This window comes from Sciurus carolinensis, chromosome 1 (genome assembly GCF_902686445.1).
Source record: "Sciurus carolinensis chromosome 1, mSciCar1.2, whole genome shotgun sequence".
In the NCBI taxonomy this organism is placed as follows: Eukaryota; Metazoa; Chordata; class Mammalia; order Rodentia; family Sciuridae; genus Sciurus; species Sciurus carolinensis.
Genome location: NC_062213.1, coordinates 202,702,045 through 202,841,321, shown reverse-complemented (window position 1 = coordinate 202,841,321; position 139,277 = coordinate 202,702,045). Strand labels below are relative to the sequence as shown.

Here is a 139,277-nt window from a genome sequence, read left to right as displayed (position 1 = left end):
ACCTCTAGATGACTGGGGTTGGTGTTAGCAAGGTCAACTTGTTTCCATGGTGGAAACAAAGCCAGGCAATCGCCCAGGTCCAACTAGAAGGCATGAGGCGGGATAGACGGAGATGAAGACAAGGGGAGGAAGAAGAGGCAGACCATGAAGCATCTCTCACAGTAGCGTGGGGAGGAGAGTCTACTGGGAGAGCAGTTGTGACACCTAAGCTCATTCCCTCCTCCCCCACCCAACGACACCCAGGGAAATGGGCACACAGGCATTTCCTTACTAAGCTAGTGAAGCTGAGTGGGTTGGGGGCTATTAGAGGCCCTCAAGGTAGCAGATCATCCTGTGATGGCCGCACAAGAGTCTGGGAAATGTCCCTCGGTTCATCTCGGTCTTTGGGCACCTGTCCACTCCCATCCGTGCCTTCCCTGGCCCTGGTTTTCGTAACCGTGTTTCATAGGGCTGTGGAATGTAGGAAGGACTCTAAGCTCTACCCCGTCCTGTTCGCTTGATCCCTTGCCTTGGACCCCTGCTCACTTCCAGTTGCAGAGGCCACCCAGAAGGGTGCCGGTCATCTGTCCCCACTCCCACCCCAAACTCTGCTCAGTATGATCTAAATCCTCCCTGAGGCTCAGAAGCCCTTTGTAGGCCCCCAGATGGGCCCTGGGCGTGGTGTTCCTCTGCTCCCCAGCCTTCCTGGAACTCCCTTGCCCAACATGCGTGTGGAAATCATGTCCGTTGACCTCCACTGAGTTCTGCCATCATTGCCAAGTTCCTCTGCTGGTTCCCAACACCCCCACCTCTAAAGAAACTGACCTCTAAAGAAACTGTCCTGAAATAGAAAGCTGCTGTAAGTTTTCCCTCATTTTGGAATCCCTTCTCCAGGGTGGCCCAATGTTCTTCAATAGAGGTGGCCATACAGTCTCTGGTCCTGGGATGGCTGCGGTGGGAGTGGGTACGAAGAAGGGACTGAACTAAGATTCTCCAACAGTGGGAGTGGGGAGGTAACTCTGGGCAGCTAGCCGACCTGTGCAGCAGCAGCCCTGCCTTAACTGGCCCCAGGTCACTCGCTTTCTGTTGGGAGAAAGGGCCACTGAGGGGAGTAGCAGCAGCCTCTTCAGCAGCCATCAGGGGCACTGACAGAGTTATAGGGCTGGGAGAAAAGTGGACACGATTGGGGCAGGGTGAGGGGAAGGATGGAAGACCGAAATTACCATCCACTGAGTGCTGGAGAGGCAGCTGACTCTGTTATTCCATTTAAACACTTATCACCCAGAAGAGAAGGACTTCTTCCGCTCATGGTCTGTCTTTAAGTCACACAGGTACAAGGTACCATTTACTAAGTCACCTGTGCCCATAACCTGAGGCAGGTTCTCTCATCACCCCCATTGTACAGATGAAGGCGGGCCCAAGGCCACACGAATAAGGTGCAAAAGACCTGGAGCTGTCTGCCGGAGGCTTGGCAACAGTGTGCAGTCCCACACTTAATTCACCACGTCTGGATACTGAAAATGGGATGGGCCAAGCGACTCATTCTACGGATGGGATAGAGTGAGGCCTGGGGGGGCCAAGTAAGGGGCTCCAGGTCTCAGAGGAGGAGCCAGCAACCCGTTCCGGTCTCCTCCACGACACCACCATCTCGCTCGACATTAACTGGAGACGCAGCCGGGCAGCCCTACCCTGGGCAGCCGAGTCCAGGACGAGACAAGCGCTGAGGATGGGAGGGCTGGAGCCGAGCCCCGCTCGCTAACCCAGGAAACAGCCGAGGCCCCGCCTCCCACCCCGACCCTGAGCCGAGGCGTGGCCGCCCTGCGCCTCCGCCCCCTCCGCGCGCCCCCTGCCGGTTCCCAGTGCGCGCGCGCCCCTGCCCCGTGTGCGCGCGGCGCGGGGCCGCGGTGGCCTGAGGCCTGCCTCGCTGGACCGCGCGCCCCGGCGCCCGGAGGCGTCTCGGGCTGGGGAGCGCGCCCGGGCGCACTGGGAGCGAGAGGCGCGGGCCCGCGAGACGCGCGCACCTGCCGGGCGGGGGCCCTGCGCTCGCCGGCCCCGCGCTCGCCGGCCCCGCGCTCGCCGGCCCCGAGGACCAGGAGGCGCGGGCCGGGGTCGCAGGCCCGCTCCCGGAAGCCCCCGGGGAGCGGCCCCGCCTGCCCGCGCCCCGCCACCTCCCGGAGGAGCGGCGGGCTCTGCGGAGCGCGATGAAGTAAGCTGCCACCCCGCTTTCTCCCGGCTGCGTTATTTATAACCCGCCGGCCGGCCAGCCCGCGGGGAGCCGGGCCACGGCGGCCGCCCGCGTCCCGGGCACCCTGCTGGCCCGCGCGCCGCCCTCCACCCACCCGCCAGACCCCGGCGCGCGGCCCGCCTGCCGCAGAGCCAAGGACGCGCCGCCCCGCGGGCTTGGTGGCTGGTCAGTGGGAGGCGGCCAGGCCCGTGCTGGGGCAGCCCCAGGGCCCCAGCGTCCCCTCCAGGCCTCCGAGCGACGTCCTACAAGGCGGGCGCCTGCTTTCCCCCTGCGATGTTTAAGCTTTGGCCTGGCTCTGCGTTTCAGCGTCCGGGTGCACTGGCCAGTGATCTTGGGTCTCTAAAAACTAGCTCACCCAACTTGGAATGTTTGGCCAGAAATGAGAAATTCTGGCGACATCCTAAGGCCAAGATCCTCCCCTCGCCCCCCATGGTACGTGAAAGGTAGCAGATGATAGAAAACTCCTATCGAGTGCGCATATTTAACATTATATTCCACATTTTCTGCAGCGATGAATGATTGACAGTATTCTTGAGTTTATGAGACTCATCTTTGGATAAATTTTGGGAACACCGGAGATGAAAGTGCTGTGTTTGGCATGAGCAGAGCTCATTTTTCAGATTGTGTGTATGTGTGTGTGTGTGTGTGTGTGTGTAGAAGTTTCTTTGAAATACATGACTGCTCAACAAAAAGCCACACTAGGGAAAGGCACTCAATTTGTTTTCATCCGAAGACTGGAGTTTACTAAGTTACTATCTGAATGGTCGGGGCCATTTCAAAAGGAAACTAATCTGTGAGCCAACAGAGGGAAACTGAAAGGAATACCTTTCATCCTTTGTAGCTGAGTCACTTCTTGCTTTACTTATGGAATTTGAATAAGCCAGAATCTCATTGCTTGTTGCCAGACCTCCTCATGGAATCTGCCAGGCTCTGACCCAGGGATCCTGACCTGTCCAAGAGCAGGAGTGTAATGTTGCTGTTTGCTGTCCTGGGCTGGGAGTCAGGTGCCATTTGCCTGGGAGATCTCTCACCAACATGTCCTCCCAAGGCATGTTTACGCCCCGATCTGGCTTGTTCTGGCCAGACATTAAAATGAGATAGGTTAACTCCTCCCTATGTATCCTAAAGAATTAAAGTCATCATATGATAGCAATACATGCATACCCAAGTTTACAGCAGCACAGTTTACAGTAACCAAACTATGGAACTAGCCTAGGTGTCCATCAACAGACGAATGGATAAAGAAAATGTGGTATATATACACAATGGAGTTTTATTCAGCCATAAAGAGAGTGAAATTATGTCATTTGCTGGTAAATGGATGGAATGGAAGGACATTATGTTAAACTAACTAAGCCAGACTCAGAAGGTCAAGGTTGTATGTTTTCTCTCATATGTGAGAGCTAGAGGAGAGAGGAAAAGAAATGTGTGTGGGGGGGGGAGTCTCATGAAAATCGAAGGGAAATCAGTAGAACAGAGGAGCCATCCATAGAAGGGAGGAAGGGAGAGAGGATGGAAGTGTTGGGGAGTGATTTTGGCCAAATTATATTATTAGAGTGTGTGCAGGTGCAAAGAGGTAACAACAAATTCCACCATTATGCACAACTACGATGCACCAACAAGAATATGGAAAGGAAAAAAAAAAGGGGAGGTTATCCCCATTTTCAGCTGTAGAAAAAGGCCCAGAGCAAGTAAGTGGAGGGCCCAGGGTCACTGAGTTAGGGGTTTGTGCTTGTCCCTCTTTATTCTTCCGACCAGAACCTTTTAACCCTGCCAGCATTGTCCTCTTTACTTTTTCATCAGTAGGATGGGAAGATCCTGATGAACTGTCTGCGCCGTTCTTTGGCATTTTTTCTGTCCTGAGATGGTTGAGAAGTTTTGCACAGTTCCAGGGAGCAGGCAAGAAGAGCCTTGTTGGTCGTGCTGGTGTTCAGTGATGAAAGCGAGCGTTTCCGGGTGCTTGCGCTCGCTGAGCATTGCCCAGGTGCCCCGGGTGGACTCTCCGCGTGCCCTTGTAATCAACTTGTTTTGCCATTCTGTGGTCGAGGTGCCAAGAGGTTAAATGTCTTGTCTGAGGTCACTCCACTGTTGAGCAGCACAGCAGAGCTGAATCCAGAGTTCTCTCACTCAACCAGTTCTCCAGAAACTAGCCTCCAGGGCCTTCCAGGCTTTAATAGAGCAACCTGGGCTGCAGCAAGATGCCTTTACACTGCCAGGAGGAGGGAGTGTGAGGCCCAGGCTGATTAGCAGCCATTAGTGTTCAGGGCAACTTGACCTCAGGGAGCAGAGCTGCTTCCAGCGGGCCGGCCTGTGTGAGAGACCTGGCTTGTGTGGCCTCAGCCACCCATGGTCCAGTCTTACAGAGGAGCAGCCCATGACATGTTCCCATTTTGTCATTTGGGGAAGTAGCCACACTGGATGAGAGGTTAGCTCTGGAACCAGACTGCTTATATTCAGATCCTGTAACCTCTACACTGTCTGACTGTCAGCAAGTTTTCTTACCTCTCTGCATCTTCATTTCCCCCCTACTCATGACTAAACATGGGGTTGATGGTAGGACCTACCTCAGAGTTGTGGAAAGAAATGATAGTGTTTAACTCTGAGCCTAGCATTTGGCATCCCGTTCGGTACTCTACCAACAGCTCATATCATTAGTAGTGTTGTTATGGTGGCGAGCAGTTGCCGATGTACGCCCTGTCCCTGTGCTTCAAGTCACCTTTGGAGCTTCATTCCAATGTGCTGTCACTCAAACACAGGTACTGCGCATACAAGGTGACAGCAGACCTGTGCAAACGGGATTTGTTTATTTGTTTCTTCAGCAAATGTGTGTAGAGCACCTTCTGTGAGCCAGGCCATTTGGAGACTGGGCTGCTGCAGTGGGCTGAACAAGCAAGGGTCCCTGTTCTCCTTGGACTTAGATTCCTGTGGGGAGGACTAGCGGGCAATGAGCAAGTTCAATGTAATCATCAAACAGAACATTCCAAAGTGGTGCACACCCAGAGGGAGAAAGCAGAGAGGGGGGCTGAGAGTGCAAGAGGGAGGCGACAGGTTTACAGTGTAATGGGGGGAAGCCCCACGGAGCTGAAGTTGGGGGTGGACTAGTGGACATCCGCTGGGGTTGGGGGGCATAGGCAGAGGGAACAGCAAGTGCGAAGGCCCTGAGGCAGGAGGTTGAGCAGCGGAAACTAGAGAGGGCAGGACAGCCGGAGAAGAGGTCCGGGAGGCGATGTGGAGGGGGACCTGAGTGTGTAGAGCTTCAGCTGCTGAACAGGAGTAGCGAGCTTTGACCTACACTCTGACTGCTGTGCTGAGACTCAACTCTCCAGGGGCCAGAGGTAGAGGCAGGAGGCCAGTTAGGTTCCCACGGTAACCGAGACTGATGGGTGGAGTGGTAGAAGGTGACCAGGAGTAGTTGTATTCTAGATGAATTTTATAGATAGAAACTATAGGATTTGCCATCAGATCAGATGGTCCCAAGATGAGTGACTTTGACACCTGGAAGGATTAGAGTTGCAATTTCCTGTGAATGGAATAGGGGTGGAGGTGGAAGGGTGGGGACTGCATTTGAAGCAGGTTGGGGGATGGATCAGTTCAGTTTTGCATACGTTAAACACCCAGCTAGTGCCGGCAGCAGTGCCCGATGGTACTGGTCTGGAGAGTTTGGGGGGAAAAGTCCATCCTGGGAATACAGACTTGGTTATCTGGGCAGTTGTGTGCTGGTAAATGTTTAACAGCTGACTGCAGGGTGGGGGAGTTGTTGGTGGGGAATCTTATTTATAGTCTTTGCCAGTGTCTGTATAAATATTCTCACTTTGGCCAACTTCAGGCACACTGTTCTAGAAGATCTTCACCTTATAGATCCTGTAGCTATAAATAATGTCAAGAGCATACATGATAGTAAAAAAAAGCCAGATGATTAGGAGGTTATGAGTTTTGAGTATTTATTACCTTTGATTTTAATATAATTTATATATAAATGTATTCCATGTTGATGATGACTGTGTTTAAAAACTGGTTTGGCAGTTTCCTAAGAGTTTAGCACTCAGACCTTCGTGTGAGTGTGAGGCGGGTCCAGCATGTCACTGATTATACCACCCACAATCGCTGTCTTAAGAGGTGCTGGGAATGAGGATTCCCTTGGGTCGGGGACCTCCCAGAGCTGGATCTGGAAGCTTTTGGCCCAGCCTGTCCCTGAGGGAACCAGTGCAGATCAAAGTCCACTGTCAAAGGGGCTTGTCTTGCATCAAAATTGATGTTTTGCAGCTTTGGGCCAGAACAAGAAGGAAGCATGCAGCAAAAACCCTTGGGTTGGCAGGTGTCCTGTACCTGATGCTTTGGTTTTAAGTGAACTTTAGTTCGAATTCTTACTTTTCTCCCATGTGTTCTTTTAAGAAGTTCAAACTCGTAAGCTCTTCCTTCCTGGCAGCCTTGTTAGGTGTCAGTGTTTTAAGGTGTCCGCGGGGGCGGGCAGCAGCTGCTGACCTTACCCTCCCAGCGCCTTCCTCCCGCCCTCTTCTGCTGGGCAGAGGCTCAGCACTGCTGCCTCCTGAGGTCGACCAGAAACAGCTTTGCTGCTGGAACTCGGGCACTGGCTGGCTCTGCCGGTGCTGGGCCTGGACAGGGTCAGCTGCATGGGCTCTGGCCATATCTGCCTCTTCCAGTGGGGGACAACAAGGACCAGAGCTGCATTCTGCTCTAAACTCCCTGGCTGGCTTTCAGGGCGCTGCCTTCTGGGATGTTAGCAGGTCCCTCGTCTAACAGGTGAGTGTCTCCCAGGGTGAGGGCTCGCACTCAGAGCTGGGCAGCCCAAGGTGCCTTGTGCCCCTCCCTGGAGGAGCCCCCTGCCGGGGGGAGCCCCCACCCCAGCCACCCTGCCCCTTATAGCCAGTGCATTTCTGGCTGGCCTCTTGTCTAAGAATCATAAATGAAACTGTGTCTTCCACACTCTTAAGTCATAACTTCAACGAGCCCTGTCTTAACTTCTGAGTGACACTCTGGTATCAGCTCCCTGACCGTAATTGGTTCTGTGTTTCCCAGCCCTGCAGTGCTGGTGGCAGCTCTGAGCATCTCCCTGCTGTGCAGGGATCTCCCTGACAATAGGGTGGGCCCTCCTTTCCTCGGAAAGCACAGAACTGAGGGGCAGTGCAGCACGGTGCACGGTGCACGCACTGCAGCGTAGACGCTCCTTCCCAGGTGAGGAAACTGAGGCCCGCCAGGCGCTTGACGTGTTCAAGGTTGTGTGGTTGTTTGGGGGAAGGGCCCCGACAAGCATGGCCGCACTGTCCAGTTCCCACTCTGAGACCCCTCCTTCTCTGTCCTACGCTTCTCTAACTCTTCATTGAGGGTTCTCTTATTGATTGAGTTCTTCTTTCTCCCCCTCCTCCCCCACCTGCTAGTACTGGGATCGAATCCCGGTGCTCTACCACTGTCCTACTCCTGCAGCCCATTTTATTTTTTATTTTGAGACAGGGTCTTGCTGAGTTGCCAAGGTTGACCTGGAACTTGCCATCTTTCTTCCTCAGCCTCGCACATCAGTGGGATTACAGGCATGTATCACCATGTCCAGCTTCATTGTCTCCTCCTCCTCCTCGTCCCTGACCTCCTTTTGTACCAGGGATTGAACTCAGAGGTGCTCTACCACTGAGCTACGTCCCCAGGCCTTTTTAGTTTTAATTTTGAGACAGGGTTTTGCTAAGCTGCTGAAGTGGGCCTCACACTTGTGATCCTCCTGCCTCAGCCTCCTGCGTTGCTGGGATTACAGGTGTGCACCACTGCACTCGACTATTGATTTCTTAATTAAAAAAAGAGAGAAGAAAATTTATAGTTGGATCTGCCACTGGAGCCACTTCCATATCCCCCCCGCACCCCGCAACTTCAAGTATTCCGTATCTCTCAGAGCAGAGAGAGAAGTGAGTGTTTCAGAAAAAACCTTCAAAGGTACAGCCTCCGCCAGGTGACAGAGTGGTGCAGACTGAGGGTAGCAGTGCTGGATCCATCTGTCTTCCCTGCACCTCTCCTCTGCTCCAGGGGTTGGGGCCCTTTCCTGACTTTACTGGGCATCTCTGGGTGTCCTTGGAGGGTGTCTTTGCTAGTCTTCCTCTTGCTTGGGGTGCAGTGGGAGCACTAGTCGGAGGGTTCAGTGGCTCCCAGGCTCTGTTCTCGGGCTGTCTGCAGGCTGGGCTGGGTGTCCCTGGAGATGAGGGAACAGCGGGCAGCGTGTTCCCGAGACCCTGGTGTTCCTGCAACCCTAGGGTCTGGAGACACTTTACATTTCATTAGCTTAACTAGTTACCATCCGTATAAGTGACTTTTTTTTTGGTCACTAATCGTCTCAGCTCCTTTTCACCCCCCACCCCCACCCGATCTTGAAGATGTAGTCCTAATGAGGCCTTAGGACTGAGAAGTGGGGTTGACCCTGATGCGTGTTCCTCTACTGAGGAGGAAGTAGGTCAGTGTAGTGACCCAGGGCTGGGGTTCAGGACTTCACAGCCCCTTCCAGCTCCCAGTTCTCACCTGTAGAACGAGGCTCGTAGCGCAGGGCAGTGTGCGTCAGTCACCTGCGTACGCCAACTACTTGCTCCACATAGGTACTATTATTTGGCTCAGGAGTCAGCAGCCAGTTGTCATGGGGGAGGGGCAAATTAAACCATTTGATGCTACTTAGAAATACCGTTTGGACCTGCCCTGCCCTAGACCCCCTGAATCACATTGTCCTGGCAGAGGGAGGGCAGGCTTGTCTGTTTGGGTTCTGAGTCCCCTGTAGGTGCTCCCTGGAGCAGCCTCAGCACTTGAAGCCCCACCCCTGACCTTTTTGCATCATAATCTGCATGTTAAAAAGATCCCTAGGAGATCCAGAAGCTCATTAAAGTTTGAGCAACACTCTTCAGGTTAAAAAGCATTACAAAAGCAAAACTCAGTGCACACAGACATACCTCCCACACCACTTAGGGAAGGGTCGCTCCCTAGGTGTTTAGCAACCGCAGAGTAAGTAAGCAACCATGTTCAAATACCAACAGTTTCAAGGAGAGCTGGGAACGGAAGCAAGAGATAAGCACCGCTAACCTGAGAGCAGCCGGACCAGGGCTGGTGGCCTTTAGGGGGGGCCTGGGTGAGACTGGGGTCCAGGATGCTGTCCATTCCAATGTCCCTGGTCTTCTTGGGGGCAGGGCTCTGGGCTCCCCACCTGCCCGTCCGCCACTGAGTTTCCTGAGCTCCTCCCTGTAACGGGCGTCCAGAGCCCTGGCTCCCAGGACCCAGTCAGGAGTTGGAAGCGCAGCTCGCCAGCTGGCACCTCCTCCTCCAGGCTGTTCTCTGGGCTTCGGATCTCTCTGCACTGACCTTGCAGCCCGTCCTCCCTCCGGGCAGGAGATTGCCCAGCTGAGAAAGAAACGCTCATGGGGCCAAGGACAGGGAGTGGGAGGCAGAGGAAAGTCCATCCGTGTATTTGAGGGCAAGTGCAGATACTTGAAGAGCAAGAGAGGAAGGTTGGCGGGCCAGTCGGTGGCCTTTGATTGATGGAAACGTCAGGCGTCCTGCGGACACTGACACACACTGGGTCTTCATCTTGGTTAGGCCATAACGAGGGTCATCTTGGGGGTGGATCTCTGGAGACATGAGGGAGATGCAGAGCGGGAGAGCTTCTGACGTCAAGTCAAGAGGCAGATGGGTCCCCTCCGGGCAGGGATGGGGGGCGGTAAGCTGGCCAGCTCTGCCCAGCATTTTACAAGTTCCGGTTCTTCTTCGAGCCTCGGTTTCCCTGCCTGTGCATCCGTGTGTGCAGTCATCTGATAGCCTCTGAGGTCACTGCAACTTTGCTCCTGTCTGGGGGCGTTCCTGGCATATGAAGGGTGCGTAGGAGCTTTGGTTCCTCCTCTGCTCTCCCATGGGCCCTGGTGCCAACCAAGGTTCCTTTTCTCCTCACTTCCTCCTGTCCTTTCCCCAGAGCCCAGCCTGGTGGGAATTGGAGGATGGGAGATGCATGGGGACGGTTGAGCACACTGGGCCTCACAGCCTTGGCAAGAACAGGCCGGAAAAAACAAACATTCGGGCATGTTTGTGACCCGCCCCCGGACCTCTGGCCCCTCAGACAGGCAGCTGCTCTGGGCCAGGCCGAAAACCAGCCAGCACAGCAGGTTTGCCTCAGCGTTTGTGGCTCGCAATTGCCTGGGAGCCAGGGAGCCTCGGGTCAGCCCCAGCTCCCCACTTCCCCACGGTGGGAACTGCATCCAGCGGAGGCTTAGCCCTTCCATCCGCAAGAGGGGAGACGGAGGAGCCCAGCCCGTGGGCCTCTGTGGGGTTCGGTCTGGAGAAAGCGAGGTCTGGTGCGCACCCTTGGCCCTTGTGAACGCGTGCTTACTGCTCTTCCCAAACAGCGGCTGCCAGGAACGCGGTACTTAGAGGGTGGTGGGCACTGGCCTGCGCGTGGTGGCAACACCACCCTGTTCTCAGTGGGCGCTGAGTTACAGTTAGAAACCAGAGGCTCCCAGGCACGTTGTGCAGTCTGGTGACTACAGATAGCCATCGAAAGGCAGGAGGAAGGAACTTTGGATTTTTACCACAAAGAACTGGTAAATGTTTGAGGAGATAAATATGTTTAAGCCGATTTAAAGATTTATATATATATATATATATGTATATATCAGACTTACATGATACCTCATTAATTTGTACAATGTTTATATTTTTGTGTATCAGTTAAAATTTTTTAAATTAACTCGTTTTGCTGGGCATGGTGGTGCATACCTGTAATCCCAGTGGCTCGGGAGGCTGAGGCAGGAGGATTGCGAGTTCAAAACCAGCCTCAGCAATAGCAAGGCACGAAGCCACTCAGTGAGACTCTGTCTCTAAATAAAAAACAAAATAGGACTGGGGATGTGGCTCAGTGGTCGAGTGCCCCTGAGTTCAATCCCTGGTAAATAAAAAAAAGGTTTTATTCTTGTGACAACCCTGTGATGGAAGTGTCCCCAAGGCCCTCGTTCCAGGTGAGAAGCTGAAGCACAGTGAGGCTAATGAGCAGTCACTAAGGGGCTGAGCGGGACTGACACCCCACAGTGGGTTCTAGAGTCTGCTTTTGTTTTTCTGTGGTGATGGGGATCAAACCCAGGGCATGGTGCATTCTAGGTACGCACTGTGCCACTGAGCCAACCCCCAGTCCCAGGGTGTTTTTATTTCCCTTGCTGGAGCTGCTTCTGGTAGTGATTTTGTGCACTTTCTCCTGGGAAGAAATGAGACGAAGTGAGAGGTCACACCCTGTCACAGCCCAGCCATCCCCTGAGGACCTGCCGCCATTCCTGGGCTGGGGGTGCCTGCGGTCAGGCTGAGATGGGCTGTGGGTGTAAGGGGCACAACTCCAGCCCCAGCCTGGGGGCCTCCGTCTTGCTCTGTGCCACTTCCCCTTGTTCCTGGCAGCAGGTTGGTCCATTCTCTATCAAGTGGCCTGTGACTTTCCCAGGCACAGTCCTTGTTTGCAGGGCAGACACGCTACCCACTGACTTCCTGGCACAGAAGCCCAGCTGCCCAGGAAGGAGGGGGACGCTGGGGGATGGCGACACGTGGGGATGTTTCTCGCCAGGCAGGAAGTGTTTGCTACTCTCGACACAGCTACCTGCTTGTGTCTGACCTTCCTTTTTCCTTGTTTGTCTTTCCCACATCCCAGGAACCCAGGTGTTTGGAACATGCTCACGGTGGCCGTGTGTGTGGCCCTTCTGGGCTACCTGCAGGCCCAGGAGCTTCAGGGACACGTCTCCATAATCCTGATGGGAGCCACTGGGGACCTGGCTAAGAAGTACCTGTGGCAGGCGCTTTTCCAGCTGTACCTGGATGAGGCTGGGAAGGGCCACAGTTTTAGCTTCCATGGGGCTGCGCTGACAGCCCCCAAACAGGGTCAGGAGCTCATGACCAAGGCCCTGGAATCCCTGTCCTGCCCCCAGGACATGACACGCAGTCAATGTGTTGAACTCAAGGGTCAGTTCCTGAGGCTGAGCCAGTACCGCCAGCTGAAGACAGCTGAGGACTATCGGACTCTGAGCAAGGACATTGAGGCTCAGGTCCAGCGGGAAGGCCTCCGGGAGGCTGGCAGGATTTTCTACTTCTCGGTGCCACCTTTTGCCTATGCGGACATTGCCCGCAACATCAACAGCAGCTGCCGGCCAGGCCCAGGCACCTGGCTGCGGGTTGTCCTCGAGAAACCCTTTGGCCATGACCACCTCTCAGCCCAGCAGCTGGCTACAGAACTTGGGAGCTTTTTCCAAGAGGAGGAGATGTACCGTGTGGACCATTACCTGGGCAAGCAGGTGAGCTCCAACCCGGAACCTGCCAGGGCTGGGGTGTACCTGGCACCAGCGGGCCCGTCAGCAGGGCCACACCACTAATTGTGGAATCAGGCTGGAGGGCATTGTGAAGTCTGAGCCGCGGGTCTCCCTGCGGTGGGCAGGAGATGCAGACGCGGAATCCCATGAGCCACAGCAGGACTGCTCCTCTCGCCTGTGCGTTCAGCCTCTTGCTCTTGGTGTATCCGTTGGTTTTGCTTCTCCCGCGGTGCTTGGGCTGATTCCCCAGATTGTCCCCCCTCTTCTACAGAGGTGGCCCAGGGCCTCTGCTGTCTGGACTTGGTTTTCTGTTGGGGATACTGTGGAATTAGAATTAACTCTTCTGTCTTGTATCTATCGGTCTTAAAAAAAAAAAAAAAGTCTTTTTATTCCTGAATTCTGTTTTGATCCAGAAGACTGGTAACAAGATCTGAAAACTGAATAGGGGCCAAAGGGACCCTAAGCCCACGTAACTAAGCCAGCTCAGAGGCAGGAGTTTGACCTCCTGAGGGATGCAAGTCCCCAGCCATTTCACTCTGCACAGGCCTCAGAGCCTGGGGTGGTTCAGTCCCAGTGCCCCGGGCACAGAGTACACTGCACCTGTGCTCCTTGGTACCTGGGCTGCTGGGCCAGGTCACGTGTGGTGCCCCAGAGAGCTGTCCTGGCAGAGGTGTTGCTTTCCACCCCCGGAGTGCAATTGCTGTAGTCCTAGTCACAAATAGTGGTCCCCAGACCAGAGCTGGTCCCGGTGAGGTCCTTACTTCTTGACTGCAATATGAGAAGAAATACCGAATGCATTCAATTGGAAGCTTTTCTTGCTACATTTTTGGCATTAAATATGTTTCATTAAAAATTGATAGTCACAGAAGGTAGATAATTTTAAGTATTTTGGGGGGGAGTGCTGGTAACTCTGTTTTGGTCACTTAAAAGTGTCTGGAGTCTTTACTGGGCCACGAGCCCCTGAAGTCCAGAAACGATTGCTCAGAGAGCATCTTCTCCCCTGAGCCAAGAATAGAAAGGTTTGGAGCCCTCGGAGCCAGGCCCTCTTCTTCATCCTGAGCTGAACCCTGAGCATGACCAGGCTTCCTCCCTGCCAGGCGGTGGCTCAGATCCTGCCCTTTCGAGACCAGAACCGCCAGGTCCTGGACAGACTCTGGAACCGGCACCACGTGGAGCGGGTGGAGGTTATCATGAAGGAGACTGTGGATGCAGAAGGTACGTGAGTGGCTTCATGGCCTCGCCTACCGGGTGTTGGGGAGGGCAGTGGGCCCTGCGGGCTGGAGTGGCAGCCTGGCCCCTGCACTCTGACCAGCTTGGTACCCAGGGAGATTTTGTGCTGGTACGAGGTCTCCCTCCAGGGCCTGCTGTGTGCACTCCGCCCTGGGCCAGCCTGCAGGCTGCGTGCTGGCAAAGCCCAAATCGTCCCTGCTGCCCGTAGGGGCATTTGGACCAGCAACCTTGCCTGGCGCAGACCCTTGCAACAACTGGCAGGTGATAAATGCTGGCAGCTCCCTGGATGTTCCGTGAGTGTGGGCGAGACCGCCAGAGTTGTGCAGGGGCTTCGCCCACTTTGGTACTTGCAGGAGTGGCACTGTGCCTGAGAAGCCCCCGTCCCCTCCTCGCCACCCCCTTCCCCAGGTGTTGGCCCAGCTCCACCCTCTTCCTCACAGGGGCCTTGCTGACCACCTGTGAGGCCCACCCCCACTCTCCAGGCGCTGCAGGTCTCCCCGCTCCCTCCACGGTGCAGTCCTTCCTTGTGCTTGTCCTGTCTGTCCTGGAATGGTCGGTCCAAGGGTCAGGCCCGTCTTTGCCTCTGCCTGGACCTTGGTACCTTTCTTCCTCATCTGTGGATGATGGCGGCTGAGGTCACTTGGGCTCTGGCGTTCTGTCAGCACAGGTTTTGAGCACGGACCACGTTTAAAGCATTGGTTGTTACCCAGTGATAATTAGAAGCAATTTTTATTGTGCCCTTAGGTACCCCAACAGTGGCACGAGGTTGGGACTATTCCTGGGCTCCTCTTACAGACGAGGTCTGGTGACATGCCCAGGTCCTCAGCAGGAGTAGTGGAGGCTGGCCCTGGGGCAGCAGTGTGCCCAGCTCCTGGGCTCAGCACACAGCCCAGTGCCTCAGAGCAGCCTCCTGTCCAGCTCAGCCCTGTGGCCACCTTCTGCAGAAGCAGGGGTGTCCTGGAGGCCACTCTCCCATCCTGCCTGCCTGCAGTGGGCACCTGGCCAGAGGGGAGGCCCTGAGCCCTTGGGGAAGGCCCTCTCTTTCTTCCTCTCCCTCCTCCCGTGGTTGCTCTTTGGCTTCTCTCCTTTCCTCTGTGAAGGTGTGTTTAGTGCTCGCAGCTCTGCCCCAGGCCTCAAGGCTACAGAGTAGTACGTGGCCCAGCCTCTGTGCCCTGGTACCTCATAGATCAATGGGGATGAGAGACAGATGCCCCTGCGGGGGAGGCAGGCCCTTGGGGCTGTGGGGCAGGTGAGGTGGGAGGGCGGAGGTCAGGCGGGACTTCCCAGGCAGGCCTTGAAGGACGTCCTTTAGACGTGCTGGTTTCTCCACTCAGGACCCACATCAGAGGGCAGGTCCTGTTCCCTTCTCCCCCTGCTCCCTCGGGGAGCCTTCATGGTCTCAGGGAGTCCTCCCGAGCCCTTCCAGATGTCCCCTCCTGGTCCTTAGCAGGGCTCAGGTGGCAGCGTCCTGAGCCTGTGTGCGATGTGCTGGCGGGCTGTGTGCCTTGTCCTTGCTTCACTGCAGAGTTGAGCTGCAGATCTGGAGCAGGCAAGAAGTGCCACTGCCACCCCGCTGCGGGCCAGCGGGCGGTGCCTGCGCCTCTCTGTGCTGTGGTTCTGCCCAGTCCCTGACAGGGATGGGAGTGGGTCCTCTCCTCTTTTCTGGCAGCAACTTCCTCTGCCTGCTGTGGGGTGCAGAAGAGCCGTGATGTCGGCACACTCACCTGAGTTCTGCCACCTTGTATCATGTGCCATTAGTGGGTTCTTGGCAGGGTCACATAGAGGCAGGGGCTAGGCAGACTGCAGGCCTGACCGTCCTAGCCAGGACCGAGGACCAGACAGAAGGGCAGGCGGAGGCCTGGGCAGGTCTCCGGAGGAGGAGAGCCTGTGGAAAGGATCTTGGGTTTGAACGCAGCGCCGGCCTGGGCTGGCTGTTCCTGTCCTCAGGGAAAGGCCTGGGGTGGGTCTGCAAGGCTGCTGCAGTGGGTGGTTCTCGTTGCTCCAGAGCTGGGGCAGCCCAGAGCAGACGGGGCAGCTGGGGCTTCACTGTGCCCCCCGGACGGGCTGCAACCACCGAGGGTGGCCCCAGGGCTGGTCCTGATTCCGTTTCTGTCAGAACTGGCCGGCAGGCCCAAGGTCTGGGTCTCACTGGGGTCTGGGTCTCACTGGTCAGCCTGTTTCTCTGCCAGTTGCTCACGTGGGCCTGGAGCAGTAACGGGACCGCTCCTTGCTGCCAGGCCCACCTCAGCAGGGGTACTCGGAAATGGGGCGTTTGCGCATCTGTGTGCAGAACAGGTTTGGCCGCACCCCGAGGAGGTGGCTGGTGCAGCTCTGGTGACACCCTCCCCTTCATTCTGCTTTGGACCCTGATCCAGGCTGAGAGGAAGGACGGTCCTACAGATCTGCAGCCCACCCCCACCCCCAGCCCTGAGCCCAGCATGGGGCCCGGGCTGCACCTTGACGGTGGAAGGCAGGCTGGAGGAGAGGACCTCCTGTTGGAATTTGGTGGACTTAGGAGGCCAGGGCCACCGCCACGGGCCTCGCATGGGTCGAAAGTTTCTGTGGCAGAATTCCAAACGCTGCAGTCTAAACATTAGGCAGAAGGACCAACTTCAGAGGCCATTCCCGTCTCACCTGCCCGCCACGCCTCTGGGAGACCCCCTTCTCTCCTGCAGGTGTGCAGCCCTTGCTGCCCCTGTCCCCGGGAGGGGCCTACACTGCCCTGTGTGCTGGGAGAGGCCAGGCTGGGGATGTGGCGCTCTCCTGGCCCAGGATTGTCGCAGCCCTGGGAAGGGGACTTCTAGCTGCAAGGTCGTTTGGAGTCTTCCCTCACCCCGCTCACCCACATCCAAACGGTGGCAGCGGCTTCCCCCGCTCCCTCCCTCTGTGGCCGTGTGAGTGGTGGTGTGTGTGTGTGTGTGTTTTTTCCTTTCGTTCTGCCGCATCCTCTGGCCAGGAGCTTGCTGCAGAGTCAGCTGCACCAGCTGGGGGTGGCAGCAGGGGAGGAAGGGACGGAGGATCCTTCAGCAGCTCCCTCAGCAGCTCCCTCGAAGGAGGCTGACCTGGGTACTCCTCCCAGGAGCCCAGGCCCCTGAGAGTCATAGATTCCCCTGGCACAGCAGCGTGGGCCATAGCAGTGACCTTGGCCAGGTGGCTCGGCCTCTGTGGCCATGACCCCGTGGCTGGCCCTCATGGTATTTGCAGACAGAGGAACCAGATCTTTCATGACAAAGGTTCAGTGGTCGGGGCTGGGCCACCGATGCAATTGAAGTTCGGCCCCGTCTCTGGCCCAGCCGAACCTGGAATCCTGCCCAGCGCTCCACAGCCTCCCCTTCCGCCTGTCCTCCGCAGTTGGCCTTCCAGCCAGGAGGTGCCCAGGGGCACAGGCTCTGCCGCCCTAGTTTTTCCTCTGGGCAGAAGGCTCTTTTTAATTTTTTATTTTTTAGAAAAAAAGGAGGGAGACTTACTGAGGATGTCCCTTCTGCAGGGGTTGGGGGGACGCTATCCCCACACAGGGGACACATTTACCTTTGAGGGGTGGAGTGACCTTTCAGTGCCTCTCACCAAGGGACCAAGGTAGCCAGGGTCCTCCCAGGTACACACCAGCTGTCCTGCCTTTGCCTGTGTGCTCGAGGGGGCCCGGAGCTCACTCAGCAGGGCCAGCTCCCCTTTCCGGCCCATCTGCCATGCTGTCTGCAGGGTAAACCTGGGGCAGCTGCAGGCCTCCTGTCCAGAGAGTGCCAGCCCACCAGCTGACCCGCCCTCGGCGCGGCCCTCACCTCTCCTTATTTTTAGTGATCCCAGAAGACATTGGTAGGGATGGCAGGTGGTTTCAGTTCTTTTTTAAAACGTATCTGGTTTTGCTGGGAAAACCCAGATCTTTCTGGCTGTCCCTTGAAGGCTGTGACCTTCAGCATAGCCTCCGTGTAATGCTGAGAACCCCTGCTACCTGTCTCTTGGGCTGGTTTTAAGGATTAAATCAGATAGTGTTCACGGAAATATTTTACAAATGGAAATGCCATCCTCCTTCCAAGTTTGCAAGGAGAGGGAGCTGAGGTGTTCATAGTCCCTTCCACGGGACGTGGGTCGGGTTATTATAAGACCCTCAATTGGTTGGTGATACTCTTATCCCCCTTCTTACCTCATATTTCTCTCTCTCTCTCTCTTCCTCTCATATGTAAATCTCCTTTTATTGAAAATCTGCATAATATATCTTTTAATAGCTCTATATATTTGTTCAGTTGTTTATTCCACAGAATGTATGATATAAATTCTGTATGTAATTAGGCATTTTGATCATTTCCAGTTTCGGCAATTTTAATTAATACTCTAAGTATTTTAAACAATCGAGATAGAATTCACATACCATAAAATTCACCCTAAGTATGTGGACCAGTGGTTTTAGTATTATTCCCAAAGTTGTACAACCACTACCTATTTCTGGAACATTTAAGAGCATTCAGCTTTCTCTCCCTTCAAGCATATTTTTGCTGGGGAATTAGGAGGCCAAGAGTACTCTCCACCCATTCTTCCATCTCATTAGATGAGCCTCGTGATGAAGGACAAGGCTGCAGGCCTCCGTGCTTTGTCCTGGGACCCCGCAGGCACTCTGGACTTGCCCAGATGGGGGCCAAGTTCACGGGGGGGGGGGGGGGGGGGCAGGGCCTTGTGCTTACAAGGCAAGCACTCTACCGACTGAGCTATCTCCCCAGCCCCTGCTTGTGCTTTTTTCTGTTCCTTCAAACACTGGTGGATTTCAGCCCTCAGCCTTCAACCTAGGAAAGGCTACCAGGAGCAGATACCTGGGAGTGACTTGAGTAAGTCACCACACCGTACACCAGCAGGAGGGCCAGCCCCTCGCCTCCTGTCCTGGTGCTCAGCTGCACGGTAGCCTCTTCCCTCGATGTCCCTGAACTGGAACTCCGAGAAGCAGAGCTGACCAGGGTGGGAGCAGAGTCCATAAATGCATAGGCTGTGCTAAAAACAGGGGCACCCCTGGGAGCTTGAAATGAGGGAATCAGGAAGCTCTCCTCCACCCAGTGGGAAGCAAACGCACCCATGGCGAGCGTGCTCCCCGGGAATCGAGAATTGAGAGGATAAAAATAGGAAAAGAGCCACTTAGGGATTTGCTAAATTAATGAATAGTAAGCAGATAACAGAGCTTTTAGGGACCCTGTTGCTTTCCATCAAAAATTCATTTATTCTTAAAGCCTTGGTTCTCTTCTTCATTCTTGAATCTACTGTAATCCATGGATTCTCTGAAACATGGTTTCTCATATTTGAACATCTCTGGAGGTGGGTTTCCCATCGAGGGTGACATGCTTGATTGACAGCCGGTTTCTTCGTGGTGATGAGTAGCGGTGCTTCCGCCTGTGATGGCGTTTCAGGTTGGCGGAACCCGGTTCATCACCAGCCTTTGACATCTACCTGAGCCCTGGCTGCACTGCACACCTCCAGTGACCTTTCAGGTGCCCTCACGGGTGCTCCAGAGTCAGCAGGTTTAGAACTGACCATCACCATGCTCTCCTCATGAAATGCCAGCTACTTCCCGTCCCCACTCTATTTCCTGAGTGGTCTCTCTTACTGCCTCCTGCCAGTGTTCGCCCAGGCTTCCTTGGTGGCAGGTGGCCTTCTGCGCCCTCCGTCTCTATTAACTCCTCCGTCCCCGCTGCAGCCTGCCAGGGAGTACGGACAGCGGACATTCCATTTTTGATGTGTGGCAGTGTCACTTGCTTGAGATCATGGGGCCAAAGACAGCAGGGCTGGGCTTTGAACTCTGGCCCAGAGACCACGCTGCAGATCAGGAGCCTGAGATCTCCCCCAGTGCTGGAGCGGGAACCCCAGGGCTGTGCCTTCTAGGCCTTCGCCCTGCCTCTGCCCTGGGTCAGGGGTCTGGACGCTGACCGTGGAGCCGGACAGCCACCGGGTAGTCTTTGTTCGTCCACTGAGTAACGGCTTTGCACTTCACCATTTCTCACTGCCTGGGCCTTTGCTCCTCCCTTCGAGTGCGGCCAGTGCGGCCTGGTGGATCCAGTCTCCGCCAGCCCCATCTCTGGGCTCATTGTGGATCCCAGGCGGCGCCGTCTTCCTGGACCTCCTCTTCGCTGGTCCACCTCCCTACTCTAAGACGTTTGTGTGGCTATGTTTGAAGTGCGTGGGACCGGAAGTATTTTGGATTTCTTCAGATTTGGGGATGTTGGCATGTGTGAGATACCTTGGGGACAGAGCCACATCTGAATGCGGAATCAGACGTGTTGAGTGTGGCCCATCACACGGTTGGCGTGGACTTTCCCACTCGTGCTGTCCTGTGGGCTCGCAAAGGCTTCCAGTGTTGGAGCGTTTCAGATCTTCAGATCTGCCTGGAGGCCTCTGCTGCGGATGTGCTCTGGCCGAGCAGAGTCTCTCTCTCTCTCTCTCTCTCTCACACACACACACACACACACACACACTTTTCTGAGACAGAATATTTTTTTAAAAATCCGAATTATTCATGCACATTTAAAGATTAAGCAAGGGCTGGGGCTGAGCTCGGGGGTGGAGCGCTTGCCTCGCATGCACACGGCCCGGGGTTCCCATCATGCTTAAGGATTCAGACTCCGCATTTTCCTGAATAACTGGAAGACCAGCTCCCCTGGGTTCACAGCCCGTGAGGCACCCCTGACTTAGCGGGGGCGAGGTGAGCCAGCCCAGCACACGCACCCCAGAGTCACAGGCGCCGCTGGCCTCACTGTCCTCCTGGCACTTCCACTGGCAGTGGCTTTGGGAACGCTGACCTTTGGCCCGGACCTCCTTCCGAGCCCAGCTCAGCCTCTACCCCTGCACACTGTTTCCGAAATCTGTGGCGCTCAGACCACTCGGCTGCGCGCTGAGTTTGATACTCAGGGTTCAAGGGAGGCAAGTAGTGGGGACCACAGGCTCCAGGGCCAGTTGTCTGGGCCTCAGTCTCCTTTCTACCTGTTTACCAGCTGTGTGAGCGTGGGCACACCACCTCCCCTCTCTGAACCTCGGTTTCTTTATTTTTCAAAGTGGGGGTAGCAGACTCTGTAATTGGGGGGTGACGGCAGGATCTCCTTAGGTATCCGTATCGTGAGGACTGCATTATGAACGTTCACAGGTCGTCACTCATTATCACCTTTTCCTTGACGTCTTGTCAACAATATTGTAAGGACTTCGAGGGCCAGAATGTGGCCCGGGGAGCTCCGCCACGTTTTCTCAGGGGGATACTTGGCGTGTTGGCCGTACAGCTGGGCCGATTGTCCTGCACACTTCAGGGTTGAGCTCCCCCGCCAGAGCCACACCCTGGAGCTCTGGCTGGGGACAAAGCTGTGAAGGTCTTCACAGGGGCCCAGTGTGCCTCCTGCTCTCAAGAGGGCTGCTGGCTGCATTTCTTCTTCTCTTTTCTTTTTTGGTACTGGGGATTGAACCCAGGGGCCCTTAACCACTGAGCCACATCCTCAGCCCTTTTTACTTCTTTATTTTTGAGAGAGGGTCACCCTAAGTTACTAAGGCTGGCCTCGAATTTCGGATGTGACCGCCTCAACCTCCTGAGTCACTGGGATTACAGGCGTGTGCCACTGTGCCCAGCTCCTGGCTGCATTTCTTCCCACAGTGCTGGTGCCTCTGCCAAGAGTGGCTTATTGGGCTGAATTCAGGGCACATTGTGCCACCAGCTATGGCCTGAGGGAGCACACAACGAGCCAGTCAGGGAAGGTGCCAGGGACCCAGGGTGGCCGTTCTGAGGGAGTGTGCTGGGTCCTGCAGGTCTGAACTGGGGCCCCCTCCTTTTTGTCTGAGTTAAGTACCAACCAGATGCCAGCTAGAGGAGAATGCTTACAAAATGCATAAAACCATGGCACAGCGAACCCCGTGCACCTCCAGTTGGTTTTTGCTTTTATTTATTTATCTGGAGGTGCGGGGGATGGAACCCAGGGCCTCCTGCCTGCCAGGCAAGGACTCTGCCCAGCTCCTGCTGGTTGTTTAGGGAGACCCTGTCATTCCCCAGGTGGCTCTCCCTGGATTCCCTCCATTTCCTCTCCCTTACTATTCCCGATTTTGGGTGGATTATCCCTGCTTGTCTTTAGTCTTCCATGTGTGTCTGATTCCCTAAGCATCTGCTGCTTGATTTCCCTGGGGAGTCACACACTATCCATGTCCAGGTCTGGGCCTTTTTGTCTTTCCTCTGTGTGTGCGTGTGCGCGCGCACGTGTGTGTGTCTGGTGCTGGGGCTAGAATCCAGGGCCTCACGCAGAAGGCCCGGCTCCCAGCCCTGGCCATCTGATCGTAGCTGGTGCTGCTCCATGGGACCTTTGCATCGTGCAGAGTGGCACAGTCAGGTGCTGAGCACCTCGCCAGGCACCGGCGTCACCTCTGCGGGGGCTCTGTGCCCAGTGTTCTGTGGTGCTGCTTCCTGTGGCCTTCAGCCAGCCCTGTGCTCCTGCCTCAGACGCGCCTAGCTGGAGCTGCTGGTTCCCTCCTGCACGCCTGTTCCTCACTGTCTGCCCTGTTGCTCAGGCCCAGATTCCAGCACCTGTCTTGGGTCCTTCTCTTTGCTCATGTTTCTGTCCGCTCCAGCCTGGTGCCCCTTCTTCTCCCTCCAAGGCAGCTGAGCAGCCTCTTCCCTGGTCTCCCTGCTTCTCCAACCTTCTCCCGCAGGGCAGGCCAGACCGCTGCTCTAACGTGGGCTGGGTCTGGACTGCTTCGAATCCTCCAGCAGCTTCTCTTGGAGCCCAGAGCAAAGTCCTGCCTCCTGACCTCATCCCACCAGCCCAGGCTCCTCCCCAGCCTCAGCGCCCACTGTCTCCATGTCCAGCCCCAGGAGGCCCAGCTCCTTCCTGCCGCCGGGAGGGTGCACTGGAGGGCCCTTCCCCTGACCTGCCCTCCCGGACGCCTCCAGTGCACAGGGGCCTTTCCCTCACCTCCTGCCGCAGCCCGTACTGGCATCCCCTCCCGTTCCTCCTTCCGCCTCCTTGCAGGGGCCCTGTGCATGTGTGTGCTGGGCCATGGGGTGGCATCAGTCGGCCCTGTTGAATGGCAGGATGCAGAAATAGAAGTCACGTTCGTTGCCCGAGACCAGACACTTGCACAGGCCGGTCAGACCCAGGGCCACGGCCCTCAGCTTGGTACTGTGACCACTCCTGCACCAGCCTGGGCAGGTCCAGCAGGGCAGGCCAGCGGCCTGCCAAGGACTGCACGGGGGTCTGGGGCTGCAGCCTTCCCACGCGGGTTCCTGGAGGGCCCGGGACCCGGGCCTTCTCTCAGGCGTTTCTCCTGGAAGGGCTGTGGCTCCGACGCCCTGCCTGCCCCCTGTTCCCGTGTGCTCTGGCATCCCCCCGTCACCGGCCCTTTGGACTGAGGACAGGGATGCGCAGACAGGTGTGTGGGTGGGGGTCTTGACGCCCCTCCTTCCTGCCAGGTCGCACCAGCTTCTACGAGGAGTATGGCGTCATCCGCGACACCCTGCAGAACCACCTGACGGAGATCCTCACGCTCGTGGCCATGGAGCTGCCCCACGAGGTCAGCAGCTCGGAGGCCGTGCTGCAGCACAAGCTCCAGGCCTTCCGGGCCCTGCGGGGCCTGCAGAGGGGCAGCGCCGTGGTGGGCCAGTACCAGACCTACAGCGGGCAGGTGCGCAGAGAGCTGCAGAAGCCAGACGACTTCCACAGCTTGACGCCAACCTTCGCAGGTGGGCTCCGGGTCATGGGCTGCGGGGCGGCCAGCAGCCAGAAGCAGCTTTCCAAGCTCAGTGCCCTTTGGTTTTTGGCGGCAGGGACTCGAGGTGGTATTTTCACAAGAATGCTCAGTGCATGGCCACCTGCCCCTGCCCTCTGGCCTTCTGCCAGCCTAAGGCAGTGGGTCACCTGTGGGCACTCTCTGGGCAGATGATGTCCTAAGGGCAGTGTTCTTGTGTTGGCCTCTGTTCAGGCCCAGCCCACAGAAGCTTCCCGAGAGCTTACCTGAGAGGCTCAGACCAGGTGCTGCCCTTGGGCGGCTAAGGCCTGGCCACCCAAGTGAAGAAGGGTTTCAGCCCACGCTAGCCCGCAGAGCCCACTGGGGCCATCCTCTGAAGTCCTGGAGGCCCAGCACTTGGTGGGAGAGGCTGCATCCTGCGCAGGGAACGCCCACGGGGAGCCACATCTGCCCGCGCAGCCTCTGCACGGGGCCAGGTGCTCTGCATCCTCACATGTGCAGACCCGTGAGGCAGTCCTGGCTCTCGTCCCGCTCCGCAGGTGCAGACAGGGGAGGCTGGTGAAGTCCTGCAGCTATGCCAGGCTTGGAGCCTGGCATGAAGTAGCCGGTCAGCATCCGGCTCATACCACCAGGACGCACACATGCACACTCCTTGCCTGTCGGGCTAGTGCCCCCACCGCTGGCCTCGCTTCAGGGCCTCCTACGTGATCCGCAAAGGAGGCAAAGGAGGGAGGTGCCTTTCCCTGCAGGACCTCGCCTGCCGGGGGAGTTGGGATCCTCCACCCTGCTGGCCCCACAGTGGGACTTCTCAAGTGTCCAGGCTGCAGGCTGCAGGGTCAGTTAGACCAAGGCTCCCAGAGGGGCTTCAGGGTGCTGGCGTGGCCGCCACCGAGTCAACCTCCGGCTGGTTTTCAAGCGCTGACTGGGAAGAGGAGATGGGGAGGGCGGGCAGGTCCGGGCAGCGCAGAAGCAGAGGGTGCCCGGCGGATGGGCTGGCCTGCTCCGGGGCCTCCGCGTCACCCTCTGCCCTCTCCCCACTGCAGCCGTCCTTGTCCACGTGGACAACCTCCGCTGGGAGGGTGTTCCCTTCATCCTGATGTCTGGCAAGGCCTTGGACGAGAGAGTGGGCTACGTGCGCATCTTGTTCAAGAACCGGGCATTTTGTGTCCAGGGCGAGAGGCACGGGACCTCGGAGCAGAGCCCATGTCTGCCCCGGCAGGTCATCTTCTACATTGGACACGGCGAGCTGGGCCACCCTGCCATCCTGGTCAGCCGGAACCTGTTCAGGCCCACCCTGCCCACACAGAGCTGGACGGAGGTGCAGGACCGGCCTGGGCTCCGCCTATTCGGTCGCCCACTGTCAGATTACTATGCCTACAGCCCTGTGAGGGAGCAGGACGCCTACTCCATCCTCTTGTCGCACATCTTCCACCGCCGAAAGGAGTCCTTCATCACCACGGAGAACTTGCTAGCCTCCTGGGTCTTCTGGACCCCCTTGCTGGACAGCCTGGCCCGTGAGGTCCCGCGCATCTACCCAGGGGGAGCTGAGAATGGCCATCTGTTGGACTTTGAGTTCAGTGGTGGCCAACTATCCTTTTCCCAGCAGCAGCCAGAGCAGCTGGTGCCAGGGCCCGGGTCTGCCCCGCGGCCCAGTGACTTCCAGGTGCTCAGGACCACCTACCGCGAGAGCCCGCTGGTCTCCGCCTGGCCGGAGGAGCTGATCTCCAAGCTGGCTGAGGACATCGAGGCCACTGCAGTGCAGGCGGTGCAGTGCTTTGGCGAGTTCCACCTGGCGCTCTCGGGCGGCTCCAGCCCCCAGGCGTTGTTCCAGCAGCTGGCCACAGGGCACTACGGCTTCCCCTGGGCCCACACGCACCTCTGGCTGGTGGACGAGCGCTGCGTCCCGCTCTCGGACCCCGAGTCCAACTTCCAGGGCCTGCAGGCCCACCTGCTGCAGCACATCAGGATCCCCTACTACAACATCCACCCCATGCCCGTCCACCTGCACCAGCGGCTCTGTGCTGAGGAGGACCAGGGCGCCCAGACCTACGCCAGGGAGATCTCAGCCCTGGTGGCCAACAGCAGCTTCCACCTGGTGCTGCTGGGCATGGGCACCGACGGGCACACGGCCTCCCTCTTCCCGCAGTCACCTGCTGGCCTGGATGGTGAGCAGCTGGTGGTGCTGACCGAGAGCCCCCTCAGGCCACACCAGCGCATGAGCCTCAGCCTGCCCCTCATCAACCGTGCCAAGAAGGTGGTGGTCCTGGTCATGGGCAGGATGAAGCGTGAGATCACCATGCTGGTGAGCCGCGTGGGCCACCAGCCCAAGAAGTGGCCCATCTCCGGCGTGCTGCCTAAATCTGGCCAGCTGGTGTGGTACATGGACTTCGAGGCCTTTCTGGGATGACAGGGGCCTCCTCCCCCTTTGCTCGCCCCCAGGATTTCTCTCACCCGCCATCTTCCCCCACTCCTAACCTTCCCACTGCCCAGTGTGCCTCAGCTCCCTGGAGCCTGATGCCCAGAGTCAGGCCCAGAGGGGACACGGCCCCGTCCCAGCCCTTGTGCCCGTTGGCCCCCCCTGGTTGTGGTGGGTAAGTGCAGAAACAGGCAAAAGGGGATCTCTTCTCTTGAGGTGCCTCAAATCCAGGCCAGGAGAGAAACCTCAAGAAAAGACCCCCCGCAGTTACATGTCATCATGGAGCAGGAAAGAGGTGGGGAGACGCAGCCCCAGTCAGAAGAGGGGACGCCGTGGGCCAAGATGGACCAGGGGTGTTTCCCAGGGAGGCAATCCTTGAAGGCCCTTTGGAGAAGGGCCTGGGTTGGTAGAGAGAAGGAGGCAGAGACCCCCGTGCGCTCTGCCCTGTACCAGCAGGGAGGCTGTGGACTGTCCCAACACAGCCTCCTCTAGCCACCCCTCATTCAGCCTCTGCACATTCAGCCAACTCGCCAGTCCTCTTCCAGGTGCCTCCACCTGCCCTGTCTCTGAGTCCCTTTGTCCTGTGAGTCCCCAGTCCCTTTGTTTCCCTACTGCCCCTCTGCCTCTCCCTCTAGAGATGAGGGTTGGTAACAGGAACACAGCAACAAGTCCTGGGATGTCGAAAGCTCCCAGAAATCTTAGCACCTGTTGTTTATGGCTTCTTTTCTCAGCTGAGAACTGCTCTGCTCGGGGAGGGGGTTCCAGCTCCCCAGCATCCTCAGGAAGGACCTGACCCTCTGCCCATGGTCCTATCTCCAGCACATCTCCCTTCTGATCCGTGCTGGGTGCGCAGGATCGGCTGTTCCAGGGATCCCTACTTTGACAGGGTCATGGACATCTCCGGTGCCTCAGGGGGTGTTTCCACCCTCAGTACCTCTTGTTTTACCAGGAAAGGTCCAGTTAAATCATTCTCGGATGCAGGGACATGTGACATCAAGAGACCCTGGGCCACCAGGTGTCTCTGATCTGACCAGATAGCCCCGCTAGGGTGTCTGCAGCTCACAGCCCCTTTCTGAGGGCTTACTTGGCTGACTGGTGGCAGCAGGGGACAGGCTGATGTCAGCCCTCTTCACACCACCTCTCAGGCCCCCTTGAGCCTGGTGACTGCCTGTCTCCCGGCCTCCCCTGTTCCCTCCCACTGCACCACCAGCGCCCTGCCTAAGATGGGGGACATTCGTGGGCGGCCAGTGTATGGCTTCCCTGAAACCCCGGAGGTCAGGGAGGGCCGCTTCTGAAACCGTTTTCAAGAAAGCCCACAACCAAAAAGGGACATTCCCAGGACACTTGTAACTTCTGTTTCAGCTGCCCGCTTAGTGGTGCCCACAGGGTAGGAGAGAGGGCTTTCATCAGTGGGCGCATCAGGAAATCTGCTTCTCCACTTCAATTGTTTACACTTTTTTTCAGGCTTCAGATTGAAAACAGTTCTCGCTTTCACTGGAGGGGTGTGTGTGTGTGTGTGTGTATGTGTGTGTGTGTGAGAGAAAGAGAGAGAGAGAGAGATGGTTGCCCAAGCCAGAGCGCCCATGTGAAAGGCACCCTTAAAATTCTGCTTACTCTGGCCTCCGAGGACCCAGTCCCAACAGCACCTGGTGCCAGGGGTTGGGAGCATTTTGCGTGGTCCTGGAGCGGACCTTCGGTTGCTGCCGAAGTTCCCCCTCTGGCCACGCGGGGGCGCCGGCGCATCACCACCCACCGGCCCTGGCAGCCATCGCAGGCCGAGTGGAGTCTCTCCGCCTTTCCTTTCGTTTCCCAATCTGCCTCCCTGGGAGCTTGACCGCAGCACGCCCGCGTCTGTTCTTTAAGGACTCATTCCTCTGTGGTTGCAAAACCAGAGCGAAAGGGGCCTCCACGTGCCCCACTATCTCTCCAGGAGCAAGGGTGAGTGGGCTTTGTGTCACTGTTTCTGAATAAGAGTGAGTCACTGCCGGCCAGGGCCTGGAGTGTCCTGTTCTTACTCAGGAGTGACTCGCCTCAGCACTGCCCTTTATCACGGAGAGTGTGTGCAGGGAGTCGGTGGGGGCAAGAACGCCAAAGGTTTCCAGGATCCAGTGCCTCCGCAAATCACAGAGGAGGGTCCAGCCCAGAGCTGGGTGTCCCTGGCCCTACCAGGCCTTTCCCTTCACTCGGGCAGGCAGCAGAGCGGCCCAGAGCCAGGGCCACGGAGCATGTGATCCTCAACCACTTGGACCGTAAGCCACAACGTGAATCACGACTCAGTCACATCTGTGTAAAAATGTGTGTCTCGTGCCAGTTTCACAAAGGAACTCTTACCCTCAGGACCTGGGATGCCCTCTGCTTTCTATTTTTTCACTTAAAAAAATGCTGCTTGCAGCCCACAGGATGGAGTTGGTGCAGAGTTGGAGAAGTACCCGCCTAGTCCAGCTTTCTGCCTTGTTAGGAACCGTTGTTAGGAACCGAGGGCGCTGAGGCTGGGGGGAGCCCGTGCTCAGGCCCCGTGGGTGGCTCACGACAGCCGCCGCTGGAGCCTTCTGTCCCGCAGCTTCCCTCTTGGGCTCCCTGGTGACGGGAGGATGGAAGGCAGCTGTCCAGCTCAGGCCTCGGGGACGTTTGCCCTTGGCCTGGCTCAGGCAGGGGGGCTCTGGATGCTGCTCCAGCCTGTGACTGGGCTGCTCTGCTCTAGGGCCGCTCCCTTCCTGGGGAGGGGCGGGAGATGGTGACAGAGCCCTGAGACCCAAGCCTGCAGCCCGTCCAGGAGATGCTGCATGTCCTTTAGAGGGGCCCTTGCACAGCACCATCGTGCTCAGTCCTTTGGGCCCTCAGCTGCTGATGGTTTTAAACTGAGGTGCCGGTTAAAGATGCTGTCTAGTGACAGTGGCTGGCTAGCAGCCCCTCAGCCCAGGTCTGTGGGTTCCAGACCCTGTTCCCCACACCCTGTGGGGCCGCCTCCTCTCCTGGTGGTGGGGTCAGTTTCCCTGGCCAGGACCCGTGTGCAGAGGCCCCTCCTTGGGGGACCTCATCAGCATCTGCAGAGCAAACATTGTTGCGTTGGTGGTGGGAAAGGCTTGAGGGACTTTCTGGGTGGTCAAAGCTGGATTCTGATTTCCCACCTGGACGCACGCGTTTCTGCTAACTGCAAGGTCAACAGTCTCATCTTGTTGACCTTCCTGCTCCTTGCTCTGCAGAAAATGCTTTATTCCTGCTCTTGGGCCCAGATCAGTAGCATAATCAAAGCTTCCTACTGTTTGGACTAATAAATCAGAATATTTCCTGGAGGGTTTCATTCCAAAATCAACAGGGCTCGGTCTCCCTGACCCGGGAATTCCCTTTTGCCTGTCTTGCTTCCCTCCTTTCCCTGTTCATACAGAGAGCTGGAGGTGGTGACAGAGATGGGAAGGAAGAAGCTTCCAGAAAAGCTTACGGGGCTGTTTCCTAGAACTTAGTCTTCAGAACCTTTTTTTTTCTCCTACACGAGACGTGCAAACTCACGAAAGCAGCCCTGCAACAGCTTTGCCCAGCCAGGTTGTTATCTTAAGCAGATGGACTCTGGGTGCCATTAGCCACGGATGGGAATGTGCCTGGCCACGTCTGCATCAGGAAAGGAGCCAGTGGCAGGAAAGGCTGGTGGTGTTGCGAGGGCCCCGGGCGGCCTGCCTGGTCAGCTCCTGCCTTCCCTTGAAGGAGGCTCCAGAGAGGCCAAGGGCCTGAATAGGTCACTGCTCCCACACATCCTGGGCCACATGGCCCACAAGGAGTGTCTACCCTGGCCATTCTTGCTGAGCAGGAGAGTGTGGCCTCTTGTGCCCCTGGCCCTCCAGCTCTCCTGGCAGCTGTTTAACACCAGCACCCCAGACCCTGAGTGTGGTGGCACTTGGAGATGGCTTTGTGCAGTGGGCAGGAGGCAGCCGTGGTCTTCCCCAGGGCCCCCGAGCACGCCCGCTGAAGCAGTCGGAGGCACAGAGGGGCCCTCTCGCTGACCCGCCTGCCCTTCCCTGCACCCACTCTGCAGCTGTGGTCAGCCCAGGACCAGCCAGCACCGCCCGGCCTCCATGTGGTGGCTGGTGGGCAGGCCCCGGCTGGTCACTAGCACGTGCTGCTTCCCTTCTGCCGCCCGCGGCGAGGGCTCCATGTCTTCGCGCCCTTTCCGCTCGGAGCAGAGCTCGCCTCCCGTGGCTTCGGTCTGCCCTGCGAGGCGGGAGCCCAGAGCAGCAGCTGTTCTTGGAAGACGCCTTCCAGGAACATCCGCACCCGGCCCACGGCTCCCTCGGCACGCGAGGTGGGGTGTGAGGGAGGAGCTCCTGGGCGCTGGGCTGAGCGTCCTGCCCCCTCCTCGGTGTGTCGCCACACAGGCAGGAGCCGCAGGGGACTCGAGGACACCTTTCTGAGCCTGGCAAGCCACGTGCCCGTGTGAAACGTCCCCTCCAGCCAAGGCTGCAAGGCATCTGTTTGCAAGCAGGTCAAGGGAGGGCCCGTCCGTGTGAGGGGGCAGCGCGGGGAGGGTCGGACCCTGGATTCCTTAGTTCTGCTCAGTCTCCGTTCCCAGGACGCGCTCCCTCCAGCCCGTGCCTTGTTCCGAAGGAAACTGCATCTTCTCCGTCCTTGCTGTGGGAGGGGCGAGCACGTGGCGGCAGAGAGCGTGGGCTGGAATGGCCGGTGGTGGGCGCTGAGCGGAGAGTACAGTGCCCCAGCCCAGGGCCACGCTGGGCCTTCCCTCCCCTGGCGTTTCGGAGCGTGGTGACCCAGGGAGGCGGGCGAGGGGCCCTGGATCAGCTGGTTGCGAGAGCTCCTTTGCTTCCGTTTCTCTGGGACAGGAAGCTGGCAGTCAGCTCCCCCACTCTGCCCATTGTGAGCGGGGGGCAGCGGCACCAGGGCTTGTCCAGCCCATGCCCGGGGAGAGAGGAGCAGGATTGCCACTGGGGTGCGGATGGCCCCGGCCGAGGGGCTGAGGGAGGGCAGCACTGGCGTGTGTGTTGGGGGCTTGCTGTGACCTGGACCGTGTCCCTGCTGTCTGCCCCACACTGGGGAACCTGGGGTCTGGGCTTCTGGAGGGGAGAAGAGGGAGGTCCCCTGGTTGGTGGAGGGAGGCAGTGGGTGTGACGGGCACTGCCCAGCAGCAAGCGTGAGCCGACGTGGCCGCTCCTGGGTGTTAATGGAAACTTAATGAGGGCTAAGAGGTTCAGAACAAAAGCCTTTTTAAACCTTTCAAAACGGTTTTTTAAATGCCTTTTTCTATGTCAAATGTCACATTTATTTTTTAAACAGTAAAATTGTTTTGCCAGAATCTGTGCTTTGATTCTTTCTTTGAGAGACAGAGGTAGTGGTGGGGGGGACCGTGTCACTGTGCTGTGTTCCTGGAGGACAGGGAAATAGACCCAGGAATTTGTGGTCATCATGAGCAGCATATAAGACCCAAGCAGACTTAGGTGACATCACAAGTGGTAATGGGAACCATGTGCCCATCCAGAAGTGGCGAGCTCCAGGCAGGGACACGAAAGGACAAGGAGATGGAAATGAATGCAAGACCCATCCCAAGCCTCCAGGGGAAGAGGGGTGACCCTTGCAGCAAAAGCTGGAAGCCAGCAGCTGCAGTGACAGCCATGGATTGTCCCTCAGACTGGGAAGTACCCAGGAAGGGGAACGTTCTTCCTGGCAGAAGTAACCCAGTCCTGGGGAAAAGTCAGTGTCCCTTTCCTGCTCCTTGGTGGTGACAGTTACCAACTCTGCTGTCCCTGCAGAGAGATGGCAAACTGGGCTCACTACCTCCCACCCTGGGTCTGGGGTCCCAGCTGTGTCCCCAAGACCAGTGCTGGAGGATCACCCCGTGCCCGATCACCTTTGGGGAGCCTGTGTGTGCACACTGGGGAGTTCCAACAGGAGGACTGTGGCATGTGACCCAGGTCTGGTTGGTCAGGATGTCCAAGGACCCCCCTCCCCAATAGCGACTGGTGTGGAGAGGACCCAGCGCCCAACTTGGCCAGACCAGAGTGATCCCACGGACTCAGGCAGAGCTGCCTCATTTCTCTGAACTCAGATCCACAGGTGTACAGCCAGGAGCCCCAGGCAGCCATCTTGGCACCACAGGGGGGCTGAGGATGGGGCAGCAGGGAGGAGAGCGGAGCCCCAGGAGCCAAGGACACCACACTCAGGACGTCCCCAGAACCCGTCCTGCCTGTAGGCTTTTCACCTTAAACTAGCTGACGTCAGCTGGACGCTGGAACAGACAATCCTGGAGCTCCCTCCAGCCTCTCGGGAAGCCCAGCCGAGACCCTGCCCTGACCTGAAGGAAGGAGATCCGGGCCCATCGGGCAGATTGCTGTCTTGGGTCGGGCGTTCAGTCCAGGTGGTAGCACCAGCTGGGTGGTCCAGAGCCGTCCACCTTCAGATGTTTTCTTATCACTCCATTTGAACGACTCTCCTGATAAGCCACAGTTTGAAAGAAGCAGGAGCAGAAGACAGGGCGGGAGCCCCGAGGGTCAGGACCCGCAGGGCCGGGAGCTGCGGCCTGGCCAGCCTCTCCAGCGTGGGGTGGCCGGTGCCCAGCTCCCACAGGGCAGAGAGGCTGGCTTCCAGGGTGCCCTCTGTCTGCCCCGCACCTTCTCCCCTCACCCACCCTCCGGGGCAAGGCTGCAGAGGCCGGGCCTTACTGACTGCTGTTTCAGAGTCTTGGCTTGCACTGCCATGGACATGTGAGTGAGTGGCAGCCACGAGAGCTCTGGGACAGTCCGGTGTCCACCACCCCGCCTGGATGTTCTCTGTGCCCTGGTCCTCCGGAAGCAAAGCCTGTGCCCTCTGCTTCTGAAGAAGATGCCGCCCAGGGGTGTCCCCTCAGTATCGGAGGGAGGTCTCCAGCATCTGCCCTGCCATGAAGTGTGGCCTGGGGCAAGTCACTGGGAGGGGGTGGGGAGGCACCCAAGGGTGGGGGAAGAGGACAGGAGCTGGGCCTGGAAGCAGGGTGGAGGGGAGGGGTGCCAGAGCAGAGTGAGCGTGACATCTCCAGAGGAGGGGGGCACTGGAACCTGGATCTCCTGTTCAGGGGGGCCTGGGGCACAAGGAAGGTGGGGCAGCCCCTGGGGGCCAGCGCCCCTTTGGCTCTGGGGACCCGGGGGCCTGACCTTTCCACGCCTGACCATTTCCTGCTTGCAGTAGTAGAGGCTGGCGCCAACCCTCCCTGGCTTGGGGAAACCTAAGCCCACCTTTTATTTGAAGAAGCCCTTTTGGAGATAAAAACCATAAAGACGAAGTCACGCTGACAGGCCCTCCCTGCTGGCCCTAAGTCCTCATTTTTTTTTTTTTTTTTAACTGAAACAAACAAACAAAAACCAGAAGAGCACAAAAAGGAGAACACAAACCCATGCAGCTGGCGGCCCAGGCTGCACTGCACAGCAGCGGGACTCCGAGCTGGCACCCAGGGCCCGGAGATCTTGTGCTGGCCCAGCTCCTGCTCCTCGTCCTCTGGGATCCTGCATTTTCTCCTTCATTTTGGATTCGTCCTCACATCTTCAAGGAAGCCCTCCTGGCCCTGGCGGCCTCTGCCAGCGCTCACCGTTTTAACCAAAGACTTCCGTCTGGAGGCCCCTTCCACTCTCCTCCGCTCCCCAAGGGCAGACTCTGAGTGTTCCCGGGCTCCTTCCAGCCCGGTGTTCTGCAAGGTGCACTCTCTGGAAGGCCACAGCATGGCAATTGCTGCCCTAAGGTAAGAGGCCACCATGCCCACAGCCAGCGCAGCCCAGGCACAAGACCCTCAGTTTTACTTACTTATTCATTTTTTATTTTTATTTTTTTTCAGTGCTAGGGAGGGAACCCAGGACCTCAGGCACACTAGGCAAGCACTCTGCCATTGGGCTACATCCCCAGTCCTCTTTATTTTGAAATAGGGTCTTGCTAAGTTGCTGAATCTGGCCTGGAATTTGCAGTCTTCCTCTCTCAACTGGATTACAGGCCTGGCCACCGCACCTGGACACACCTGGCCAAGGCCCTCATTTTGCAAGTAAGAAACAAGGTACTTCACTTGCCCAAGGTCACAGTTACCGAAAGGCAATGCCACTAGGTTGCATCTGGAACCCTTGCTCCAGGGAGAGAAATTGCCGGTGTTGGGCAAACCTGATGCTCAAGGCTGACCTGCCACCAGGCATCAACTGCATCTCACGCCTCGGCTGGGCTCCAGACCAGGGCTCCAGCCAAGAGTGGGGGTCTGCTTCATCCAACTCTGGCTTCCGCCCTCTTCTGGGAAGCTTGTTCCTGCTGGCCCCCAGCAGAAAACATTATTAAACCAGGGCAAGAGTGACTGTCACTGACTTAGAGGCTGCGGTACCTCCTCTTCCTCGACTCTCTTCTTGCATGTAGCCATGTGGGACAAAACGCCAAGGCTGGACCTCTCGTGACTCCTCCCCAGGAAAGGGCCCGTTGGCAAAGGGTGGATTTTCTCCCATTCGGAAATCTATTTATGTATAAGTTGCACGTAAAAAAAAACGTGACAGGGCAGGAGTGACTGGCAAGCCGCCTCTCTGCTGTGTGTTTTCGCGCTCCATCATCCCTGCGCCTCCCGGCCTCTTACATCCCAGCAGCCCCTGCCGACAAGCAGTTTGGTACTCTGCTTCCTGTATTTCTGCCTTATCCCGAGCATTCTCCTTATGGCTCATAGTCCTCACGCTTAGTTTCATGACATGCACGATACCTCCCGGGCTGCAAGCCTCCCTCGGGATCTGTCGCCCATCCTCCCTGGCCGACCATTTAGGCAATTCCAAACTTCGACTGCAGGCAATAATACTACCACGCAGGGTATTTATGGTGCAAGGGAACCTTAGTTCTTCCAAAATGGTGGCAGTGAGGTTTCCGATGACCCGGCAGGCATAAATTACGTTGCAAATGGAAAACAAACACTAAAATCATGATCATTTTAAACACGGTAATAAACAGTGGCTGAGAGAGGAAAGCAAGGGAGTGATCAGAGGGGACACGTCCCCTGGGATGGACAGAGGCCAGCGAAACCAGAGGAGTGAACCTGTGGGTTGGCACCAGTCACACCCTGTGTAGACAGCATGGCACCCGCCACAGAGAGGTGAGGAGCCTGCCTTGGGCTGGAGGCCATGCCAGGCCCAGAAGTCCTCCTTCAAGAGTCCTGGAGCCCTGGGTTCTAAACTTTGGGCTTCCAATCCCCTGAATTTCCGTGACACATATTTGTTTGTTTCTGAATTTAAACATCACTTGGTACATTAACCAGGACTCCTCTGGCTGTAAGGGACAGAAACCCCCCTCAAGTTAGATTTAAAAACCAGAAATTATCCCCTGACTCCTCTCCTTGGAAGAGCCAGGGGAGGGGTGCCTCTTGGCGGGGTCAGGGAAGTCAGGCGGCGGTGCCAGGAAACTTTGCGTTCAACTCCCTTACACTAGGGTTGCCAGATTCAGCACGAATATCTTGAGCATGCCCAGTTAAATTTGAATTTCTCATAAGGAACAAATAGAATTTTAGTGTAAGTATGTCCCATGCAACATTTGGGACATACTTATACTAAACATTATTTCTTCAATGAAAATACCAGTAGTTCATTTGAATTTCAGGTTTACCCCTGTGTTTTGTTAGCCACCCTACCACGTGCAGTGACTACGTTCCTGCCTCTGACAATTTTTCCTCAAAGGGAAGATGACCACCAGCAGCTCACAGTACCCCCAAGACTCCAGGGGAAGAGCGGGCATCAGGCTCCACCGCTCTGCCCACATGGGGTGGGCTTCATTGGTCCAGCCTGGGTCACAGTGCTAACACTGGGAGGTGGCCGGGGAGGCCTATCACCTCCCTGCATCCCTGCCACCCTCCCTCTTCGGTGATCAGTTCTTTTTTTTTTTTTTTTGGGGGTGCTGGGGATCGAACCCAGGGCCTTGTGCTTGCAAGGCAAGCACTCTACCAACTGAGCTATCTCCCCAGCCCCTCCTTCCATGATCAGTTCTTGATGTGAGCAGCTGAGTTTGGGTCCAGGGGGGCTTCAAGGCTCCGCCTTCTGCTGGGTGGGCCCAGAGCACCTCTGCATGGCAGTTCTGGGGGCCTGTCAAGGAATCCGTCACTAGGTGGCGATGGGGCGGGCCATCCATCCTGGGGTGCTGTGCCAACTGGGTGGGTCACTGCCGGAGGAGAAGATGTTGGCACGGGCCACCTGTGTCCACAAGGGCTGACAAGAGACCCTGGAGCAAGTGAGGAACTGTCACTAGATGTCTGTTGGTCCGCAGAAATCAGAGCAGGCTCCTTCGTGGAAACCCCATTTAGCAGCTGTTCCTCCGTGTTGCAGGGGAGGGAAGTCCACCCCAAAGCTTCTCTAATCACCAAGTTATTTCGGGAGCCAGTCTTTCCCCAAAACCCAAACGAAGGCTGTTTGGCGGGGAGTGAGGCGGGAGGGGAGAGGAGGCGCATCTGGCGCCCTGACAGAGAACAGGGCTTGGGGTGCTCTCCCGGCTCCTGCTGCGAACTGCTGAGATCACTCCTGGTGCCGCAGAACTTCCCAGGCCACCACAGCCTCCCCATTGTGACTCCACGTGCTGCAGTGGCCGGTTTTCCCCAAATCCTAAAATGTGGTGCAGAGGTCAGCGGAGCCTGAGGTTGCCAGTGCCCAGACCTTGGGCACAAGTGACCTTCCCAGCCAGCCAGGTGCCACTGGTTAGCTGAAAGGAGGGAGCCTGGGTGCTGAACCTCAGGTGACAGAGGCAGAGGGTGGCCTGGGCCAGCTGGTGGGCTGTGTCCTCCCCTCTGGTCTCAGGGTCATGTCAGCACTTCTGTCCGTTCACGGACGCGCTGCTTGGCCCCTGGTGGGAGATCCTGAGGAAGAAGGCTCCCTGCCACCCATTCTCCACACAGGATTCTTTGCTCCTTTCTTCACAGTCCCTCCATCTTCTCTTCCGCCTCTTTGCAGCCTCTAGGCCTCCCTCCTCCCTCTGACTGCAGAATTCACTCAGCATGTCTCTCTGGAATGTCCCCTAGGCTGGCTTGGCTCAACCCTGCAGGCGGGCAGCCCAGGGGATCTCTCCTGAGCTCAGATTTCAGGGCATCTGGGCCTGCCTGTCCCCCACCCCCAGAAGAGGTCAGTGGGGTGTGAAGGGGCAGAGGCCGGCCACCTTCAGCTGTCCTAAATCCGAGGCTGCACCTGGAGCGTGGGCCAGAAACACACTCACGGCCCCCGGGGCGAGCTCTGTGACGGCCCCATTCACCCGTGTCAACATTTATTTATCCATCTTGAACCTGGACACGAGAGAAAGAGGCCAGTAGTGCTCAGGGGCGCAGTGACCATGGCATAGGCCTTCCCAGCCCCCTTCCCTCCTGCGGATCCGGTTTCCAGCCTTTCTCCATGGGAGGGTGGATGCCCCCCGCTGGGAGCACGAGGGCTCCATGCCCTGGCCGCTGAGAGTTCCAGGGGGAAGGACTGGCAGCAGGCCGCCCAGGCCCACTGCAGAGGCCTCTGTCTGTCCTCAGTTCCCCCTCCACCTGCCGCCACCTGATCCGGTGGGAGGTGATCTGCACCAATTGCCTCTGGAGCCCTTGACCCCCTGGCTCAGGTTTGATGGATCAAAGAGCAGGAACCAGGTGGAGCGCAGTTCCTGTGCAGGTGGCCCTGCGTGCCTGGCTCTCTACTTTGGAGTTCCAGTCTCCCCGCTTCCCACTGACCCTTCCAGACCTGGAGGGCAGCCCCAGAGGCTCCTGGGGGGCAAAACTTCTCAAATTGTCCTAATTTGAATATGCCGAAGGCTGGGGTAATCCACTGCCCCTGATCTCTTCTACCTGGAGTTGGTGGAAAGAGCTTTCCTCGCTTTGACTCGGAGCTGTCCGTGGGCGTCTGCCTGGGGAGCAGGCAGCCAGGCCTTCTCCCTCTCCAGAAAGCTGGTCCCGGAGAAGGAAGCCGGGCAGACAAGAGGCCAGAGGGTTCCAGCTGCCCCTGCCGTGCCAGGGCTGTCTCCACCTACGCCTTCCCCAGGGTGTGAATCAGTCCCTCTCACCTTCTTCCCAATTTACACTAATGTGAATTGATTTGCTGTTGCTGTTGTCCTCAGTGAAAAAGCCCCAGCTAACACAGACGACAGGAAACAATCCTAACATTGCCCTGAATCCGATGGTAGAGGGAACCCAGGGGCAGAGCACCAACCCCACCTGGGGTTGGAAAGTCCTAGAAGGGGGTGCTGGGTGCATCTCGAAGGATGAGCAGGCTCCAGCTGGGAGCAGGACGTGGGGTTCAAGAGGGGGTTCCAAGGCAGGGACTGAAGTAGTAACCTTCAGGTGTGAGCCACATGCGGTTCTGAGCTGCAGGACATGCCAGCTCCGGGTGGGCAGCTCAGGAGGCAGAGGCTGATGGAGGACGGAGTCCAAGGCCTTGAAGTTCAGCCAGTTTGGACGCAGCCTTGGGTCAGTCCCAACCTCTCAAACTGGACTACCCCATCCAGCCACAGCATGAGGGTAGCACAACCTCCCAGAACAAGAATGGGAGAAAATATTACTTTTTTCTGAAACAAATCTGAAGCAGAATGCAAAATTCTCTCACTCTCAAATTTAAAACATGAATACAAAAGACATCAGGATAGTTTGATTGGAGGAAGGTAGGGTGGTTTGGGAGGGAAGTTTGAGAATCATTCATGGCACTGGGGAAGCATCAAAGGGTTTTTCACGGAGGTGGGGGTCCAGACGGGTGCGGCTGTGGTGTGATCACGGGAGCGGGGTGAGTGGGCTCCATGCCAGCTGCATCTTGTTCGTTCATTCATTGGACAAATGGCTCTTGAGTGCAGGCATGATGGCGGACCCAGGGTCCCCGGCCAGAAAGCAGGCAGGTCCTCCCTTTCCACACCAAACTGTGATTTGTCTGTGACAATCCTCCCCGTTGGGGGCAAAGTCCACCTGCTCTTCACTCTGGGCCCCTGCCTGGTGCACAGCTGGGGCTCAGGAAGTTGGGTCTCTGCGCTGGTGCAGCAGCGCCCGCGGGCGTCTCGGTTCCACCGGCTGCTCAGCATCCAGCCTCCGCTCTGCTCGCCGCCTCTGCCCAGGCACCTCGGTCCCTGAAGGCTGTTGCCCTCTGCGGTTTCCTTTCAAACTGGGCCCTGTCCCAAACCCAGGAGGAAGGATCTGCTTTCCTGTGGTACTTGCTCGTCCTTGTCGGAGGTAAGGAGCAAGGACATGCGTCCCGGTGTTCTTGGCCTGTCGAAGGGCACCTGGGAAGAGAGCACCTTGAGAGGTGGTGAGCTGGACTCTGGAGTCAGAAGACCTGAGTTCAAATCTGGTCCTGCTGCTTAGCGATGAGCGATCTCACAGCGGTGAGTTTGGTGGCCTCCTCTGTGCACTGGGATACTGAATTCTGCTTCCCAGAAAGGAGGCACCAAGCAGAGACCTCTCCCAGGGGCTTCATGAGAGAGAACCTGGGTACCTGGGTGTTTTCTCTCAAGAAACTGGGACTGGGCACAGCAGGGCTCTAGGTACTTCTGTGTGGGGTGGTGAAGGTGTCAGGAAAGATCTCCGTCAAGCTGGGGCCACCATCTAGGTGTTCAGCAAGTGCCGCAGGGGATTTCACAGTACCCCCAAGTGGTTACTGAGTGCCTACCGTGTGTTGGACACTGTGCTTGGTTCTGGGGTAAACCAGGTAGCAGGATGGAGAAAGACCCTGCCCCAGGTCTCCCAGTCTCAGAGAGGCAGGAGATGCAGCACCTTGTGACTAGAACTGTGCTAAACCAGGCAGAGGGTGCCCTTGGAGCCTGGCAGGGGCTTCTACCTGTCCTGGGGGTCAGCAGAGAATGAGATCCAATCCCCATGGAAGGGGTGCTTCAGCTGGGAAGGGACAGATGGGGACCACCCTCTGCCCTCTGCTGCAGACGTGGGACTACCCTCCACCCTCTGGGCCACAAGCCAAGGGGCTTGGAGCTGCCCACCTGTCCAGTCCTGGCCGCTCTGGTGAGGTGAAACTCCCAGGGCATTCCCAGAGCCCCAGAGGATCAGCGGGAGTGACTGGGAGCCTTTCAAAGCTCAGAACCTTTTTGGAGAGCTGCCTTCAACACAGGAGCCACGGCTGGTGGAGGTGGGGCTCCCAGCAGAGCCGCCTGCTCAGCTCACCTCTGCACCTGTGTGGCCAGGTGACAAGGCCTCTCCACCACTGCACACCCACCTCCTTGTCTGGAGCTCCCTCAGGGGAGGCAGATCTTCTCTGGTCCTTTGCTGGAGTTCCCATGTCCTTCCTAGGAGCCAGGTGTGGCCTGACCAGCTAAAGACCTTGTGCACCTTCACGTAGTCATCCCTGCTGAGCCCAGAGGCCTGGTGAGGCCTGGACCCAAGGACCTACACCGACTGCCCTGGGGCCAGCCCTGGCCTAGGCGTTGCCAGATGCAGCTCCCAGACAGAGTTCAGCCCCCTCTTGGTAAGTGCCAGCCGCCTGGGTGGTCTGGTCAGAATGAGACACAGAGGCCAGAAGGAGACCAGGCTCAAATTGCCACCAATTTCCTGAAAGTTCCTTCTGGTACTCCAGGCAAACCCACCAGGTGAGCCGGGAAAAAACAGATGCACTTAGAATCAGATGCCTGGATCCTCCCTGCCTGATCCAGTCCAGGGAGGTGGAAGGCCCCAGGTCCCCTTCTCCCCCTCTCCCCTCTCACTGCAGATGGGGTCAGCCACCACCTGGTCACACAAGAGACCCTCTGCCAACGAAGTAGCTTCTTAGCTGGAACCTCAAAATATTGACTTGTGTTTTTTCTTTAAACAGAAAAGAACATCAGCTTCTGTCACCCCAGGCCTCTGCCTCCTGGGTCCCAAGTGGGCACCCTGGGACCCCCCCAGACTTGGTGGCCCCCACACTGAGCTGCTCTGGCTCAAGGGATACAGCAACGCAGTGGGGAGGAGTGGCAGGGCGCTCCCAAGGAGCTCCCAAGGGAAGGCGGATGCGGCACGGGCAGGCGTTTGACCCACTTCATATACCAAGCTCCATGTGGCCAGAGAGGGACAGTCTCCCACACAGCCTGGGCCTTCTCCAATCCACGGTACAAATAAAGCAGAGGGTGGGGGTGGGGGGCGCGGGGAGTGGTCAAGTAACCTGTAAGGTCAGACGGGGGCATCGATGTTTGGCAGCTGGGTCTGGCCCGGGGCCACCTGCCAGGCCCACTAGGATGGAGAGGGTCAGTGGGCAGTGGGTGGGCCAGCGGTGCCTCCCTCTGGTCAGGAGCCAGGGCTGAGCTCTGCTGGGGGAGGGGACCGTGGGGTCCAGCTGCTCTGCCCTCGTGTCCCTGTAGCCAGCTTCACTTGGGGGAAGGCTCAGAAGGGGCCCCTGAAGCTGGAGACGCAGCTGGATTCTGAGCCACAGCAGTGTAGTGGAACCCTGTGCCCATGGGAGCCTTTGCCGAGGCAGATGGCTACGGGAAGAAGCAAGGGAAACCCCCGCGTGGTGTGCGGCTAGTGAGGCAGAAGGCAGGGAAAGGTCTGGCGATCCTCTGAAGGACATATCGGAAGCCATTGGGGTTGCCAGGGACCCCTTGGCACGCTTGGGATCTCCTTTTCCTCTGGATGTGTTAATGAAGATGACACGTGCTGCTGTGGTCTGAAGTTTGTGTCCTCCCCAAATCTACGCACTGAGGTCCTGGCCCCCGAGGTATGGCCCTAGGAGGTGGGGCCTTTGGGTGGTCCCCCACGAATGAGATTAGTGCCTTTATAAAAGAGGCCTGAGAAAGACCCTTGGGTCCTTCTCCCCTGTGAAGACACCCCAAAAGACAGTTCATACCTGCTAAGGAAACAGGCCCTCCCCAGCTCTGCCAGAGCCTCCACCCTGGACCTCTCAGCCTCTGAACCATGAGAAATAAATTTCTGCTGTTTAAAAGCGACCCAGCCTATGGCGTTTGGTTACAGCAGCCCAAACGGACTAAGACACGTGCCATTTCTTACTTTGGCAGTGCCAGGGATCCCACGCCCGGCCTCCTGCAGGCTAGGCAAGCTCCCTGCCATGGCGCCACAGATAGCTTTTTAAATACCAGAGTGCCACAATAAGCAACCCACCCCCAGTGATTTCCTGTCTCACCCCCTTCCCATGCCCAGCTGCTGCACCAGGTGGTGACTTCAATTCTTTTAGATGTTCTGTTATTTGCTATTGTATTTCTCAGTAGCCCGCTTGTACTATGGCTTGTGATGCTTGCTTTCATTTTTGACCTTACCTAAAGGTCTAAGATCTTGAGGATACATAGTAAAGTGAGGAAGGAACAGATCACCTGAGTTCAAATCTAGACTCTGCCACTTGCCAGTGGACCCATCTTGAACCAATCACTCATATTCCTTATCTATACCACAGGGCTCGTGTGAGGATTAAGAGGTTGACGCTTTTAAGTACTTGCTCTGTGCCTGGTACATAAGAAGATCCCAATAAGTGCTGGTGCTTATTATTCATATTAACTATTAATATTAATTATCTTCTTCCACCTGTGGGAGATGAAGACTCATACTCTCTTCTTCCAACTTCATAATGTACCACAATTTCTCGTTAATTCAATAGCCATTGTGTTATTATTATGATTCTATGAATATTATTTAAAGCTGAGCAATTGCTCTTCCTTTCTGGGATTTTTTTTTTTCTTTTCTGGTAGCTAATTATGGTCTTGCCTTTTAATTTCCTATCACTAATTCTTCCCTCCAAATTTCTGATAGAACGGCCACTCATCCAGATGCAGTCAAGTATATTAGGTCACCCATCAGTTCCACCTGTGGGGCCCGCTGATCTCCATTCCAGCATGGTTCCCTTGTTTGTCACCAGGGGAAAAGGAGTAACTTTATAGTAGAAAATTCTGGCAGACATCCACTTAAGAGATGGAAGTTAATGTCACCAGCAATGGAACAAATCAAGATCAAGCGCCCTCTGGTGGAGACAATGAGAAGAACCCAGCAGCAGCTCAGTGATCCTGCCAGAGAACAGAACCAGAACCAGAATCAAGAGGACACAGCACACAAACCCAAGTGGAGGCACGTCTGCCAAGCAACGGGCTGTAGTCTTCCAAAATGGCAAAACTTGCAGGAAACTGAAGCAGGAGGATCACAAGTTCGAGACGAATCTGAGCAACTTAGTGAGACCCTGTCTCAAAATATACATGGCTGGGGATGTAGCTCAGTGGTAGAGAGCTTGCCTAGCAAGCTCCAGGCCCTGGGTTCAATCCCCAGTACTGCAGGGGGAGGGAAAAAGTGTCAAGGAGCAAGGGTCTGCTGTGCGGGACTTCCTCTGAGCTGCCCGTGCATGGGTGCTTCATGCCTCAGTGGCAACAGGAAGGCTGGATGGCCACCCAGGGGTCACTCTCGGGCTCTGCCTGTGGGAAGCCAGCCAGTGCTCCTACAGAGCAGGACAGGTTGGAGTCTCAGTGAACCCTGGGCCAGGAAGTGGAGAGACTAAGGAGGGGTTCACTGCGCTGTTCTCCATTCCTACCCCCATCCTATAGATGAGGAACCTAAAGCAAAGGTAGACTAGGTGACTCCTAAAGTCATGGCTGAGCTGAACCTGAACCCTGACCCCTGCTGTTGGGTACCTGAACCATGTGGTCATCTGCCTTTCTGAGAACGACCGCACAGCAGAAATCATTAGGGAAGTATGGACCCCTAGATAGATGCCCATGGGCTGAGTCTGGGGCTCACTTCTGGAAGAAGGAGGGACTCCCTATGTGGCTTGCGAGCTTGCTTGGGGTTAATGGCACAAAGATTTTATAAACATTTCTGCTTCCATTCTTGGAATCTAATGCTAAAGCCTGAGGGATAATTTCTAGCCTCTGTTGCCAGCTCGTTTTGAGGTCTCGAACAAACCACTTAGCTCTGCATGCCCTGGTTTCCCTGCTGAACCAGCATGGGTGTTCTAGGATCATCTGGATAATACTGCGATCTGAGGGCTATTCAGTCTATGTTCCAGGAGGGTAGGGAAGGTGCTGGCCTACTCCTGCCTGCCTCTGGGGAAGGGGTCTGTAAGGTAATTTCCAGAACATGGGAGCATGCTGTGAGTGGGGGCAGAGCAGGGAGAGCAGGTCCTGAAAACATGCAGGTCTTTTTCATGAGTTCTCTGGTGAACTGCAACAGGGCTGGCTAGCAGCACTTCCCACTGGAATATCAGCAGGCTGTGGTAATGGGAGAGACCTTGGGGACCATGAGGACATGAAAAGAGAGAATCCCCACCCAGAGTCCTCCTCTGGAGACACCAGAAAGTCTCGTGTTTCTCACTCCATGGTGATCGTGGGTAGATACCCTTCACCTTTAGGTCTTCCCCTGGGGCCTTAACTCGGATCGTGGGGACACTATTCCCAAGGCCACCTCAGAACTCAGGGCCCGCGGCCTATAGAACTTGCTGCATGCAGGCCCCTCCTTCAGTTCACCGCTCGATTCCTCTGTGTCCACAAGACTGAAGTTTGCTCAAGCAAATGTCTCCGTTTATTCAACAAATATTGACTAAGGACAGCAGGAGATGATTATAAAGAAAATATTGACTGTCCCCCTACTCCACCTACTGGAGTAGCAGCCTCCTCTATCCCCGGACCTGGGGCTCAGCCATGTGACTTGTTCTGTGTCACTGGGGAGGGAGCAGACAAGACTCAGGCAGAGACTTGAAGTGCACCGTGCCATGACCTTTCCTTCTTGACTCCTTTACCAGTGCCAGGAGCAGAGCTTCCTCAGGGTTCTCCCTGCCTTCAGCCAAGCCCCAGGATAGGCACACACGGTGCCCATCTGTGAGCCCAGGCAGCCCAGAGTCCAAGCCCAGGAGGACCAGCTGGCCCCAGGCACCCTGCAGAAATGTGAGTGAGAATAAATGCTTATGGTTTAGAGCCACTTAGTTTTGGGCTGGTTTGTTACCTGTCTCTGACCGAGTGTTACAAGGACTTGCTCCATGCCAAGGTCTGAGATGAACCTTGGGGATTTGGTGGGAAGCCAGCACAACCCCTCCTGAAATTACTATGATAAGGATGAATCCAAGAATCAGAGGCCTAAGTGTGGAGACTTCCCCTGTGACAAGTGCCGTCAGGGAGGGGCATGTAAGAGAAGGTACAGTGGGTGGGGTGATGACCTAGTTGGATGGAAGCCAAGAGCAGGAGCAGGGGAAGATCATGGGGAGCAGAGAAGGAGAGGACATCTCAGCAGATAGGCATGGGGGCCATGGTCACAGCAGGGAGAAGCCCAGAACTTTGAGGAGCTGAGGGGGGAGGTGGCTAGAGGAGCCAGGAGGGTGGGAGGGGTTGGCACATGGGGCTGGGACAGGACGAAAAGCCAGACCACCCAGGGCCTTGTGGACATGTTATTTCTAGACTCTGTTTTAAGAGCAGAGGCTGGGGTCCATAGGAAGTTAGCATGCTGCAAGGATCACTTCCATTGCCCAGTGAGAGACAGATCGGAGGGGCTGTGGGTGCCAGCGGGGAGGAGGGTGAGGCCCAGCCATCCAGGTGAGTCGTGAGGGTGGCAGTCTACTAGTTCCATGTGGCTGCCAAGGTGACTGTCAGCAGGCACCAGGAGAGAGTCCCTCCTTGCCACTGCTAGCTCGTGATGGCTGTGGGCCTCGTGGAACTCCCTGGCTTGTGGCTATGACAACCACTCTCTGCCCCTCTCTTCACAGGGTGCTCTCCTCTGTGCCTGTATCCAAATCTACCTCCCCTCATGAGGACACTTGTCGTGAGATTAGTACCCACCCTAACTCAGTATGACCCCATCTTAACTTGACTGTGTTAGTAAAAACCCTATTTTCAAATAAGGTTACATCCCAGATTGTGGGAAACGTGACCTTGGGGGCTACACTGGCACACCCAATGCAGTGTGGCACCGGTGGGGGCAGAGGAGGTGGCAGGGCAGACAGTATTGGAAATTGCTTAGGGCGTAAAATGGAATGTGGGATGGGCCCACCTAAGGGTCTTAGGATGCCCACCCTCCTCTCAACAACTCTGCTGAATCCTCGTCCACCTGGGGAGCCACTCTCTGGGGGTGGTGTCTGCTCGTTTCCTAGCCATGTGACCAGGTATGCTCCAGACTCCCACAATCTTCTGTTTGGCTATTGTTCTTCCAGGAGCTGGAAGGAAGGTGGTGCTCAGCCTTTTCTGTGCTTCCTGGTGCCCCCAGTGCCTTGGGTTCATGCTTAGGCTGACCTGGGCTAACGGACAGGCTGGACTTTGGACTAGCTCTGGGTTCAAGTCCTGGCTCTGCCACTTACTGGCTGGGGGACTCTGGGCGATCTACTTAACCATTTTGTGTCTGAAGCTTCCCCCTCATGAGATGGAGAGAACCCCAATACCCAGACCCAAGGAAAGTCCTGCTGGATGACATGCACAGAGCACAGTCCCTGGTGCCTGGCACATGGTCAACACTTTAGAAATGGGGCTTTTAAAAAATCTACATTTATTCTATGGGTTTGGACAACTATTAGAGGTGTCTGATCTGTCATTTGGAACAGAAGAGTGATCTTTCTAAACCCAACATAGAGTCTTAAAATTCTGAACAGAAGCTACTGAATATAGGTTTTCTCTCCCTCACCCCCAGTTAAAGAAAAATAGACCACAGAATAAATGTATTTAAAGTGATTCTTTCTCTCTGTTACTATCTAAAATGGTCTCATTTACTGCTTACTCACTTAAATGGAAATTTTCTAAGGCTAGGAGCCTGGTCTGTTTGGTTTACCATTTTCCAGTATGCAGAACAGCATAGTACCTATTCATTAGACTTCTCAATATGTAATAAAAAGTAAACACTGAGGGACCAAAGGAATAACTACTTAGAGGAGGAGTTCCCTTCCATTGCTTTAATAGTTGTACTATAACATTCGAGATTTTGTTCCAAACTAAAAAAAAAAAAAAAAAAAAAATACAATGAAAGAAGACTGATAAAAAAATAACAGAATGAGTCAAACATCATTGCCCTATGTAAATGTATGATTACACAAATGGTACGCCTCTACTTCATGTACAACCAGAGAAACAAGTTGTACCCCATTTGTTTACAATGAATCAAAATAAATACATTTTAAAAAAAGAAGACTGATAAAAATGTCTGGCAGAGAGTTAAGATAAATACCATGATCACAGACTCTTCCCTATTATTTTATTGGAAGTGTTTTTTTGAAAAACTTTGCAATGATTATTGTCACAAGGGCCAAACTCATCTCTTTATTCATTTTCTAAAAACCATAGAAATTCTTTCCAAGTCTGCTTATCACTCAATATCTCATGTAAAGTGACTGAAACTTTGTTGTGAATCTTTTCCTTTATAATTAACAGTGTCTGATAGAGCTGTACTGCAATCTCACACTTTGCCAGCAGGTGTCACTGTCTAATAACATGCCACCCTGTGTAAAAACTACAGTGAAGTCTGACTCTGGATCAACTTATTTATTTGTGATGCTACAGGATCAAGACATATAAGATAAAATTACTCCAGTTTACTTCATAAGATAAATACGTTTTATAGTATGGATGCATAGTGGGCCTGCATTTTATTAGTAGGCGCCTTTGTTCTTTGTATTCTAGTGAATCTTGCCATACTTCTGTGTTACAGATCCTAAGCTACGCTAGGAAACTCTTATTTTGAGATGCCTCAAAACCCTTTTATTTCATTCTAACACAACACCCTGTACATGCTGTGGCCAACTAATGTTTGTTGAATGACCACACATACACACACACACATACACACACCCAATCCTGTGAAACATGTAGAACAATCCTACTGATAAGGAAACCAAACCTCTACGGGTTAAACACCCAGTTCAAGGTCACACAACTGGTGAGTTGCAGAACTGGGGTATGTAATAGTCGTCTAATTCTGAATCCTTTGCTCAGTCACTTAATCAGCAGAAGAGACTCAGAGAAGATGGACACCTGTAATCTTGTGAGGGCAGCAGGATTCTGCTGTAAGAACCCCAATGATGTCCAAGTTATCTCTAGATTAGACCTAGAACCATCATTGGCAGTGTTATGATAAATTTCTAATAAGTTACCCGTGTTTTTCTAAGATTAAAGAAGTGAGCAAACTATATCCATTGCATCACTGATGGGAGTGATGAAATGCATGTGGGGGTGGGGGCGGAGCTGGAGAAGTACTTCTGGGAGCCCGAGGCTCGTGCATCACTACTCACCCCTGCAGAACACACAGACCCCTGGTTTAAACTTGAATCAGACTTAAGATTCCTATGCTTATCAGCTAAAGTTACAATATTACAAAATTATGTATCTTTTCAACAAACAGTGTCAGCACCAATACAGGAGCTGATGAGTTGATGCCCCTTTCACACACATTGTCCTTCGGGATTGCTCAATGGTGCTCTGGGCCACAGTGGTTACTGCCGATGACTTGCTCTTTAGCATCCAGCTCCCCTACCAGGTGTCCTGCAGGAGAGGACTCACTCTCCAGGGGTTCCTCTGGGAAATTCAGGTCAGAAGAATCTAATTATATGACTGGATCACAGTTGAGAGTTGAAGGTTGTTGCTGAAGGGAGTAGACAAGTAGAGACTCTCAGTGGTAACTGTTCTTTTCAGGGCCCACACACCTAAGCGGGGATTTTGAACCCCAAATGACCCTGCTGCTCCAGTGGCATGAATTGTGCCCTAGCCTGCCTCAGAAGCTCTCCCTTGCGATAAGAGGCATGGTCTAAGGAAGTAACCCCTTAGGAAGCTGGAAGCACCATGATCCTGGTATGTGGCTACAGAGATGTCAACACCTGTTAAAGAACACACACTTCCTGCAGAGCACACTAATCATATCGTAGCTGTGATTTTCCCCCCAGTGCCGTGCCATGAACAGCAGTTTTCCAATTGCTAAAGGGATTTGGGAATCATGCATTCTTTTAAATTGGAGGCACTGGGTTGCTTACAGTGGCTGCCCACCTGACCAGACTGGCAACTTGAACCTAGAATGTCAAGGAAGAGGCCAGACTGCCCACTCAGACCCACCCTGTCCATAGCAGTCAGTAGAGCATCTGCTTTGGTTTTAAATTTTGGATCCAAAACAAAGACTGATTTGCAGCACAGTAAGGTGAAAAGACATCAAACTTTGGAATCTAACAGGGTCCAGTTGGGTCCCAACCTTTGCTCTGGCATACTTTGGCAGGTCACTGTCTCTCTCACCTTTACAGTGAGGGTAACGACAGCCCTGCCCTCACAGGTTTATGGCAAAGGTTAAACAACTCGGGAAATCTCATCACTTAGAGCAGCTTCTCTCCACGACGCTTCCTCAATGGACACCGCACACAGTGAACTGGCGAGGCATGGGGAAATATAAGATTTTGCTCTTAAAATAGTTCTTTGTTTAAAATTTTCCTAGTCCCAAATAACTGCTCAATTAGGGAAAAGTGAAGGAGAATTCTTTTGATGAGCTAGAGCTTCAGGATACTCTATGTGAGGTCCTTAGAAATGCGGAGGTAACCACTCATTTATTCATTCATTCAACAAACACTCAGGGAGCACAGTTGGCTCTAAGCCGGGGGCAGATGCCCAGGTGCCTCGGGTTCTCCAAGTTCTGGGACCTGGTCCCTGGCTACGGCACCGGTATGGTGGGATAATGCGCTAGCTCCTTACCACTCACTCCCCTCTGTCCAGGCATTACGGAATTTAAACAGCGAGATTTCAGATGAGGCAAGAAAGGCCCTGTTCCCGAGGTTATGGAAACAACTCCTGCTTCCCCCCATTTTTTTTTAAACTTGTGAGCCCCAATTTCAAGGCCTGGCACTGCCGCAGCCCTCCTGCTGTTGCAACCCAGGCCTCTCGCCAGGCCTTTCCCAAAGACGCCTCCAGAGGGACTGAAGCGCCGCGCGGGCAACACCAAGGCCGTCACTCTGGACGCCAAGGCCGGGGGGCAGGGCCGCGGCCTCGGGCGGCCAAGGCGGCCTCCGGGAGGGGGCGGTCCAGCCAGCGCCGGGCACGTGACGCCCTCAGTCCCGGGCCCAGGCCCGCCCGCCGCACCCGCGCGCCCAGACCGCGGCGCAGCGCTCAGCCAGGGGCCAGGGACGAGGCGGGGCGGGAGGCCCCGCCCACGCCCCGCCCTCGGGCCCGCCCACGGCGCTTTCCCCGTTTTTCACTTTAAAGCCATCCGTTGCTTTTTCGCCTCAGCACAGAAGTCGCGTTCGGGCAGCCAGCGCGCTCGCAGCAGGAACAGGCTCCAGGCGCTGGCGCCGGGGCCGCGGGGAGGAGGCGACTTCGCTCCCTGCGGCGGGCGCGGCCCGGGCGCCCCGAGCCTCCTGGGTCCCGGAGAGCGGCGGCGGCCTCCCGGCGCGCGGTAGGCAGCGCCCGACACCGAGGACCCGGTGGGTGGGCGCGCGGCCCGGGCACTGGAGACCGGGTGGGGGTGCGCTTGGGGATCGCGACACTGGAGTACCGACTGGGCGGGCGCGGAGCAGAGCACAGAGGACCAGTGCGCGTCCGGGCTGGGGACCGAGCTGCGGGCGCGGGGAGCATGGCCACTCCCGCAGTGGCTCCCGGAGCCCTACTCTTGCCGCGGGTCCCGGGAGAGGGGGCCGGGCGCCGCCCAGCGCCGCTGCTGCTGCTGCGGCTGCAGGACCAGGCGGGTCGTGGTGGATCCCGGGTCCCACCGAGACTGGGAGAGGGTCCGGGCGGCAGCGGGAACCGTCGCGTCCCGGGATGGAGCCTCGGCAGCTGCAGACCTACAAGGGGTCCGGGGCGTGCGGCTGCCCCTTCCGACCTCTGTGTCGGGGCGCCCCAGGACCCCAGCTCCAGAGACTCCCTGAGGCCGAGGAGGGGGCATGCGCCCGGCCCCTCCAGCACCGGGGCCCACGCGACCCCGCTCCGCTAAGTTAGTTTCGCTTTTCCCGCGTTCGGACCGGGATTTGCTTCGCGGACCAACTGACCCCTCCAAGCTCCTCCGCCCCGCTCGCAAGCGCCTACCCCGGGGAACCCGCGGGGCGACACCGGGACGGCGCCACCCGCCCCGCCGCGGTGGAGCCGGTGGAGCCGCGCGGCTTCTCCCGGCAACGAAGGGAGAGCCAAAGGGTTATGTCAGGAAATCGATGAAAACAAAGTCAAAAGCAGCCTGAGTCCGTGGGTGGAACCGCGGGGATGGGTCACCCCAGCGCCAGGGGTGTGTGCGGGGACTTGTTACTTGTCCTGTTCAAGTGATGGAGGATGGCAGGAGCCCGAGATGATGACTGCGAATGGTGCCCATGAGGCTGCTGTTCTCCCAGGAAGTTGTGTGTGTGTGTGTGTGTGTGTGTGTGTGTGTGTGTGTGTGTGCGCGCGCGCGCGCGCGTGTCTGTGTTGGGAGGAGCGTCCCTGAGTGTGTCTGAGTGGATGAGTGTTTGTATGTGAGTGTGTCAGTGTATCTTTGTGTATGTGTGTCTCTGCGTTTTCCTGAGTGCCTCTAAGTGAGTTTGATTCTGGGTGGGCCCATGAGCTTATTCCCGTGGCATAATATGTGGTTATGTGAGTATGTTGTGTCTGTGTGTCTGTGTCCGTTGTGTCTGTGTCCATTATGTTTCTGTGAGTGTGTGTGGCATGACTGTATCTTTTTCCCCCTTTAGTACTGGGGATTGAATTTGGGAGCTGGGGGATTCTACTGAGGAAGGATCTAAGAAATTTTTTTTTAAAAAGTTAAAAACGGGATATAAAGGAAGGACAAAGAATTAAAATGGGAATGGAACTTACGGGGGCTTTACCATTGAGCCACATCCACAGCCCTTTTATTTTTTATTTTGAGACAGGGTCTCCAAATTGCTGAGGCTGATCTCAAACTTGAGATCCTCCTGCCTCAGCTTCCCAAGTTTCTGGGATTACAGGTGTGCACACCACCATACCTGGCAAGGAAATAAATTTTAATTCAGAAGTTCCACATTATTTTTCCATGTTTGTCACTCCCCAAACCAGTCTCTCTCCCAGGCCTATTACTCCCAAATTCCTGGGAAATCTGTAAATCTGCCTGAGCAATTAACCCCCCTATAGATTGAGAGATGCAATATTTTGTTGAGAAACCTCCAGTGTAGGGGACTTTCCAGTGCTACCCACTGGTCAGATAATGAAGACCACCTCACCCTGAGGATCCCGAGACTGACCGGTCCACTGTAAATCATCTCAGGATCACTAGACTGATATCAATCCTCCATACCTTCCCATGCCTACCCTCATCAAGTTTTCTGTAAAAGAAGAGGTAGGAATCCCTAAAATGTGTCCCTCATCCTCCAGATAGCCTGCCTTCTCCCTTGAATGCATTTTCATTGCTTTAGCTCCCAAGTCATCTCTCTTGAGAGCCTGTATTCTCCCTTGAATGAGTATCTGCTTTCCTAAATAGACCTCTGTCTATGTCCCTGACTGGCGTGTGCTGAAATTCTTTCCCATCATGTAAGGCAAGGACCCCTGCTGTTCCTGAGTCCAGTTCCCCCTTCTCTCAAGGACTCTTCTCCACAGACACCTTTTCTCCTGTGACATTGCCACTGAGGTACATCCCCAGACTGGCCTTGGACTTGTGATCCTTCTGGCTGCCGAGTAGCCAGAATTACAGGTGTGTGCCACCACGCCCCATGTGTGTCTGTGAATATGTCTCTGTGTGCATCTGTGTGTGCGTATGAGTGAGGGACTGTGTGTGTGTGCACGTGCATGCCTGTGCGCGTGCATGCGCTATGGTGACCCCTCAGTGGTGCCACTGTTCCTGAGAGCTGCTTAGCTTGACTTTCCTTGCTTGGTTCTTGAAAGTGGCTGTGCTAGACCACCGGCAGCCCCCCCCCACGGGGGAAGCCCCTGCTGGTGCCAACCAGGGAGGCCTTAGGCTCTTTTTCTTTTCCTTTCTCGTTTTCTCTGCAAATGAACTGTTCAGTTTGGTGGTGAGTTGGCAGGGAGTGCTTCCTGAGTGAGTAATATTTAATTAAACACTCCAGCCGGTAGCATCAGAAACTGGTCATGAGTTGAGTTTTAACAGGTGTTCATGGTAAGAGTGCCATCCCACATGACTAAGGTTTGATGTCCTTGGAAGAATTTTCTGTCCGGGGGCAGGACGGCTGTGTGTGGGGGGGGCTTCATCCCCGGTTGTTGGGTGTGAGGAGAGCAGTAAGCACAGAAGGAGAGAGTGGGGGCTGCTTCTTCTTCTGTGCCCGGCACCTTCCTAACTTCTGCCTCTAGGAGGCAGAAGTTTCTAGATGAAGCACTAGTGGTATAGGTGGCAAGGAATCATTGAGTTAGGGGAGGCCTACGTTACTTTAGGGGAGCCCTACATTTCTTACAGGCATCCACTTAGGGCAACCTTTCCCTCCCAGTAGAAGCCCAGAGAGGTTGACTGACTTAACCAAATTGCACAGGCAGGGCTATGGACCCAGACTCCCGAGTTCTGGCTGTTGCTGTTGGTTACTGTCCCCGGCACTGAGGTCATGGGCCAGGCAGCTGCGAAGTGATGGGCTGGATTAGGTCATTGGAGACACTCCTCCTCTTCTACTGCCTTTTTCTTCTGCAGCAAGCACTTTATCCAGTAGATGGGGGGTGGGTTGCAGACCTAGAGGTTTGGAATCTCCTCATGCAGTCACTTTACGGGTTCCTTTTCTTGCTGAGCCTTGCTAATGCCTTAGGAACGGAGCAAGGAGATGCAGTTGCACATTGGCCCCCAGCAGGGAGCAAGGCCTTCGTGGGCTTCAGTGAGTCCTGGGGGACGCCACGGGTCTTAGGAAGGAGTGGTCCTCTGCGCCCGGGTGGTGTCACTTTGGAGCTGGGTGAGGCTGTACTTGGGCTGTTCCAGAAAGGCTGGGCCAACCCTTCAGTGGTTCCTCGGGGCTGCTGTGTGAAACTCGCCCCTTGGAATCAGCACAGATGTTTCATTCCTCCCTGATCCTGGAGGCAGTGCTGCCGCATGCTCGCCCCTGCCCTTGGCCTGCCCTTGGCCTGCCCTCTTCTTGCACCTACCATCTCCTCCCAGGTGGGTGGGAACTTGCAGATTTTTATTTCTTTAACATTCACATTTAGCAAAGCCATTGAATCTGTTTCATCTGGGGATTTTACACCAGTTCTTCTCAAGACATAGGAGGTGACCAGTGTGTGTGCATCGATTTCTATTTTTGTTCTGTAAAGTTATCAGACAGAAGCACAGGTGTGCCTCCATCTGCCTAGGGGTGCGTAGGCCTTCCATTCCCCTCTGAGCCAGAGTGACACAATCCAGACCTAAGGGGACTTCCACTTCGGGCTCTCAATGCAGTGCTGTCCACTTCCGTAGTTATGTCGCTCCCAGTCTATGAGTCCTGCTCCCAGCCAGGTGCCAGGCACTGTGCTGCCAAGGGCTCTGATCTAAGAACCCCAGGCTCTGTGTTCTCCTTCTGTCCACCTTTTCCCACGACAGCGAGTGACCTGGCCAAGGTCTCACTGCCTCTGAGTGGTGGAGCCCTGCCTTCCACCTTGAAGGTGAGGTTGACGCCGAGCCCTCACAGAGGGAGGACTGTGGGACCCGATAGCTCATTGGGGGGGTCTGTCTCATTGCCACTGCCTGGAGCCTTTGGCAGTTCCCTGCTTGTTTTGTGTTGTTATGGTTCCGTTCATTGCCCAACATTAAAAATGATGAGTCTGGAGATCATGAGGGGTACCCCATCAGCAATCGGTATAAGCTGCCCAGAGTTCCCTGGAGACATGGTTGGGACAGTCTGTCAAGGCATGGCCTGGAGGCCTGCCCTGGAGTCTGAGCCTTCTGCAGTGTGGCTTGGGGGCTCGTGGCAGGCCTGGGCGTCAGGGGATGTGGGAATGATCTGTCAACAAGCTCTGGGCTGGACCTCAACCCAAGCTGGTCCCTGTTGAATTTGCTGTGCAGGTGACAGGTCTCTGGAGGGGTCTTGGAGCCTCTGCCCCCTGAGAGCACCTCTTGGAAAGGAAGGAAACAGTGGATGATTTGGCTCCACAATGAAGGAAACTGGGATGTGAACCCCACCCTTGGGTAAGGAATTTAGCTTCCCAGGGTTGGAGGGATCTACCTGTGGCCACCTGCAGCTGCTGGCTCTGCTTCCGGCCTCTCTGGTTGTTAAACCCACACCCTGTGTTGGGAGGAGCTCCTACATCTTCCACTTGCTTTCTGGTCATCCCCTCTCCAGGGAGCAAAGTGGCTTTGCCCTTGGATCACCTCACCCTAAAGCAAGACACAGCATGGGGAGGTGCACAGCACTTCCAAAGAACTTCGTGAGCTTTCTTTTTTGTTTTTTTTATTGGTGCACTATAATTGTATGTAATCGTGGGATTTTTGTGCTGCATCTGCACAGGCTCACAACAGTGTGATGAGTCTCACTCCCTGGTCCTTCCCTTACCCTCTCCTCCCCCGATCTAGTTTTCTAGTTGATACAAGCAGGAACCCAGGAATGTGTGTGGGATTGGATATCGAGTGCGTGAACATGAAGTCGGGTCAGGCTAAATTTATTGATGTTGAGAGTCTGCATTTAATCTTGCAGCCCAGGGAGGAATGAATGAATCCCACCGTTTGGTGAACTGAAGAACATGGATCAAAAGATAACCCACCGTGCATGCGTGGGAGATGCCTGGTCTCCCTGGGTTTGGCCTCAAAGGCTTAGGAGACTAGAATGCTAGAGTGAATTTGGCACTTAAGCCCTACCGACCCCCGCTGGGAGGGTCCAGAAGAGCTCGGTTCACCAGTGCTCTGAGAAATGAATCTGGGTGGGGAGGGAGGCCTGGTGTTCTTGAAGAGCTCTGTGATCTCTTTTCTGTATGCCAGACCTGATAGGGAACTGCAATCATTCAATTAGAAAACCGAAATGCAGTGGGAGTAATTGGATCCTGTAGTGATGGGGCCAAGTGGCGGCCCTCGCCCACCCGAGGCGAGGTGGACGGGATTAGTAATTACCTTCGCGGACAGCGCGGCAAGGCAGCAATCAGGAGTCTGGCTCCTGCAGACCTGGGGCGCTGGGGAGTTAATCATGGTGTTCCTGGATGTGAGATAGACGGGAAGCCTGCCACCCATCTTCCCTGGTCTGTATAAGCAGAAAACTTGCAGGGTGAGTGGACTAAAGTCCGACTCAAACCCAGGAAAAGAGAGAATCGTGGTTCCTCAGTGAGTTCACAGATCTGAGCTGGTGTGTCACCCTCAGCTGCTGGATGACAGGGAGGCCAGGTCCTTTTGAGTTGGGACCCAGCACCCTAACAAAAATTTATATTGTTGTCTTTCCCCCGGCATACCTCGAAGGAACTGATGGCCTTTTACCAGGGGGACTATGCACGGGGAAAGTAAATAATCAGATTTTCTGGTACTACTGGACCCTGGCTCTGAGTTGACATTGGTTCCAGGGACCAGAAATGTCATTGTGGTCCTCCAGCCAGAGACAGACATGGGGATCGGGTGATCAGGAGTCTTAGCGTAAGTCCAACTCACTGTGGGTCTAATGGGTCCACAAACATGTCCTGCGGTTGTTTTTTTTTAGCTCCAGAATACACAAGGGATAGACATGCTTGGGCGACAGGCAGAATCCTGACACTGGTTTTCCAGTGGACTGAGGTCTACTGTGGAGGCAGAGGCCAAAGGAAGCCATCAGAGCCTCTTCCACCTAGGGAGACAGTGCATTCGAAGCCATGTCACACCCCTGTTGGGACTGCAGAGATTAGTGCCACATCAAGGACTTGAGAGGTGCAGGGTGTGCCTCCTACTGCATCCCCATCCAGCCTGCCCATTCGACCAAAGACAGCGAATCCTGGAGAATGATGGTGGGATCCCTTGGGCCCGGCCAGGTGGTGGCTCCAACTGCAGTTGCCCTACCAGTGAACACATGGCCTGGTACCTGGTGTGCAGCTATTTTGATGCTGCAAATGTCTCCTTCTCCAGTCCATGATGGCCGCCAGAAGCAGTTTGCTTTCAGCTGGCCAGGCCAGCAGTACACCTGCACTGTCCTTCTTCAGGGCTATTTCAATTCTCCAGTGCTGTGCCCATTGAATCCACAGGAATCTTGCTCACCTTTCCCCTTCACAGAATATACTGGCCCATTACGTGGATGATGTTTTGCTGATTGAACCTACTAATTAAGAAATAAAAACCACTCCGCACTTATTGGTAAGGGATTTTCATGTCAGAAAATGGTTCTCTGGTGGTTCAAGGACCTTCTACCTGAGTGAAATTTCTAGGGGCCCAGTGGCATGGAGCACATTGAGAGATTCCTTCCAAGCTGAAGGATCAGTTGTTGCACTTGACCTCCTACCCCAGCTGGGAATGAGGCCCAGTGCTAGTGGAGCTATTTGATTTTGAAGCCAGTTCATCCCTCCTTTGGATGTTACTCTAGCCTGTCCCCATAAGCTGCTGGTGTGAGTGGGGCCCAGAACAGGGGAAGGCCCTGTGGCAGGCCTGAGCCACTCTCCAGGCTGCTCTGCCACTTGAACCACTTGATCCAGCAGATCCAATGATGCTTGGAAAGCCGGTGGCAGACAGGTGAATCACAGCCCAGGCCTTTGAGATTTTGGAGCAAGGCCTAGCTATCATCCACGAGCAACTTCTCTTTGAGAGACAGAAGGTGCTAGTGGGCCTTGGTGGAAACAGCCTTTGGCTGTGGGCCAAGTTACCTTCTGACCCAAGCTGCTCATTAGGAATGGGGCATTATCTGATGCAGCAAGGCATAAAGTTGGGTGTGCAAAGTGCACTCCCTTTTATTGGAAGTGCTGTGTACACGATGGGTCCTGAAGGCACAAGTAAGTTAGGTGAAGAGTGGCTCTAATGGCCAGAGTTCCCACTGCCTTTTGCCTCCCGCTCTGTACCTAAAGGGATCATGGTTTTACTGGGAGGCCCCTGAAGGACAGAAGCGAAAGGAGTGGGCAGAACCCTGGGCAGTGAACCGACTGTGTACTTTGCTTGGGAGGAGAAATGGCCCAACATGTGCTTCTGCACTGATTCATGGGCTGTAGCCAGGGGTCTGACTTGGAGGGGACGTGATTGGAAACTCGGTTGCAATGAGTGGACAAAGGATACGAAGATAGTTGTGTCCCATGTGAATGTCCACCAAAAAGGTGACCTCAGTAGGTAAGGACTTAATAATCAGTTGGATAGGGTGACCCATTCCTTCCCCAACCTCCCCTGCCATCAATGGGCTCATGAGCAAAGTGGCTGTAGTGGCAGGGAAAAAGTTGAGTGTGGGCTCAGCAGCACGCACTTCTAGTCACCACGGCTGTGCTGTTAGAGCTCTTCTGGGTGCCCGTAGCAGAGACCAACGCTGAGCCCCAATATGGCACTGTTTCCTGGGATGATCAGCCAGCCACCAGGTGGTATATTGGTTGCACCCCTTCCATCATGTAGCAGGCAGCCTTTTATCCTTGCTGAACTAGGTTCTTGTCCCGGGAATGGATTTTCCTGTTCACACGAGGCTCCTGCCAGTACTCCCATCTGCAGACTCACAGAAGTCCTTGTCCACTCTCGTGGTATTCTGCATGACATTGCTTTACTTTACAGCCAAAGAAGTGTGGCACTGGGCTTATGAAGCTCATGGGATTCATGGGTCTTACCATGTCCCCAGCAACTGGCTCAATAGAATGGTGGAATTTGAAAACATAGTTACAGTGACAAGTAGGTGGCGATACCTTGCGGGACTGAGGCAGGCCATCCAAAAGGCTGCGTGTGCTCTGAGTCAGTATCCATCACGTGGTGCTGTTTGTCCCATAGCCAGAGTTCATGGGTCTGGGAAGTGAGGGTGGAGATGGGAGTGAACTGGCCATTACCCCTAGTGACCCACTAGCAACGTTTTTGCTTCCTGTTCCCATGATGTGTGCTCTGCTGGCCAGAGGTCTCTTCCAGAGACAGGAGTGCTTCCACCAGGAGACACACAATGATTCCATTGAAGTGGGAGTTAAGACAGCCCTTCGACCTCCATGTGCTCCTTGGGCCTTGAGTCAGCAGGTGGAGAGTCAGGGTGTGGACTGGGGTGACTGATCCAGACCACCAAGGGGCGTTGGACCACTGGCCCACAATGGAGGCAAGGAAGAGTGCCTCTGGCATACGGAGGTTCCTTGGGCGTCTCTTAGCACTGCTAATCATGTCCCATGATTTAGGTCAGTGGGAAACAACCCCCCAACCCTGTAGTGGCTCAGAGCCTTCAGGAATGAAGGTTTGGGGTACCCAGTCAGGTCAAGATCATGACCTGTGTAGGCACCAGTAGCAGGGAAAGGGAGTACAGAATGGGGAGAAGAAGGTGGCTGTAAGTCCCACTGCAGCCGGGGACCAGTTGCAGAGACCAGGGCTGTCATGGCCCTGCGTACTCCTTCCTGCTTCTTTAAGGCTTTCCTCTCTTACCATTCCCATGTGACAGAAGATGTGGTGGCGATTCTGTTCAATCATGGTTACTTTCACATCCTAGTGTTTTGGTTAAGGTCATCAGGAGAGGAGTAAACACCACTTACCTCCTCCTCTGGGGAGGGCACCGTTGCATGTTCTGTGGTATGTGGGACAGTCATGTCGTGCTTAGTGGAACCATGGCCACACTCTTGTCTTTATTTGGAGAATAAATAGGTTTGAGGAGATGTGGTGGATGCCAATTGAGAAGGGGTGGACTTAGAATGGTTGATTTGAGGCATTAGTTTGACTGGACTAAGGGGTACCCAGTTGGCTGGTAAAGCATTAATTATTCTCAGTGCTTCGGTAGACCCTGAACCCAGCCCTTTTCTACCGAAATCCAGATAGTTTGGCATTTGATTAGGATGATTGGGCTACCTTAGGTGTGTCTGTGAGGGTGTTCCCAGAGGAGGTTGTGGGAGAGTGGAGGACTGAGTGGGCAAGACCAGCCCTTAGTGTGGGTGGGTGGACACCATCCAGTCATCTAGGGGCCCAGATAGAACAAAAAGATGGAGGAGAATTGTCTTCATCCATTTCCTTTTATGATAACTAAACACCCAAGACTGGGTAATTTACAAATAGCAGAGGTTTATTTAGCTCATGGTTCTGGAAGCTGGGAAATAAAAATTATGGTGATCTGCTGGCATCTGGTGAGGGCCTTCCTGTTGCATCCTAACATGGTGGAGGACATCACATGGCAAGAGAGAGCAAGGTGCTGCTTTGGATCTCTCCTCCTCCTCCTCCTCTTTATAAAGCCACTAATGCCATGGGGCTACATCCTCATGACCTCCCCTAACCCAAATGACCTCCAAAGGCCCTGGCTCCAAGTAGTGTTAACATGAATTTGGAGGTTAAGTTTCCAACATAAGCCCTTTGGGAAAACACTTCCAAACCACGGCAAAGGGTGTTCTGCTCTGTCTTCTGGAGCCGGCACACCTTTTTCTCATGTCCTTGTGTGTTAGAACTCCAGGTTCTCTGGCCTTTAGATTCTGGGGCTCACACAGTCCCATCTCCCTGCAACTCCCTGGCTCTTGAGCTCTGGGGCTTTCAGGTTTAGACTGTGTTACGTTGCTGGTTTCCCTAGTTCGGAGACTTTCAGACATGGACTGGCCCATACTACTGGCTTCTCTGACTCTCTCCAGCCTGCAGACGGCCACTTGTGGGTCTTCTCGGCCTCCATATCATGAGCCAGTTCCCCCATTAAATCCTCTTTCATTTACCTCTCTGTCAGTCTCTCTGGAAAGCTGTCATGGAGACCTTAAGAATCTGGTGAGGAAACTGGAGCTGGAAGGATGGGGGAGGTGCCAGGGCACAGCCCTGACCTGCCAGTTGGGATGGAATCTGGAAGCACGTTGAGGTGGCGTGGGCAGGCTTGGGCAACTGTTCGAATGTGAGGCGTAGAGAAGGGTGAAGCATTGCAGAGGTCTCTGAGGAGCTGCTGGTTTAAAGGTCTTAGCGTCTGAAGACCCTGGCGTGAGGGCTGGGGAACTAGATACATAGAGGTGCTCTGAACCTGTCCTAAATGGAAGTGACCAAGTGGACACGTCCAGATGACAACTAGGCCTGTTGCTGGAGAGAGTTCTGGGCTAGAGACAGGCACTGGAACCTTCTTTCCAAGGAAGCCAATACTTCAGCAGAAGAGTGTGTGACATGAGACAAGACAGCTCAGGGATGGAACTTCCTGGTTCTTGGCATTTTCCTCTGGAGCTAGGACAGAGCCCTTCTTAGCTCCATGTATAGGGAGAGGCCACCTCTGCCAATTATGTGACACTCGTACCTGGTCTCTCAAGGTGGGTGCCATGGTGCCCTAGAGCCATCTGGGAAGGCCTCCCTTGGTTTACAGTTTTATGCTTTTCTCTCTCTCTCTCAAATTGTAGTAAAACACAAATAATATAAAATTTACCACCTTAACCATTTCCAAGTGTACAGTTCAGTGGCATTAAGCACCTTCACATTGTTATGTAACTATCACCACCAACCATCTCTAGAACTTTCTATCTTCCCAATCCAATACTGTGTCCCCACTGAACCCTGACTCCCCAGCCCCCTCCCCCAGCCTCTGACACCACCATCTTATGCCCGTGTGGACATATTTGTCTACATTGGGCCTCTCAGACGTGTGGAGTCACGCAGTACCTGACCTTTGTGCATGACTCCTTGCACTTAGCACGGTGTCCTCCTTGTCCATCCGTGTTGCAGCACATGTCAGCTTTTCCTTTAGAAGGAAGGATACATTGCTTTTGCTTATCCACTCATCTGTTGATGGACACTTGGTCTCTTATGTTCCCCACCCGCCCCGCAAGAGTGGCTTCATCTTGTGCTTTTAAGGACCTGCTGGGGAAATGGGCTTGTGGGAGCCAGTAGGGGCCCAGCAGCCATTTCATGAGTGGATACCCCATGGCCCTTGGCCACTGACCCCCCAAATGTATTACTGGGTGAGAGGAGTAGCACCCCCACCACCCAGCCACCATCCAGCCTCCAATCCCAGGTCTCCGGAGTGTGGTCAGCACGTCTGGTCTCCACTTCCTTATGTCCCTGGCCCTGCTAGGCCTCTCCAGCAGCCCCTGTCACCAGAACTGCTCAGTGGCAGCCACTGAAGACCCGTGCACACTGCCCAGTCACGGCTCTTCTCAGCTCGACCACCCCTCTGCTGGCTGCTGTCCTCACCCCTCCCCCTCCTCTGCCCCTCTTTGCACTCTCAGCCCACCTTCCTCCTCTCGAGGGTCCTGCTCCTCCTGGTGGTCTCAGTCATCATCACCTGTGTTCTGCTGACCCCAACTCTGTCCCCAGTACAGATGTCCCCACCCAGCTCATTCTGTGCCCACCAGCCCAGCTTCCTCACCCTTTTCTGTGGGCTATCCTGCAAGCCCCTCTACGGTGCTCTGCAATGAGCTCATTCCCTGCTGTCAGTGACCCAGCCACATGCATGTCCCCTCCGAGCACCATGCAGGGTGTGGACACCACAGGACAGTGGAGAGCAGACAGGGCCTATAGCCAGAGGCTCCCAGCTGGACCCTGGGGATAGTCCCTTGTGGGCTCAGGGGCCTTGCAGCTAGGCTGGGCTTCCTTTCCTGTGGTGTGGTGTGTCTGCCACCTCCTGGGGTGGCTTGGAGGTTTCAGGGAGGTGACGTGCGTCAGCGCTGGCCACAGCGCACAACTGCAGTGGGTGTTTGGGGCTCTGGCCCTCCCCAGGCCTCCCTCCCCATGGACTTGACGGCCCGGGTGTCAGCCTCAGCTGGAATTTCCTCCAAGCCCCTGTGGGAGGTCAGGGACTCCAAAGGAGCCTCCTCGGGAGCTGTTCTTGGACCCCTTGTCGCTCATTCTTGCATTCAAACATTTACTGAGCACCTACTGTATGCAGTCAGTTTGCTGGGGCTGTGGAGACGAAGAGTGGAGTGGGATCTTGCTTGCAGAGATCAATCAATGTATCAGGAGAGACAGGATCATTTCTGGTGACAGTGATGCCCAGAGTGCCCTGGGGACATGGACAGGGAGACACTGGGGAGAGGAGAAGCAGATGCTGCTGTGTGGGCATGAAGTCTTCAAGGTGTCTATGGTACCCCAAGGTCAGGTGTCACCCCATTACGGATGTGAAATTTGGGACTAATTCGGGATCACCTGGTTACCCAGGGGAAGAGCCAGGAACCACCACAGCTTGGCTCCTGGTGGACACCTTGACCTATCCCTGCCACAGAAAAGGAACAGGAAGAAACGAGTGGTTGAAGAGAGGGTCAGCAAGACACGTCACATTCAGCAGCCTGATGAATGGGATGGAGGGGACTGAGGAGTGGCCTGGGAGTGGGAGACTCCCGGAGTCCTCCCTGGGATTCGTGGATCACTGGAATGATTCTCTCTCAATCCCTCGTTGAAGCCCGACGACTTTTTCTTGCCTTCTCCCCCGATGCGTGGTCAGCATTTAGCCCAGGGGTTCACTTCCCATCTCCTGGGAAGAGTCCTTGCCTTTATTGGGCCCTGCCAGGCCTCCAGTCCCCAAGTGTTTGCTGTGTGCCAGGCACTTGCTTGACATCATCAGTCGGTTTCTTGTCCTAAAGCCCCGAGAGGCAGATGAAAAAAGTGAGCTTCAGAGACGCTGAAGCTGCAAGAGGTGTGCGTGTTGGAAGGCCCGCCGGGCTTCCCGGTGACCACTGGACCCACCAGCATCATTGAGTGATGTTTCCCGTGTTCTGGGGACAGGTTGGGAGGCAGCCCAAGGCCCTCGAGAGACAGTGATCCAGCATGTGTGTGCAGGGGGTGACGGCGAGCTGCCAGGGTGCTCTGGGCATGCATGGGCACAGGGCCTTCAGGAGGATTCCTTTTGGCTGGGGGGTTGCAGAGTTGGGGGCTGGAAGCCTGGCTGTCAGGAGGGGGACCTGGGAAGACTGAGGGCTATATCAAATGCCAGGCAGGGGCTGTCAGTTAGAACAGGGTGGCCTTGCGTCCCTCCTCCACCATTTACCCCCCCAAGTTATTCCTGAGATGCATGGAGAATCTAGAACGGTTTTTTCTCAATTTGTCTGTGCTTCCTTGCATTTAAAGCTCGGTAACTAGAGGCCCCGGTCGGTGTTCCTTAGGAGACCCAAGTCCACTCCCTTGTCCTTTCCTCTGGCCCCTGAGGGGACTCTCCCAGGCAGATCATTGATGTCTGCTTGGCGGCTTGGCTGAGGGTCTGCCTGAGGCACCTGGTGTCTGGGTGGCGGTATTGCTCTGTTGCCCTGAATCTTTCCTTGCGGATGGGCGTGGTGATGGACACTCCTGCGCCTGCCGTGGGAAGGCCACAGAGAAACAGCCTGTTAGATGGATCCCAGGAAACCCCATGCGAACCAGAGATTTCAGCACAGGAGTCAGAAAGGTGGATCTCGCGGGAGACCAGGTGCTCCCGTCATGTGCTCGGGAGCATCCGGGTGTTTCTGGGAATCAGAACTGTGTTTCTGGATCCCTCTGAAGACCAGGGGCAGGAGGAGACCCAAGAGCGTTTCTCTTTGTACAGGGTCTTCTCTGATGAGAAAGGTCGCCTGATGTCTGCAAAGCTCAGAGAAGCCATCCTGAGGCGCAGCCTGCGTGTTCAGTTCACTGGCATCGTCTGTGAACTGCTTGGAAGTGTCGGGGTTCCTCTGAAAAGACTTCCTCATCTTTGGGGAAATGTGATGTCCAAGAAGAGATTCCCCCTCTCCGGTTTTATCCTGTTGGGCCAGTTTTGAGCAGCTTCACAGGGCCAGGTCCTTCTCTTGCCTCTGCCTCTTGCCCTCCAGGGTCCCTCAAAGCCAGTGCCCAGTCAACCCCAGCCCACACTCAGAGCTGGCTGGGTGGCTCAGGATGAGGTTTTTTCTTGTTGTTGTTTTAAATTTCTTTTTTCCTTTTTCTTTTCTAAGTCCCTTCATCATTCAGCCTCTGTTCCCTGAATGCCGGCTCTGTCCTGGCTGTCACGGTGCCTCCTCTGAGAGAGATGCCCAGACGGGCTGACCCGGAGGCTGCGTCTGAGCCGAGTCCTCACCATGACTGGGTTTCTTTCTTCCCCTGATGTGTCTCGCCACAGCTGAGGTTTTGCTCTGCTGTCAGTTTGTGTATTTTTATGATGGAAAATTTCAAACACAGACAAGAGCAGAGACTGGTATCTTGAATCCCAGGCCCTGATCACTCAGCATCAAGGATTGCTGCTCAGTCCCTTGACCCTCTACTATGGATGGAGCATCCTTCTTTCTGGAAAAATCCATCAGGCTTAGGAATAACATTGAAGTCCTAGAAAAGATCAGATGGGGCTCATGGGCTTTGGGGGCAAAACGGAGCTTCCCCAGAATGCCTACCCATTTGGTCCTGGGTTTCCTGCAGAGCCTCAGACCACCATGTTGGAGTGGGGAAGATAGGCCATTTGAACCAGAGTGGCCCTATGTTATTTTAAGAGGGTCTGTATAAGTTTTGACTTTGGGGGAAGCAGTCTGAACTGCTGAGGATAAGTTTGGAGACCCCTCCAGAGGCCATCTGTGTGTGGCCTTCTCCCACCTCCTCCCTGCCCCCACCGTCTCTCAGAAACACTTGCCATGAACTGGTAGGGATTGAAAAGAAATCCAGGATACCAAGGCCAAGCAGGCAGCACCAGGTGTTTCTTCAAGTTACTGGGTGTCAGGTGTGAAATGTGGCTTTACCTACTGGGTTCCAGGCATTTAGGGGTGTGGCCTCTATTTTCTTCCTGGGATGATGGGTTTGGAGCATCCCTGGGGAAAGTGAACTCTCTCTGTGGTCTGCACCCTGTGTCACCCCAAGTCAGATGAACTAGCGGTGTTTGGACAAAGTGAAAAGCAGGCTGGTTTTCTGCCTTCCTTCGGCCAGCCTGCAGATCTTGAGATCCAGGGACTCTTGAGAGGAAGGAGTGTGTGTCCTGGACAGTTGTCCCTGTCCTCTCTGGCCCTATCTTTCTCTCTGGACTTCTTACAAGACAAAACCTGGAGCGCCTGACCTCACTCGATATTATAGGCAGTGCAGCGCTATCTCTTCTGGCATCAGAGTGTATGCAGTGGGAGCCGATGCAGGAGTCATGTGTTACCGAGGTGTAATTCACATGCCACACGGTCACCTGCTATACGTGTCCACGTCGAGGATTTTTGGACACGGGCACAGTCAGGCAGCCCCCGAGCCCTGCCTTGGATTTATTTCTTCTCGTGACTGCAACATGCCCTACAGGTGGGGACAGGAGTGGCTGGGGGACAGTTCTCCCAAGTTCTGTAAGTGCCGGGAGCAATTCAGGAGGCACCATCACGGTGTGTTGGACAAGCAGCTCGCGAACTGAATTTTGGAGTGATTGGCTGATGAAAGTGGAGTGGTTTTGGATAGCACCTGAGGAAAGCTGCCCCAGTGCACTGTGGTCCCGTGTGGAGGCCGTGGAGGTCAGGCACCCGGGGCAGCGTGTACCAGTTGTCCAGAGCCAGGCCCAAGGCTCCATGTGTCCGTGGTGGGCCACCTGTCCTTCAGAAACAAGGCCGGTTTGCTCGGTGTGCACGGAGTGCTTGTACATGCTGTGACTCTTCTAGGCCCTCGGCCTCATTAGCTTATGTCCTGCTGCCAAGAACCCTGTCAAGCGGGGACTCTGGGGTCCATTTTACAGATGGGAAAAGTGAAACAAAAAAAGTCAAATGTGTTGTCTGAGGTCACACAGCCAAGAAGTCAAGCTGTGCTTCCAACTTGTCCACATAGCCCCCGAGCTGAAAGGGGTTCAGGATCTGGGATGGGGAGGGGCAAGAAGCAGAGGCCACTGCAGTGCTGGGCAGCCTTAAGTCCTGGACGGGGTGTGCCTTCCCAGTGGAGGGAAGCCTTAGCCATAAGGAGAGGGTGCTGGCCAGTGCCAGGCATGGGTCCCAGGGTGCACTGAGGAGCGTCCAGCTCACCTGTGGTCCCAGGGTGCATTGAGGAGCGTCCGGCTCACCCACCGCTGTGCCTTGGGAACTGGCCCTCAGCAGGTGCTCGTGCTGGTTGAATGAATGAAGAAGGGGGTCGTTGGAGAGGTGGGAAAACTGGAGAGCCTGTCTTGCACTGTCCCCCTCAGGAGGGACCACGGCAACCGGAACTTGCCCACCCTCTCCCCCCTCCCGTGTCCACCAGACATTTCAGTGTCTCTGCTGGGCTGTGAATGGATGCAGCCGTGTTCCAGCGAGCCCTTCCATCCCCTCCCAAATACTCAAACCAGCTGGCTGACTGGGAAGTCTGGGGTCCCGGAAGCCACCCCAGAACCCCCCTGCTGGGTGCCACTCACCCGCACCTCCACTCTCCTGCAAGCCAGGCGCGCGAGCCAAGGCACCGTCGGTGCTCCCTCGCCAGGAGAGGGGGCGGCCAGGGCACGCAGCGGCAGCTCCTGGGACACATGCCCCGCTCTTCGTCTAGGAAATCCCATACAGAATTTCAGAAGGTGGCAGCTTCACCTGGGGCCCCTCCAGCAGCCTGGGAGAGGGTCCTCTCACATCGTCTTGGTTTCCTCCAAGGAGAATCAGCCTTTCGCCTAAGACTTTAATTACCTTCCCGAGGGACACTTCCTGTGGATATTTCTAGTAGCAAGTGACTGAGGCCGTGCTCCTAGATAAAATTAGGGTTTTAAACTGGGTCACAAACTGCATGCTTCAGGAGCCCAGGAAGGAAGACTGTAGTGCAGTGGATGGGGACTGTGGCAAAGCAGGACCTGCATGTCCTCCTGGGGGTGGCCCCGGGGAGTAGAGCCTGCTGATGCCATAGCGTCCTTTCTCTCTCCCTAAGAGACACCAAGAGTCCAGACTTTTAAATGTTGGCAGATAATTCAGTGAGTTTTTAATTTACCAGCCACAACACTGCACTCTTCAACGTAAAATGTCCATGGGATGAATCTGCTCTCAGGAGCAGTCGAGGTGAGCACAGCCAGGCTAAGAGGCCCTGCAGGGTCACACAGCTTGGGCCCAGGGAGGCTGGGACTCCAGCTATTCCTGCCGGCGGTTGGGTTACCGCTGCTCACCTCACCTGACTGTGTGGTGGGTAAGCACAGGGCTGGGGACCAAGACAGCAGATCCCGCTGTGACAAGAGACCCATGCTGGCTCTGAGGGATGGAGCCCTAAGATGGCCCCATCTGCCCATCTCAGCTGTCCTACCCACGGGCACCTAATCAGGAACCATCCTGTGGGTCATCTTGCCTCTTGCAGCTCAGCTCTCCAGCACTCACAGCCAGTGGGGTCTGTCACCCCCAATTTACAGGTGAGGGACTCAACACCTCAGAGGGGTGGATTGGAATGTGGAGTCCTGAGTGGGCGTCCAGCCTCTGGAGGAGGCTCCTCTGCACCCTGCATCTGCATCTGCAGCCCTCAGTGCAGGGCTGCGTTCGAGCTCTGACCCACCGCCAGGCCGTCACCTGCCGTCTGAAGTGCACTGTGAGTGGGCCGGCGGGGAGGCGGGGGCCTCCAGGCCTCTCCTGGGTGGGGACTCAGGAGCAAGGCAGCCCCACCTTCAGGAGCGCTCTGCTCACAAGGTTGCTGACTAATTCTCTTTGCAAACGGCTCAGTTTCACATGCTCGCGTTTCCAGTAACTACGTGGGTGGATTTGTTTCGTTTAAGGGGAAAATAAAACAAAACAAAACATGGAGGGGTTTTCTTTCCCAAGAAGAGGACTCGCTAATTATGGGTTTAGCGCGTGCGGCTCCGGGCACCCTGGTGCAGTTCTGCAGCCAGCGGGGCCTCTTGGCAGACGGGCTCTGAGGGAGAAATCGCTTAGTCACTTACGAGCAGGACCAGGTGCTGGAGGTCAGGGAGGTGGAGGGGCTGTGGAGGCTCGGTGGCCCTGTCCTGACCAGGGAACGATAGTGGCCCAGTGATCTTTCCGGTCAGCCTTGCTCCGGTCAGGCAGGGGACAGTGAGCTGGGTGAAGAGGAAGGTGCCAGGTGAGACAGCTGGCCTCACCCATCTGAGGCTCATAGGCACCCCAGGGACCTGACCTGGCAAGGAAATGGTGCCCAGGCACGTTGGGTTCTGCTGGAGAAGAGGTGAGCGCCCCAGGGGCAGGGTGGGGCGATCGTGTGTGTGTGTGTGTGTGTGTGTGTGTGTGTGTGTGTGTGTGTGTGTGTGTGTACGCGCGCGTGCGCAGGCGTGTGCATGTGCTCGTGAGCTCACACAGCTCCTCCAGCTGACAGCACACTGGTTGGGCCCGGGAACTAGCCAAGCAGAGCAGACTTTGTCCTTGTCATTGGGTGGATCAGTTGCTGGGTAGTGAGGGGACAGAGCTGGGGCTTGGCTGATGGGCAGGGGAGGGGGTGAGCAGGGCCCTCCCACAGGTATGGGAGGAGTCTGGTGTCCTGGAGCCCGCCGTCCCGCCTCAGATGCAGCCAGCCTGTTCGGGACACCTCCGGCAGCATGTCCCTCTGTAGCAGGCGGCTCTTCTCTGGGGGAGGCCCTTCGGGAGGCCGTGCTTGCTCTGGGTGTGGGGGCTGAAGCGGTTCCAAGCCTGGCTGGGAGTCCGAGGGAGGTGGCTGTAGCCCTGTGCTGGTTCTTCCTGCCTCTGGGACCAGGGTGTGCTCTTCACCTCTCGGAGCCCATTTCCCCCAGGGAGTGCGGGTGTGAGTGCCCACGGAGAGGAGGAGGTGCCGCAGGTGGGCTCCCGGTTGTCCCTCTGGGTACTGAGATCCGGGCCCCAAGTGTGCTGTAGGATTTATGCTCCTCAGTCCTGGCCTTTGAGGGTTTGCTTCCCCTGCTCCCTGGAAGGGAAGAGGGCTGGTCACAGATTACTTCCAAATGCAGTGACCCTGGGAAAGGGCAGCACACTGAAGAGAGGCCCGGAGAGTGCTGTGGGGTCGGGTTTACTCGAGGGCTCTGGAGGGTTCCTTGGGGTCAGGTTTACTCAGGAGGGCTCTGGAGGGTTCTGTGGGGTCAAGTTTCCCCTGGAGGGTTCTGTGGGGTCAGGTTTACTTAGGAGGGCTCTGGAGGGTTCCATGGGGTCAGGTTTACTCAGGAGGGTTCTGGAGGGTTGCATGGGGTCAAGTTTCCCCTGGAGGGCTCTGGAGGGTTCTGTGGGGTCAGGTTTACTCAGGAGGGCTCTGGAGGGTTTCATGGGGTCAGGTTTACTCAGGAGGGTTCTGGAGGGTTGCATGGGGTCAGGTTTACTCAGGAGGGTTCTGGAGGGTTCCGTGGGGTCAGGTTTCCTCTGGAGTTTCTAGGAAGTTGGGGTTTACTTAGCAGTGGCCCTGGGAAGGCTTTCTGGAGATGGTGACGCTGATGCTGGGCTTGAGGTGTGAGGATTGCAGAGGACCCAGGAAGGGGAGACGGGGAGAGCCCTGTCACGGGTGGAAGGCGGTGTGAATGAAACCCGCCTGCAGCTCTGCTAGGTCCCGGAGTTAACAGCCGATGCTTAATCAATGTCATTATCAAAATCAGCGTGGCTCCGGGCTTTCAGTTTAGGTTTTTGAGAGGAGGGTTCGTGGAGGGAGGACGAGGGTGGGAGGAGGGATTTCCAGGCCAACAGGTAGGAAAAGAGTTCAGAGTCGGCCGCAGCTGATTGATGGGGCGAGAGAACTGATTTTTTTCCTGAGCGCCTACAGATGGTGGTTGCTTGGGTGGGAACCTTCTGTTCTCCTTTGCCTTCTAGCTATTCCACATGTTTGTTAAGGGCCCTGGTGTGCAGAGGAGGCAGGGGTAGCCGTGGGCTGTGACAGCCAGGTGGGGACAGGAAGCAGCTGCGCTCATTCCTCCTTTCCAGGCAGTTTGGGGATGCGGATTGTTCTGGGATGGTGTGGCTTGAGGAGCCATGGTGCTTCCTGTGACCCAGGGAGAGCAGGGCTGTGGGTCAGGGAGGACAGCAGGCAGGGCTGGAGGTGGCAAGGACGCCCGGAGGCCATGAGGCACTGGGTCTCCAGCCAGGGAAGCAGCTGGAGGCAGGGGGGCGAGGGGCCCTCCCCACGGGTCCAACTCTGCCCACGCTGGACTCCTGCCTTGGCCTCTCTGCCTTTCTTCCCTTGTCTTCTGGCCCTGCCTGAGGTGGGACAGGCCCTGGCGGGGAAGGGAACAGCATCCTGCCTGGTGGCCAGGCCGCGGGCAAGAAGTTGCCTCTGACCTTCCCTGTCCTCGGCCACCCAGCTCCAGACTTCCCTGGAGGGCCACAACTGGGCCCTGGCCCTAAGCTGGCCACCTGCCTGGGCCCCAGGTCAGAGGCAGCTCCCTTTCCTGCTTAAGAGAGTGGAGAGCACTGAACTTTCAAGCCAACTGGGTCAGACACAGGCAGACAGGGGACAGGGCCAGAGTCCCCTACAAGGGACTCCTGGTGTCTTCACCCCAACTACATTTTCTTTGCCTCCTTCTTGAATTTGCATGACAGAAACTCCCTCCTACAAATATATATGGACACCCCGTGAGTGCCGGGCATTGTCCTAGGCAGGGGGTTGCAGCCGTGAGAAGATAGACCTGCGGGCAATAATCAGCCATCTTGGCTCTGGGGTCAGGCTAGCCCTCAGCATGTCCATGTGTCCACCTGCACTGCCTCCTCTTCCACCCCAGCTGGAGGATGTTAACCTTCAGGACTTTACCTCCTCTCACCTCCCTCCCCTGCCCTACCTAAGGCAGGTGCAGATGCGGGATTCACTTGCCAGTGGGGGCTCTCGAGGGCCTGGGGAGCCCCTTTTCTCTTGGTGTCCCCAGTACACTGGGGATGGGGGGTGTTTGTGCACAGTGCGCCCAGTGTGTCTCATTTATTCCTTGCTACAGGCAGGAGGCACCCATCCACCCACCCCTTTCCATTTTGGAAGTCTTTCCAGCTAAGAGCAGAGGTAGCTGAGGGAGCTGGGTCTGGTCTGCACCCTCAGTGCCGGCCTGCGGGCTTGGCAGGAATCCCAGAGGTAGCAGGAAGCTGTTGAAACGTTCCCCAGGTAGCCACCTCATCTGATCACCGTTAGGTTCCTGATGCCCACCTTGCCTGCTGGCCCAGTGCTCGGTAGGAATTTTGAATGAATGGGTGAGTGGATGAACGAGCTGCCGACCTCTTCGCCAAGGGGAAAGTTGGCATCTTTGACCCAACCAGCTCATGTTTCATGGGCTGTTAACTTTCTCTCTTGGGACTCCATCCACCTGGTTCTGTAGCCCCTGTGCCTAGGACAGTGCCTGATCTGCCGTGGGGGTTGGATTCATTGACTTGGAATGAAAGACTAATTGGCTGGTCATTTTCTAGCTCTTCGTTATGTCACCGATGTTTCTGAGGCCACATCCTCCCAGGGCTGAGTTTAGAGGGGTGGAGTTTCAGTGTGCTCTGTTCATGACAGGAAGGACTGAACCCCCTGTGTTCTAGGGGAAGACCCTTCCTTCCCCTCCCCTTGAAATCGGCATCTTGCTTCTCTGCCGCATTCACAGCTCTGAATTCCTGAGTCCCTGACTCCTGCCCCTCCAGGCCAAGGCAAGGGGAGTGACCCTGCCCGGGACTTCGGTGAAAGAGGCAGCGTTGTAATTACAGGTGCTGGAAATAGACCTATTTCCTTTCCACCCTCTCCTCCTGCCCCCTCGGAAAAAGAAAACAAAACAAAAGGAAAATTCCTCCAAAAACACTAAGCTGGAAAAAGCTCTTGGGCCTCCTGGTTTAGCCTGCGGCCTCCACGGGCCTTTGTTCGACATTTGCATTCCTGGGGCTCAGTTTGATTTCTGGGTTTGTGGTCCAGAGAGGGCGAAGCAAGAACCCTTTACCAGGAAGGAGTGTGTGTGGTGGAATTCCAAAGGGTGGAGACGGGCCAGGGAGGGTCGTGCTGAGGGGTCTGGGGCCAGGCTCTGAGGAAGCCAGGCTCTCTGCTGGTTCCACTGTGACTGAAAATTGGCACACCGCTTTGCAGGGTCAGGCAGCCAGCATACAGGTGGCAGGTGGCATGTGGGACCTCCCTTGGCCACTCTGATGGTCAGCAGCCAGCAGGAGCCCCTGTCGGAGGGAAGCGCTGTTAGGTCACCAGACAGCCCCGCCCGCCCGCCCGCCCTTCCTGATGCGCTTCCCTTCCTTGTCTCACCCTGTCAGACGTCTGGGCTCGCAGGGAGGTTCCTGAATGGGCCTTGGAAGTAGGTCACTCCCTTCCCGTGCCGCCAGCACTGACCCAGATGTGACCTTCCCTGTGGTGAGGGTGTCTGGCTGTCACTCTTTGATGCTGGCCGTGGACGGGCCAGTCGGCCACCTCTTCCCAGGTCCGGCCTCCGCGGACCTCTCTGCCTCCACCGCCCACCGGCTGTGCTTTCTGTCCGCCCCCTGGCCCTGCTGCCATGTTGGAAGGGGAACTCCATCCTCAGGACCTTCGTTCGGAGTATTCCACCTTTTCCGCTCTCACGAAGAGCCCTGGCGGCTTCAAGTGTCGGATGAAACAGAAGAGTTCCTGCCAGGCCGCTGCTGGGGGCGCTGGGGGCTTGACGTGGCCCCTCTCAGGCCCCCAACCCCTTTGCTTTCTGCAGAATCCCTGGGGTTTTTCCATTTCTTCCCCGGATTATTCTCGAAGCCCTTGCTCAGGACCTGTAGGCAGGGATCTCAGTGGATCTTGGGAGAGGCTGGCCCTGGAGCCCAGGCCAAGGCTGACCCTGAAGGTCAGAAGCTGATGGTGGGCCATCCTGTCCCTCGCCCGGGCCTGGAGCCCTGTCTATGAGAAGTGTCTTAAACGGGGCGTCTTGGAACCCCGATGTGGAAGAAGCAGAGAAGGAAGGACACCAGCCCTTCTCTCTCCAAGGAGATGGTCTCTCTTACATGTGTCTGTTCTTGTGTCTTCGGCACCAAGAGTGAAGTGGGGCAGATTCTGGGGAAATGGCCTTTGCAGATCCCAAGGCCTCTGAGCCGCTGCCGCTGCTGGGTTTCCCAGGCCAGGAGGATTAAGTTTCTGTCGCCATTGCCACCGGCAGCAGGGACTGCGCTCAGAACGTCCCTCTTCCTCCCGGCGGGCCGTGGGAAGATCAGGGGGTCTTTTCTGTAGAAAGCAAAACCAGGGTACAGACCCCAAAGAGGGGCTTACTTGCTGACAGACGCGTCCCTGACCCCCTTGGGGACTGGAGGTAGAGCTGTGCGGCTCCTCCCGGGCACCCTGGGGACCCCATCCTGGTCACAGCTCTTAGGGTTTCTGGTCCATGTCTCCTTTTCTAGGTTTTTGCCCCATATCTTTGTGTGCCAGTGTCTGAACCCACAAATCAGGTGGACAGTCACACGTCGCACTCTTCTCAGCCAGCAGGTTGGGACTTGGTCCTTGTCAGCACGTGTCTATTGCAGCGTGGGCGGGCACACGGGAGGACACACACCGTCCATGGTGTCAATGCGCGGCGCTCCTGTTAGCTGTTGGGGTCGTTCCCTGTGTGGCCCTGCCCCGTGGGCGGCTCTGCTGTGGTCTTGCCCAGCACTCAGTAGGCCCTCCATGAGTTCCGATGGGGAACGGGGAGTCGTCCGGTGCCTGGCTGCACGTCCTTGCTGTCCTCTTGGTGGCCAGTTGCAGAAGGCATGGCAGGGCTGGGGTCCTGGACTCTGCCCACTGAGGAGGCCAGCCAGATGGGGACGAAGCAGGAGTCAAGACAAAAGCCTGTTGTGTCCTCAGAGAAAGCCCAAACCTGGGCTTCCCTGATGCAGAGACGCCGGTGCCCGGCCCGTCTTGTTCCATAAAGAGAACTCTGTGTGTGGCTCCTGGCGGGCGGCGGTGGCTGGCCAGCGTCCCCTGGCGCCCCTTCGCTCTGGGGAGGGCGTGACGGCCTCCGAGCCACAACTCACTGCGGCCATGACTCTCGTGAGTTCTTAGAGCTGACGCCGGGCCAGACGGTGGCACAGGAACACGTCTGCTCCCTGTGCTGTGGGACCGGCTTGGTCGGATCGGGACCAGACACATTCTTAGAAAACCAAGCGGGTGGAGGCAGAGGTGCTGCTCTGTGGGCTGGCGGCGGGAGGTGCCCCAGGAGCGGGCAGTGCTGGCGGGCAGTCCCATCTGGAAGCACAGGGCCCTGCTGGCCGCTGCCCCCTGAGGGAAGGCTGGTGTGGCGCTGGATGTGGGGTCCCCTTGCTTCTGTGGAGCACGGGGGTGTGGACAGGAAGGGCTGCTCAGTCTTCAACAGGCATTTCTGCAGCACTTACTATGTGGCAGGCACTGTTCCAGGTCCTGAGACACGTGGTGTAGGAGACGGAGTCCCTGCCCTCCCGGAACACCTGCTGTCGTAGGGGACCAGGTGTTCAAGCTAGTGACCCAGTGAGCATCACTGTCGAGGCCTGGAGGAGCAGGGAGTGGGGAGGTGGCAAGGTTCTGGGTGGACTGAAGTTGGGGCCAACCTTGCTCCCAGATAGGCTTTGAGTTCTGCCCCATAACTTGCACATGGTGTGACCTCAACCGGGAGGCAGGTTGATGTGACCTCAACTGGGAGGCAGCTTGCTCCATCCAGACATTATTTGGTACCTTCTTTGTGTCAGGTTCAGGCCAGGTGCCAGAGCACCCTGGTCTCTACCTTCAAGGAGGTAAAAACCAGCAGCCTCCACAGGCCCCTGGAACTTGTACAGAACTGACCAAGGCCAGGGACTTTTTGCCTAGCACATATTTGAGGACACACAGGTACTGAAAGGACACAGGGAAGGGCATCTAGATGAGACTGGGGAGGGAGCAGCAGACTTCCTAGTGGGAACCTCAGTCCAGTAGCAAAGGCTCTGTGGGACAAAGCCTGATAAGCAAGAACACTCCAAGTGGAAGAAATAGCATGCGGGGGAAAAGTTGTCTTAAAAAGGGTTTGCTAGTTGGTTAGGACTTTGCCAACCGCAAGGCTAGACAATCCAATCCAAACAGGCACAAGCAAAAAGAGACTGGATCGTTTAACTGTAAATTGCTTAAAAAGTCAAGGGTTTCAGGCACAGTTGGATCCAGGGTCTCAGATCTGGTATCAGCATTTAGGTATCTCTAAGCATCTATTTTCCTTCTTTTTGGTCCCTTTCTCAGAAGCTCATTTAAGCAGAAGCCCTGGGGTGACCTCAACTGGTTCTGTATCTGTTGCTCCATGGGCTCATCATACTGTGCTACGGGAGACTGAAGTCATGTCCCCATCCAGGGGTAGAGTAAGCCCTTCTCTGAGAGTTGGAGAGAACTTAGGCTCATCACCAGAATGACACAAGCTAGGTGCTGAGCAAAGGAGTTTTGTAGCCTGCCGCCTGCCTCTCCGGCGAGGCTGCTGCTTGCACTTGGTGGCTTGCGAACCTCTCGTTAGCTTGCCCCCGCACCCTTCCAGCCCTTCCAGCTCCGAGGCCAGCTCGCTCATTCCCCCATTTTAGCAGCTGGCCAGGGCTCCTGGCGGATGAGCAGGACTCGTTTCTAAAAGCAGCCAGTTGCCCGCCGACGCCGCCTGCTCACTTGGGTGGTCCTCCTTCCTGGGCTGGCAGGGCCCCCGGCACTTGAATTCCTTCTCCATGAAAACTGGAGGGAAGAGGCCGCTGGGTGCCCCCAGCTCTCCTGGCCTCTCCCCAGGAGGAGAGAGGAGGCCCTTCCTGCCGCCCAGAGGGACAGCCCTGCGTCTGACCTGGTGGTTCTTGTTCTGTCGGGAGTGTCATCTGTGGCTAGGGGCAGAGGAGGGGCCCTGGTCCGAGGTGTCCGGGGCCCATGAGCTCACACCCCTGGCCAGGTTCCTGCACCTCCTCCATTCAGTCCGTCCCCAGGAGGGTGGGGGGGCCAGCTGCTGGCATCGAGAGGCTCCGGGTGAATGGTCCCCCTGGGGCAGGGTCTGTGCTTCTCTGCTCCTGGTGCTCATGGGATGACTTCTCCCATAGTGAAGAGCACCCCGATGGGCCTGTTGGGGACAGTCTGAGTCTAGTCCCACCACCACCCTGAGGGCCATTCATGTTGCTTTCCTAAGCCTCAGTCTCCCTGTGCCATGGAGGCTGGCCACACTTCACCCAGGGGACCCTCCCGAAGGGCCCAGAGAAGGGTCGGGTGGTGTCTGAGCAGTCACCTCAAGTACCCTTGAACAAGGATGGAGATATGACCTTAGTGGACACAGGTGACAGTTTGACCTGGATGTCCCCAGTAGCTGTCTGCATGCGGCCGAGTGTCCCTCTGGTAAGCGGGCACAGGAACCAGGACAGGGGGCAGGTCTGAAGACACTGAGAAGCTGGGAGCCCCAGATCCTGCTGCAGCTGCTGTGCCCACTCTCCAGAAGGAACCGCTGGGGCAAAGGGTCCTGGCTCAGCCACCCCTGGAGATTAACAGCCTGGTCCTCAGCCAGGCAGAGCATAAGCCCAGCCGCTCCGAGGGGCTTTCCTCAGGCCTGTAGTTTAGTCTGCACTGGTTTAATGTGAAGGACGTTGCCTCTGAGTCAAAACATAAAAATCCCCCTGGATGCTCCCTGATGCTTGCTGGGGGGAGCTGTCGCCCTCTGGGTGTGTGTGGCCGGGGGCGGGGGCTTATCCTCCCTGTCCCACCACAGCCCTGGCCCGGCTCTGCCAGTCCAGGAGGCATCTGGGTCCTAAAACCGCTGCCTCCTGGGGCCGTGCTCAGGGCTGGGTGCCAGGACAGTCCCTTTTTAGAAGAGAGCTCGGTTGTGTCTCGGGGAAGAGACAGGTATGACCCCGTGTGCATGTGCAGTGCATCCCAGGGCACTGGGATCCCCCAGCCACGCACAGGCCTGCGGGGGCTACGTGCAGGATGCCCCCCAGGGGTGGGGGAAGAAGTGATAGCTGGACTTTCCCTCCCCTGCTGTGTAATTTCTGGGTTTGGGCGTGTGTCTTGCAGGATGCTTGTAGCCTGTTACCATCGTTATTGCCAGTGTGTGAATGTCAGCATGCCTAAGTCCATGTCTTTCGGGGGAGGCATGCTCCAGTCAGTGGCGAGACTGGAAAAGGACGGTGGACTCCGCTGCTATTGAGATGTGGTTTGTGAAGCACAGACTGTCTCTGAGGGTCCTGGGATGGCTGGAGGCAGCAGGCTCCTGGCTCTTCAGGTGCAGCTTGTCTTCCTGCAGGAACCTGAGCCTGGGAGGAGTGGCCATTTTCTAAGAACTCACTCAAGTGTCAGCAAACTTTATGGACCAGAGAGTAAATATATAGGTTTCGTGGGCCTTTCGGTGTCTGTCGAAACCACTGGACTCTGCTGCTGTAGTGTGAAAGCAGCCCAGACAGTATGTGAACAAAGGGCCTGTGTGCCAATAAAACTTTATTTACAAAAATGAACAGTGGGCTGGATTTGACCCAGGGGCTGTAATTTGCCCAGCCCTGATCTAGGTTAGGAAGATGGGCCTAATGAGGGTCAGACCAGCCTGTTTCACACCAGTACCAGCCTCTGAGTCTGGATTTGTCAACAGGGTGCTCCAGTCAGACGCGCACTTGGAGAGGCCGTGCACAGTGTGGACGCAGAGAGGTGACGAGAGGTGCTGCTGGAGGCTGGGGGGTGGCTGGGGTAGAACGCCTGCCTGGCGTGTGTGAAGCCCTGGTTCCGTCCCCAGCACCAAGGCGGGTGGGGAAATCCTGCTGGGCTGTGGCTCTCCAGGAAGGGATAAAATACCTCCCTCAACTCAGAAGTGATTTTCGGGTGCTTAAGAATCTGGAAACCAAGAGATGAGCTCCCTGGACCCTCAGTCTCCAGGACGGGGAACCTAAGGCCCAGAGAGGCAGGGGTCTCTTCCAGGGCAGCTGGTGACAGCGTTGGCAGGGGCAGTGAGTACCCACTCAGTCGCCTCCCTCCTGGCAGGGGAGCTGGCAGACTCCTAGGCATTGAGTCCGGCCCCAGAGGTGGCCTTGTCCTGGGCGTGCCCTGGCACCTTTGACCTGCAGCTCTTCGGACCTCAGGGCTTCTCCACCTGCTAAACAACTTTAACCCCCTCCCTTCAGCCCTAGCAGCCACCATTCTCTGTCTGTCTGTCTGTCTGAACTTGGCCACTCTGGAACCTCGTAGGAGTTTGACGGTGCAGGATGTGTCCTTTTGTGACCGTGTTTGGGTTTGCATTGAAGGATGGTCCCCACGCCCCGATTAGCTCCGCCATCCTCTCTCCCAAGCTTGGGCGGGTGGATCTCCGGGGTGCCATTCATCTATGAAAAAGGCTCACCTTTCATTTCCCACCCCGCTTTCCCCACGGAATGCCTGGGGAGGTGTCTCCGGCTCATGGTGAGGCCCTGTTTGTCTTTTTCATCGCTGGGTCATGGTTCGTGGTGCAGATCGGCAGAGCTGGCCACCTGCTGGCAGTGGTGAGTCACTTGAAAAATGGCGGGAAAAGTCAGCGCCTTGCAGCCAGCCCCCTCCTCCAGGGTGCCTCTGTGCTGCGGTGCTTGTGTTCCCAGGGTGCAGCAGAAGAGTGGAACTCCTGGGCCAACAGCCAGTTTCCCAAGACCAGCGCGAGGGTGGTCGCTTCCCCGGTACCCCCGCGGGAAGACGTGAGCTCAGTATGGATGCCGCAGGAATCCGGGGTGCAAAGCGATGTCTCCTTATTGCTTTAATTTTGTGTTCTTCTGTCCGCTTGGGAGACCGAGTGTCTTTTTGCACAAGTCTATGTGCTGTTTGCGTTGACTTTTTCTCCGAATTGACGGTTCACATCCTCCAGCCATGTTGACGGTTGTTCATTGAGAAGCTTTAGGAAGCTTGGTGGGCAGCGAGGTGGGGGCAGAGAGGGAGACTGATCTGAAGACTCCTGCCGTAGCCTCGCGAGTGGTAAGGACTCGGCAGGCAGAGCGAGGACAGGTTTACGTGGGATGAGGAACTCCCAATGCTGGGTGCTTGTGAGAGAAGCCAAGCAGAGGAGGGACCCAGGAGCCGTGGGTTTGGATCTGGGTGACCAGGAGGTTGAGGACATAGGCTGGCAGGCACGTAGGGGCTGAGAGGGAGCCCATTTGAGTCCCCACAAGAGAGATGCCATTTGGGGGACACAGCACACTGGAGAAGAGGTGCTCCGTGGAGCCCTGAGGGCAGAGAGCCACTGGAAGGGTAAGCAGGCCTGTGCATGAGGGGCGGGCAGAGAACCAGCAGAAGAGCTGGGCAGAGCCGCAGAGAGGGAGGAGTGTCCTGTCACAGCCTAGGAGCACTTTGTGCCAAGGACATGGGCAGTATTTTCAGATGCGGTTGAGAAGTACAGAAGATGCCTCTTAGGTCCGTTCAATTTATCGATTAAGGGTTTACGACCTTGGAAGAGCACTTGCCCTTGGGGCTGGGCTGACTCAGCTTGCTGGGTGGGGACAGAGCCCACACAAAGGGCAGGTGGCAGCAGGAGAGCACGGGGAATGGGGTGGTCCTGGTGCCCCCTGCCCTGGCCTGACTCCGTGCCTCACACTTGATTTTAATGCTCTACACCAGCAGATGCTGACTGAGCCTCTGTCCTGTGGGCACTAACCATACCCAGGTGTCCCAGGACTGGCCTCACCGGTTCCTGGTCCACAGGAGAAAGGGCCAGAAATGCAGAAATCACCTTTCTCAGTGAGACCCTTGGTCCATCCCAGTATTTGTCCCCAGAGGAGCCCAAGGGAGACCTGAGTCACTTCCAGGCCAGTGGCCTGTCCCAACTTCTTAGTCATTTGAGGCTTAGCCTTCTGCAGTCCATCTGCTTTTTCAGGTCCACTTCCGTTTCTGGCCAGTGTGGCCTCCTTGTCAGTTTGGTGAAGTCGCCCTGCCTTGCATGGCCTCGGGCGGTGTGGACCGACCCAGACACAACCTGGCCTAGCGGCAGGCAGCCTGCCTTATTCCAGCTGAAAGAAAAGGTTACAGAATGGCCGAGGAGGCTTAGCCAGATGGCAACCTCCCGTCTGTCTCTGCTAGGCTGCTTGTGTTCTGCAGTGTGGCTGCTGGAAGATCAGCTCAGTGAGTGACGACCTCGCAGCTGCTGGGTCTCAAGAAGCAGAGGGGGCGAGGCCAGGCCTGAGGGCCCCGTTTCTCAGCAGCTTATCCCAGTAGCATCTAGATTGAGCACTCCTCCTTCATTACTGGATTTTTTCTGTGTCTTGGGTTTTTCTCTTTCATTTCCATGTAAAATGAAGATTTTTTTATGGTGGCACACAGACATAACATAAAACTTACCATTGTAACCATTTTAAGAACAGGCTCAGTGGCACTAAGCACATGCACACTTGCCTCCATCCATCTGCAGAACTTTCCATCTTCCCCGGTGGAAGCTCTGTCTCCATTAAAGGCTCACTCCCCATTCCTCTCCCCAGGTGTCCGGTCTTCGAACCTGATAGCTCCGGCCTCGTGTAGGTGGACTCACGCAGGGTCCGTCTTTCTCTGACTGACTTATTTCACTTCACACATGGGCTCCGGCTTACATGAGCAAGTGTCGGAATTTCCTTTTAGGTCTGAATGACATCCCACTGTGTGTGGACGCCCTGCTTTGTTTATCCGTCCACTCCTTTGTGGACACCTGGGTGGCTTCCTCCTTTGGGCTTTTGTGAGGACCGATGCTGTGATTGTGGACGCACCCGTGTCTGTCCCGGATCCTGCTTTCCGTTCTTTTGGATGTCTACCCAAAAGCAGACGTGCTGGATCATCTGATGGTCCTTCTATTTTGAGAGTTTTCAGAAACCACCATCCTGTCTTCCATGGCTGTACCATTTCACAGAGCAAAGCATTCTGATTGGCTGATCATTAAGGCATCCTTGTGCTGTGGGACAGCGGCTGGAAGATGGTATTTCATGTTAAGATTTGACCACCAGAATGTCCCGGGAACAGCTATAGTGACGATTACCCCTAATGCATCAATACATGTCAGGCATCAATACTCAGGAGCGCCCCCACACGCAGCCGACGAGCATCGGCATTACCACAGGACCTACTATGTGCTGGGAGCTGTTGAGTGGACTCCTTGTACATGTTCATTGTCTTCTTGGATTCTCGCAATTTCCCGAGGTGGGTGTTTATCTCTGCAGGTGAAAAATGAGCAGTGCTTTCCCATGCTGTTGCTTCAAAACGTCATTGCTTGGGTCGTTAACCCACTTTGAATTTTCTGTGTACTTAAAAGATATTTTCTAATTCTTCCTGATTCTTCCCCTGCCTCCCCTGAAGGGAGAGAGAAGGAGAGGAAAGGGGGAGGGAGGAAAGAAGGAGGGGCCAGATCATCAGCCTGTGTGTTCTGATGGCATTTAAGGGAAGCGTTTGGGGCCCTCCTCCCACTTCCGCCTCGTGGCAGTCTCTGGCAGGTCCCCCACTTTGGGACATCAAGAGGGCATCGGTCGCTGTGTGTGGAACCACTTCTGGTGGCTGTGCAGTTCGTCAGTTGGTGACACTGTGCCCATTCCTTGGGAAGAGGAGGACATTCTTTCTCCATTTATAGTTCTTTCTGGTTCGTCTGGAAGCCCAGCGGGTGGGTGACCCAGTGGAGGAAACTTTCTGATGTGCTGTCTCCCTGCTGGTCCCCCTCAGGGGCTGCTCCCCAGCACCCCAGTCCCGGCTGCCCGGCTGCGTCTGGCTCCAGACCATGTTTCAAGCTCTCTCTTATTCTATTGCCCTAAATATTCCTGACATTCTGGAAACTTCTCCATAGACTTGGAGGTGGGGTGCAAAATGAAAGAGGTGGGGGGCCTTTATGGTGGTTTCTGCCTAGTTGTCTTAGAAACCTGCCATTTAAATTCCCAGCATGTCAGTGTCAGGATCCGGGACTCCACCCCACTAACTCTGGTGGCTCGGCCTTCCCCTCCCATGACCGGCAGAGCCCTGGGGGGGAGTGGCCCTTGAACCCCTCTAAGACAACCAGGACTGGGCCTCAGGCTGGGGGACTGAGAAGTTGGCTCCTGACACTTCAGCGAGGTTGGGCCTCTACTTCCAAAGAAGCTGATTTGTTTTCAAAAGTGGAGGGATTGCTCCGGCGCAGACCCCGTACACGGCAGAGTGTGGCGCCGAGCGGGCACGTCACCTGCCAGCTGTCAGCCTGCCTGCTGTTCGGTGAGGCTGTTAACTTGTTGTAACTCTAAGACCTCCTGGTTTGGGGCCGGAATCCCTCCTGGGGCATGAGAGAGCCGGGCAGGACTGGGTGGGGGAGAGGCACACCGGCCGGGCCTCAAACTCCAGCCCTGCTGGCTCCCCTCCTCTGCACTATGAGGGCCTCGCCCCGCCATGCCCGGGCAGGATCCCCCGCCTACAGCCACTCTGGGGACATTCAGCCCCAGCCTTGCCCTCCCGATGGGGACTGTGCCACCTGGGGCCTTGAGCTGCAGTGGGGAGCCTCCCCTCTCCTGCCTCCCATTCATTCTGCCTCCTTCCTGTCCTCCCTCCCCTGAGCAGGTCCTTGAAGCCTGAGGCCAGCATGGCTGCAGCGAGGAGTGGGAGCAGGGGGCCCAAGGGCCTGCAGGGGACCTGGGAGACACGAGGGCCCGGGGAAGGGGCAGACACCTCTCCCTGCATGTGCCACTCGGTCCCCACCCATAGCCTGGGGCAGACCTGGAGACACAGGGTGGGGTCCAAGGTAGAGTGGGGGACCCCCAGTTCTTTCCCTACCCACTCTACTCACGCTGCCCCCAGGGTCTACTTATGGGCACCTTAGGTCTGGCTGTGGGGTCCTCTTTGTGGGCAAGCCCTGACCCAGAAGAGGAGGGGTCTGATCCTCTAGGGGTCCCAGGTGTGCTGGGACAGAAGACGACTGGGGCCAGTGCCCAGGCTGAGCCCGAGGCCCTGTGAGAGCAGCCCTTGAGGGGCCCTGGCATGGTCCTGACCACCGTCCTGCCAGCCCCTTGCTGGTGCGTCCTGTTGTCTGAGGACCAGCTGCTTAGGGACAGACAACTGGTGGTCATTGCTGTCGGGGAGGGCTGCAAAGGGGGCTTCGGGAAGAGTGCCCTCCCAGTGCCCTGGGCTGGGGTCTTCAGCGACCCCCTTTAGAGGGCTGGTGGGGCGTTACTCTGCACCTGCCAGGCGGGGTGGTGGGTCGCGGGGCTGGGGCTGCGATTCTGCACTCGCCAGCCTCTGGGGCTCCGGCCTTGCTTCCCCCGCTTTCCTGAACGGGGTGGGAGGCCTCTGGGCTTTGGGGTGTTGGCAGTACCGGAAGGGAAGGAGCGGCAGACTGGCCTCCTTTGGGCCCGCAGCCCCGCTCGGAGGCTCTGCCCTGCGATCGTCCCCAGCAGCGTCCCCAGCCGCGTGCGGGCCTGCAGTGTTTGTTTTGCCTTCTGTGTTGGGCCGGTGGTAACCAAGGGCCGCTTCCCCTTGGTGACGGCGCAGCTCGCCCGGGCCAGGGCTGGTCCAGCCCAGGCTCTGCAGGCCGAGGGACCCTGCAGGCGGCCTCGGTGGGGAGGACACCTGATCCTGGGCGCCAGCTGCTGCCTTCACCCCCTCAGGCTCCCCAGCAGTGAAGACCCACGGACGGCTCCTGGCTCCGTCCCCAGGCACTTGCCTGGAACATTTCAGAACTCCAGATCCTCTGGTAGGTGCTGGAGAGAGCGTGAGGCCACTCGCTGCCCAGCTGTGCGTGGGCGGGTCTCCGTGGGCTTGTGGACTTCAGCCAGGACTTGGGGCTGTGAGTGACCACCAGCCGAGGTTCCAGCAGGACCTGGGGCCCTGAGGAAATCCGGGGGTGGGGGTGGGGAAGGAGAAATGCTCTGAGGCAGGGCCTCGGAGGCCAAGCAGGGGAGGCTCTCTGGAGGAGGGGGCCTGGCAGATGCAGACAGAGAGGGCTCCAGCTGGGGGCTGCTCTCAGGTACCGCAGGCTGGCCTGGCTGGCTGGTGCCCAAGAGGGCTTGTCGGCGCTCAGAGGGTGGGCAGAGGGGAGCCCATGACAGCCTGAGTGCCGGGGGTGCCTCAGAACAGTGTGACCACGACCTGTCTTCCCAGACCCCCAGTGAACACGGGCTTCCAGAAGGACTGGGCAAGGGAGGCCAGGGCTGGCCCATGTGCCCCGCCTCCGTCCCCCTCAGTGGGTCTAGTGGGAGGACAGAGGACCCTGCCTGCCTCTCGTCACGCAGATCAGCCTCTTGGCTTGGCTTGTTCAAGTCTGTGGTGTTTCAGGACCAGCCTCCTGCAGGGCGCCAAGTCCTCCCTCGGCCTCTTCTTGCTGTGAGTGGCCTCCAGGCCTCCTGCTTGCAGAGGACCCACACTGAGAGCCCGGGCCACCTGGGGGCTGTGCAGCAGTGGGGTGGGGCCGAAGCCCTGCCCTCCGACAAGCGGGCTGGCGGGCTGCCCCGGGTGCTCGCCCTGGAGGACTGGAGTGACCGCTCGGCACGCGGGACCTCCATCCTCCTGCTTTCCGGCTGGGGGCCGGGAGAGGGCTGTCAGTCAGCAGAGGCGGGTTGGGGACTTGCACACAGCTCCCTGCCTCCAGCCCAGCTGTGGATCCTGCTGGACCTTTGGTGGCCCACCAGTGCGTGCCAGGCAGGGCCAGCGTCGGTAGGGGAGCGTGGTCCTGGCAGCTTGTTTTGCTGGCAGGTCCTGCTGCCTCAGCAGAAAAGAGGCGCGTTTGATATGGGAACGGAAACTCGGGACAGCGTTCGGAAGAGTGCGTTCTCAGGAGCGGCTCTGGTCCTGCTCCAGCCGGGGACACCCACACCTGGGGGGAGGCTGCAGCTCGTGGGGCTGGGGAGGGGTCCCTGTGCCTGGGTCTGTGGCCTGAGCCTCCGTGCTGTGATGTGGCAGGGACCCTGTGTCCCCAGGGCAGGGACATGTCTGTGGAGGTAACATGCCACCCCCTCTAATTTTGTGGAAAGTCTCCCTGGCAGAGGGAATGCCCGTCTAAGGCAGCCAGTCTCGGGTCACAGCCGCTCTGCCATGAGGCGGGCGCAGGGATGCACAGCTGTAGGCCTCTTGTGTACCCTGGCGGGGACCAGGGTCTGGGCTTGCTTGTGTTCCCAAAGCTGGGCTGACTGCTGGGACAAGCAGCTCCTTCAAACTTGCTTCTCCTTCCGTTGGCCAGTGGCCGTCCTCGATGAGTCTGTGAAGTGGATACTGGGCCAATTTCCCTTTTTCCCACTTCCCCTTTTTTCCTTCTGTGTTCCCAAGATGTGGTAAATGGAACAGACTCTCCCTCGATCCAGGCTGCTTTCCTGAGGAATCCTCCTGACACTTAGGCCCCAGCCACCTGGCCTCTGAGAGCAGAGACGTGGGGATCATGTCCCTGTCCCTTCCCAGGACGCTGCAGACCCACCGTCCCCATGGCCACCCCCTTCCTAGAGAACACAGTTGCCAGGGGAGGCTCCGTGGGAGAGTCTGGCAGAGGCAGAAGCCACTGCCAGCTGCAGACAGTCCCAACCTCAGCAGATCCGGAGGCTTCCTGCAGAGGGCCTCTTAATGTGCAGGACATGGCAAGCGGTGGCCCTGGAGCTAAGTGACAGCACCTCAGGGCAGCTGCTCTTTGCAGAGATGGCTGAGTCTGGAGCAGGGAGGGGGTCCAGGATTGCACAGCTGCATGTCCCATGGGGGACACCCAGAAACCTCACCTCAGGAAACCCCTCCCGCCTTCCCTCTCTTCTCACCACTAATCCCGCACCGTCAGCGCTGCCGGCCTCTCTCAGTGCTGAGCCTTCCGCCGATCTTCACCCTTAAAGCAACCAGGGAACCATCGCCTGCACCTGGAGGGAGGAGGGCCCTGAGGCCCAGTGAGGAGGCTGGCCCAGCTCCAGGCTGCAGACCCTGGTGAATGAGTCGCCCCCAATTCTCCGTTTCAGGTCCAAGAGCTCTTGGAGAGAGGCAGAGGGATTACCAGAAAGGATCCCAGGGGGTGGCCTGGGGACATTGTGGCCCACCCACATTTTGCAAATTCAGAGACTGGACGCTTTCCCCCGGTGTGTACCTCGCTGATGTAACTTAAAGGTATCGACCAAACTTGCGAGAGGCCCATGTGTAAACCCGGGGCACTTTGAATCAGGTGTGCTGAAGACTTACGTCCCTGCCAAAGGTGGCAAGTGCAGAACGAGGTCTCGGGGACACTGACAAGTGGCTGTAATGACAGGTGCCTCAAGTCTTGCAACCCGATGTCTCAGCTGTACCCATAGGGTAGCCTAGTAAGAGCTGGCGTCCCTGGGCTCACGGGTGAGGCTACCGTCTCCCTGAGCCACCGTCCCGCTGGGCCCTTTACCAGGCCTCCCTCGCGAACTCCTCGATGAAGCACTTTGCTTAGGCGGGTGGTGACGTCAGCAAGTGGGTGAGCGCTTTACTGGGTTACGTCCTGGGTCCTGCTTTGTCTGCCAGCCCCTAGGCCAAGCTGCCTCAGTGCTGGTCTCCCTGCCTCCGCCCTGGCTGTTAAAAACCTGTTCTCAAGATAGAGGGATCCTGTCACAACAAAGTCAGACTGTGGCCTCTGGCCACGGACGCTGAAAAATGCCTACTTTCTCAACACACTGAATATAAAATCCAAAGTCCATACTGTTGCTTACAAGGCCCCTGCCCTCTGCCTGTCTCCCACCCTGTCCCCTCCATGGCCCCCCTCCCTTTGCTCCAGCCACATGGCTTTGCTGGTGTTCTCCCTGTGTGCTAAACGTGCCTCTGCCTCAGGCCCTTTGCATGTCCTGCCCCCCTGCTCTTTTGGGGGAATTCAGCCCTTAGCACCAGGATGCATTCTGAGAAATGCATCACTGGGCAGTGTAGTCATGATGGGGACATCATAGAGAGTACTGAACCAGTCCTAGATGAGGCAGGGCAGGCAGGCCACATGACCTCTCGAAGCAGTCAGGAGACTCAGTGAACCCCGGAAGTGTGAGCTGCCTCTGGCAGAACCTGGCACACCCCTTTACAGAAGACTCTGCTATATTAGCAAAAGGAGCACCCTCTGCAGCAGCGGTAAACAGTGTGGTAAATACAGCAGCAGGCTGCAGTCAGCGTTACCGTTATGGAGCCCGGGTGCTGTGCGTGGTCACACGAGCCTGCTTGATGGCAGCAGCATCGCCGTGTATGATACGGTCCCCCTGGGTCTCTGCCGATGAGCCACGTGTCAGGGGAGCATCCCCTCCCACCCTCCTGGCCACTTGCTGTCCTCTCCACAGGTTCATTTTTCCCTGACACCTTTCACTGGCCCTGAACTCACCGTTCATTCATTCAGCCCTTGCTTTTTGGGCACCTGCCATTCCAGGAATGGGGTGACCCAGTGAGCACACAGCGGGAAAACCCTTCCCCTGACGCTTGTGTTAATGGTTCACATGATTGTGTTATCTGCCCCCAGGGCTGTGTATATAGTAGGTGTCCAATAGATGCTTTTGGCGTGAATGCCACCCTGGACACCCCTTTTGGACGGGGTATTCCGTGTTCGTCAGCTCCACCTTGGTGGGTCACCTCTCAGGCACAGTCTTGCCTGCTGTCTCTCTGGCCACGTGGGGAAGCCTGTCTGCTTCTCCTGACACAGACCCCGCGGAGCCTCCATTGTGAGCCGCCCACGTGTTGAGGGGCACAGAGACTAAGGAGCATGGGGGTCTCCGGGAGCCTATGCTGGCCCATCTGGCGGGGTGGCCCGGGAGGGGACTTGAGCACAGGCCCGAGCGAGGTCCCTGGCCAGCCTTCCGCGTTTCCGGTGAGCTAGCTGCCCTGAAGGGGTGTTGGGAAAGGCGGCCCCTGGCGTGAGGCCCGCCAGGTGCTCCACTTGCGCCAGGGCTGTGAGCGATGGTCCTGGGGCACGTCCCATCTCACGCACTAGGCAGGTTTTCATGCGGCGACACGTCCAGGCCAGCTGTGCCTCAGCCTGGGCCTCCTGGCCGTGGGCAGCAGCTCTGTGGTGTGGCACCATCGCCGGCAGCCAGGCCCTGAGGACTGGGCAGGGGCAGCAAGCAGGATCTGGGGCTGGAGCGATTTCCTGATACCAAACAGCAGGGCCTTGGCCACACGAGTGGCCGCCAGGTATTGGCAGCTCTGCAGGAGTCCGGCTTTCCTCCTCCCCAGGGTGCCCCATGTCCTCGAACCCAGACTCGTGGGCCTGGCTGTGCCCGGCCACCCCTCCAGAGACCACATTCTGGGCTCAGGCACAGGATGCCGGCACGAGTTCCAGATTCCTCCGGAGAAACCTGATCTACAGGTGCTGGCTTCGGGCCGCGGAGTCACCGAACCAGAGCTGGGAGCTCAGAGCCTTTCCTCTTGGAGAGCAGGTGGTGGCAGGAGGGGTCCGGAGGCTCTGTGCTCTCCACAGCTAAACGTCGTGAACCACGCCCCCGGGTGCCGCCCTGGCTCACAGGCTCAGCATGGCCGGCCGGCTCTGGGCTTCTCTCAGCTCCGCACCCCAGCGCACCCTCCCGTCCACGTGGGTTTTGGAGGGTGGACATTTCTCATCCATTTATGTCTTCTTGTTTATCAGGGTGAAATGCACGTGGCCTTTAGTACCTCGCCACCCGTCCAGCCCTAGGAGAGGCCCCAGTCCTTCGGCGGTCACTCCCCTCCTGTCCCCTCCCCTCCCCTGGCCCCTGAGCTCAGTCCTGTGGGTTCGTCTATCCTGCCGTGCCCCAGAAGTGGGGTCCTGGGTCCCAAGTCCACGTCCGGCTTCCTCGCCTGGCGCATCGCAGGGTCGTCTGTGTCACAGCGCGCGCGTGCCAGCAGCTTACTCCTTTCTCCATGGCTGCCTCGTATCCCACGGGATGCCTCTACCTCAGCGCACTGTCCCCTCATCCACGGGTGGACGGGTTGGACCATTCATTTATTTTTTAAAAATATGACAGTGAAGAAATTTAAAACAGAAAGGAAACTTGTCAGCTCACGTCTGTAACCGAGGGGGCACCTCCGCTCCTCTGGGTTCTTTTCTCCCTCTCTGGCTGCATGTGATGGCATATTTTTTCTCGGTTTTAATCTTGGCACAGTAAGGCTGTACCTTTTTGTCACTTGATACAGCAAGCCTTTGCCCGGGCCTCTTATACCATGATCCTTCCCCTTAGCTTTTTTTTTTTTTTTCCTGGTACCAGGGATTGAACCCATTGAACCCAGGGCACTTAACCACTGAGCCACATCCCCAGCCCTTTTTATTTTTTATTTTGAGACAGAGTCTCACTAAATTGCTGGGGCTGGCTTTGAACTCACAATCCTCCTGTGTCAGCCTCCTGAGCTGCTGGGATTACAGGTGTGTGCCACCGTGCCAGTCCCCTTAGCATTTTTGACAGCTGAGTGATACTCCAGTGATGAGCTTCTCTCTCCTTTCTTTATCCTGCAGGTGACAAGCTGGTGCCATGGAAATCTGGCCCCAGAACCCTTTATCTTGCCTGGAAATTTAGGATTCATTTATTTGCTGCCTTTGGACTCGCTGGGGCTATCCCCTCTAGAATGTTCAGGACTTTCCAGGCTGATGGGGTTGGAGGAGGAAGGCCAGGAACGTAGAAGCTCTTGAATGCTCTCGTGGCCCAGGAGTAAGTTAAAGTGCTTTTTTCTAACAGCTGCTTGTGAGGCCCCAGAATCTGCCTCTCCCTTGGCATCCAGTTCAGTTCCCGTGAAATGCCCCCTGGGAGTGGCGGCTAGGTTGCACCAGTCAGTGTGCTGCCCTGTTCCTTTCAGGACCCTTTCCAAGTTCATTGGCCGTGGTCCAGGCAGGGTCCAGCTGACAAACTTCAGTCCAACTAGTGCTACAGAAACCCTGGGACTGCCACAGCCAGGAGCAAAGACCAGGAAGCCCGGAGGGAGGTTGGCTGGACGTTTGATTTCTTTCTGTTAAAGCGGGGCGTGGGGTGAGGAGTTCTGAGGTCTGAGATTTCCAGGGTGGCTGTGAACTGAATAAAGGACCCGGCTCTGAGGTCATCCTGTTACCAGGAAATCCCTAACTCCCTGCACCTGGATCACTACAGTCTCACAGCTCAGGTGTCCATCTGTGAAGGCACGCCACCAAAATCATAATGGCCATGGTGGACTTCCAGGCAGCCATGAGTTCTTAAAAGTTACGACGTAGAAGCTCTGTGCATTCTGTGACTCTTGCCACAAACGGACAGCTGTCCTGTATCTGTACTCGGATAAATGTCAGAAGGGCCCGGCAGACACCTGCACCTATCTTGGCTTCCCTGTAGGCAGCGGGAGGGAGGGAGCACTTTAATTTATACTTTAATATTTTGGAATTTAGATTTCTTATAAGCATGTAGGACACTGAAAGAGTTCATATCGAGATAGGAAAAGGAGTTTAAAGAAAAAACATGGGCTAAATCCAAGCCTGGTAGTTCTCATTTAGTATGGACTTGAGATCCTAAAGTGTTGAGATCTGATTCCTTTGAACCAGTGATTCTAAGTGGGGTGGTGACCCAGCCCCTGGAGGGCTCGCTAGGTTGCAGACTGCCTGACCCTGGCCTGGGCTCTGGTTCAGAGGGTCCAGTGGGGCCGGGGCAAGGCTGCTGCCGTCGAGGTCCTCGCTTTGAGAACTGCTCCTGCCAATGTGCTTTCGGGGGGCAGCCGCTTCCCACTGCGGATGTGCTCTTGACCTCAGGGGTCGGCCTGATTGAATTTGGGAGTTCTGAGGGTGTGTGGTCAGGGTCTTTTCCTACCTCCCTGCGGCGGGACACCTGCCCGTGATCTTGCCAGCTGCTGTCTTGATGGGCTGAGCGACTCCTGCCACCCCGGTGACCCCAGGACCTCGCTGGCCTGGTGTTTCCCTGCTGAGTACACTCTGGCACTTGGCCTTCGAGTTCTAGGATTTCTGGTGTCCCCTGGTGTGAAGAGCCAGAGGAGGGCAGGGAGCTGCATGTATTATGCTCCAGCTGTGTGCCTGACACTGTCAGGAGCTTTAGCTACAAACTCTGTGCTAAAACCATGAATGGCATCCTTCTTCCTTCTCATGCCCCACCCCCAGGTGGTTCAAGGGTTCCACCTGGGTCTGCAGGGGGTGAGGTGCACCTCAGAGCCCAAGGCCTTCAGTCCTCCCCCGCCTCTCCCCATCTCTGTCCTGCTCCTTCTCCCTGGAGTGGAGTAATATGAGTCCACTTCCAGAGGCAACCTTGCCATAGTAAGAGGCCTGGCTGCCCCAGAGCCTGGGCTTGGTCATCAATCCTGTTTGCCAGAGGCTGCCTTCCTGTGGGGCTGTGGCTGACCTGGCTGCTGCCCGGGCCTCCTCTCTGGCCAGGTAACTCTGAGAGGGAGGCCTGTAGGAGGCCAGGCATTAAGGAGGTCCAGGGAACCTCCCTGCGGGAACAAGCCGGGGGCGGGGGGGCTGCAGACGTCCGCCTGAGTCCCTGGCTCCCGCCTCCCTTGGGAGCTGGTGGGGTGGGGGCCACAAGGCACCGTCTTCCCTGTGTCCCTGCAGCTCTCGGCGGTCAGCTGCACCCTGGGGTGGCCAGGTCCTGTGTGAACCAGGCAGGCGCAGTCAGGGACAGACACCTACCCAGCCCCAGCCAGGCAGCGTCCTGGTCCACAGTCTCCACTATCCCCTGGCCACGAGGGCACACCTGCCGCTGCCTGGCTGAGCTTTCCGCGGGGCTCTGGAGGCCTCGGGGATGGGGCTTCTCGCCCACAGGAGCCGCAGGCTGTGGCCCTCACCGCTCTAACTAGGTTGCCAGCGGAGCATCTTATTTCAATAGTAGTCTCTGTATGAGTATCAAGCTGGTTTCCCATGGGCCTGGCCCAACCGATGCGAGCCCTTTCTGAAAGCGCCGTGAGTAATCTGGGTCCTTCTGTAGGTGTTTGTGGCAGGTGCAGTTTTTGGTCTTTTGAGGTCAGAGGCTAGAGCTGTGGACCGTGTGGAATTTCTCTCCAAAATCGCTTGTCAGAACTTTCCAGAAGGGTCCAGGCTTTTTTTTTTTTTTTTTTTTTTTTTTTCGTTGATTCTAGGAGCAGAGACTTATTTTTATATCCTTGCTCAAGGGTGCTTGGGGTGGGGCGGGGGTTGCAGCCGTGTGGCTGAGTCCTGCAGGTCTGGTACCTTTGCCAGGGGCTCCGCTCGCGTGGAGCAGGCCATGCGCGATCCCACGAGGACCAGAGAGAGAGCTGAGCCCTAATCCGCAGGCAGGGCCCAGGCTGCTGCTCTGATATAATAGCAGGTTGCTCGGGGCACGTTTCTCTTGCAAAATCCTGGGCTACAACCACTGCTGGGCGAGGCGAGGCGGGGAGTGGCTTTGATCTTCAGGTGAAAGGAGGCCTTATGTAGGTCACCTTGTCCCACATCCTGAATTTCATCTTTACCCTCTTGTGTCAAAACAATGGTTTTACTGTTCTGGGGTCAGGTGCACTGAGGGGGAGCTGCGCGTCAGCGGGGGGTGTGTCCGCGGCCGGGCTCGCTGGTGGCCCTCCCGTGCACCCTCTGCCCACCCCGCCCAGTCTGTCCCCTCACCCTGGACGTCTCCAACAAAGTAGACAAATGACAGAATCAACGGATGGCCTTCAGTAGAGGTGGGACTCCAGGGCCAAGTGATCTGCAGACCAGTTGGGGAACTTGAGGTCCCCAGGGTGTGGCTTCATTGAATCAGGTGCCGCGGTGTTGAAAGGCTTGCCCCTCCCACCTCTCTCTGGGCCCTCAGTCTCCCCCCATCATCGCGGCTGCTGGTGCAGCCTGGTCAGGCCTTTGCCTGGTGCTGAGCTGAGGGACAGCCACCTGACTGGGTTGTGGGACCAGCAGCTGTGTTTCGGGCCAGCCATTTTTCCTGGGTGGATTAAATTTGTGATTTTGAGATCGTGTTATCCCAAGTCTTAGGAGTAAGTCGTTGTGGAAGTAATGTTCCTCTTTGGGACGGCCCTGCAGCTTTCCAGAGTCTTCTCCTTTACTTTACAATGCGCCTCTGTCAGAGACGGGCTCTTGCTGTGTGTGGCCCTGGGGAAGCATTCGCGATGGTCATGCTTCAGCATCTACCCTGTGCTTGCTGTGCAAGAGTGGACGTAGGCAGAGAGGCTAGTTGCTTTGGGGACAACTCGTTCTTGTAAATATAGTGTATTAAGTCCACGTTTTCAGCCTCTGGTTCTCTTTTGTGCACCAGATTATCATTTTTCTTGCAAAAGTAATATATGCGCTTATTTGTTTATTTGTACTGGGGGTTGAACCCAGGGGTGCTCTACCACTGAGCTACATCCCCAGTTCTTTTTATTTGTTTATTTTGAGACAGGGTCTCACTAAGTTGCTGAGGCTGACCTCAAACTTGCAATCCTCCTGCCTCAGCCTTCTGAGTCGCTGGGATTACAGACTTGGCCACCACATCTGGCAAGACATACACTTTAAAATTTTTTTTAATTCAAGATGCACTGCAAGTGAACCTGTCTCCCTCCCATCCGCCATTGTGAAAGATTTGGTGTCTGCTCTTCTAGGCCTTTCTGGTGTCTACAAACTGATAAATTGCTCAGAAAGAATCTTTCAGTTCTGGTGTGTCCAATGGGCTCCTGCTCTGTACATGGTTCTGCAATTTACTTTTTAATAAGTAACAGCCTCAGGGTCCACTGGGCCGTGAGAACGAGGGGCTGCCTCATTGTCCCCCTGGGCTGCGGTTCCCGCTGTGGATGAAGTGGGACTCACGCTGCCCTGAGCATCCTCCTCCACGTGCCCTGTGCAGAGCTGTGGGGTTTTGTAGACAAGACCCCCAGAAGAGCGACAGATGGGTATTTGACATCTGGACGGGGGCTGCCCTAAGGCACCAGGGCACCAGGAGGCCCGTTCCAGACAGCTTCTCCCTACACCTCTGCAGGAGGGCTTCCCCACATCTCATTACTCAGCTTTTTAACCACCAGGCATCCCCTGCATGCTCACCCCCCAGTGCTCCCACGGTGAGGCAGCCAGCCAGTGTGCCCACAGTGCTCCCCACATGTGCCCAGGTGGTCCCCCTGCCCCAGCCCCTTCCCTCTTCAAAGGGGTGGGCTGGCTTGGACCATTCCAGGCTTGCGGGTAAGGCTGGTGCCCTAGCCTGCCCAGGTCTAAGACCCCTCGAGGGCACCCTGGGGGTGTGTTTGGCTCCCCTGCCCCAGGCTAGGGTTCAGTGAACTTCCGGGGCCTCCTGCCCTCTGAACCTTCCTTCCTGTTCATCTGCCAATTCCTGATCAGCCCCCTCCTGGGGAGAGAGGAGCCCACCTGGAGGAGCCCGAGAGACTCGAGGGGAGTTGGTTTGTGACGTTCTCTTCTCCCTTCCCACTGAGAGCTGTGGCCCAGCCGCCGCTCTGAAGCAGGCCTCCCCTGGCCCCGGGGCCAGACCATCTTAAATGGCGGTCAGCTGGCAGGGCCAGTGTCTGAGTGCAGCGGCAGTGGGAGGGCTGGGCCCTGGGACGCTCACTTCCTAGAAGCCAGGCTGTCCACCCGCTACAGGCATGTTGCTATGGGGGGTTCTTCGCACCTCAGCCACCCGCATTGGGCAGCAGCTGTTGGGGACACTGGGTTGAAGGCTTTTGCCCCTGAGGGGCATCCCCTTTTGCTGAATCAGGAACGGACCTATGACCCAGTAAGGACCCGGGCAGGGCCGGCGGGTGGGCGGGAGTGCCGTGGAGCCGCAGGGCCTGGGGGGCTGGTGTGAATGCAGCCCCCCCAGTCCAGAGCTCTGACCTCGTTTGCTCTATTGGAAATACGTGCAGAATCTTCAGCGTTCCTCGTGTGTCCCTCTGGGGGACAGTCAGTCGGCTTGGAGGGCCAGTGTCTGAAGTGCGGACGGCCCTCCCTGCCCTCTGGCCTGCTGGGCCCGCTGTGGTCCTGCCCGATTGCTCTGCATTCCTCTCCGCCTGCCCTGCCCCTCCCTCCGGTGCCTGCCTTAGGTATTGGGGTCCAGTTCCCCTCTTCCTCCCCCGGCTGTGACAGCAATGCTGGGACCTGCTCTGCCTGGCGGAGCAGCAGGTGGCAAGGGAGCTGTGGCCAGAAGAGCAGAGGGATGTGCAGTCTGAGAGGCGGAGGCCCCACGCACACCCCACCCGTAGACTTGGGGTCACCCCAGAGTCCCTCGGTGTGCGCTAACTCGGCCGCACAGCGCTGACAAGAGAGGGGCCTGCAGTCAGCAGCAGGGCGTGCCTGCCCACGGTGCCCGTGAGGAAGCTGCCAAGCTGCCCGCTGCCCCAGGGCTGCCTGAGTAACCTGCCACGCACGGTCCACCACCTGTGTTGGCTTTAGAACTTAGACCCCAGTGAGAGACAGCTCCACGTCACGACCCCTGACCCTCAGACCATTGCGTGAGGGACTTCTTCTCCCTCGAGCACCCAGCCGCCCTTTGATGGCTATCTGTTAACCCCGATCCCTTTTGATCTTCGCTTTATCTGGTTTTACCTGTAGAAAAGTGCTGGCAGGAGCTCCTGGCCGGAATGTCTTTGCATCCCGTCAGCGTGATGGACACACGCTTGCACCGCTCTCTCACACACGTGCTCACGTGCACATACACACAGGACCAGGAACCTGCCTCAGCTTGAGACAGCCAAGGGGAGGAGCGGCAGGTGTCCTCTTAGGGGACAGCTGGCCACGTGAGAGAGTGCCTCTGGGAATTGAAACTTCTGCTAAGGGAGCGAGAAGCAGGAGCCACTGGCCAGTCGCCTCCACAGCCACCGCCCCTCACTCCGTGGGGCGTGTGCGTGCATGTGCGCGTCGGGCATGCATGCAGGCACCTGGGTGTTCCAGTGTGCACACGTAGGCACACATTGGTGCACATGACTCATGGGCAAGGTGACAGCACAGGACGGTCTCTGTTCTCTGCTCCCACATTCCAGCCCCGCAGGGCAGCACAGGGCCGCACCCTGCACACCCTTTGTGGCTTGGCTTCTGGTTGGGGACAAGGCTGAGTCCTCCCGCCTCCTGGAGATGTGTCATCAGCTCGCTCAGTGACCCCAGGTCCTGACTGACACTCCTGTGGCACCTCTGGGCTCTGTGAGGCTTGTGCTTCTGCATTTACTTCTCAGAACAGCAGGAAACGGGCGATCCCAGAGCTGAGCCGCCCGCTTCCTGCAGCAGTTTTGTGCCCACACTGGACTCCCTCCTGGCCCAGGGGCGCTGCCTTGGCCCAGCAGGAGCGGGAGCTGCACAGACCCAGGGGCATCCCTGTCACTCACCAGCTGTGGGTGCTGCACCCCACCCCATCCTGAGCTGACACCAGGTGTTTTGGTGCAGGGGTCAGAAGCTGCGCACAAGTTTAGAACAGGCGTCTGCAAACAGCTCTGGGTCACAGCCTGCTGTGTTTTCTTAAAGTTTTATTAGGACACGGCCACACCCACTTATTTACATGTTGTCTGGAAAGCCCAAAATAGTTGCAATCTGGCCATGCACAGAAGAAGTCTGCTGACCCTTGGTTTAGAAGAGACCTTAACCTTCGTCTGTTCCAGCCCAGCAGTCCATGCACTTGGGTTGTGGCCAGAAGGCAGTGTCTACCTGTTGGGCCAGGTGTGGTGACCAGGAAGACTGGTTAACAGTGATCTTTGTTCAGTGAATGGAGCACATTCTAGAAAATAAGAATGAAAGCAAAATGCACCAGGTCCTCTCTGGAACATTGTCTCCACTGAGTTTTAGGCAAGCACATGGCATACAGGTGACTCCCAAGATACAGATGAGCCAGTGGACATTCAGAAAAGTCAAGGGTGAATTCTAGTCAGTGGCCACCACACAGTGCATGGCTTTGGGAGCCTCAGGAGGCAGGGCCAGGGAGGCACCCTGCCAGCCTGCAGTCCTAGGAGGGTGGGCAGGTGGCCAACGGAGCTCCTAGAGACTCCCAGGAAGGGGACATTGAAGTTGTGTTGGAGCAGGCCTTGGTCACTGACTTATGCACCTTCCTGGACCCTTTTCTGCCGCAGTGGCAGAGCTGGTGGCTGCACGGAGGTGGTCGGGTCCACAAAGCCCAAACGTTTAGAGAGCATCCAACCCCTGACAGAAAAAACTTGCTGGTCTCCCGTCTAGCTAGAACCAGGCTCTCTGTGTGTCCAGGCCTGGGTCTAGGGAACGTGGAACTCCCTTCCTCTTACCCAGCCTTCATCTCTCCCCACATCACCCCCGCCTCTCCCGGCACCAACCTCCCTGCGTGGTCCTCCCACCCATTTCCCTGCTGTGTTGGGAGCCCCTCCCTTTCTCTTCCTCCCCCAGCCACCCAGCATCTCGCCCCCCAGCCTGCTCTGCACTCCCACCTGTCCCTGTGTATGAGACTTGCCAGAAAGGTCCTTCCTGTGGTGACGAAAGAGCTGGCAGAGTCCATGGGCTGCTTGGCCGCAAGAAGCAGTAAAATGCTCTCTCTTAGGACATCAGTTCCCTCCTCCTCCTCCTCCTTCTCTTCCAGGGAAGCTGACCTCTATCCCTAGGGGGTCCTGCAGACCCAAGGGCATGGAGGTCATGGGCCACCCATCAGAGGGGTGTCCAGAGATTTGGGGCAGGTACCTCTGTGCCCTGCTTAGTGTAGCTCTGACAACTCTGATGGCCTCCCCCAGGTCCAAAAGATGCTCCAGTGGAGACTGGGGAGGAGTGGGTAGCGCTCAGGGAAGGCCAAGGCCAAGTTCACTGCCCCGAGCCTCCTCTGCATGCCCACCTGTCCCTGTGTGTGTGTTGGGGGAGGTCCCCCATCAGTGAGATCTGCCAGAAAGATCCTTCCTGCTGTGACGATGGAGCTGGCAGAGGCCATCAGCAGCAAATCCTGTGTCCACCCCCGAACCCAGCCTCTCCCCCACCCCTCAAAACTTGAAATGGGGATTGCCTTTGGAGATCCAGTGTGCAAAGTCACAGGATCCACAGATCTTTCTGGAACAGGGCAATCCCTCAGCTTCAGAAAGGGACAAGGTACTGGCCTTGTCAGTATTGGACACAGGCCTAGCCTGTCTCCAAGATGACCATGACCAGGATGGAGGGAGCCCTCTGTCTCACACCAAGAAGGGAAGGTGAGAAATGCCGCCTGCCCACAAGGCAAGGACCTGGGTCCACCCAGCATTTGCATGCAATGTTCTGCAGAGAGTGAGCCTCCAGGAGGCCTGGCCACCCGAGGCTGTTGCCCCACCTGGTCTCTTCCCGGCTGAGAGCGAGGCAGCTCAGGTTAGTCCCACTGCAGACCCTGCCCACCTCCTGGTCCTGTGGTCCTGGGGCTAAACAGGAGGCCAGTACTCTGTGATCCCCAGATGTCCCTGTGTTTGGCAACCTTCCCCACACTGAGACCCTTTGTGTTCTCTTCATCCCCTTTCCTCAGGCACCTTAGTGCTTCTTGGAACAAGTGACCTGGCATGACCCTGTCCCCAGTGGCCGCTGCCCAGCTTCCTTGACCTCTTGTTGTTAAGTTTATCCAGAAGCCCAGCTCCTACCTTGTCCAGTTGATCCTAGGCTCCTGTCCCCCAAACCCAGCAGCCAAGCATCCCTTCCAGAGGCCAAGGAGATTTTTGATGGCAGAAGGCAACTTGGCTCTTGAGTGAGGCCCAGGAGCCCAATAGGGCAAGTCATTTCCCCTCGTCAGAGGCTGGACACTGAGAGGTGGGGACACTGAGCCCCATACCCTCAGCCTCCTGCTGCTCTTCCTGAGCTGCCAAGGGAGAGGGCAGGAACAGATGCAGGGAGATCTCTGTGTCCCTTAAGGAATCCAGGGGACAGTGAAGCTGGAGAGGGAGGAGGCCCCTGGTGGACTTCCTCCAGGGTGGCTGTTGAGACCCACAGGGTGAAGTCCTGGCTCCAGCTTCTGGCTTCTAGGGCGGGGCAGACAAAAGGGGCAGCCAGTCCTCTAACTGTTGGCTCAGAGCGACCCAGGGGGAGGTAGAGCTGCGCCTCTGCTGAATGGGGACCTGTCCCAGGGCCTTGGGGAAGCACGCTGGTTCCTCAGTCTGGGTGGACAAGGACCCACTGGGACACCAGGAGGCTCTGGGGTCCTGCCCACCAAGTGCACACGCCCCCCAGGTTGAGCTTCCCGTCTGTGTCCTGGCTCCTCTGAGGCCGTCCTAGGCTTCCTGTGTCTGTCCCAGGTGGCTGGCTGCATTGGAAGAGAGAGGGGGAGGCTGGGATTTGGTATCTACCACAGCCTCTGCTGCTCCTTGGGCTCTGCCGTCCCCTCTACGTAGGAGGCAAGGATAGGACACCTCCCTTCATTTTGACCATGAAGGTGCCCGCTGCATCATGGCCAGCTCTGGGCTGCACTGCCTGGGCTTCTGCCCATGAGACCCTGATGAGGTCCTGGGGTGTCCCCTGTCTGTCTCCAACTGACCCAACCCATTGAGAATGACGTTGGCCCTCAAGCCCAATCTCCAGAGCAGAGCCCTTTCCCTTCGTGACAGCATAGCCCCGGGGACAGGGGAACAGGGGACATTTCATTCTGTGCCCAGGCTCCAGCTGCCCCTCGTCAGGTGTGAGCCTGGCACCCGGCCCCCGATGTGCTGGCGCGGGCGGCTGCCTCTCCTAGGTACTTGCCCTTCACCCAGCCCTGCTGCTCACCCAGCCTCCTGTTTTTCTTTGCATCCATTAGACGCCACGGAATGCTCCCCAACGTTTGGAGGTCTCCTGGCAACCGTCCTTAGGAGTTCTGCCCGGCCCGACTAGAAGAGTGGAGCTAAGGCCCGGAGATCGATGCGTCTGCCCTGGGAGCCAGCGAGAAGGTGAAAGCAGGGCGAACATGGGTCAGAAGGTCACCGGAGGGATCAAGACTGTGGACATGCGGGACCCTGCATACCGGCCCCTGAAGCAGGAGCTCCAGGGCCTGGATTACTGCAAGCCCACCCGGCTGGACCTGCTGCTGGACATGCCCCCCGTGTCCTACGACGTCCAGCTGCGGCACTCCTGGAACAACGATGACCGCTCGCTCAATGTCTTTGTGAAGGAGGACGACAAGCTGATCTTCCACCGGCACCCAGTGGCCCAGAGCACAGACGCCATCAGGGGCAAAGTCGGCTACACCCGCGGGCTGCACGTGTGGCAGATCACGTGGGCCATGAGACAGCGGGGCACGCATGCCGTGGTGGGAGTGGCCACGGCGGACGCCCCCTTGCACTCCGTGGGGTACACGACCCTCGTGGGGAATAACCACGAGTCCTGGGGCTGGGACTTGGGGCGGAACCGGCTCTACCATGACGGCAAGAACCAACCCAGCAAAACGTACCCAGCCTTTCTGGAGCCAGATGAGACGTTCATCGTCCCTGACTCCTTCCTTGTGGCCCTGGACATGGATGACGGGACCCTGAGTTTCATTGTGGATGGACAGTACATGGGAGTGGCTTTTCGGGGACTCAAGGGCAAAAAACTGTATCCTGTAGTGAGCGCCGTCTGGGGCCACTGTGAGATCCGTATGCGCTACTTGAATGGACTCGATCGTAAGTGTTACCTGCTTACCTTGTTATCGCAGGCAGGGCCTTCCCCATGTCCCTGTGGTCCCATCTGGGCTTGGGCCACAAGTTTATGAAGTTGTTGGGTTTAAAATGTCTTTAAGTAGATATCTTCAGGTATCCAGACACTCAAAGGCCACTCTCACCTGCCTCTGGTTCAATGAGAAATTCTAGCCTGAGTTTGCTAGATCATCTGCCATTGCCTCATGGATGATGGATGGATGGATGAATGGATGGATGGATGAAAAGACTAGATGGATAGATGGAATGGATGGATGGATAGATGGAGGGATGAAAAGAGTAGATGGACAGATGGAATGAATGGATGGATGGATGGATGGATGAAAAGAGTAGATGGATGGACAGATGGAATGAATGGATGGAAGATGGGTGGATGAAAAGAGTACATGGATGGACAGATGGAATGAATGGATGGATGGATGGATGAAAAGAGTAGATGGGTGGACAGATGGACGGATAGTGGATGAAAAGAGTAGATGGGTGGACAGATGGAATGAATGGATGGATAGATGGATGGATGGATGGACGGATGGTGGATGAAAAGAGTAGGTGGGTGGACAGAGGAAATGAATGGATGGATGGAGGGACAAAAGAGTAGGTGGGTGGACAGATGAAATGAATGGATGGATGGAGGGACAAAAGAAATGAGTAGATGGATAGATGGATGGATGAACAGATGGATGGATGGAATGAGTAGATGATGGATGGAATGAGTGGGTGGATGGATGAATGGACAAATACATGAATGGATGAAATATGTGTGGGTGGATGGATAGATTGATGAATGGATGGATGAATGGATGATTGGTTGGTTGAAAGGATGAATGACTGGATAAATGGGTGATGGATGAACAAATAGATGGTTGAATGGCCTTTGTTTATCTCTGATTATCCTGCCTCCAGGTTTCATCTGCAGTTCACCAAATTCCAGCATGGTAGCCAGTGTATTATTGAGTTGGGGTTTGCAGCCTTGAAGGTACTAGGCCCTCTCAGATAAATGAAAGCCATTGGCCTCTCTCACTGTTTAGATAGATTTTGGGTTTTTCTTTCCTGGTGCTAGAGGCTCCTTTCAGACACTGTCCCAAGAGTGGCTTGTTAATTCACTGTGTCAACCAACTGGGGGAGGAGCATGTGGATCAGAAACAGGCAGCATCTACAGCAAGTACTGCATGTCCCATTGGAAAGGGGAGTGGCTTTTGTTGGACCGTGTGAAAGTCATTTGTGTGTGGTGGGAGGTGGAGGGCTCTGTGTCTGCCTGTGCTAGCAGGAGGTCCTGGCATTCCAGAACTGTCTGCCCCTTGCTGGGCCCCTTGCTGGGCTCTTTGCCTCATAGGTCCCTTCTGCCTGCATATCCCACCTCTGGAAAGGAGTGGGCCAGAAAGCTCCGTCCACCCCATGGCCTGACTGTCTTTAAGGGCAGGTTTGGCCTGGCACCCTGAATCCTAGCCCTACCCTGCAGGCCAAGTGAGCAGTGGGCGAGGCCCCCACTGGGGTGAAGTTCATTTGCTTGACTGTCTCATAGACGCCAAACCTGCAGGTTCTCCTGGTCCTTGTCCTCCTCCTCCCCCTCTTCAGTCTTTGGAAAATACTGAAACATCCAGGGTAGTCGGCATGAACAAACTCTTCAGGCTTTCTTTTTGAAAGCCTTCCCTCTCCTCCCTTGCTTGATCCTCTGAGGAGTGACAGGGAGCTGACAATTGAATGGGACAGCATGTCTGCATGCAGGCTTCCAGGTTGTTCCATCTTTACCTGAGCAGTGCCCCGAGGTCATGGCATTTCCTGGCAGGGGGGCCAGGTGTGCATCCAGCAGGTGACCTCCTGAGGAATTCACCTTAGGCCTGCACTAGGGAACCAAGAGAGTGAGTTCTGTGAGTTCATCTCCCCAGGTGACAAATGAGTGGCGTCAGTCCACAACCAAGTCTGTCCCCTGAATGGTGGGCAGAGGATCAGAGATGGGTGGGAATTGGGAGCCCTGGGCATATGCTGCCAGGACCTAAGATTTTGGGGAGCCCTGGATTTCTGCCCTGCCTCTGTCCTCTCAGCAGAGAGGTGTCATGGAGCTGGTGGAATTAAGGTCATTCTGCACCAGATGAGGGAACTGATGGGCCTACCATCACCGCCTGTCCACTAAGACTGTTGGTCCCTCTGAGAACAGGTCAGCCAGTGCTGTCATGAGCTCATGAGTGTGTCTGTGTGTCCCTGCACCGATACAGAATCCAGACCTGGTGCACTGGGGGCTGGCCTGTTAGTCCTTGGTGATCCAGGCCCAGCTCAAAGGTTCTGCTAACGTGGTCTTGGAGGCGCACACACGTCCTATGACTAGGTGTTGCTTGTTCTGCATCTGCTTGGATGTCGGAAATTTTGTAATTTTTCTCCTTTGAAAATTTCTAGGGATTGGGGGGCAGGAAAGAATGGGAATGTGGTTGGGTACTGTACCTGTGAGCTGGAATCCGGGGGAGACTTGGACTGTCACACCAGGACACTCTTGGTCAATGACGAGAACCCCCCCACACATGCAGATACAAACTGAGGCATTGCCAGGGCCCTTGGCTTCTGGTCTTCCCTCATCCTGGTAAGGCACAGTTGACATGGTCGGCTCTTGGGACACTGAGCATCCTCAGCCCCTCTGCAGGCCTGGGATGGGATGAGGAGCCTGTGTTGGAGCCACCAGCATTGACCTACTTAGACAGAGCCCCGACCCCGGGCTTTAGTGGGGGGAGAGGTGGCTCATGTCTTGTGTAGGAGTGGACCATAGTGGCAGCCATGACAGCTGACCAGGTGACTGGGCTTGGGCCAGGGTGGGAGCCATGGAAGTGGTGAGGACAGGACTGCTAGCTGGTGAGATGGAGAGGCCAGAGGGCAGAGCAGGTCGAGGGGCCACAGTTAGTAATCCTGATGGCCCATAAGCCAGGAGTCAGTGGGGGAGTCATCCCTGTACAGGTGGCATTTAAAGCTGTGCCCTGCATGAGATGACTGAGACTAAGCAGGGAGGGCCAGGCGAGAGGATGAGGCCAAGCCCTCTTAGAGGCCAGAGGCCCAGGAGGAGGAAGAGTGGCTCCATGGCTGGAGTGGATCCAGGGAGTGGTGTCCAGTGTGACAGGTGAAGAAAGAACTTCAAGAGGGACAAAGGACTAGCAGGTCAAGTGCACTGACAGCTGCTTCGACAACCAGGAAGTCAGCAGTGGCCTCGCCGGGAGTGGCTTGGGCGGGGTGGAGACCAAGTCTGAGGTGGGAGGGAAGCGTGGCGACCCTTCCCTGGGGCTGCCGTAGCCAAGTCCCAGGATGAGGAGACCCGTTGGTCCGAAGTCAAGCTGCTGGCAGGGCTTCTCCCCCTGAGCTCCGAAGGGGTCTCTGCTCCCTGCCTCCCCTCCACTTCGGCCGGTGCTGCTTGACTGGTAGCCCCATCTCCACCTGGTCTCCACGTCTGAGTCTGCCTCTGTGTCCTCTCCTCTTCCTAGAAGGACACCAGTCAGTGGATGTAGGCCCACCCTAACCAGAGGACCTCATCGTGTCTAATTACATCTGCAAAGGCCCTATTCCGATGGAAGTCGCGTGCTGGGGGTCAGATGCACATGAACAGGAGAGACGCCCCAACCTACCACAGATGTGGAGATAGCACACAGACCATGCCAAGGACTTCCCCTCCCTATGCTGCCACCTGTGGGGCAGTGACAGGCAGCCCCGTGCACCTCCCCCGCATCGTCTCACCCCTGGTCAAAGGCCGCCTGAGTCCTCTGTCCTAGGAGAGATAGCTGGGCCTTCCAAGGCAGCTGAGGAAGGCGGACTGTCGTGGGTCCTGGCATCTACCCGGGGAGCAGGTGTAATAGGCGAAAGCTCTGGCCCGCGCTGGCCACTTCTGTTTTCCTGATGTTGGCTTGGCTGTTATCATCTTGGAGGTGGTTCTGCTCTCTGGGACATCTGGGAAGTCATTGGCACCCATTGTCCACCCAGGTCCCAACCTCAGCAGGGGCATCTGCATGGGCACCCTCCTTGGGTTCTTCCCTGCACCTGCCCCTACATGCCAGGCGAACCCTCCCCAGCAGAGTCCCTGCGACCATGCTGGGCCGTGGGCTGGGCTGGCAGGACCAGAGCAAAAGCAGCAAGTTATCAGTGTCCCTGTGTGACCTCCCGCTGTCCACGTGCTCTGACCACAAGCCATGGACTATTGCCTCCTCAAAGCTGGAACCTCTGGTGCTAACCTGCAGCCAGGGCCTGCTGGGTCCCCTGCTCTGTCTCTGGGGCCAGGTTTATGGCCACCACTACACAGGGGGACAGGGCCCAGCTAGACCTGCTGCCCCCACCAGCCCCGCCTCACCAGGAATGCAGAAAGAAAGGCCTCTTTTTGAGTCACAGGCCAACCATTGCTCCAGGTCCTAAACCCAAGGGCCTGCCGCGCCCAGCCCCACTGCTTTTAAAGGTATCCCCAGTAAAGGCGCATCTCCTGTGCAGCCTGACATTTTTAAATTCTCCCTTTGGGGCTCCTGGGTCAGTTGTTGAGTTTGATCATGACTGAAGTTTCAGGGAAAGCTGTTCTTTTCCTTAGGAGCCTTTTGGCTCGCGAGATGCCCCTCCCCTATGGTGGCTCCTTCCTGCTCCTCCACTCCAGCTGGACTCTGGGAAGACTGGTCACTCCACCCTGCTGGGCTGTCCTGCTGGAGGTGACAGGCCATGTGGGGGAGGAGTTGTTCTAGACTCACTCCCCCAGAAAGGCTGTCATAGGAAGATGGCAGACTCTTAGAGTTGGGGGACCGAGGGTGCCTGCATTACCTGGAGAGATCTCAGGCATCCTTCCCTGGGTGACAAGGACAAGGGGCTGGTGTTTGATGGCTCTTCTTTTTTGCAAGAACTGCTTAGTGTAAAGGGAACACACACACCCCCTGCAGTGCCACCCCTCGGACGTCCTCGAGTTCATTCCACAGAGCAGTTTCTCTGCAGTGCTTCACAGGCGTGAGCACCAGACCAGCCCCGGGACCCTGAAGGCCAGGGGCGTGACCGTCACTGCATCAGGATGACCCCCTGATGTGACAATCTTCCTTGACCTCCCAGACCTCTCTTACTCCTTAGCCTATGGGCCAGGTACAGAACTGCACTCTGGGGGTGTGAGTTGGGTCCAACTCTCCCTGAGAACCGTGAGCCGTGGCTGGGCCCTGGGACAGTGCTGGCTCAAGTCGGCCTGAGGTGGCCTTTTCTCATAGACATGGAGAAGTCGGGCACTGACTTTTCCAGGTTCTTGACTTTCTGCTCCCTGAAGTAGGACCTGATTTGCCTTCTTGGCTGCATGTTTAGTATCAGTCCTGCTCTCATTTATGTAACTTGTTAAAATGAACAAGTATTTTAGCCTCGGGGGGATGGACATGGGTGCCAGGGGTCCTAGTCAACAGGACAGTGCCCACCAGCTTGGTGGAATTTCAGTGGGCACCTGGGCTTGTGGATGGAACTGGCTACAAGGTCCAGGCCCACAGTCAAAGGTACTGAGGTGGGGGAGACCTTCCCGGGACCCGAACTGACCTGCTGAAATTGGTAGGATGGACGTTTTTCCAAGGCACAGTGGACTGGTGTGTTCTCTGTCTCTGTTCAGCCTTTGAAGGTAGATCACCACCCTGTGCACTGTTATTTTGCCACCTGCCTGTGACATGGGGGAGGTGTGACATGTTTGTGTGCTTGCAGCCCCAGAGGATAGACCCATCCACGGGATGCCTGGGTGACTCCGGGCATATTTTCAGCTCATCATACATCACCGCGGCCATTAGCTGCTCCTTCTGTAGCCAGTCCTGGAAGATCCCACGGCCCCTTCCCACAACAGCAGAGACCCCACGCCCCGTGGCTGCTGTCAGCGGGGCAGGATGAAGCAGCTGCCAGACCTGGTCCTCTTGGAGTCTTTGGCTCTCGGACTGTGGTCCCCTCTGTGTAGGTCGGGGCCACAGTCCCCATGAGATAGACCACAGGTGCTCCACACCCCATGCCTGCTTCTGGTGCTGCGATGTCACCCAGACCTCTGTTGCTCATTGCTTCTCAGGGGTATTTGTGAGGTGACCTGAAACCTGTTTAGCCAAGAGGGTGGCAATAGGAGCTTCCTCCTAGCCCTCACTCTGCAGCTTGGGCCACATTCAGTGGTCAGCTCCAGAACATTCTCCTCACCCCAAAAAGAAGCTCGTACCCATCACCAGCCTCTTCCCATTTTCCCAGCATAAAATTTGACTTTCAACGTTCAAGTTTTTAATGTCACTTTAAAATTGAATTGGATTGCATTTATTTATTTTCTGCAGTGCTGGGGACTGAATCCAGTGCTGGGTTTATTTATTTTCTGCAGTGCTGGGAACTGAACCTATGCTAAGCACATGCTTTATTGAACTACATCCTCAGCCCTTTTAATATTATTTTAAAATATTTTTGAGACACATTGGTGAATATTGTAATGTGCCTTGGTGTGGATCTGTTGTGATTTTGTGGATTTGGTGTTCTGTAAGCCTCTTGTATTTGATTTTCCATTTCATTCTTCAGGTTTGGGAAATTTTCTGATATTATTTCATTGAATAGGTTGTTCATTCCTTTGGTTTTTATCTCTGTGCCTTCCTCAATCCCAATAATTCTTAAATTTGGTCTTTTCATGATGTCCCATAGTTCTTGGAGATTCTGTTCATGATTTCTTACCATCTTCTCTGTTTGGGCAACTTTATTTTCAAGATTCAATATTTTGTCTTCATTGTCTGAGGTTCTGTCTTCCAAGTGGTCTAGTCTTTTGGTGATGCTTTCCATTGAGTTTTTTTATTTGGCTTATTGTTTCCTTCATTTCAAGAATTTCCATTTGGTTTTTTTTGTTTGTTTGTTTTTGTTTTTTTGAGAATCTCTATGTCTTTGTTGAAATGATCTTTTGCTTCCTGTAGTTGCTCTTTCAGCTTATTGGTATTATCATTCATTGCCTGCATTTGCTCTCTTATCTCATCCTTTGCTTCGCAAATCATCTTAATCATGTATAATCTGAAGTCCTTTTCTGACATTTCTTCTAACACACTGTCACTGGATTCTATTGATATAGCATCTAGATTTGTTTGGATCATTTTCTTCCCTTGTTTTTTCATGTTGTTCATGTATCTTCCCCTCTAGCAGTGCAGATTCTGGGGTATTACAGATTTCCCCCTATAGGCTTATAGTGGCCCTATAGGTTTCCAAAACCCTTTCTTTAAGGGGAGATCAATATTAGCAGTGCCCAATTCAGACACTATGCAATCGTAGACCATTAGCCCCTATGAGGACAATAACAAAATTGTCATAGTAAACAGAATGAGTTCAAATATTATCTTCAGTAAAACAAATAAATTTGCAATAAGGTCTGCAGTTTCAAATGGAGGACAAAGAGGATGCAGAGGGATGTAGGATGTGGCTGTTAATGGGATAATAAAAGAATTACAGAAGTTCTAGATAATAGAAAGGGTGAGAGTGTAATCAAAAGAAATTGGATGTTAGCATGCAAAAAAGGGAGAAAGAGACTCTGAGGGAACAGGTAAACAAAAGGAAAGAAGAGCAAGAAAAGTAAAGAAATTAAAACTTAAAATTGTTCAATAAGGAGAAAAAAGAAAATCTACACTCTAACAGTCATATAGTATTCAAACCTCCCAGTGTTCAGTAGCCTGATGCATGAGAGGTACCTGACAATGCGCTTCAAGTCTCCAGCAGGTGTCTCAGGATGCGATTTGCCCCACCTAAAGATGGGAGCTACGGCTTCCAGGATTATCCACGATGGCCGCTCTGGCTTCGAAATGTGTTGGCAAATGGGAAGCTGCAGCTCAGGGTGTGGACGTGGTCAGCTGGAGGTCCTGAGGTGGGATGCGGTTTGTCAGGCAGGGGTTCTGGAGGTCAGGTGTGTTTGATGTGGTTGTGTGATCCTGGAGGCCAGGTGCAATCAATAGGTCTGGGATCCCAGTGATAGGGCGCAGTCAATTACTTGGTCTGGGGGTCCTGGCAGCAGGGAGCAGTCAGTGGATGTGAGGGCCCCAAAGGCAGGGAGTGATTGGTCGGGCTGAGGGATCCTGGAGACAGGGCTCAGTCAGTCTGGCCAGGGGTCCTACGGGGCCTGGCTGTTGTCTCAAGATGGCGGCAGCCAGGTGTAATCAAACCTGCAGCTACTGTAACAGTGAACTTCCAGGCAACAGCAGGCAGCTGGTGCTCCACTGGCGGTCGGCAATCAGTTTGCTGACTGTTGTCAGAAGATCAGGAGGTGAACCTCGGGTGGTGGGTGATGGATAGGTGAAAGGCAGGTGATGGACAGGCGAGAGGCAGGCAAATGGCGGATGATAGGCGCCTGACAGTGAACAATCTGCACTCAAAAAAGGTGTCGATATGCTGGCAAACTGCAGGTGATCACAGTAGACAAATGGGGTAAACAGCAGGGGATCGATAAGCAGCAAAAACTGCCTCACCAAGAAACAGATATCCTCTGCTTGAAACCAGAGTTAAGGAACGCAGCCTCCCTCTAGTACACCATCTTGGAATCGGACATTGGTGAATATTAAAGGACTTAAAAAATAAGATTCCACTTTTTAATTAGTGGAATTGAATTTGGTTTCCAGTTTTTTGTTTGTTTGTTTGTTTGTTTTTGTTTTTTTTTTGGTTTGAACTTTATTTTACTCACAAAGGAGGTTCACAGTCCAGGGGAGACCATAGACAATGCCTCAGTCCATCATTTCTGCTCTTTCCACCCCCAGAACCCAGCTGGCGCCCAGCAGTTCCAGGTGTGCTCACCTGTAGCCGCTCTGGGGCAGGAAGCAGAGAGGGGCTGCCTTGGGGAGGTCGGAGGAGCAGAGCTGTCTACAGCCGCCGCAGCCTCTGAATGCTGGGAAGCTGAGAGAGAGTGGTTTTCAGACTCTAGAGGGGCCCTCAGATGCCACTGGCCAAGGCCTCCTCTGTAGCAAGGCAGGGCCTGGGTGTCTGGGGAGCTGAATGGAGAAGGTTTCAAAAGCTCTAGGGGACGGTACCTCCATCTGGGTGCCCACTCTGCCTGGGAAGTACCCTGGTGGTGCCTGGCATGGTGCAGGGAGGTGGCCCCAGCTGCCCTTGGGGCATTTATAGGTTCCCTGAGCTACCCTGTTAGGCAGACAGAACCCCCTGGACCTGGGATTCTCTGGTTCTAACCTGCCAGCTGGTGTGGCCCAAGCACTGTCCTATCAGGCTGTGCGGCCAGCTGACGGGCAACGGGCTCCTCAGCTCCACCACCTGTAATGTGGCTCTGGGCCAGTGTTTCTTACATCTTAATGGGCAGCACAGTTTGGTGGCTTCAGATGTGGATACTGGAAGCATTCTGACCAAATTTGGGTCTCAGCCTATAACCTGGCACCTTAGGGACCCTTTCTATTCCTCAGTGATTCTCTGCCTCAAATCCAACTGAGAACAGCAGCCAGTGGGGAGACTGGGGATGACCGGGGTTCAAGTCCCAGCTCCATCTCCCGCAGGGCAACCGGGGCAAGTTATTTAGACTCTGTCCAGTTCCTCTTCTCTAGAATGGGGATGATGATCATGGCGTCTCCGGACGATCGCATCACTAATGATAGCCCTCCAGGGGACTGAGTGAGTCAGCACGGGCAGAGGACTTTCGAACTTCTGCGTTTAGCTGCTCCTTTCCTAGAATGAGGAGTCGGGCTTGCTCATGTGTTGCAGTGCGCATGCGTCAAGGTGGCCGTGCCCGCCCCGCTGTTGCTGACCTCCGGTTCTCTCTCTGGCCTTTCCCAGCCGAGCCCCTGCCGCTCATGGATCTCTGCCGCCGCTCGGTGCGCCTGGCCCTGGGGAAGGAGCGCCTGGGCGCCATCCCCGCGCTGCCGCTGCCTGCCGCCCTCAAGGCCTACCTCCTCTACCAGTGACAGCGACGCTCCGCCAGGACCGCTGCCCGACCGCCGCTGGTGCCAACTCACTGAGCCACCGGGGCCTCTGCACCCTGCGCCTGGGAGCGCAGCCCGCGGCCGCAGACAAAAGTGCCTACTCCTCCTCCTCCTGGCCGCCTCTGCCTGGACCTAGGACAGGTCTCTGCCCGACGGGACCTGGACAGAGCACGGGCTCTTCTCCCGGCACTGGCCGTGCCGCGTCCCAGCGGGCCGAATCATAGCCGCTCCTTGAAACCAGACGCAGAGAATAAACTCTAGAAGCCACCATGGAGGCCTGTGTGGCTTGCTGTCCACACCCTGGGCAAAGGCTGTGGCCCGGCGGTCCCGGGTGGTGGCGCTGGCAGGAAGTGCCAGGGCTCAAGGGCAGAGAGCAGGAGTGGGAAGGGCCAGGGCCAGGCTGTGCACATGCAGCTCAGGATGCCAAACGCCACGGACTGAGGCAGAAGCCGAGGCGGACCTGCCGCAGGCAGATAAGCACGGCCATCCGGCTGCCAGCGCCCCGCCCCTGTATTTATTCTTTTAACAATAACAAGTCCGTTTATTTATTCCATTCGGAAAGGAAACCTCGTCTCAGTCACCTCTCTGGCGTGTTCTGTCCTTTCCCCCATCTGCCACCTCCCCGGGACTTGTGTGCCACACCTGTCCTTCCTGGGCCGTGCCTGTGGCGCGGTGCCCTGGTGCTCAGGCACAAGGGTGTCTCTGTTGTAGCTCTCCAGTTTCCCCGGGCTCTGCGCTGAGTTCTCAAGCAGGCCCCTCGAGAGACTTAGCCTCACGTGCAATAGAGTGTCTTAGGGAGCCCACCTGAGAGGGCTGCGCAGGGCCCGGGGTCCCCAGGTAGCCACTTACCTCTTGAGTTCATATATCATTGCACACGTTTGGATTTCTTTTGTTGTCTATGATTTTTTTGGTGTGGGTTTGATTTTGCATCTGCTTTTCTAGAAGAGATTTCCCAAGTGCATTCTCAGAAGCTCTGTGTCCCGGAAGACCTCCTGCAACCAAGAAAGGGAGAAAGAGGGTCCCCATCCCCCGAGAAGCCACAGGCAGGGCAGGCAGGGCAGGCAGGGCAGGGAGAGCAGGTGTCGAGTCCAGCCTCACAAAGCCCCTGGGGAGCTCTGCTCAGCACCCTTGGGGCCTCTTCACCATGACACCCCCGCCTCAGGCGGGGGTGGGGTCAGCCCGCAGCAGGATGTCTGTCCCCAGCAAGGCCCCCATGTGGTGTCCCGCACCTTTTGTCTTGAAACCAACTCCCTGGGAGTCTGAGCTCTGTTCGTTTCTGCACAGGTACAATAGATGACTTTATTTGTTTAAAATGTTTAATATATATGCATATGTATTTGTCCATAAGAATCGTGTTTGAAGCAGCTGCTGTAGGGTACCTTTTTTAAAAAATAAAATTCTTCCAGTGGAGTTTATTTTTTAAAGCACAAAACTGGTGCCAAGACCGGGTGAGGAATGTAAATTACCCCCTGAATATTTTGAGGTTTTTTTTTCCCCCTTTGGGGGCAGGGGACCTTACCTGTCAGACTCTTGAAGATTTCTTTGCTCCTGTTTCAGGGTGGGTCACATTCTGACACTCTTGCACACGAGAGAGCTTCACTTGTACAGACTCCAGCTTGCCTCCTGGACCAGCGTCCCCCTTGGGTGCTGGTGGATGCTGGGCTCTCTGCCTCCCCCAACCTTCACTCCCTGGGACCCTCCACCCACCTATCTTTCCTCTCAGCCCAGAGCCTTGTGGCGTGTATAGTTCTGAAACTCCCGTTCTATTTTATGATGGTTCATAATAGCCAGTAACCTAATAAAAGAAAGTTTGTTAAAATAAGAAACCACTTTTGAGTCGCTTCTTTGTGCTTTGAGGGAGGGGAAAGAGGTGTGGCGGAGCCTGCCTGGGTGCAGCCAGCGGTGCTGCCCATGGTTTTCTCTGCCACCTGCAGGGGACGGATGCCAGCCAGAGCCTCAGGTGGGGACAGCCCTAGGTCACACCACCTCCTCTCAGAAGTCTGTAACCCCTCATTTGCTGAGCCTCACAAAGCGATTGTGAGCACCGAGGAGCAACGCTGGTTCAACGGCCCGGTTATAAAGCTCATGGTGACCACAAGCCTGTTAGGAACAGAGTGGGACCCAGGGGGCCCGATCCTCACTTGTCTTTGTGTCCCCAGGTTCAAGTGTGCGGTGATGCTTCCTCACCAAGCTCTGACTGACGAAGCCATCCTGCCAATGCTGTGGGCAGGACCCTGGGTGGGAAGCACAAGAAATTCTGACTTATTTGGAGGATCAATGAGTGATCCAGTGAACAGTCAAAAAATGTGCTAGATGTGATCTCATGTCGTGACTGTTTCCAAAAACTCCCACCAAGAGCGCCTCCGCTCACTGCAGGGGCTTCTCACCCGCTGCTGTGCTGCGAGAAGTGACCAGGGGCCCAAGGTCCCTGGAACCAAAGTGCCCTGGCCCTTCCTCTGAGAGCCTCCTGACTAGCCCCTCCCCAGAACCCTGACCTCAGGGACACCTGGAAATTATCAAAATGCAGGTTCCAGGGTGCCGCCCAAGATGAGCAGATTCAACACTTTGGGACCAGGCCCGGGAATCTGCACTTTGCCCCAACTCCCCAGGTGACCTCGCCTAAGACACCACACTTAGTCTGTGTCAGCTCTTTCTCTTGCAAAGTTGCTGGGTAAAGGGAAATTATTTCAGTGTGGTGGTGGCTTGGCTCAGGGACAAGCACATGAACTCCTGAGTCAGACCTGGGTTCAAATATTGGCTATGTGGCCTTGGACGAGCCTCTACGAAATGGCAGTTGTTGATGTCCCAGTCTCCTAGGTGAGTAACAAGGGGGACATGAGGCTCCGGGAACAGGACCCAGGGTGCTGGCAAGTTCGCCAGCAAATACTTTAAAAACTCATGCTCTTCTGGAAAATTGTCGCTTCCTGCATGGGGACTTTGACGTTGAGGATGGACCGAGCGTTCCTGAGCCAACTTCCTGATGAACGTTCTTTTTCCTAGGTAAACACTCCAAAGATCAAGGTGGATATTGGGGAAAGGAACCCCAGATGCCTGCCCCAGCCACAGGCGGAGGAAAGAGGTGGTCTAGAATTATTTTTAGGTCGGAGTTCACGTCTGGGTTGCAGTTGGAACGCCAGCTTCCTTTGAAGGGGTGGCAAGGGAGGAGTGGGGTCAGGCGTGGGGGCTGGGGGAGGCACAGGGAAATAAGGGCCTTTGTGCTGCCGGGAGACTTGCGGGGAGCAGGGTTTCGCACTGAAGGGAGCAGCATTAATAAAACCATCTGTGCAGACTTGGCCCATGTGGTTGCAATTAATCCCCTGCCTTCGCGCAGGTAGCCGACTCTCGGGGCTTGGCCATAGATGGGAAGACTCCTGTCTCTATCATCTGCCCGCAGCCTCCCGCCTGCTTCTCGTCGAGATGAGGAATGTGGACTTTACTGAACCATAAACTATTCCGGGGGAGCTGGGGAGGGGGCCGAAGACAGAGCAATTAGTTCATGCTCCAGTCCAGACACCCAAACATGGTTGGATTCCAGCTGCAAAGAATATTTGAAATAAATGAGCTGCCCAGGGCCAGGAGTTTGCTGTGTTTTCTGTCCGGGACCATGGCAACCGGGGAGGAAATCATGAGCTTGGATTGGGCTGGAAGAGCAACAAATGATGTCCTGGCCCAGCAAGCCTGAGGAAGCTGCTCACGGCTCTCCTAGGATTTCTCAGGACTTGGATGCTGGCAGACAGGATTCAGCCTGATCATCCTCCTGGTGCACTTGGACCTCAGTGTCTTCTTTTGAGCTCAGATTTTCTTTTTTTTTTTTTCTTTTTTTTTAAAGAAAAGAGAAAACCAACTCTTCTGGGGAAACCTTCTTCCTGGGCCAGGATTGAGTGCTGCTGTCCCTGCCCGTCTGACAATGACTGTCCTAGGCAGATAGGATGTTCTCAGTGGACAAGTCCAGGCTGAGGGCAGCTGGCTGGGCAGCAGGTAGCACTGACCTCTCTGACCTGGTCCTGGGTCTGTCTTCCCACCCAGTCCTGCCTACAGATTTTTCTGGATCTACCCTATAGTCAGAAAGGCCTCCTCCAGCCTCCTCCCTTCCCCTGACAGCTTTTGATGGTGGGCCTGCAGTTATGTTTAGTGTGTTTTATGAACACACACAAGTAACAGGACCTATATGGGGTTTCAGCCTGAAGTTCCCAGATAACCCTCATATTGGAACCACCAGGGGAACTTGGGGACCAAGCAAAATCCTAGGAAGCTTGATACACAATAGGTGGGACCTGGAAATCTACATCTTTCCAAACCCTGGTAATTTCAATGACATGGCTCCAGGGGTCCCCGGGGTCCCCTGCAGAGTCGTGCCCTTGCAGGTCCCTTTGTGATTCCTCCACAGTCCTTAGAGATCCGCAGGGGGCTGAGGCCCAGAGACGCTTGGAGATCTCTGCTTAGAGAGGCTCACCAAGCTCCATCTGCTCTGGGCCTCAGAACATACAGCAGAGCCCCGGAAGCAGGCTCGATGCAGCAAGCCCTTCTGTGGAAGTGCCAGCTCTAGAAATGACCAAGCAGGTCCACAGGAGGTAGAGGGAGGGAAGCCCCTGCTGGGAGCTCTTCCCTGAGCCTGTTTGCCTCAGGAAATTACCGTGGAAAGCTGAACCAGGAGCGTGGAGGCGTCATAAGGTCTCCAAGCTGCTGCCCAAGTGAGACTCTTCCAGCAGGACTGTCCACTCAGGAGCTGCCCTTTTATTTGTAACGAAGGTGAAATTCACACCCTGTCAAATCCACCATTTCGGGTGGGGTGTGGAGGTGCACACCTGTAATCCCAGCAGCTCCGGAGCCTGAGGCAGGAGGATCACGAGTTCAAAGCCAGCCCCAGCAACTTAGCAAGGCCCTAAGCAACTCAGCAAGACCCTGTCTCTAAATAAAATATAAAAAGGGGTTGGGGGTGTGCTCAGTGGTTAAGCACCTCTGGGTTCAAACCCAATTACCCACCCCCAAACTTTGCCATTTCAAGTACACACTTTAGGGGTGTTCAGCACATGCACAATGTGCGGCCAATTCCACCTAGGTCCAAAACTTTTGGGGGCCCCCTACCCATGAAGCGGTCACCTCCACTTCCCCCTGCCTGCTGCCTGTGGCAACAGGAATCTACTTTCTGCCTCAGTGAATTTCTCTATTCTGGACATTTCCTATCAATGAATCATGCGTCAGGTGGCCTTTTGTTTCTGGCTTCTTTCACTTCTGATTGGCATTTGAAGGGGATATTTCCTGACACCCTCCCCCATGACTTCCCTTGGCTTCCTTATTTGTCCAGAGGGGAGAATATTTCCTACTAGGGTGGTTGACAGTTTGTGAGCCATTGTCTACACAGCACTTAGAACCCTGGCCATGGATCAACAGAACAGCTGGAAGGATTCCCTGCCCACCGCCTGGGGTGCCCAGATACCCTCATGGGTGTCCCAGGTCAGCCCTTTCCTAAGAGGGCATCTTCAGGGAAATTTCCTGGGCCCTGGAGCTTCCATCCTGAAGATGAGATCCTGCTTTTACAAATCAATCTGGTGACCTGGTAGCAGAGCACAGGGTGGGAAAGAGCTGGGTCCCTGCCACGCCTCTCTGATGCCCAATTTCCACACTGCATTCGCTTCCAGAGAGGCTGCTGTGCCAATGTGCCGCAAACTGGTGCCTTCAAACAGCACCCATTTATTTATTCTCTCACAGCTCTGGAGGTCAGAAATCCAAATTCAAGGTCCAGGCAGGGCTGTGCTCTCTCCTGGGCTCCAGGGGAGGAAATGTCCTGCCTTCTTCCAGCTCCTAGTAGCTCCAGGCATCCCTGACTTCCAATTCTGTCTTCCCATGGCCTTCCCTCCTCTGCTCTGTGACTACCCTGAAAGGACACTTGCCACCGGATTTAGGATGATCTCATTTCAGGATCCTCAACTCAATGGCATCAACTGAGACCTTTTTCCCAAGCAATGTCACATCCACAGGTTCCAGGATCAGGACATGGACATATCTTTCTGATGCACAACCCTCTACCCACGGCTTCATAATAGAGTTCCTAACAGTACACCCTCCTGGGGTGGCCATGAGGATTTACCAGCCAACACAGGGGCAAGACACGGTCCAGGACCAGGCCTGTGGGAGATACCACCAACAGACCAGGCTTCCACCATTATTAGCCACCTGCCTCCTGCCCTGGCTCTTGCAGCCAATCCCACACCACCAGATTTACTGGAGAATCCCATCGATGTTCTACCAGTTGGGTGCCTAGAGTTGACTGGGAAGCCACAGGGCCAGGAACTTGTTTTGGACATAGGACTTGAACCCTGTCTTCCCTCTGACTGGCTTCAGTGAGTGTGTCCCTGGATCTTGGAAGAGTGACCTTGCCTTGGGGGACACTGGAAATAAAGTGCCAAGTTCCCCATGGGGGGTCAAGGTCATCTCCCTCCATCTTGCTTTGCGACAGAGGGATGTAGCTCAGATCCCCACAGCTTCGCCTGCCAGGCTGCTCTGAATTCATCCTACAAGGAGGTGGACTGTGAGTCCCAAGCTATTTAAAGCTCTCGGAGGCCGTAGGTGCAGCTGGGGCCAGGCCAAGCTGGGGTGCCTGGGTCGGCACAGGACTCCTCTGTGCACATGGTTTGATTTACAGGAGGCCGCGAACAGCTCCAACTGCAGACAGAGAAGTATTTGAAGCAGCTGCCAGATGTTGTGTCTGAGCTGGGTTTTTACAACTTGCTTACTGGTTAGCAGCCTGCCTCCCACCGGAGTTGAGCTTGCCCCAGCGGGTTCAGGGCCCTGGCACAGACCCACGGGCCTTTCCTCAGCAGCCTTGCGGTCCCTCCTGCTCGACCCAAGCCTGCTCAGCCTCAGGTGGAGCTGGGGTGGGAGCCCAATTACCAAAGCTCCTTATCTTACCGGAGTCAGGACAGCCCTGACTTCGGACGTCTTTCAGGCACCCCAAGAATGCTCTGGAATTTCTTGAGTTCACAGCCGGGCCTCTGGGAGAGGCTGGACCCCTTCACCCCCCAAGACAGCTTTGGTAATGAGGTAAACCTCTGAAGCAGGCCGCCACGCCGGGGCTGTCCCCAAGCACTTGGGCATGGCCTGGGAGGTGTGACAGAGGGTGGTCCTGCCCCCTTTTCTGGTCTTCCATCCCAGCTTTGCCCACTCACTTCACTTTGGCCAGCTGATGCCAGCCTCTTAAACTGGACCATGGGAGGCCACTGGGGACCAGGGCTGGGGCCTCAGCTCAGCCAGGGACTTCAGGAAGGCTCCCAAGGCTTTGGAAATCCCGGTAAAGCAGGGAAGTCACAGCAGGAGGCAGTGGTGGGCCCAACCTGTGGATGAAGGTCACTGTCCTCCGCCCGGTCCAGCTCTTCAAGTGGGCCGGTTTCCTCAGCACGAGGCTGTTGAGGTTCCCTTGAAACCGGGGGTGTTTCTCAGTCCCTCCCCCTGCAGGGGAGGCCTGTGGCGGGAGGCGCATGACTCAGGGCTCACGATCACTTCCTGAGGCCACTTGGACTGGACTTGTCAAAAGGCTTGCTCGGGAGCAGAGCGGGTGACAGGGAAAGGGGTGGGGAGGAGGGCGGGCGGCGGGCGGAGGCCCTGGTCAGTCTCGTTGCGTGAGAAAGCACACTCGTGTTGTCCAGGAATCCCAACGCCCCAGAGTGGACAGAGTGTTCAGTCCCCTCCCGAACGCGCCAGAAGTGTTTTGTCCTCTGGGAAGGAAAACATCCTCTGCCTGCAGGCTCGGATCCGGCTCTGGCTTGCCAGAGGCGCTCGGAGGGTCCATGTTGGGAGGAGTGGGGCTATGCGGGGGGTAGGGGGACCCTGCCTCTCTTGGGGGCCCTGAGACCCTCCAGCCTGCACCTGGGGCAGCCCTGGGGAGCTCCACCTTCACCCCACCCCAGGCCCTGCTCCCATTCTTAGCTTCTGAATCTTCCAGAAAATCAGGGAAAATGTCCTGAGCAGCTCACCCTGTCCCAAGAGCCTGTGTTACCAGCCCAGAAGCGATGGCAGGATTTAGGAGGTTCCCAGGCTGGACCTCTGCCAGGGTGAAGCTGCTGCAGAAGCGCAGAGGCCCAGGCCAGGGGTTAGGGGTCTCAGAACACCATCCAGGGCCAGGCCCACGACTCTGGACCAGTTGCTGCCCCTTCCACAAAGCAGGAACAGGGATACCTTCTAGGCAAACCCTCCTGCCACCAGGTCAGCTAGGCCTGGGCCCAGGACAGGCCTCCAATGCTGAAAGGCCCACGCTTGCCCAAGGCCTGATCATCCTAACATTTCTCCACGGACAGAGGGAAAGGTAAGTGACCTAGGATGACCACCTCTCCCAGGGAGCCCCCTCTCTGGCCCAGTGGCTTTGTCTCCTGGGTCAGCTGCAGCCGTCCTTGGAAGCCACCCTGGCTTCCTCAAAGGAAGGGTAGAGGACGTCATCCCCTCGGAGAGAAGCCACAAGCCTGAGACAAACACCCTGGCCGCCTGTGAGGGGGCCTGGCATCCAAGTCCAGAGACCCCGTTGGGGTTGGGAGCAGAGGGGCAGCTACAGATCCAGAGCCCCCATCGTCTCCTTTGGCAAACAGGACTTGACCCCTTGCCTGGGCCAGACACTGTGGATGCCCCATTCAGACTCAGAAAACCCGAGCAAAGAGCTGGGGGAGGGCCAGGGCACAGACCAGCAGGCATGGCAGACAGAGCCTCAAGCGGTGCAGAAGAAGGAACCCCGGGCTCTGCGGGCAATCAGGGCAGGGCTGCCCTAGCAGGGTTTTGAAGGATAAGGAAGAGTTTGCCAGGGGAGGAGAGTGAGCCCATTTGTGTACACTCCTCTGTAAAATAGAGACATGCTGAGTGGCTCTTGGTGAGGTGGCAGGACAGCTTTTGGCATGCAGTGCCACTTAAGTGTCTGGGACACAGAGAGAATGACATGCATCCGTGCTCACAGCCTGCCTCCCACGGACAGCTCCTCGGAGGAACCTTCCGCCCAGAGCCCCAGACACGCAGGCTCCTTTACTCTGGGCCTTCCTGCGCCCTGCGCTCCCGGTCCAGGCTCTGATCTGGGTCCCCACTGGGTGCTCCAGCTATAAAACCCACCACCCCGTCTATTCCGACGGTTCCCCTGAGTGTCCAAGCTCAGCCTCCCGCGAGCAGGGCCCTGGCTGGTCTGCATGGCTCCCTGAATCCTGCTTTGGGGTCTGGGTTTTCTGGGAGGAGCCCTCTTGGGGCAGAGCAGGTAGGCCAGCTGGGACTGTCCACGCTTCCCCCCTTGTTTAGTCTCATCCCCCTCCACTCGGCCCCCGGCAGAGGTTCCTCTGTCATCCCCACCTTACAGAAGAGGACACTGAGGCTCAGGGCAGCTGGGGGCATCATCCAAGGTGACATGGACCAGGGCAGCAGGGTTGGGCTGGAGCCTCCCTGCCCTGCCTGCCAGACCCTCTGGGGACAGCGGAGCCCTGGTCTCCAGGCAAGGCCTCACGTGCCCTGCTCTCGGGGCCTGGCCGTCCTCTGAGAGGGATCCAGCAGATCGCAGGGGGCTCCAGCATCCCCTCCGGTCCGTGCGTTTCCAGGGTGCTCCCCCCTATCTTCATCCGGAAGCTTCTCAGACGCAACCCAAGCCCCTACCTGGCACCTTGGGAGACTCGGTGAGTGGGTAGCCTGGTGGAGCCAGTGAACCCACAAACAGATGGACAAGCAAACAAGCGATAAATGAGTCACCAGAATGCACCCTCATTGGTCCATCCCCAGGGCCTGGCTCTCCCAGACAACCAGGTGACCCGCACCAGCTCTGCTAAGGGCAGGACCACAGAGGGGGGCAGAACGTGGCCGCTAGCCCTGGCTCCCAGGCCGCGGGGGGCCCAACTTTCTTCAGATAGGGTCCCAGCGGTCCTGGAAGGCCCGACCCAGCCAGAGAGACCCCTTCGTCCCTTGCTGGGAGGGCCCTTATCTGGGAGGGCAAGCTCTGTGGCCTCCCTGAGGGCTGCCTGCCAAGGGGCGTCACCAGACCACGTGGGCTTCTCAGGGCCACATCTCCCTATTTTCACTGAAAACATCCCCATGTCCACCTGACCTCCAGTCAACGAGGACAACTGACCCAGCCGAGGTTACCTTGGTCTTCCAGGCTGGCTGCGGTTGCCAGCTTATTTTTATGAGCTGTTTAATCTGCACGCTGCTCTGTTCTCAGTGAACGGGGCTGCGCATTCAGGATGGCCTCGCTGATAACACCAGCTGTCTAGACAGAGGCTGCCCCTGACACTATCGTAAATAAAAATAGCTCTGTGTCCAGGCCCTTGGCAGGGCCGGGAGGCGCGCGGGCTCCCCACGGGCTGCTGCTTCACGGCTGGGCTCACCCGGCCCCTGGCTGGCTCTGCCTCTGCCCATGCTCGGGCTCCCAGAAGAGCCCATCTGGTCTACAGGGGCAGTAAGGGAGGAGGCCCAGGGGTCCCAGAGTGGCTCTCACAGGCCCGTGTTGGCAAAGCATCCTACCCACCTTGGCACTTCCCTTCCACATGACCCGAAAGGGCTGCTTGGGCAGTGGACACCAGGTGGTCAACTGGGATTTGAACTTGGACTCCAAAGTCAGTGCTCTACCCACTGCTCCAGGGGGCCTGGGATGAGAGAGGCCCAGACTGGAGGCCAGACTGGAGGCCAGACTGGAGGCCACATGCCTTACCATCACTGTCCACTCCCTCTGCCCCTCTCGGCCTTGTTCCTCAATGTCAATGCTGGACCTACTTTCTTGGAGCCAGGAGAAGCTGGGCTGAGCTCTGAGAGCAGCAGGAAGCCAGAGGTGTGCCTGGAGTATGCAGAAGCCTCCCTGAGTGTCTCCAGGTCAGGGCGGGGGTCAAGTAAAACAAGTTTACTGCTCCAGGCTTCACCCCCAGTCCCCACACTTCCCCACATGCTCTTGTGTAGATTAGTTTATATTTACACTGAAAACAGCAGCTTCATCTGTGCCCTTGTGCAGTACACAACATGAACACTTGTATAAGGCGGCCCTGTGCTGATTCTCCTCCCCTCACCCCCAGGTCCAGTCGGATCAAGTCTCTGGAATAAAAACCTGGCTCCTTTTTGGGGCAGTGGAGTCTTCATTTTGGTCTCTAATATGGACTGGGGGAGCCATGGGGGCCAGTGGGAGAGCAATAGAAGATTTACAGAGAACAAAGAATATTCTTTAAGATGGAACGTGGTTGCAGCCGGGGGTGAAGGGAGACCATGAGCTAGGTTCAGTGGACGGGCCAGCACGGTGCCCAGCACATGGTCTACGTCCTGCATTTAGGGTGGAGCTTCTGTCTTCATTGCTGGTGGCCTGGGGGCTGGATCCCAGTCCTCGGGCTCCTAACCCCGCGCTCAGCCCCACGTGGAGAGCCCGGCCACGCTCCCCACCAGACGCGGCAAAGCCCCTGACTCGCTCACTGCTGCGAGCCGCACAGGTCTCCAGACCCTCTCCTGCCAAGCCAAAGGAAACGGGGCCACAGGCAGTAGGAGGGTCGGTACCAGGCACGACTCCCCATTGTCCACCAGACCCCCGTTCCCCCAAGAACAGCTGAGGAGGACTCAGGGGTCTTTCTCTTGGGATCTCTGGTCACCCGTTTGATGTAAATGGCATCTTTAAGCCAGAACGCTCGGGGAGGAATTCCCGAAATCATGCCAGGCAGCTCCTGTGCCCCTGCCTCGGACGTCTCCCTCCTCGCCTCGCTCCCTCCCCTCAACTGTCAGATGCAGAAAACAGGAAAGCACCTTGTCCTGGTGACCAGCAGTCGGAAGCAAGTGGGTCCTCACAGTGGCCCCGAGACCCGGAAGACTCCAATCATCAGGCAGGTGGCCCGCCTGCCTGGGGCAGCTGAGTGGGCTCTGCGCCACCCCGCCCGGCCCAGGGGTATCCCCAGGTCCCACCTGCAGGGGAGACAGTCCGGGGTGCCCGGAGGCCGAGCCGCTGCGGAGGGGGGAGGAGGTCGCAGGAAGTCACTTGTCCCTTGATGGACATTTGCTCACATGCTTGATGTGTTGACGATGGGGAGGAGAGTCAGGAGGAGATGGTGGGGTGGGGATGCGCCCACCAGGGACACACAGATGCCATAGGATGTGACAGGTGTCATTCTGGTCCTGACTCAGGGAGGGGTCCAGGGGCAAGGGTGGGCCAGCAGCAGGGGCGGCGGCACCTCCCCAGGGACAGGGGCCCAGGGCAGGCGAGGCCCACACATACGTCTCACGACTGGTGACATTCCTGTCCCCGAGCACACCTGAGGTGCTACAACAGAAGCAGGAGGGGGGAGAAGCGGAGACCAGGACACTGAAACCCACAGGCCCGTGCTTCCTAAACCTAAACCAAAGCCAGGGCAGAGCAGGAGGGGACAGTGACCGGAGCACAGGCCGCTCAGCAGGGACGGAGCGACCCACCTGCGCCCCACGCCTGCCCCGCAGCCTTCCCTCCCGGGCCCCCGCGGGGCTTCCAGGGCTCAGGCTTGGTCTCCGTTTCACAGGGGAGGAAACCGAGGCGTGGGGGGCGGCCTGACGCAGCTGTCGGGGCAGGGCCGGCGTTCCAGACAGAGAGGGCTCTGCCTCCCGCTGGCCCGGTCCCCCGGCCCCTCCGTGTCCTGTGCCGCCTGGCACTGTGTTGGCACCGCTGTGTTTACTCAGTGCAGGACGCGAGAGCAGAGCCCTTCCCGCCTGGCTCTGGCTTCTCGCTCCATCTCGCACATCAGCCTCTCAAACAAGAGTCTGTGGGGGTGGGGCCCGAGGCGGGGCTGGGCCAGTGCTCAGGCCTCCGGGGCCTCCAGCCTGGCTGGGCACAAGCTGACCAGGGAGGAGACAAAGGAAGGGGAGGCATCCAAAGACAAGACCCAGTTGTAGAGCTCCCTGCCCCGCAGCCTCCCGCAGCCTCCCAGGGCTTAGACCCTGAGGCTGGGATTCGAGGCTGGGAAACGGCCCTCGCTGGTGTCTCAGAGTCCTGGACGGTCTCTTACCCTAAACCCCATTAGAGCTGCTCAGAAAAAGAGGGCAGAAGAAGTTGAGGCCCAGAAGGGAAAATGGTGGCCCAGTCATGTCCCAGAATGTGCTGGATGGGATTCCTCTCTGCTCATTCGCTACGCCAGAGCCCTGGTGGGGACCCAGGAGGTGCGGGGGCCACCGTTCCTGAGGCCACAAGAGCAGACTTGGAAGTACCCACTGGCTCAGCTGGGAGCCCCCCTGAGTCACCTGCCAGGCCTGTGACCCAACACACTAGCGCCTTCCCTGAGACTTTGCAGAGGCCGCGTTGATAAAGAAGCTCTCTGCCGGGTCTGGAGCCCCAGGCACCATCTTGGTCCTGCCCTGCTGAGCTGCCAGGGAACAACGCAGCCTAGGGACGCCCAGAACTGAGAGAGGAGGACCCCGCCCACCTCAGCCGTCACTGGCCCACCTGAATCCAGAGGGGTCTCAGGCCAGGTCATCCCAAGACACGAGGCACCAGAGCCGGTAACGTCTCTCTTTGGCAGACGCCAGTTAGAGCTGAGCTTCTGTCACCCACGGCACAGGAGCCAGGAGCCCACTCTCCCCACTCCACACCCCTAAGTTCCCCTCTCAGTGGCAAAACTGACTTTTCCTGAGACCCTGAAGGGGGGACACTGCCCGTGGCATTGTGGCCTGTGGCCAGGAGCGACTTGGCTTTGGCAGTGACTTACCTTCGTGGGGAGCCCGATGCTTCACGGCATGTGGGAGTGAGGATAATGGGGGATGGAAGGAGATGGGGGAGGGCTCAGTGGTGGCCACTCTATTCACTGGTGTACCAACAAGAAAGACATGGCACCTTCAGCACAATTCCAGAAGGGTCTATTCAAGGTAGGGGTGGAGGGGAGAAAGAAGGGGGCAAGGGAGAAAGAAGGGACCTGAGGACAGTAATAGCAGAGGGAGGCCATCACCCTAACCCAGACCAAGAGGACGCCCCAGGGGCAGCAGCAACCTGTGCTCAAGGGAACTGGCCAGCCCTGGAGGCCCTTTCAGTGGGCTGAACTGCACCCAGAGATTCATGTCCACCCAGAACTTCTGAATGTGACCTTGTTTAGAAGTCGGCTCTTTGCAGATGTAACTAGGGAAGACTCTGGAAGGTGCTGGATGGGGTTCCGCTCTGCTCATTTGCTACAGCAGAGCCTTGGTGGGACCAAGCCGAAGTTACCCCTGAGGTCCCCATGGGAAGGGAGGACACTGAAGGACAAAGAGCAGAAGGCCATGTGAAGACGGAGGCGGAGAAGTGACACAAACCAGGGAAGGCTGGGGCCGCAGAGCTGGAGGAGGCCAGGGTGAGTCTTACTCTGAGCACCCTGGCCTTGTGCGCTGAGAGAGGGTGTGTTGTTTGAAGCCGCTCTGTTTGGGATCGTTGGAAAGGCAGCTCCAGAGTGCGGGCCTCCAGGGAGGGAGCCAGGAGGGTGACTACCCCGTCCTCACCTCCTCCCTCTCTCTAGCCTGCCTGGGGCTCCCCAACCAGAAGGTGGAGGTCCTGGGAGCCCAGGGGTGGCCTACAGAGCTTAGCCCGAGGCAGGAAGCAGGGCGAGGGGGGGGAGACCCCTGTGGTCCTTCCCTTCCCCCTTGATGGAGGCCCGACTGCCTCCCTGTGTCAGAAGAGGTCCTGGGCTCTTGGCCCATTTCCTCCCTTCTGCTCATCACAAGGTCTCTTCAGAAGACCAGGCTGCACGTCCCCTCCCATGCGCACCTGCCCTCTGCTCCAGACCATCCGGGAAGAAGGCAGAACAGAGGGGGCCATCTACAGCCGGGGTCGAGGCAGCTGTTCCCAGGAGAAGGGTGAAGCTAAAGGAGTCGTGAGAGCTTTGCTTCCATCTTTCACCAGATCCTCTGCCCCAAATAGAAGACGGCAACCCCCGAGCCCCCAAGCCTCAGGTCCCAGAAGCCCCCACACACCCCAAACTGGTTGCAAAGTCACCCAACTGGGTGATGGAAGTGAGTCCCCACGTGTTCCCTGACCACCGTGCCAGGGAAAGTTCACGTTCACGGCTCTCGGGCTTCCAGAATGGCAGCAGCTTCCGTCTCCTCCACCTTTCACGTCACAGGTGAAACATTCACGCAGGGAGCCTGCTCAGATTCTCATGGATGCTCCCAGGTGAAACCGCATGGAAATTCACAAGCACCCAAAGCCATCGACCAGGCTCAAGCAAAGGGGGCCAGGGCGGTGGGCAGTTCCGGCACTGTGGCTGGTACCCACTTCTCTCCCACCGAGGAAGCCTCTCAGTACCAGCGACCAGGAGTGACATTCGCGTGGGCCTCTTCGTGGCAAGTGACTGAATTCCATCTTCAAACAGAACTCAGCAAGATGGGACTTAGTGGCTCCTGTATCAGAGAAGTTCGGGACCAGAGGAATTGGGGTTTGACGGGGTCCTCAGGGAGCACCTGTCCCCTCCCTTGCACAGCCCCCTCTTGAGGTGAGCAGTCCCCTGAGGGGCCTGATGACTGCCACCCGTTCCACGCACTCCCTCAGAGGGAGTGCTGAGTCTCTCCTCCCCAGGATGTCCACCCCCCGCCAAGAGCAGAGCCCTGTGGACGGGGCCGCCTGCTCTGAGGCCAAGGAGATGCTCTGCTGCTTGAGTTTTCTGGTCACGCACCCCAGCTGGGAGTTGGACAGGGGTCAGCTCTACCCAGACCCAGGACTGAGAGGGGAGGGGGCAAAGGACGATCCAGGAGCTTCTGCCAGGAGAAGGGGAAGGAACACCAGGCAGCGGACAGGCGGGAGACGGCCCAGTGGGTTTCCTGCGGATACCATGGCCAACAGCCAGATGCAGTGGCTTAAGACAACACGGGGTGTTACCTCTTGGTTCTAGAGGCAGTGCTGGTGGCGAGGTGTGTGTGCTGGCTCTTTCTGGAGGCTCCAGGGAGAGTCTAGAGGCCGCCTGCCTTCCTGGGCTGGCCTCCATCCTCCACCAGCAACGCCAGAAGGCAGAGTCTCCAAGTCTCTCTTCCTTTCTGTCTCTCTCTTTGTGCCTTTCTAGGTGTCTGTCTCTGTCTCTCTGTCAAGCTCTGTCTCTCTCCTTGTCTCTGCCCCTCCTGCCTGTCTCTTGAAGGACCCCTGTGATGACATCTGGACCACCTGAGTGATCCAGGGCAGTCTCCCCGTCTCCCCACCTGGAAGTTCTTAACTTAGTCACACCTGCAACGTGCTTTGGCCACATGAGGTCGGCTAGCCACAAGTTCTGGGGAAGAGGATGGGGCTGTCTTCAGGGAGTCATTGTTCTGTCCACCACATCCCCGGTAAGGATTGGCCTCGTATCCAGCCAAACGTGCTTATGGTCAAGCCCTCACTCTCCTGCCTCGGAGGCCACTGGAGTTAGCCTCCTGACATTATGAAAGCTGCCCAACCTTCGACCTGCACACCCGGGGCCCAGCACTCAGTCCAGTGGCAGACAGAGCCCAGCCCAAAGGCAACAGCGCATGGCGGGGCAGAGGTCCAGAGGGCAGAGGCAGAGGGACGCCACATCCTCACAGTTCAAGGTTCCGCAGTCCCAGGAAGTCACAGCAAGTCCAGCGGGGGACCGGGATCCACCACAGTACAGAGACAGCGTCGCCAGCATCCTCGGCAGCGTTTGCTTGGAGGGCAGATTCTAAACCAAAAAAGAGCTTTACGGGGCTGGGGAGAGAGCTCAGTTGGTAGAGTGCTTGCCTTACAAGCACAGGGCCCTGAGTTCCATCCCCAGCACCGCCCCCCCCCCCAAAAAAGAGCTTTACAATTAAAATAAAATAAGTGATTTACGATTGGAGAAGCACCGTGGATCCTGACCCAGGCCCCCCAGAGCCGCCACCTGTGGGATGGACTTGCACCCAGGAACCCAGCCTTGCGGAGCAGCAGAATCCCGGCTTCCTGCTCAGCACCGTGCAGGTCCCGGAGGAGGGTCCGCCACACCTGACCTGGGTGGCCTCAGCAGCTCCCAGGAAGAAGGCAGGCGACCAAGAAGACGGGGTATGCCCAGCACTGTGGCCGGAACCAAGGTCAGCGCCTGCCTCCTGCCGCCCTCTAGGGCCACCCCACAAAAGCCCCGGTTCTCCCCAGGTCCTGTTGAACCAGACCCCAGGGAACTGAGGCCTCCCCCAGCTTGGTCGCCATTTCTTCCAGGAGAAATGAAAATCTGGGGGTCTGGGGGCTGGAAGTGGGCATGCTGCAGGCCTGTCCCGGAGCACGATTCCAGAACCCAGTCCCCTTGATGACCTGGCAACAGGAGAGATTCAAAAATGCTTCTCAGTTAAGTCAGGGCGGGCTCAGATGTGGCCCCTGAACACGGTTTACAAGCCGGGTCCCTGCGGCAGCTAATCTTTTGGCCCAGGGCCTCTGGCCATGGCCTGGCAGCCACACCCTGGGCAAGCCAGGTTTTTCCTGAGTGGAAGCAAGTTCAAGCCCTGTGTGCCCCACAGGCCCAAGGAGCCCAGCAACCATCCGGGCCTCATCAGAAAGGTGGGGATTCTGGCCACCAGCTGGGGAGGACAGAGGAAGCTTCCAGGCTGCTTCTCACCTTCCTGAGTCCCATGGGAATGTTTGAGACCAGGAGGCAGGTGGCAGGCTGCAGGGGACTTCGCACGGCTCCGCCAGGGTCACGGTTGGGGCACGGTGGAGGGCGGGGGAGCTGGGCCGAGCCGGGCCAGGGGAGGCTGGAAAGGGGCAGCGGGAGGATACAGCTGCGGCCTCAGACCAGACACCACTTCCTCTCTCCCACCAAAGACCTCGTTCTCTGGAAACACTAGCCAGCCCCACCCACAGGACAGGGCCTCGGGCTCCTCGTTCCCAGCTCATCCCAGAGCAGCCATGGTCTGCACTCGCATCCCCAGCTCTGTCTTGCCCCTGGCTGCTGTTGGCCCCTCCTTCATGCCATCCCCAACATCCAGACCAAGCCAGGCATACAGCGGGGTTTAATAAATACCCATCTCCTCTCTCAGCATCACTGTGCAGGGTCTATCTGGGCCTCCTCCTTGCCCAGGAGGCCCAGTGCAGGACACCCACAAACTAGGAGCTACATCATCTGCAGAAGCTGGCTTCCTGCCCCCGGGGAGGCCACTGAGGCACGGCTGGGGCCACTTCCCGCAGGGAACACGTCCTGCTCTGTCCCGGGGAGATGCGGTCGCAGGCTCTGCCTGTGCCTGCCGCCTGAGACTGCCCTGGACCCCCACTTCCTGAGAGAGCCCAGCTGTCGCTGCCCTGGGACCCAGGCCGCCTGGGCTGCCTGCTCCCTTGTTTCGGTTCCAAGCTTTCAGCCAGCGGAGCCATGTTTAGCCACGGCAGCCCAACCCACCCTGCAGTTGGAGGCCCTAGCAGGGAGCCCAGGGAGCCCTTCGAAGTCCCTGTCTCAGCTGACAGCTCTCCCCTCAGGTTCCCACTAGGGACTCCCACTGTCTCTGGGGTGGACAAAGGCCCCCGAAGTCCAGGAAGAAGGAGCCATCTTTCCTGAGCGCATCCAGGCAGGCCTGCCCTGCTGGAGCCCACTGTACACGATTCTTGGAGCTGGGACAGTTGCTTCCTGCACACTGATTTGAACTTTGCGGTACAGCAGGGGGGCCAGAAAACTTCAGGGTGCCTAGCTCAGAACCCAGGTCCCAGCCACCCCTCTACAGGCAGGGCTGAGGAGAAGCTGGGGCGGTTCTGCCCTTGAACTTGGGAACTGGAGGTTGGACAACTGGCATTTGTCAGAGATTCCAAGTGAGTCCCCAGACAGTCCAACCACAGGGGTCTTCTCCAAGTGGAATCTCTGCCCTGGCGTGGCCAGGAGTTGATGTCTGCCGTGGAGTCAGCCCAGCCCACCTGGCCAGAGACATGGATGGCCCAGGTCACATCAGCCTCTGGGGTCACTAGGGAAAAGGAGTTTGGCTTCCACATCTCAGACTTCTGAAGGAGAGAGATGGGATGCTTCCTGCCCCAGCTTGTGGCACCTCTGATTCAGCCACCTCCCTGAACCCTGCTCTGTGCCAAGTCCATGATGGGTGCAGAGATCTAGAGGGAGATGAAACACGGGCCCCGCTCCAGAGCAGTTCCAACAAACGGGTAACATAACGGCTCCGTGGTGAGCCTGAGCGATGTAGAAGTCCAGAGAGGTCGTCCATGAGTCACCTGGGGAGGGCTCCCGCAGCCAGGAGTGACAAGAGATGAGCTGGGGGTGACCAGCCGGCTTTGTTGGAAGCAGGAGAGGATGCTGGAGAGCCTGGAGCTCTGCTCTCTGGAACTGGGGTGCCTCCACTCAGCCGTGCCTGTCCAGGGCCCACGGGCTGCCAGGCCCTAGCAGGCCAGTCCTGCACTGGGAGTCTCCCGGCTGTGGCTCTGGAGGCCACAGTCCCAGCTGCACCTGCTCAGCCTCCGACAAGGGAAGTGACTCGCCCTCGAGGCTCCTGCAGGCTGCATCCTGGGGGAGCCCACAGGAAAGAGTTTGCAAGTTTTATGGCCACTGAAGCCAGGCTCAGGCCCGGGAGGAGGGGGCCGCGCTGGCTGGTTCTAGTTAGAGGGTTGGGCTCCTTGCACAGCCCGAGGGGCTGGGGGTTGCGCCAGGCCTGCGGAGCAGCCAGCAACAGGGGCCACTCTAATGAGAAGGGAGTTCCAGAGCCGGGGAGGGCTGCAGCCAGTCCCACCCTAAGGCCTGCAAGTGGCCAGGCCCCGATGCCCATCCTGAGCTAGAGCAGGGCAGCTCACTCTTGCTGGCTGACCCCTCTACCAGGCTGACCGTGGGGGACACAGGTCCTACCGGAGCCTGAGGGCACGCGGCTCTCCCCCATCCCAGGGCAGCACTACGGGCCAAAGGGACTAAGGCCAGAGCCAGGCTGTGTGCTTTACCTCCCTGCCTCGGGCAGCCCTGAGAGCATGTGGAAACCAGAAAAGAGCAAAGAGTGCACCCAGTATCTGACTAAAGCCTTGCCCACCGTCGGTGTTCGGAGTAGCATGAAGAACCAAGGTCAGTGAGTAGGGCCCGGTCCGGCACACAGTAGGTGCCCAACCTGTGTGGAACAGATGAAAGACCAGAGCAGGCAGCCTGCCGTTCTCACCTGTACGTCAGGCCTCACACAGGCCCCAGGACTGCGCAGCCCTGAGGTCCCCACCGGTGCAGGGGGCCGGGGTGAGGCCGCGACGCCAGGCGTGGGTCAGACAGTGCGTGTCTGGCCTTTGAATGCTTTTCCCGGCAGTTCCTCTGATTCACAGCTGTCCCAGGAACAGTCACGGCTGTGTCAATAAATATGGGTGACACAGAGTGACCTCTCCGTCTCGCAGGGCCATTTGGGCCTTCCTGCCCCTCCAAAACCCAGCCGGGCGGTTGTTATTCTAGCCAGCGTGAGAGTCTCGGTACCAGCGAGAGGGCCTGGGGCCCGGAACGACCCGGCAGTCTGATGACCCAGAGGGCAGCTGCTGCGTGTAGGCTGCATGCAGCGCTAACCGAGCTCCTGAGCACCACCCTGGGTGCCGGGGACGGTGACGCTGGGAAAGAGCCAGAAAGGTGCCCAGCACTGGCCCTGCCCTGCCCCCGACAGGAGTGAGTCGCAGACTGGCGTAGGAACTGTCTTCTCTCCTCCATGCCGTGCACATTCCATGGATTGTGCAGCCCCGAGGGGGCAGTCGGAGTTAGAAGGATCTCCTCCACTGTGCCCTCTTTGCCTGATGACAGATTTTATCATGGGAGGAAAGAACCGCTAGGAGCCCACAGGATTTGGGTCATCTCCTCTGTTCCATGTCCACCAAATGCCTTTTGCATGCTTTCTATGCACCAGACACTCCGGGATGTGACTGTGCTCAGGGAAGTCCGGCCCCTCTCCAGGAGTCAAGAGCAGATCCCTCAACACACCGCTCCAGAGAGAGGACTGGGGCACCCACGGGCAAGTGGGGGGCTGCTGGAGGGATTAATGGAGGCTAAAAGTACAAGTAACCAAATTCCACGGGAGATTCCTGGCCGGAACCTGTGTTCAAGCAAAATAAGGACAGCGCCTCATTTCAGGGTCTCAGAGAATTTAATGATGGATGGCATCCTAGCTCACATCCCCACATCAGAGTGACAGTCCCAGGTAGGAGAGTGACTCTGGGTCATGCAGGAGACTGTTCTCGATCCTAGAAAGTCCTGGCTTGAGCTCTGAATAGTGGTGCGTCTTCTTGTCCACAGTTGCCTGTGGGTGGAAGAGGCAGCACCCACGGCTGAGCTGGGAGCACAGGGGCAAAGCAGAGGGGAGGGGGCGGACCAGGTGACGTCTGCACCAGAACTCCAGTCTGCCCACCCGTCATGTGTTTTCCAGGGTTCCTCTCCATGTGGCCCGATGGGTCGATCGGGACATTTCACCCTCATAGGCTCTCGATGGGAGTCGGGATTCAAGGCTGCCCCAAGACACCACCCACCTCCTGTCACAGGTTGAAAAGGGGCTGATTTCCCAGAACTCGATTGAAAGGAAGCCACACAGTTTATCCTGGAATTTCTAAGTCTCTATGTGTGTTTATTATCTCAAAGGCAGTCAGGTGGCTTGGTCAGGCTGCAGAGGGATATGCCTGCCTTGGGGATGCTGGACACTTGGTCCCTCACCAGCTACCTGCAGGCTAAGCCCACTCGGCCATCATTTAGTCATTTGGCACCTAATTAATGAGCTACTGTGGTCCAGGCACTGTCCTAGATGCTGAGGAAACAGTAAACAAAATGTATAGTAATCATAACTTATTGCTGCTGGGCACAGAGGCTTATAACTGTAATCCCAGTGACTTGGGAGGCTGAGGCAAGAGGATCACAAGTTCAAGGTCAGCCTCAGCGACTTATTGAGGCCGTCAGCAACTCAGCAAGACCCTGTCTCAAAACAAAAAATAAAAAGGGTTGGGGATGTGGCTCAGTATTTAAGTGCCCCGGGTTCAATCCCCAACACTAAAAGTAAAACGAAACAAAAGCACTTTACTGTTGTGGTAACTAATTATTATTATATAATGATATATAGTAACATGGCAATGTGTGCGCATGCCTACAATTTGTTGACATTTGGTCACAGTCACCTCTGTGTAACATTAATGTCCCCATTTGACAGAGGACAGCAAAGGCTCAGAGGAGAAAGCTAAGTGCCTGCTCAAAGCTACAGCAGGGACAGGGTCAGGATTCAATCTTGGGCCAGGAGTCAGTGCTCCTGAGGCTCGGCCTGCGGCTTCACTGTGCCCCCATTCACCCTTTGGCAGGGGGTAGTTAGTAGGTTTGGAGCCCCCTCCTTGGGGGCAGCCTCTCCCTGGCTCCCGAATGCTCCCTGCCTCTGTTCTCACCCTGGATCCCTGCTGTGCAGGCTCAGCCCTTGTTGCCCACAGCAAACCCAGACTGAGGGATGACGGAGAGAGGAGACGCCGGCCCAGGGTCCCGTTCAGGTAGGAGAGGGGAGTGGGGTTGCCAGATTTTGCAGACAAACATTAGCGATGCATTTGTTACTTATCTAAAATCCAAATCTAACTGTGCATCGTGTTCTTACTTACTAAATCTAGTTACCTTATGGGGGGAGGGCGGGGGTTGCAGAACAGTGTGGGGGATCCTGGCAGGGAAGGGGGTTGGATGAAATGCCCAGGAAGGTCCACCCTGGGGCTTCTATGAAGCTACAATGCCGACTCAGGCCACTCTGCTGACTTCGCCAGCCCCCAGCACCCCAGGGCAGGGGAAGCACATGTCCTAGTGAGGACCAGTCATTCTACCAGGAAGTTTGGTCTCGCAGAGCAGACCTGCAGGTTCTTCTTCATGCAGGCTTTGAACCCCCTGCCTGACTTACCTCAGAGACACTATGCTCCTCCTCCATAGAAGGCCACCTGCAAGCTTCCTGATTATCTTCATTGAACCAAGCACTTGCCTATGTGATTTACTAGTGAGTTGGGTTCACAGATTACTATCTACAATTGCCCTGTGACCTCTCTTCCCAGTGGGGTTTGTTTGTCCCCAAACCAAACCTGTTGTCACCCCCGACCACCATGTTCTAGAGCTTTCCAGGACCTGCTCCTTCTGCCTAGAACACTCTTGCTCTCCACTCTGCCTTTCTGCTAGTAAAACTCCTTGTCCTTCCCATTACACTCTGAATTTCCTGTCATTGCACTTATTAAATTGTTTTTCCATTGGACCTGGATGTTGAGAGGGTCATGGTCTGGAACCCTCTCTTCACACACACTCACACACACACACACACCCTGGGGGATTTATCAAGACCCTGTATAGACCCCAAATTAAAGCCATCTCCTAGTTACTTCATTGTCTCACACTAGACTACCAACTCCATGAGGAGCTTGATCAGCACAGAGCAAGACCTGGAGCCTCATATTTATCAAGAATGATCAATTCTAATACAATAAGTTATCAAGAAAGATGAAAATAAGCAATAAATACTATTTATCAAGAAAGACAAAAGAGCTGCATGACCAGCACCCAGTCCAGCAACGGCACAGACTGAGTGCTTCTGGAATGAATGAATGAGTGAATGAGTGAATGAGTGAATGAATGCATGAGTGAGTGAATAAGTGAGTGAATGAGTGAATGAATGAGTGAATGAATGAATGAATGAATGAATGAGTGAATGAATGAGTGAGTGAGTGAATGAGTGAATGAATGCATGAGTGAGTGAATAAGTGAGTGAATGAGTGAATGAATGAGTGAGTGAATGAATGAATGAATGAGTGAATGAATGAGTGAGTGAGTGAATGAATGAGTGAGTGAATGAATGCATGAGTGAGTGAATGAATGAATGAGTGAATGTCCCAATACCCAGTACTCTGTGTTGGAGGCTGGAATCACTCTGTGCCCCCCAGACCATCCCCACTTGTCAGGAAGTCTCTTTGGCCTGATTCCAGTCCACCCCACTTGTCCAGCCCAGTCAACCTCAGTGTCCCAAATCATCTCTCAAGGTGGGTGGACACTAGACCAACCAGGTGGCTCCAGCCTTGGGCTCCAAATCCCTCACCTGTGCACAGAATGTGGCCTATGTGTGCCAGGTAGCTCCAGGGATGCCATCTGAGGTGTCTTCATGGGCAGGGAGGGTGACACTGCAGGATTCTAAGAACCAGTTCTTACCTGAGCTCAGACACACGTCACCTCCCCACAGGCCCCAGATGCAGGGCCACTGTCTGAGCTGATATTGTCAGCTGTTCACGTCCATGGCCACATTCTGTGCTATGATGGTAAATTTTCATAACCAGCTTTCTGGGGGAGAGGGGGAACATAGCCACAAATATAGGTTCATAAATAGAGCATCGATCCTACTACAAGTAAGAGCTCGATTACTACCTGACTCAGCAAAAGAAATCGTTCATGTGATTGATGACGTGAAGGTAGGCAGACATTTCCATTTATATTAATGAGCAAGGAAAAGTAAAATGATAAAGATGAATATTGGAACTTCACCTTTTTGCTTAAGTAGGTAACAGTTTTTTGAATCCTGGGAGAATATTTCCTTTTTTTTTTTTTTGCTCTGCCCACAATGTAATGGCTAATACTACAACTCACTTTCAAATGTCATCTGCATTAGTGACATTTTCTCTCTCATTTTCTTAAATCTGCAAAATCAGCAAATGACGATCCCTGACTGGCAGCATTTGCCTGTTTCTTGGTGTCAATACTCTGAGCCAGGCTGATTTTAAGGTACAAATGTGATGTCCTTAAGTGTGGAAGGAAAGTCGCATCTCATTTTCCCAGAGGAGAGGATTTTCTTCTCCTTTTTTTATAAGCCAGGAAACTGGGGCTCAAAGGCCACACAGCAAGTCCAGAGCCCAGGAGGGTCAGGTGGCAGGAAGACAGAGTCCTGCACCAGCCGCTCGAGTTGGGCGGTGGTGTGCAAGGACAAAGCTCCAGCATGCTTGGGATCTGCTGGGTCAGGAAACAGCACCTCTCTCTGCCAGTCTGGCCTCAGTCACAGCCCCGGCATGTAGAGTCCACTACAGCAAAGCTACAACGAGGGCTGCGAAAGGAGACGTGGCCGGGACCCCATGGTAACAACGTACAGGGCAGACCTGCCACTCTATTTCTAAAGATAGGGCCTCAGTCTCCACAAGCCGAACTCTAAAACCACGGACAAAGCTTCACGTGCTGGGCTCGGCCTCGGGGCTCTCGGCATCAGGACTGTGGACGCACAGGGCTGGGTCACTCTTTGTCGAGCTGGGAAAGGGGAGGTTCGTGGCGCATGGCAGGACCTCCTCCCACTGGATGCCATGGCACCCTTCCCACCCTGAGTTATGACCACCAGAAGTGTCTCCAGACATTGGGAAATGGCCCTTGCAGCCGGGAGGGGTGCAAAGTCACCTGGTTGAGAACGGTGGGGCCCAGGAAAGGGGGACAGGGAAAAGTACGACTCAGAGCAGGTGCATTGGGAGCACAGGCTGCAGAGGGGACTCCATGTGCCCTTGGCCTCACGTGGACCCTGAGACTGGTGGCGCCAAGTGGTGTGGCAGATGCAGGAAGAGCCAGCAAAGCCCACTCTGACGGACTTGCAGATCTTGAGGCCTGATGCTGACTTTCTCTGGAATGGCAGTCACAGGGATTTGTGCCGGGTAGGGCCTGGAACGGGGACCACCTTCTGGCCAGCACCATTCTCTCCCTCTCTTGCATTTAGCAGCTACTGAGTCTGCCACGTCCCAATGCTGCCAGGTGCTGGATTTGCCCAGGTGAGCAAGATGGAGATCCTGCCTTCTGTCCCTCAGGTCTGTCACCCCTGCTGGACCAAAAGCTCTGTGAGGGCAAGAAAGCTGGGTTTTGCACAGTAAGTGCTCAATATAGACCATGGCCTGTTGAATGGAGTAGAGGGAGAACAGGTGTTTTTGGCCTAGCCAGGGCAAGGGGAGGAGAGACGCATGGTTGGGCGGTCATGCAGGGCTGAGGAAGACATCCTGCACACCTGGGATGAATCCTGAAGGACTGCCAGGAGACAGAGGGCTGAGAACATGAGAAAACGCACGCCAGGCAGAAGCAGGAGGTGCCAGGTGAGTCGGCACCGCTGGATGAGCATGTTTTCCCTCGTTGCTGTAATGAATCGCCACAAATCAAGTGGCATAACACAACACACATTTATTGTCTTGTCATTCTGGAAGTCAAAAATCCATCTCCCTGGGCTAAGATCACGGTGACAGTTTGTCGCCTGGTCAAATTTGGTCACCTGTGACCCAAATAACCAACACAAAGAACTTACTGGAGGAAAGATTTATTTTGGTTTATGGTTTTAGAAGTTTCAGTCCATGGTCAGCAGGTTCCATCACTTTGGGTCTGAGATGAGCAGAACATCATGGCAGAAGGACATGGTGGAGGAAATCTGCTCAGCTCACCACAGTCACGATAGGAGGAAGGTGTCCGGCACAAGAGATACCCTTCCAGGGCATGCCTCATGTGACCTGCTTCCACCAACTAGGTCCTACCTCCCAGTGGTCCATTCAGCTATCAGTGGATTAATCCATCAAGTGGGTTGATGGATTAATCCACTAATGAAGTCAGAGCCTCCAGGATCCAATCATTGCCTAAAAGCCCCACCTCAGGACATTGCTGCATTGGGGACCAAGCTTTCAAGTACAGGAGTCTTTGGGAGACATTCCAGATGTGAACCATGACAGGTGGACCACGTTCCCTCTGAGGTCCTAGGGGAGGATCCTCTGCTCTGCCTCACCTTTTCCTGCTGCTCTAGTTCACTGCTCTCCTTGGCCTCTGTGCCTGTTGTCACATCTCCTTCCCTGATTCTGATCTTCCTGCCTCAACTCTTAAAAGGATCCTTGAAATTACACTAAGCCCACCCAGATGATCCAGGGTAATCTCCCATCTCCAAGTCCTTAACTGGAATCTCGCCTGCAAATCCCTTTGGCCATGAAGGTTCTGAGGTACTTACAGGTTCTGGGTCTATGCCAAGGGCATCTTTGGAGTGCCATTATTCTTCCTGCTACATGGAGTTCAGCCAAAGAGAAGCTTGTGCATGTCAGTGTGAACGTGTTGGGGCCTTGGCAGGGTGTGTGCAGAATACACAGATTCTGAGATCATGGCACCTTGTGCATTGCACCTAGTTTTTAAAACTCAGCTTTAACTGGTTCCCCTGGAGGACACTCAAGCCAAAGTCACCAGGGTGGTGGGGAGTGGGGTACAGCAGCAATAAACTCCATAGATTGTATTTAGTTAGTGCAAAAACCTAATAAATACCAGCATAACGGGGAAGTCTTCTAGCTTACATCACAGAGTTCATAGACTTCTATCCACAGGCTTCAGCCTCAGGGACAAGATGGCCCAGCAGTTCCCACAATGTTATCAGGTCGCTGCCTTCCTCTACAACTCTAAGAGAAAGGCTTTTTCTGTCAGCAGGGCAGGAGCATCATCTGAAACCTGAAGCTTCCCATCCTTCCACCTCAGCAACCCCTGGGAGAGAGCAGGTGCTCAGCAACTCTGGCTACAAGTGGCTGGGGATGTTCTGATTGGCCAGCTTGGTGAGTCCTAAGGCAGTCACTGCAGTCTGAGGTGTAGCTGGGTTCTGTGATTGACAAGCTCTGCATCAGGGACCCACTCCCCAAGGACAGGGAGACCTGACTCCTTTCCAATGCCAGAAAGAGGGACCCTGAGGGATGGATGCCAGACCCACAGAAACAGCCATGTCCACTGGCTGTGGCCCCTTGGCTTTAGCTCCACGTTTATTCCTCTAGTGGACCCTCCTCTCTGGGAAGCATTGAGTGCACCTTTCTGTCCCTGAGGTCAGGAGTCCAACTATAACGCAGGACATGGTTCAGGCCCTTCCCTCTCCCTGGGCGCCTCCAGTCTTATTGACATACAGCGACCCTGTGGGTCCACTGTCAACTCCAGGGCCCCTTGGTGTCTGAAGATCTTCCATGCCATTAACAATGATCTTAAAAGTACCATCCAGACCTAAAATAAATGCTCAGTGGAGAAAAGGGAAAGTTGCTGAAGAAGGTCCACTAACATCCCAGCCACCAGGCGTGGCTCCTCTGCAAGGGACTCAGAGGTGAAAACACCTTCCCTCTTTTCTGGAGGTTGCTGAGGTGGAAGGATGGGAAGCTTCAGGTTTCAGACGATGCTCCTGCCCTGCTGACAGAAAAGGCTTTCTCTTAGAGTTGTAGAGGAAGGCAGGGACCTGACCACATTGTGGGAACTGCTGGGCCATCTTGTCCCTGAGGCCGAAGCCTGCGGATAGAAGTTTGTGAACTCCTGTGATATAATCTGGTAGATTTCCCCCTTAGGCTGGTATTAATTAGGTCTTAAAAAAATAAAAATAAAAACATGTATCTTACACATAGTGAGTGTTTAGCAGATGCTTTCTGGATGGATTTAGGCTTCTAGAGAATAGAAGCAAAATGAGTTTTTCCATCATCACAAAATAAAAACATGGCCATCCTTCTGCACCATCTCCCCTGGGGCCCTGGAGCAGATCATCGAGCCTACAAATGCTGCCAGTGCCTCCGGTGTGCCAGCACTGTGCCGGGCACTGACGCAGACTCCAACACGACGTCTCTGGGCATCCTGGCCCACCCGCTCACTCCTGGCTGGCCCGGGGCTCGGCCTCCTCCACCTCTGTCCTCACCCTGACCCAGCCAGGAGGGCCTGGCCAGCCTGGTCTGTCCTGCCTCCAAAGTGGGAACAGGCTGCCACGGAGAAGGTCCGCTTGGGCAGACCCGGGTGGCTCCTGATTCACGTTCACCTCTGATGGAGAAAGGAGCCCGCTGTGGCTGTGGGAGAGCTGCCGGGGAGCGACCGGCAGGAGCCGGAGGCCAAGGCAGAGAAGCTCTGAATCACTGAATCTTACGGGGCAGATGCAGCCACAGGTGGGAGGAGGCAGTCTCAGGCTGAGGACAGGCCACACGGATCAGGTCTCCCCCTCCCCCCAGGGTACACGGCACTTCCTAGAAGAGCCGGGGGTGAGCTGGCCGGGCCTACAGGGGGCAAGTGAGTCAGCAGCCCCGCAGGGCCACCCAGGTTGAAGAGGGCCAGCAGATTCTCGG

The 139,277-nt window shown here is 56.3% G+C and overlaps 2 protein-coding genes across 14 annotated transcripts; both read left to right on the top strand.

The window, feature by feature from the left end:
- Nucleotides 1-1,884: 1,884 nt before the first annotated feature.
- H6pd (hexose-6-phosphate dehydrogenase/glucose 1-dehydrogenase) lies at nucleotides 1,885-31,159 on the top strand. Of its 8 annotated transcripts, none has more exons than XM_047553595.1 (5): nucleotides 1,885-2,185; nucleotides 11,880-12,516; nucleotides 13,629-13,746; nucleotides 23,174-23,443; nucleotides 24,492-31,159. In XM_047553595.1, exons 1-5 carry the CDS (start codon nucleotides 2,181-2,183, stop codon nucleotides 25,853-25,855), a joined length of 2,394 nt encoding a protein of 797 aa, XP_047409551.1. In that variant the 5' UTR covers nucleotides 1,885-2,180; the 3' UTR covers nucleotides 25,856-31,159. The 8 variants fall into 8 exon arrangements, with proteins under 8 accessions (XP_047409551.1, XP_047409531.1, XP_047409541.1 ...); XM_047553575.1 differs by lacking the exon at nucleotides 1,885-2,185 and adding an exon at nucleotides 2,535-2,656; XM_047553585.1 differs by lacking the exon at nucleotides 1,885-2,185 and adding an exon at nucleotides 6,784-6,985.
- Nucleotides 31,160-49,897: 18,738 nt separating this feature from the next.
- On the top strand, nucleotides 49,898-112,203 carry Spsb1 (splA/ryanodine receptor domain and SOCS box containing 1). 6 transcript variants are annotated; one of them, XM_047519590.1, is made up of 4 exons: nucleotides 49,898-50,106; nucleotides 89,533-89,725; nucleotides 99,647-100,487; nucleotides 110,244-112,203. In XM_047519590.1, exons 3-4 carry the CDS (start codon nucleotides 99,794-99,796, stop codon nucleotides 110,369-110,371), a joined length of 822 nt encoding a protein of 273 aa, XP_047375546.1. In that variant the 5' UTR covers nucleotides 49,898-50,106; nucleotides 89,533-89,725; nucleotides 99,647-99,793; the 3' UTR covers nucleotides 110,372-112,203. The 6 variants fall into 6 exon arrangements, with proteins under 6 accessions (XP_047375546.1, XP_047375556.1, XP_047375563.1 ...); XM_047519600.1 differs by lacking the exon at nucleotides 89,533-89,725 and adding an exon at nucleotides 54,588-54,710; XM_047519607.1 differs by lacking the exon at nucleotides 89,533-89,725 and having other exon boundaries at nucleotides 49,898-50,078.
- The last annotated feature ends 27,074 nt before the right edge of the window (nucleotides 112,204-139,277 follow it).

Coding starts and splice junctions, on each gene's coding strand:
- H6pd (XM_047553575.1), top strand. CDS start 2,604: ATGAGAAATTCTGGCGACATCCTAAGGCCAAGATCCTCCCCTCGCCCC. Junction 13,747..23,173: donor GGAGACTGTGGATGCAGAAG/GTACGTGAGTGG, acceptor CCTTCCTGCCAG/GTCGCACCAGCTTCTACGAG. Junction 23,444..24,491: donor CTTGACGCCAACCTTCGCAG/GTGGGCTCCGGG, acceptor TCCCCACTGCAG/CCGTCCTTGTCCACGTGGAC.
- Spsb1 (XM_047519607.1), top strand. CDS start 99,794: ATGGGTCAGAAGGTCACCGGAGGGATCAAGACTGTGGACATGCGGGAC. Junction 100,488..110,243: donor CTACTTGAATGGACTCGATC/GTAAGTGTTACC, acceptor GGCCTTTCCCAG/CCGAGCCCCTGCCGCTCATG.